This window comes from Rhinatrema bivittatum, chromosome 4, assembly GCF_901001135.1.
Source record: "Rhinatrema bivittatum chromosome 4, aRhiBiv1.1, whole genome shotgun sequence".
NCBI lineage: Eukaryota > Metazoa > Chordata > Amphibia > Gymnophiona > Rhinatrematidae > Rhinatrema > Rhinatrema bivittatum.
The window spans coordinates 110,837,953-110,982,131 of record NC_042618.1 but is presented as its reverse complement, the minus strand read 5'-3'; the positions used below and the strand labels follow the sequence as shown (position 1 = coordinate 110,982,131).

The following is a 144,179-nucleotide window of genomic DNA, read 5'->3' as shown; positions in this document are numbered from 1 at the left end:
AAATGAAGTCTACCTACCATAAAGGAATGATCATAAACCTGTTTGAATAAATCAAATCGTCTAGCCTGCAAAATCCTATAAAATTCTGTACTCTGTCCATCCAATACCAATTTCAATTTATTTATAGCAACATTAATCTCTAACTTTGGCCTAGATTCATCATTCCACTATAAATATAAATATAGTGGAATGAGTAGTCACAAAGAAAAAAAGGGGCAGGGTTGATAGTGTGCACCTGGCCGCATTACAACTGTGCATTTTCCCCTGCCGTGGTTGTGGTGTGGCACATTGTGAAAGGTGGTATTATTTCCGGCACTATTGCTGGCAATTAATGTCTAAAACATTATTGCCCACAGCGGTACCATAAAAAAAAAAATTCCTAACCCTTCCCCTTTCCCATATTTAAATTTTAATGTTGTGATGTGGTCGCTATCGCATGCATTAGGGCATCATCACATGTGATAAGGCCACATCGTGTTTTAAAGAATGACCCCCTTTGTGATAGCAGCATTCATCCCTTTCCTTTTGCTGTTGAGATAATGGAGGTAGCTGAATATGAAACAAAAAGTCTTCCTGACATTCATCAGCAACTTTATTCTCAGAATATAACTTGAAAATTTTACTGAATGTCTCAGAATCATGAATCAGCCTAGCCTGAGGAATTCTCATGCCAGTAATAAAATGAATAGGTTGTACATTTTTTACTAATCTAGCCATCAATCTACTTGTCATATTAGCATAACAAAACAGTTTGGCTCTGAAACATTGAACTGATCACACTGATCTCTGTTATAGTAAATTATTTAGCTGTCCTCTAGTAGATTCCATTAATGTCTTAGGGCCTCATTTTCCAATATCGCATTGGTAACGCATTAGGGGGCGTTACCAATGCAAATGAGGCTTCTTTCGTGCAGTGGGGAAACATCGCGTGCGGCGATGTTTTCGCCATTCGCGAAAACATTAGCACCGCACACGATGTTTTCCCAGTCCTGGGGGGGGGGGGGGGAGAGAGAGAGAGACTTACTATAGTGCCTATGCCCTAGACAGGTATTTGAATCCCTATGGGAGGGCCACCTACTAACTCGGGGTTGGGATTAGGTATGAGCGTCGGGGGTTGGGGGCCACTTTCGCATTCCACATGAGACCTACGGACAGAACAGTGGTCTCTAGTGCAGATTTGCTGGCCGTCGGAGTGAGGACGCTCACTCCAAGAAGTGGTTTGGGCAACGTTCTCTCTACCTAGCTTGATGGACACTCTACCTGGGCAACAACATGCTAGGTGGAGAGAATGTTGCCCAAATCTCCTCTTGGAGTGAGCGTCCTCACTCCGACGGCCAGCAAATCTGCACTAGAGACCACTGTTCTGTCCGTAGGTCTCATGTGGAATGCGAAAGTGGCCCCCAACCCCCGACGCTCATACCTAATCCCCACCCCGAGTTAGTAGGTGGCCCTCCCATAGGGATTCAAATACCTGTCTAGGGCATAGGCACTATAGTAAGTCTCTCTCTCTCTCTCTCTCTCTCTCTCTCTCTCTCTCTCTCTCTCTCTCTCTCTCTCTCTCTCTCTCTCTCTCTCTCTCTCTCTCTCTCTCTCTCTCTCTCTCTCTCTCTTCTCCCCCCCCCCCCCCCCCTGAAACAGGCTGTCCGGAACTATCGTGGATGGCGATAATCCTTTTCTGGCCCGTAGCGCAGTCCATAACGCAAATTTGAGGTTGTAGTTATTAGCCGCGCTAACACTGCGGCTGTTTCGCCGCACACGATAAACAGGTTCCCGCTTTACATATGCTCCGCCCCCTGAATACCAAATTACTAATTTGCATTCGCAAATCGCGTTAACAGCTGTTAACGCGATTTGCGAATTTATCGCACGCGGTAAAGTGCTTGGAAAATGAGGCCCTTAGTGTGGAAAGCTATATAGAGAGTTAGTTAAAGTGGACCAGAAGAACTTTTGTAAGGAATAGTGGAACAAAAAATCACCAATGAATAAATGTGGATCAATATTAAATGCACAAGAACTTAATATAAGGTTATTTTTAAAACATGTTAGAGCATGTGAAACTTTCTTAAGAGGAAAGGGGAAGAGGTTAGGAATTTTCAGCTTGGAGAAGAGACAGTTGAGTGGGGATATGATAGAGGTGTTTCACATCTACCCATTCTAGACCTCTCATGATTTTAATCAGTTATTTAGTCTTTCAGATAATAGAAAGACTAGGGGGCACTCCATGAAGTTAGCATGTGGCACATTTAAAACTAATCGGAGAAAGTTCTTCTTCACTCAATGCACAATTAAACTCTGGAATTTGTTGCCAGAGGATGTGGCTAGTTCAGTTAGTATAGCTGTTTAAAAAAAGATTGGATAAGTTCTTGGAGGGAGAAGTCCATTACCTGCTATTAATTAAGTTGACTTAGAAAATAGCCACTGCTATTACTAGCAACGGTAACATAAAATAGACTTAGTTTTTGGGTACTTGCCAGGTTCTTATGGCCTGGATTGACCACTGTTGGAAACAGGATGGGCCCTTGGTCTGACCCAGTATGGCATGTTCTTATGTCTGCTTAGTAAGTAACAAGTTGAAATAAGAACAGGAAACAGCAGCTGACTGTTCGATAAGGCTAATGTCTGAACTGTTTGTCACTCATGCAGTAGCAGGAGATCTCCTTGCAGAAGCCACAATTAAGGCATACATTTGCTGAAGTTGTGAGTTTTAAATAAGATCAACTGAACTTGTACAATCTGGATTAAAGTCAGAAAATGAGAGTATAAAGTTAATTACATTTAACATCCATCAGAGAGGGAGAATACCTAAGCCATCTCATCTGTGGTCTTCAGGCCTGCTTTCTCTCAATTTCTTCCCAGATATATTGACTCACAATAGGTTGTGAAGGAGGTATCTTTTTTTTGTACAAATCTTATGTATTTCTTTATTACTGCTATACTATTTACACTTACTGAAATTTACTATGATACTATTTGTCTTTGCTGATTTTTACCATATTTTACAATATTTAGTAAACCAAATATTTGCTTTTACCTATTTGTGTTGTGTGTTCTATGGTGTAATATACCACCACTCAGTCCACCATTTATCTTTGTGTCTCCAAACAGGATATTACATCATCGCAACACTTTATTGAGTGTTACTTGTTAAAATCTTGTTTAAGAAAAATAAGGATTTGACACTGTGGGTGCCAGGTTGGTGCCCAGCTACACTATTGTACTGTGTAGCAGAGTAAATTGTGAAGTCTCATGTTACTTGTGATCAGTGGGAGAAGGAGTTGAACAATGAGGTTGGACCTTTAGCAGTCAAAATGTCCACAATTTTAGAAAGAATATGGTTGGAAAAAATGGATGTGAACACGGGTTGTGCTTGCTGGTTATTGGTGCAGTCTAATCTATAACATTATGAGAAAGAGACTGAATAGCCAGATTACTTTACTTTTCTAGAAAACAGAATTGGGGCTATGAAACACTATCAGTAGTTTTAAGAACAATGCTTGAGTCAGCACAGTCCCAATATGATTTAGCAATGAAGCAAGAAGTTGTAGCTGTTCAGGATTTGGCAGTATGTGTCATGCTCAAGTTTTAGCACAATGCATGCAACAGGGATTACAGGTATCTATGGTAAAGGTGGATGCCATTATTAGGGGGGATGCCCCAGCTGCAAGCCCTGATATCTAGAAGTCGTGTGATAGTGATTATGAGGAGGCAGAGAAGGAAACATTGTGGGTTAGCTCCACTAGAAGGTTACGCCCCTAGTGAAGATCAAAATTCACAGGATGAACCAGTTGCATCTGTAGAGGAGGGTGAGTCCCAGGCTGGGGATAAGGGTGGGAGCCTGAATAAGAACAAGGGTCTAGATTCAGGAGAAAAAAAAGGGGAGGTAAGGTGTTAACAAGGCAGATGATAACCACATTGTATACTGTAAAACAGTTGGCTCAATTTGCAGATACTTAAACAAAAAGATAAGGAAAATTTAGGGGACTTTGCTGATCAGGGTGGTGTCTCAATACAGCTTAATGAGGAAGAAATTGCATTTATGGGACCCATATGCAAGGAGTACTTCATCTCCAAACAATTAGTGGATACCTATCTGAAGATGCCCCTCTCCCGTGGTTACTTAATGTCCTTGGTACAGCCTTAAGATGTAAGTACCTGGATCCAGGAGAGTGGCCTGGTCCTCGGTGGCCAGAACCTTGGAAAACTATTTCTGAATGGACAAAGGTCCTGAGGAAATTGGGGCTACAATTTGCAGTGCAGAAGAAACTCCCCTTGATGAGTATGAGGATATTCAGTTTACATGTTGCGATATGAAACCTTTTGTACAAACTGCTGGACCAGCAGGGGCAGGCTTGGCTTTATCTTTAGCTCAGCAGCTGGCAGATCTAACATGATTAAAGAATTGATTATTAAATTGGATGCATTAGCTTTGGTGCATCAAGTGTTGGAAAAGGGGATGGATGGGCTGTCAATCAGACAAAAATACAGGGACCTAGTCAGGATGTAAAATTGCTGGGTGTATGCTGGCAAGAAGGCAAACATTGTATTCCTGATTCAATAATTAATAAAATCCAACAACTGGCAACCATGACCTCTCAAAAAGAAGTAAAACAAGTTTGTGGTATTTTAATTTTTGGAGAAATCAAATGCCCCGTCTCTCTGTTATTGTGCCCTCTCTATGCACTTTTTAGAAAGAAGCGTGTATTTCAATGGCCAGAGAAAACACAAAGTGCATGTCAGGCCGCACAATTGGCAGTGCTTACAGCTCTGAACCGATATGCTGTAAAGAAGAACGCCCCTTTTATTTTGGAGATTGCACTGTCTCCTATGGGAGTAGACTGGTCTCTCTGGCAAATTGATGAAGTTATCTATAAAAATGCATTGGGAGTTTGAAGGAAATTGACCCCAGTAGCTAAGCAATATTCAGTGCTGGAGAAACAATCGCCAATAAATAAATGAATAAATGTGGATCAATATTAATTGCATAACAGCTTAACCTAAGATTCTTTTTAAAATATGCTAGTTTCACATGTTCTTTTTTAAGTCTGCTTAGTATGTAACAAGTTAAAATAGGTACAAGAAACATCTGCTTTCTGCTCGGTAAGGCCAGACAGAGATTTATCTGAACTGTTTGTGACTCATGCAGTAGCAAGATATCTCCTGGCAGAAACCACAATTAAGGCATAAATTTGCTGAAGTTGTGAGTGCTAAATAAGAACATGCCATACTGGGTCAGACCAAGGGTCCATCAAGCCCAGCATCCTGTTTCCACCAGTGGCCAATCCAGGCCATAAGAACCTGGCAAGTACCTAAAAACTAAGTCTATTCCATGTTACTGTTGCTAGTAATAGTTGTGGTTATTATCTAAGTCAACTTAATTAATAGCAGGTAATGGACTTCTCCTCCAAGAACTTATCCAAACCTTTTTTAAATACAGCTATACTAACTGCAGTAACCACATCCTCTGGCAACAAATTTCAGAGTTTAATTGTGCATTGAGTGAAAAAGAACTTTCTCCGATTAGTTTTAAATGTGCCACATGCTAACTTCATGGAGTGCCCCCTAGTCTTTCTATTAGCCGAAAGAGTAAATAACCGATTCACATCTACCCGTTCTAGACCTCTCATAATTTTAAACACCTCTATCATATCCCCTCTCAGCCATCTCTTCTCCAAGCTGAAAAGTCCTAACCTCTTTAGTCTTTCCTCATAGGGGAGCTGTTCCATTCCCTTTATCATTTTGGTCGCCCTTCTCTGTACCTTCTCCATCGCAATTATAAGACCAACTGAACTTGCAAAATCTGGACTAGGGTCAAAAAATGAGAGTATAAACATAATTACAATTAATAGTATCCTTTAGATCATCAGAGAGGGTGAACACCTTAGCCATCTCATCTGTGGTCTCCAGGCCTGCTTTACCTGTTGAATTCTTGCCAGAAACATTGATTCCCAACAGGGAGACTTGTGAGGGAGGTATCTTTCCACAAATCTTATGCCTTGCTTTATTGCTGCTTTACTATTTACCCTTACTGATATTTACTCCAATACTATTTGTTGTTGCTGATTTTTACCATATTTTACAACATTTAGTAAACCAAATATTTGCTTTTACCAGTTTTTGTTGTGTTTTATGGTGTAATATACCAACACTCAGCCCACCATTGACACTTAAGTTTCTGTACTCATCCTCTTTTGATTTATTAGAGTTTCAGAATTTCAGCATCTCTAATCTAATTTTTATTGGCTATACAAGAAATAATTTCACCCCTCTTCACTACCCTCCCAGCCAACCATAAAACATCTGGTGAAAATCTCTGAAGAATTATTAAGTTCAAAATTGTTGCCATTATTCTTGAAGAAAAATCTTAAGCTGAATATCATGATACAATAAAGGAGCAAAACACCATTTGAATGCTCTAGATAATTGTGCCCCAGACTTAACTCCACAGAAACAGGGACATGGTCAGAGATCTAAATAACACCAATATCTGCTGATCGCACCTGTGAAAACAAAACTGAAGAGGCAAAGAAATAATCTGTGAGAAAAACAACACAAAGAGCAGAATAAAATGAATAATCTCTCTCTCCTGTATGTAAAACTTCAATTGTCCAATATTTGCAATTTCTGCATAAAAAATGGAAGCTCCATCATTCACCATCCCGCCAAATAAGTGTTCTGCCTAGGAGAATTAGCATGATCCATCTATATCCAGATCATGCACTAATATGATCTAAAAATTGGGCTACTGTGGTCACCAACTGAGAGAAAAATATGAGAATACACATTTGGTGCATAAATATTTTCAAACATATTTTCTATTATAGTTAGTGCTATTAACAAATACAAATCTTCCATCAAGATCCTTTATCATTCTCTCTGTAACAAAAGACAGATTTATAAAATAAAATAATAACCTGTTTAAGTTGAACTGCCACCTCAAAGAACATCCAACAGATGGCACTAAAAAGGAAGACCGTCCCTGCCTAGATATCCCACATTCAAGAAAGTAAAACAATATAATCACTGATAATATTAACTGTCCCCAATGTACAAAGACAGCCATTTATGTTGAACAAATAACATCCCATGCATACAGCAACATAAAACACCACCACAAAAATTGTCCAGAAAAAACATCCATTGCTACAATGGACTGCTTTTTTCTTTCTTCATCCAAAGATCCACGCTGCAAGGCCCGCTCAACTATCCAAACATTTTGGTAGAGAGAAAAAAATAAATAAATGCACAGGAATCTACATTGTCTCAGTCATTACCATGGGAACCAAGTGTAGGAAGAGTCTGTAAAATCACAAAAGAAAAAAAAACACAAGCAGTAAAAATATTAAACTGAAGCATAATATCCCAAAGGAGCTGTCATGCAAAGCCACATCCTCACACCTTTCCGCTTGCCACGGCATTAAACTAAGAACTGTTGATGCTTCATCGCTGCAACCATCCATTAACATATCACATTAAAATAAAATAAATGTTCCAGGATAAAAATTACCAAAAGGTTAACAAAAAGATATTTAGATCTCAATCTGAGACAAAGAGTAGCAATATTTTTGCACATGACCAGTTTTCTTTACCTTTCACGTCAGAAAACTCTTTAAAGATTGCTACTAGGTAAACCTTCTTGTGGTTGCCAGATAACTTTTCTTTCGGAATCCATAAACAGAACCCCTTTCCCTGTAAATCTCACTGGGTCGAAAAAAACAGAAAAAGTAATTCCAAAGTACTGAGGTGCACCTTCACTACTGCAGGATATTGTAATGAGAATTTTATTCTTGTATAGAGATCAGAGCAAAATGGGGCCATGACACATCTTGCTTCATCAACTATTGCGGAGAAGTCATTGAAGAGAAGCAGTCTCTTACCCCCATGTTCTAGTGTGTTCTTTTTCTTGTATGCCTGAAAAATTCTGATGACCTCAGCATAGTTTAAGATGCAGGCAATGACTAAAGTCTAGCAGCATCCTGTTTCCCCGAAAATAAGACATCCCCCAAAAATAAGACCTAGTAGAGGTTTTGCCAAATTCTTAAATATAAGACCTCCCCCGAAAGTAAGACATCCCATGTAAACAGGGGCGGATTGACCTATCGGGGGATCAGGCTTCCCCCGGTGGGCCGGTCAATCCTGTGACGTCATTTATTATTATTATTTTTTTTTTAAATAAAGTATCCAAAGTATTAGGGGCAGACGCGAGCAGTGGTATCCGGAGGGGAGCCAATGCCCCCGGGCACAGGGAGGCTCATGCGGCCGCTGAGCCTCCTTGCCCGAAGAAAAAGATCGCGTTCAAATGCGCTGATGCTCTTTCTCCTTCCTGCCTGTGCGGCCCCGGAAGTAAACATTGCCGGAGCCGCATGGGCAGGAAGGAGAAAGAGCATCAGCGCGTGCAGAAGAGGAGCCGCCGCGGGCTGCTGCGAATCCCAAGTCGCAGCGGCCCAAGAAGAGGAAGAGGCCCGAGAAGTTCAGGGCTGCTGCAGAGCCCATCCTGCGGCGACCCGCGAAGAGGAGGCCCAGAGGTGAGAGAGAGGCTGCGGGTCTGTAGAGGGTGTGTGCGTGCGTGTATGAGATGAGTTGAGAGATTGTGTGTGGGAGTGAGGATCTGAATGTTTGCAGAGGCAGCATGTGAGAGCCTCTGTGTGTGTGAGAGAGACAGCGTGTGACGGTGAGAGCCTTTGCTTGAGCAAGACAGCATGTGGGAGTGAGAGAGAGCCTGTGTGTGTGTGAGAGAGAGAAATGCATGTGAGAATGAGAACCTGACTGTGTTTGAGGGAAGAAGATGGAGAGAAAAGAAATACGGAAGAAAAAAGGACAATATAAAAGGAATTGGCAAAAAAATAAGAAAGGGAAGGTGGAAAAAATAAAAGCCTGTGACCAACCGATTAGAAAACTAACATCAGCCAGCAAAGGTAAAAAAAAAAATTACTTTTTAGTGATTGGCACATGTAATCTTTGGGAATGTGCAAGAATAGCACTTTCTCTATGCGGATCTCACAATGTACGAGATCAGCATGGAGAAAGTGGAAGCCCACGGGGCCTGCACAGAGGAGGCAGCAGAATGGGCTTCAGTGCCAATAGCAGCAATCGGCACCTCCCTAATAGCCATGTGGCAGCAGTGACAGTGGCATCAAGATTACTGACATCTGGGGATGGTAGCAGTACCAGTCGGGGGACCCCTTCCAAGCAGTGTGCAGAGGTTCAAAAGCAGCAGAGTCAGCCCAAGCTGACTACCATGAATGCTGCACACTCTTACCTCTCTCTGACAGCACACTGGTGAGGCATGGCTGACGCAGGGGCAGCCAGCAGCTCAACGGTATTAGACATCCCCTGAAAATAAGGCCTAGTGCATCTTTGGTAGCAAAAATTAATATAAGACACTGTCTTATTTTCGGGGAAACAGGGTAATAGCTCCCACATGATGCACTCTTTCAACAAGCACAGGCTCCATAGTCAAAGAGGGGCCTAGTGTTTCCTGAATCCAAACCTGCACTACCTATAGCAGATCAGTATCTTTAATGAACTCTGGTACACCTATAATCTACAAATTATTCTTTCACAATCGATTTTCTTGTTCTTCTATGCAATCTAACAAAACTGAGTTTTCTTTTTTCAATTTTGTCAAGTGTGTAGCAGGTTTCTCCAAAGTTATTTCTTGTGTAGAAATCCTTTGGTCAATATCAGTAATTTTCATTGCATGTTTTTCCATTCTGTATGTTATCTCATCTAAGGAGAACTGGAGCTTAGATAACCTGTCCTCAAGCACAGCAGAAACACTCTTGGAAATTTTTTTCACCAGGTCATTTTTTAGACCAAAAATCGATCTGTCCAGTCCAGACTCCATCTTGGATCTCTGAAAGCTTACCTTGATCTCTGGTAGTCCCCAGCAATTTTACTGTCATCATCCAGATATGGCCTCAAATCTGAGCCAGCACTCTCTACACTACCTAAATAGGTGGATTAGGACTAAAATGATGTTTGGAAAATATAAAATATAGCATTATAAGGTAGGCCCTGTTGGAGTACCTCCTTCACATCACTTCTCAGTGCAGATGCATCACCAGAAATCCTGTCCTGGGTGTTTTAAGTGAACATGCAATCTTCTGAGAGATGATTTTGAGAGTGTAGCTCTTTTGTTTGAAGGATTCAGTCAGGACTTTGAAGTCCTGTCTTTTGAATCAGAACAAATATGGTGATACTGTGTGGCTTGACTATATATAATGGATTTTATTATATGTGAAGGTTGAAGAGCAGTGAGATTAGGGCATTCCAGTCTTCTGAGCCAAGTGCTACAGGTATGATGATCTTCAGTTGGTAATAGGTTATATGTGTGTTTGATGGAAAGAGCTCCTGGCTCTTAGAGAACAAGTCCAATCTCTAGTCTGGAGACTAAAGTGGCAGACCTGGAGGAACTAACGAGGACAGAGAGGTATATAGAGGACATTTTTAGAGAACATAGTAAAACAGGCCCATCTCCCCTTGTCTTCCTCCCCTTCACTCTCTGCCCAAACTAATGGAGGTGGATGGATTCTATACTGCTTATCAAGCCCATACACCACAATTTGAAGGCACTATTGGTCTTTGGTGATACAGAGCCATTCCAGGAGGAATGAGTGAACTCTTCCCCCCTCCACTTCTCAAAATTGCCAAAATCGGGTCCCAGGCTTAGGCTGTGTTTGCTGCTTAACCTTTGGAAGACTCCTTTACCTCTGTCAATGTCCAGTAGGCAGCTGCTACTACTAAAGGATGGGAGTTTGATGACACAAAAAAGAGCAGAAAGGGTGTCTGAAAGAATGGCTACTTGTAGAGATAATATTGGCATCAGGCAGGGGGTGGTTGGTCCCCTGATACAAATGATAGGGATTGTAAGATGGCTTGATGCTTTTTAATCAGATCCACCATCATTTGAATTTTGTCATGGCATAAATTGTCCCCTGTACAGGGCACATCTGCAAGACTATCATGTATGTTCTCTTAGATCAGGGTTGTCCAATGTATGGCACATGGGCCAGAATGTGGTCTGCCAAGCCTTTCTATCCGGCCCACAGATCAGGTGCGAGGAAGGGGTGTGGGGGCTATTGAGGAGAGGATCAGGTGCGAGGGAAAATTCCCTTCCATATCTAGCAGCCGTTCCCAAATAATGGGTTGCAAACCCCAAATGGGGTTGTAGAATTCTCATTTGGGGTTGCGGCTACCTTCCAATGTGGAAACATCCCCTGATATGAACAAAACCCCCACTTTTTGGAAAACAAGCCCATGAATTCTGAGCCACGTGCTGCAACAGGGGCTCAGACACTCAGACAGACCACTCAGGCAACATCTCGTCCTCCCATGTCACACACTACCCCCTCACCTCCTGCTCGCTGGGTCCAGGGTCGAACACCGGCAAAGGTGATCAAAGGTTTCCTTCGCTTTCCTCTGCCGGGGTCGGGGCCTTTCTGCTACACTGTATCCCGTCCCCTCTGATGCAACTTCCTGTTGTCACACGGGCAGGATGCTGTGTAGCAGAAAAGGCCCCGACGCCAGCAGAGGAAGGCAAAATAAACCTTTAATTGCCTTTGCCGCCAGCACCAATCGACCCAGGACCCAGCAGGCAGGAGGTGAGGGGGTAGAATCGGGGATCTGAGGGTGGGGAGTACGAGGGGCGAGGACATGTGTATGTGAGCTCAATGTATTTGTCATCTATGGGAACTGTGTTGAAAGTCTTATTGAAATCCATACGTACATAAGATTTGCCATACTGGGTTAAACCAAAGTTCCACCAAGCCCACTCTCCTGTTTCCAACAATGGTCAATCCAGGTCACAATTACTTAGCAGGATCCCAAGGGCTAGAAATGATTCCATACTGCTTATACCAGGGATAAGAAGTGGATTTCTGCAACTCCACCTTAAAGAAAAATTGGTTCTTACCTGCTAATTTTCATTCCTGTAGTACCACGTATCAGTCCAGACTGTGGGTTGAGCCTCCTGTCCAGCAGATGGAGACAGACCAAAACTGAAAGGGTATCTTATATCAGGACAGAGCCTACCCTGCAGGCCTTCAGTATAACCATTGTCAAAGCAGATAAGTATAAAGATAACCAGTAAAGAGATCAAGCAAGCAACAAGAGAACTCAGAAAACTGAACAATTGAAAAAAACATTGAATGGACTCTGTATATAATCGCTCTTGCATAGATATCCATTGTCATCAGAGAGATGCTTCCGGTGCCTTTAACTATAATCACAGTTGAAAGCAACATCCAGCATCCTGCAAAAAGAGAAAAAGACTTTGAGCGGATGGTAGAAAAGTACAGGGAAGGGTGTCTGGACTGATCTGTGGTACTACAGGAAAGAAAATTAGCAGGTAAGAACCAATTTTCCTTTCCCTGTATGTACCCGGATCAGTCCAGACCGTGGGATGTACCAAAGTTTCCCTAAACAGGGTGGGACCAAGACAGTCCCGCTCGAAGCCCCTGCCAACCGAAGGAACCAAACACTGGCGCCTGAACATCAAGGTGGAAATGCCGAGCAAATGTATGCAGGGATTTCCATGTAGCTGCCCTGCATATTTCCTGTGGAGAGACAGATTGACTCTCCCTCCAAGAAGTAGCCTGAGAATGCAAGGAATGAGCTTTTAGGCCCTCCGGGACTGCTCGGCCTTGGCAGATATAGGCCGAGGAAATCGCCTCCTTCAACCACAGAGTGATCGTAGCCTTAGAAGCCTTGTTGCCCCTTATCTGGGCCACTCCAGAGGACAAAAAGATGATTCGAGACCCTGAAGTCATTTGTAACCTGAAGATAACGCATTAAGACGTGCTTCACATCAAGCCGAAGATCGCCCCCACCTGTACACGCTATATCATCAGGAGAGAACATGGGAAGTTCCACCAACTGATTGACATGAAAAGAAGAGATAACCTTAAGCAAGAAAGAAGGCACAGTCTTAAGGGAAACCCCTGAATCAGAAAACTGAAGGAAGGGCTCCCTACAGGACAACGCTTGAATCTCCGACACCCTTCTGGCGGAGCAGATAGAGACCAGGAAAACTGTTTTGAGCGTCAGATCCTTAAGAGTAGAGCGGCGGAGAGGTTCAAAAGGTGCCTCGCAGAGGGCCCAAAGGACTAAGTTAAGGCTCCACGAAGGACAAGTGGTACAGATAGGAGGATTCAAATGCTTGGCGCCCTTGAGGAAACTGACAACATCCGGGTGAGAGGCAACTGCATAATCATCAATATTGCCTAAGAGGGAGCCGAAAGCAGACACCTGCACCCGCCACGAACTGAATGACAGGTCCTTGGAGAGGCCTCTCTGAAGGAAGGAAAGAACCAGGGATATGGGAGCTGAAGGCACCGCAACGCCGGATTCCGCACAGACATTTTCAAAAACTTTCCAAACACGGACATAGGCAAGCGAGGTAGATAGTTTATGGGCTTGCAGTAGAGTGGACATAATTTCTTCTTTGTATCCCTTCTTTCTTAGTCTCTGCCGTTCAAAAGCCAGGCCGCTAGACAGAAGGGATCCGCCTGGTCGAAAAATACGGGACCCTGCCGGAGCAGGTGTGGAAGATGGCCGAGGCGAAAAGGACAATTGTCACCAGGTTTACCAGATCCGCGAACCACGGTCTGGGGGGTCACTCGGGCGCCACAAGAATGATCGGGACCCTATGAAGTTCTGTTCTTCTGAGAACCTTTCCCACTAGGGGCCAAGAAGGAAACATGTACAGGAGGACGTCATGAGGCCAGGGAAGGACCAGTGCATCTACTCCTTCCGAGCAGTGCTCCCTCCAGTGGCTGAAGAATCTGGGAGCCTTGACACTGCTTAAAGTGGCCATCAGGTCCAGATGAGGCGGACCCCACCTATGGACTATCAGATCCATCGCTCCGTCTGATAACTCCCACTCTCCGGGAGCGAGACGCTGATGGCTCAGGAAATCGGCTTGTACATTCTCCTTGCCTGCTATGTGGGAAGCTGCTAAGCGATCTAGTTGCCGCTCCACCCAGGCGAAGAGCTTGCTGGCTTCTAGGGCCACTAGTCGACTCCTGGTGCACCCCTGTTGATTGATATAGGCCACCGTGGTGGAGCTGTCCGAGAGCACTCGCACTGCTTTGCAGCAAATCAGAGGAAGAAAAACCTTGAGAGCCAGGCGAACCTCTCGGGTCTCCAGCCGATTGATGTGCCAGCGGGATTGGACTGGGGACCAGTATCCCGGTGTAGCCTGGGACTGACAGACTGCTCCCCACCCGGAGAGGCTGGCATCTGTCGTGACTACTATCCACGGCAGGGTCTGTAAGGACATTCCCTTCAGGAGGTGCGCTAGCGATAGCCACCATTGTATGTTGGAGATGGTAGAGTCAGAGAGCGGGAGAGTCATCTGAAACTGTTCCGACACTGGCTTCCAGTGGGATAGCAAAGCTTTCTGTAATGGTTGCATATGTGCAAAAGCCCAGGGAACCAGGTCGATAGTGGAAGCCATGGTCCCCAGGACCTGAAGGTAATCCCATGCCGTGGGAAGCGGGAGTGAGAGAAGGTTGCGCACTTGGTCCACAAGTTTGAGCGTCTGGCAGGAACACCTTGCCGACCCGGGTATCTAAGTGCGCCTCCAGAAATTCCAGGACCTGGGAGGGCTGAAGATTGCTCTTGGAAAAATTTGACTACCCACCCGAGGGAGGTGAGGAGAGCAAGGACCCGGTCGACCGCTATCCTGCAGAGAGCCTCTGACTTGGCCCGTATGAGCCAATCGTCCAGGTAAGGATGGACTAGGACTCCCTCTCGACGGAGAGTGGCCACCACCACCACCACCATGACCTTTGTAAAAGGTGCATGGCGCGATGGCGAGGCCGAAGGGCAGAGCTCGGAACTGGAAGTGTTGGCCCAGAATGTTGAAGCGAAGATACTTCTGATGCTCGCGTTGGATAGGGATGTGCAGGTAAGCCTCCGTCAAGTCGAGGGAGGCCAGATACTCGCCCGAGCGAACTGCCGCTATCATCGCCCTCAGGGTTTCCATTTGAAAATGGGGTATCCGGAGGGCTCGGTTGACTCTCTTGAGGTCCAAAATTGGATGGAAGGAACTGTCCTTTTTCGGCACGATGAAGTAGATGGAATACTGGCCTGCGCCTTGCTCGTCCACCGGGCCTGGGACAATGGCTCCTAGACCCTGGAGTCTGGCCAGAGTCTGGCAGATGGCCGCCTGCTTCCGGTGTCCGCAAGGGGAGACTATGTACAGATCCGGCAGGTCCCGAGCAAACTCTAATGCGTAATCTTTCTCTATCACCTCGAGGACCCACTGGTCCGACGTGATCTTGACCCAATCCTCTAGAAACAGGGAGAGATGTCCCCCTAAGTTTGGAACGAAGGAATGGGTTGGTCGGATCTCATTGGGAGGAGACCCCAAAAGGAATATGCCCAGGGCTGGGAGCTGGAAGGGTGTCCCCCTAGGGAAGAAACCCGTGCCCTGCTATACCTCCGCTGACCTCTGAAATGGGAACGTGTAGGGAAAAAGGACCTCATCTGTTTAGGGCAGTTCTCACCCAGAGATTTAATAAGCTGTTCCAGGTCCTCTCCAAAAAGCAACTTACCCTTGAAAGGAAGTGTGCCCAACTGAGACTTGGAAGAAGAATCCGCCAACCAATTGCGCAGCCAGAGGCGACGTCTGGCCGACACTGCGGAGAACATCGCTTTGGCCTGAACGCAGAGTAAGTCATAGAGAGCATATGTTCCATATACCACAGCACCATCCAGTCGTTCAGCCTGCTCCGCCTCTGCAGACGGGAGATCCTGGATGCTGAGCAATTGTTGGACCCACCTAAGACTAGACTGCTGCAGGTCGTCACCCAGACCCCTAAGGCCAAGACTTCAAAGATACGCTTCAGATAAAATTCAAGTTTGCGGTCCTGGACATCCTTCAACGCTGTGGCTCCCACCACTGGGATAGTGGTGTGCTTGGTAACAGCAGAGACGGAAGAATCCACCTTGGGAATTTTAAGCATTTCCAGTCAATCCTCGGGAAGTGGATAGAGCTTGTCCATAGCTCTACCCACACGGAGCCCTGTCTCCAGAGCCTCCCATTCCCAGAGGAGCAGCAGCTTGTGCATAGGATAAAATGTAAAAGTGCGTGGAGGCGCCTTGAGTCCCGCCAGGACCGGGTCTACCTGAGCTGGCATTGTGGCCATAACTGTATCCTCCGGAGGGACTTCAATCCCCAGCTCCTGTAGGATGAAGGGAATAAGCGGCTCCACAAGCGGAGCACTCGGGGGGCTGGCAATGACAAATCTGGATCCTGGTCTGGAGCTGCGGGTGGGTGAGGCGGATCCGGGGGGAACGACCCCTGACACTACCCTAACCCGAATGGAGCCTCGTGCATCCAGCACTGCAGGAACGAGTGGAGTGGGTAACTGTGGAATTTTAGCAGGAGGGGGACCCGGGGGGGGTTCCTCCTCCTCTTGCAGGCTAGCCAAATAAGATTTGTGCAGTAACAGCACAAAATCCAAAGAAAAATGTGGCCTGGATTTTCCGGAGGGGGGAGGGGGAGGAGAAGGAGGGTAGCGGACCTCATCCGGAGGGGGCACAAGGCTTAAATCGGGAGGAGAAATGTGAAAATCTGCCTTCTCTCCCTCCTGCAGCCCCGAATCGGGAGCTGCACTGAGACCTCTCCACCCAGCAGGCACCCTGAACAAAGCCCATTGTGAGAGAGCCACGAGGCAGGCTCACCGCAAGCTAAGCACAAGTGAGAACGCGGCATGATTGACAAGCAAAATCGCCATGAGGCAGGGGAACAGCTGAGCAGAGCTGTCCTGAGGAGTGAGTGCAGGCGAATGGAACACTGCACGCTCCCTTCTTCTCTGCCTGTAGCAGAGGTAATAGACAGGCTGCAGATTTGAAAATAACTTTCCTTTGGCCTGATTATCTTATATTTTCTATTTATTTTTCAAAACAGGGGATTGAACATCCCTGATAGTGCTGCCGGGGAATTAAACATCGCGGGGGCCAAGGCAGCTATGTAGGGGGAGTGACCAGACCACCAGTATCGCCCCAAATACACAGGTCACCGGGGAAGGAGCCTAGGCTGAATAACTCAAGGGGGAAGCCCCCCATGGCTCCCCAAGAGCGAGGAGACAGCGCTTTCTCAAACTTTGTCTTTTCTCTTTTAAATTTACAAAGAGTAAAAATACTTGCTTGATCCTGTGAAATAGACAGAGAAAACCCCCCACAGGGTAAAGGTAAAGTAACAAGGTAAGGGAACCGCAGGGTGAGCTGCCTGCATCTGCTGGAGACAGACAAATACTGAGGGATGCAGGGTAGGCTCTGTCCTGATATAGGATATCCTTTAATCTGCTGGATAGGAGGCTCAACCCACGATCTGGATTGATCTGGGTACGTACAGGGAATAATGGTTTATGGACTTTTCCTCCAGGAACGTGTCAAATCCTTTTTTAAATAGAGGTACACTAATAGCTTTCACTACTTGCGCTGGCAATGAATTCCAAAGTTTAATTATGCATTGAGTAAAAAAATATTTTCTCTTATTAGTTTTAAATGTATCACCTAGATACTTCATTGTGTGTCTCCTTGTCTTTGTATACTTTGAAAGAGTAAACAACCAACTAATGTTTACTCATTCCACTCCACTCATTATTTTATAGACCTCTATCATATCCCCCCTCAGCCGTCTCTTCTCCAGGATGAAGAGTCCTAACCTCTTTAGCCTTTCCTCATAGGGGAATTGTTCCATTCCCTTTATCATTTTGGTCGCCCTTCTCTATACCTCTATCTTAGAAACATAGAAATGACGGCAGAAGAAGGCCAAACGGCCCATCCAGTCTGCCCAGCAAGCTTCACACATTTTTTTCTCTCATACTTATCATTTTCTCTTAACTCTTGGTTCTATTTCCCTTCCACCCCCACCATTAATGTAGAGAGCAGTGATGGAGCTGCATCCAAGTGAAATACCTAGCTTGATTAGTAGGGGTAGTAACTGCTGCAATAAGCAAGCTACACCCCTGTTTATTCCCTTTACCCAGACTATGTCATACAGCCCCTATTGGTTGTTTTTCTTCTCTCCTGCCGTTGAAGCGGAGAGCCATGCTGGTTATGCATTGAAAGTGAAGTATCAGGCCCTTTTGGTTTAGGGTAGTAACCGCCGTAACAAGCCAGCTACTCCCTGCTTTGTGAGTGCGAATCCTTTTTTTTTTTTTTCTTCTCCCCTGCAGTTGAAGCTATTCTGGATATGCGTGAAGCCTCAGCTTTTCTTATTCCCCTGCTGTTGAAGCAGAGAGCTATGCTGGAAATGCTTGATGTATCAGCCTCTCCCATGCCATGAAGCAGAGAGCCATGCTGGATATGCATCGAAAGCGAAGTATCAGGCACATTTGGTTTGGGGTAGTAACCGCCGTAATAAGCCAGCTACCCCCGCTTTGTGAGTGCGAACCCTCTTTTCTTCTCCCCTGCCGTTGAAGCAGAGAACTATGCTGTATATGCTTGGAAAGTGAAGTATTAGGCTTATTTGGTTTGGGGTAGTAACCGCCGTAACAAGCCAGCTACTCCCCTCTTTGTGATAGCAAATCCTTTTTTCCACATTTCCTCTTGCCGTTGAAGCTTAGAGCGATGTTGGAGTCACAGTAAGCATCTGTATGTTTATTTAATAAGGGTATTGTCTCCGGGCAGTAGCCATCTTTCTGGTGAGCCACCCACTCTACATTGGCGGTCTCATGACTTTATGGATCCACAGTGTTTATCCCACGCCCCTTTGAAGTCCCTCACAGGGGGACTTCAAAGGGGCGTGTATCTCTGCTGTATCTTTGAGATGTGACGAGAACTGCACACAATACTCAAGATGAGATTGCACCATGGAGTGATACAGAGGCATTATGATATTCTCTGTTTTATTCCTAGCATTCTATTTTTTTTCTTATAATTATAATGATCTATTGCTATGTTTTGTTTTTTTTTAATGATTGTGCTATTCTGTGATGCATAATAGTTATAATTTGAAACACATTAAAAATAACAGATGTGTTTTGTCTGATCACTCATATTTTCTTAAATTGCTACACATCTTACAAATTCTGCCAGGGGTATGTAGAGTTATGAGCACAACTGTAGGTCCCTGATAGCAAATGTTGCTTACCTGATGTAACAGGTGTTCTCACAGGACAGCAGGATGTTAGTCCTCACAAATGGGTGACATCGAGGATGGAGCCCACCACGGAAAACTTCTGTCAAAGTTTAAACAGAACTTTGACTGGCCCCTACTGGGCATGCCCAGCAAGGCATTGACCCTGCAGCCAGCAGGGGTCTCCCTTCAGTCTGATTTTCAAAGCTACAGGCAGTGCCTAGAAAGTAAAAATAAAACGAACCCAACACCGCGGGGAGGCGGGCGGGTTTCGTGAGGACTAACATCCTGCTGTCCTGTGAGAACACCTGTTACATCAGGTAAGCAACATTTGCTTTCTCACAGGACAAGCAGGATGGTTGTCCTCACAAATGGGTGAGTACCGAGCTGAGGATGTCCCGACTTGCACCAAATGTACCCAACGGTGTGCAGCAGGCACAATAAGTGAGGAGAAATTTGGGAAAGGGCATCCGCACCCAACCGGGTAGGTGGAAGGGTGTTGGTACATCAGGTTGGAAAAAGGTTACGCAAGACAGACTGGCCGAAGATGGAGTCCTGTCTTCCAGCCTTGTCCAAACAATAATGGGCTGCAAAGGTATGGAGAGAACTCCAGGTTGCAGCTTTGCAGATGTCAGGAAGCGGCACCGATCGAAGGTGTGCCACTGACGTCGCCATGGCCCTCACAGAGTGTGCTTTAACACGGTCTTGAAAAGGAATGCCAGCTTGCTCATAGCAAAAAGAAATGCAGTCCGCCAACCAGGAGGAAAGAGCCTGCTTACCCACAGGTTGTCCTAACTTGTTAGGATGGAAAGAGACGAATAATTGAGTGCTCTTCCTATGGGAAACTGTACGGTCTAGGTAAAAAGCTAGAGCCCGTTTACAGTCTAGGGTATGCAGGGTCTGCTCTCCAGAGTTGGAGTGGGGCCTGGGAAAAAAGATAGGTAGTATGATGGATTGATTGATATGAAACTCAGAAACTACCTTAGGTAAAAATTTAGGGTGAGTGCGGAGTACCGCCCGGTCCTGCAGGAGCTTAGTGTAAGGCGGATAGGTAACTAGGGCCTGTAATTCACTAACCCTGCGAGCTGAAGTAATAGCCAAAAGGAATAACACTTTCCAAGTGAGATATTTAAAGTCACAAGAGTGCAGAGGTTCGAAAGGAGGTTTCATAAGACGACCAAGAACCAGGTTAAGGTCCCAGGATGGGGCTGGAGGACGCAAGGGCGGCTTTAGATGGAGCAAGCCCTTAAGAAAGCGTGTTACTAGGGGTTGTACTGAAATAGGATTACCCCCAATACCCTTATGGAAGGCGGCTACCGCACTGACATGCATTCTGATAGAAGAGGTTTTAAGACCTGATTCAGAGAGATGCCATAAATAGTCCAAGAATTTGGAGATTGGACAGGAAGGGGATCAAGGGACTGAGAAGTGCACCATGATGTGTACCTTTTCCATTTGTATGAGTAAGACTTTCTTGTGGAAGGCTTTCGTGAAGCTATCAGGACCCGAGAAACGGAATCTGAAAGGTTGAAAGGCTGAAGGACTAACCTTTCAACATCCATGCCGTCAGGGACAAGGCTTGGAGGTTGGGATGGAGGAGGCATCCGTCGTTTTGAGTGAGCAGATGCGGGTCCTTTCCCAGAGGAATGTGCCTGCGGATGGAGAGATCCTGGAGTATTGGAAACCATACTTGGCGTGGCCAGTAAGGTGCTATCAGGATCATGGTTCCCCCGTCCTGGCGTAGCTTCACGAGAGTCTTTGACACAAGAGGAAGTGGAGGGAATGCATAGAGCAGACCGGTTGTCCACTTGAGGAAGAATGCATCCCTCGGCCGCGAGTGCCGGCTCCGAATGAGAGAGCAGTAATCGTCCACTTTGTGGTTCTGAGGGGACGCAAAGAGGTCTATGCGGGGAGAACCCCACTTGTGAAACAGAGAGGTCGCTACCAGAGGATAGAGTGACCACTCGTGCGGTTGGAAGACACGGCTCAGCTGGTCTGCCAATACATTGTCTACTCCCGGCAGGTAAGTGGCCCTGAGGTACATGGAGTGGGAGAGGGCTTCCGCCCAGATCTGCGCAGCTTCCTGACACAGAAGGAAGGAGCCTGTGCCTCCCTGCTTGTTTATGTACCACATGGCCACTTGGTTGTCCGTCTGGATTAAGATTATCTGATGAAAGAGATGATCTTTGAAAGTGCGGAGCGCATAGCGGATTGCTCGAAGTTCCAGGAAATTGATCTGGTGTTCGGCTTCCTCTTTGGACCATAACCCTTGGGTTTGAAAGTCGTCCACATGGGCTCCCCAACCGATGTGAGAAGCGTCGGTGGTTAGGATTACTTGCGGATCCGGTGGAAGAAAGGGTAAGCCCTGAAGGAGGTTGACCTGAGTCGTCCACCAGGTTAAGGATAGGCGCAGCGCTTTTGTGACTGTGACTATGGAGGACAGAGGCTGAAAAGCTTGAATCCATTGGTGTCGTAGAGTCCATTGTGTTACTCTCATGGCTAGTCGGGTCATGGGAGTGACTTGAACCGAGGATGCCATATGTCCTAGGAGAATGAGGAACTGGCGAGCCGTGGCAGTGTTCTGAGACTGGAGCTGGCGAGCCAGGGACATTAGCGTGTGGACCCTCTGAAGAGGAAGGTAAGCCTTTGCCTGTAAGGTGTCCAAGTCTGCCCCAATGAAGGATAAGGTTTGAGACGGGACTAAGCAAGATTTCTCGTAATTGACGAGAAACCCTAAGGAAAGAAGTGTTTGAATTGTCAATTTTAGGGAGGATTGAGCTATCTGTTGGGTGGAGGCCCTGATTAGCCAATCGTCCAGGTATGGGTAGACGTGGACACCTTCCTTCCTGAGGAATGCTGCTACCACTACGAGACATTTGGTAAAGACTCGTGGGGCAGAAGCTAGACCGAAAGGGAGGACACGGTATTGATAATGGTCGTGGCCAACTAGAAACCGCAGATATTTGCGATGGGATTGTGTGATCGCAATGTGGGTATAAGCGTCCTTGAGGTCGAGAGAGCACAGCCAATCCCCTCTTTGTAGCAGAGGGAGCAGCGCGCCTAGGGTTACCATTTTGAACTTCTCTTTTTGAAGGTATTTGTTGAGGGCTCGAAGGTCCAAAATGGGACGTAGTCCCCCCCGATTTCTTTGGTATTAGGAAGTATCTGGAATAGAATCCCTTGCCTCGTTGAGAGGGAGGAACAGGTTCTATAGCATTTGATTGCAGAAGAAGGGATACTTCCTGTTGTAATTGAGCCAAATGGGTGGATAGACTCCACGCTTGAAGAGGCGGGGAGTCTGCCGGAAGAGTTATGAAGTTGAGGTGGTAACCCTGTGCGATAATTGTTAGCACCCACTGATCTGAGGTGATCTGCAACCAAGGTTGTAGAAAATGGTACAGTCGACCTCCTACAGGGATGTCCGGAAGAGGGGTTTGGCATGTGTTCCCTACAGGGGAGTCAAAGGCCAGCCGCAGGCCCAGGAGGAGGGGCTACAGTAGGCCTTTGTTTCCTAGGCTGACGCGGCTGAGGCCTAGTAGAGGATCGAGCTGGACGAGGCCTGGCCGATGGAGGGTAATAACGGCGTGGTCGAAAGAATGACTTCTTAGAGTCTTTCTTTTGCGGTTGCTTGGAGGTCAGCTCAGGTGGGAGAGATGAGAGTTGTTTCAACGTCTCATGGTGGTCTTTCAACTCCGCCACAATCTGCTGAATTTGCTCTCCAAACAAATTATCGCCTAAGCAGGGTAAATCAGCAAGACGATCCTGAACCTCTGGGCGAAGGTTGGATGATTTTAACCAAGCCCAACGTCTGGCTGAGATGGCTGTGGCTGAAACTTTTGTGGAAGCATCGAATATGTCGTAGGCAGTCCTAATCTCGTGCTTCCCTGCCTCAAATCCCTTGTGAAGAAGGGCTTGAAGCTGCGGTTGGTATTGGTCTGGTAACGTGTCAGCATAGTCTTGCATCTGCTTAAGGATGGCTCTGTTGTACTGAGTCATATAAAGTTGATATGAAGCTATGCGTGAAATCAACATAGCTCCATGATAGACTTTCCGTCCAACACTATCTAGGAACTTGTTGTCCCTGGTAGGTGGGGTAGAAGAGTGTGGCTTAAGACGCTTGGCCTTCTTCTGCGCGGACTCAACCACAACAGAGCGATGATCCAGTTGAGGTTTTTGGAAACCTGGTGCTGACTGGACAAGGTAGGTGGAGTCAGCTTTTTTGTTAACTGGGGACACTGATGAAGGAGATTCCCAGTTTTTCTTGAGCAGATCCAAAAACACCTGGTGTATAGGGATGGAAGCGATGATTTTTGGAGCATCCAGAAATTGAAGGAGTTCCATCATCTGGTGTCTGTCATCAGCTTCAGATTGTAGTTGAAAAGGTACAACTTCTGACATCTCTTTCACAAAGTTAATGAAAGATAGATCCTCAGGAGGAGATCTTTTTCTACTCTCTGTAGGAGATGGAGGCGAAGGCAAATCCGTGTCAGAAGATGTATCATCATCATCACCCCAGGTATCGTAGGGATCAAGTGGGGTTTGTAACCCTGATGGACCTGGCTGAGGCTCTAAAGGCATCGATGGAAACCGAGGTGGAATCGGTGCCGTAGGTGGAACCAGAAATGGCATCGATGGCTTCGGTGCTGGCGATGGAATCGGTGCCTGGCGTGGAATGGATGGAACCGAAGGATATATCGGTGGAGATATACCAGAAGGCACCGATGGAACCACCCCGGAAGGGGGAATCCGGAACGGTGTTTCTCCTGCCGATGAAAATCCAGTCGGAGACGGTGGTGTTGTCGATGGCACTGGAATCACCGATGGAAGGGCCGTCATGAGCGCCTCCATGCGGCTCAGTAGCGGTGCTAGCGCTTGTATCAACGGCTCGGTGGTCGGTTCCCTCCTCGGTGGCGAAGCCGGTGTCGGTGCCGGGGGCGGCACTGGAACCGGTGCCGGAGACGGTGCCGATGGAGGTTGCAATTTCTTCATCGCTTTCTCGATGGCCTCCTGGACCAGCCGGTCCAGTTCTGCCCGGAGACCAGGGGTAACCATACCCGGCTCGACGGGAGAGGGAGGCTGAGGCAGGGCCGGAGGGACCACCGTAACCGGTGGGATCACGGCCCCCGCACCCCGGGAGGGTGAGGGTTTCCTCGATGCCTGCGAACGAGACGTGGAGGGTGTCCGGTCTGTTCGCGGCTTCTTTGTCGGTGGCTCGGCTTGAGCAGAGGTCGATGGCTGTGGATCCTCGACAGGCCGAGATTTGTGCCGTCGATAGCAGTGCTTTTCCTTCCGATCCCCTCGCCCATCCGGGGAAGGGACGGGAGTCGGCGGCCGAGAAGCGATCGATGGCGGACGGTCACCGGAGGGTTGACGATGATGGTACAACTTCGACGGTGCCGGTTCCGATGACGTCGATGCTATCGATGGCGTTGGGGTGGGTGCATGGAAGAGGAGCCCCCATCTTCTCCATCCTGGCTTTGCGACCCTTGGGTGTCATTAAGGCACATTTGGTGCAAGTCAGGACATCATGCTCACTACCCAAACACATCACACAAACCCTGTGGGGGTCTGTGATGGACATAGTCCGGGTACAATCCGGACAACGGCGGAACCCCGTTGCCATGGCCTGAAGCCAAAATTTAGGCTGGGGATCGGTAAGTGCCAACAGGCCTCAAGGGCCAAATTCGACGGTAGTCGATGGAAAAAGGCAAAAAACTTACCGGGTTCCGTAAGATGACTAAAAATTTGTCGAAGGGAGACCCCTGAGGGGCAAATTTTCTTAGGAAATTAACTTCCAAATTCCTGTCAGGAACGTGGTTAGAGAGCTCCTTTCACCGCATGGCAACTGCTGCGCGGAAAAAAGAAGACTGAAGGGAGACCCCTGCTGGCTGCAGGGTCAGTGCCTTGCTGGGCATGCCCAGTAGGGGCCAGTCAAAGTTCTGTTTAAACTTTGACAGAAGTTTTCCGTGGTGGGCTCCATCCTCGATGTCACCCATTTGTGAGGACAACCATCCTGCTTGTCCTGTGAGAAGAGACCTTACCTACAATAACAGTGTACCGTGCTAGAGACTGCACCTTCAAAAGGATATAAACAGAATAGAGTTGGTTCAGAGGTGGCTACTAAAATGGTTAGTAGTCTTTGTTCTAAAGCATATGGAGACAGACAAAGATCTAAACATATATACCCTAAAGGACTAGTGCTGTGATTAGCAGGCTAAAAGTAATTTTACATAAATAAATAAAATACCCACAAATTTCAAAGTGTCTTTTTAATATTAATCATTTGTACCCAAGAAATAAGTGCTTCTGCCTTCAGTGGTAGATCTTAAAGTCATGAAGTCGTTTGCTCTTCAAAAAACACTAGAAGTCCATAACGGCTGTAAGCTATAATCTTGAAATCAAAAAACATATCAACGTGTATCCCAGCTGGCATGTACAAAAAGTCCTTTTGTTCCAGTGAAGGAAAAAATACAGAAACTGCTGTTAACATACAAACTCTGTATTCTAGGCTGTTTCTTCTTTGTTTTTATTCTGGTGAAGAGACCATAATATACAGGAACTACAGAAGCAAGAGCAATTTGACTGGATGAGTAGGAAACTGATGGGCAGTTTAAAGGTGGCCTTCTTGAGTTATTGCTCCTTTTTTTTTTTTATTTGCTCTTGCACTGTTCATGTAATATGAGATACCTGCACAAATATGTTTTTAGACAAGTGCATTGTTGGAATTGAAAAAGGAATTTTAATACAATTTCCCATTTCATTTTCAAATCAAAATGAAAGAAAACCTAACAATTTTATTCATTTGAAAATCAGAATGTCTGCCAATGCCAGAAGAAAAAAAAAGGTAAAAAAACATTAAGCCTGGCCCTCCCCCATTCCCCATCCCAGTTATATTCTTCGCTACTTGAAATTTTCTTCATGGGGCAAGAACAATTCCCAGTTGCTGCCATCCTGACCTCAAGTCAATTGCAACTTGTGCCAGACGGCCAAGGCCAGCACCATTGTTCATGTCCTCCATGCAACAAAATGGCACTAGGTCATTTTGTACAGCAGAAATGAACAATGGAGCTTGCCGTGATCTTCCAGCACTTTCTGCAACTGAGTCTCTACCGGGGTAGCAGCAACTGGGAACTATTCCTGTCTCATGAAGAAAACGTCAAGCAGCAACCAAGGAAAGAGGGATATGGCAAAGGGCAGTCATCTGAAATTTTAAAATGTAAGTTTCTTTTCATTTGCTGTTTGCTTTTATTTTTTCATTTTAAATAAACAATATAGAAATATGAAACTATATCTCTACAAGCCCCTAATATGTTTTCTGTTGAGCTCCAGGATATGTGAGTACTCTAAAGGGGAATTATTCTACCTGGAGCCAAACCCTGAATGAGACCATTGTAAGGTAGCCTTTATCCAACCTCAGAAGCATTAGAATAATTAAATTCAGCAGATTTGCTTTTCTCAGTGAAAAATTAAACAGTCTCCTTTTCTTCTCTTTGAAGGAAGGGCAGTAGAAACGTCTCTTTGACAGACCCCATACGCTGTGTAAGCTTTTCCATTCAAAATGGGAGGGGCTCAAACCTTAGTGCCCATCAAACATTTTCATTGGCTGAATGCCCCTAAATACCATGGGGCAGATAAATCAGTCTTTTGCTCCAGCTTTATCAGGGGAGAACATGCCAGGATCCTAGTGGAGATACTGTTACACTTAAAACAGAACTTGACTATACTTGCACTTCCATTGTATTTAAAATGAGTAATTTGACCAACAGTAAAATGGGGGCCCCAACCAGCTCTTCCAACGATCATAATTCAGGAAAATAAACTACTTCTTCCATAAAATACAAATCTAGAAAAAGATATTTGGAACAAAAAGCTGAAGAAGGGTTCTTTGTCCTCAACTTTAGTGCGATCATTCAGAAGTCAGAGAAATTAGAAATAACGAAATGTTATCAATTGTTAAAAATGAGCTTTTACTGTACCTTGTAGTAACAAGTAATATTATGGGATGGGGCTTTATTTGTCTTCTATTCAAATCAGATGATCAGATTTGCCAATTCAATTTCATTCAGGGCTTCCCTGCATATTTATTTGCACTGTTGATTTCTCTAATAAAACAGTTTAAACATTAATTCAGGGCTTCCCAAACTTTTTGCCAATGTGACCCCATTTTAGCACTTGAAAATTCACATGACCTAAAGGATGACCAAAACAAATTAGCAAGGGTACAATCCATTTCCACTCACACCCTCCCCATACTCCAGGTGATCCCCTATCCCAACCTCCCCACTCTACAGTAAATCCTTTTTCCCAATCTCTACCCCATCCAAAGAACCTCCTCTCCCACCAGCAGTGACCCTCTCTCAGCCTCTGCCCCTCCAGTAAACTCTTCTTACCTCCCCAGCTCCTTACCTCCCCAACCCATCCTGTCCATCTCAGCCCAAGTCCTTCTTATAATCACCAAGTGATCCTTTGTCATACCCTCTCTCACTTCCCAGCCTCACCTCCCCTCAAATCCTTTCACATCCCCCTAGCTTCTCTCATATTCCCCAGTTCATCTTCTGTCATTCTCTCACCCTCCCCAGCCAATTCCTCTCCACTTGATCCAACTTTCAAACCCCTTCTGCATCTGATCCTTTCCTTTAAACATGCACCCCCTTCAACATCTCCCTGGCAAGGGTCAGTGGCATTATTCTTTGGGCCACCTGGACATAGGTGGATGACAAATGATGTTAAGAGAGGCCAGGCTGATAACAGGGGCAATGTCTTTGTCTTGGGTAGGTTCAACGGTGGATGATGAGAGAGGAGTAGCAGAAGTCTACCCTAATCCATGGAAACTCAGCCACAAAAACTTATGCAGGGGCAGTGTCTGTGAGCATTTGCTGGTTCAAATGCCCCACATTGACTTCTACTATTAATGTTGCTGGTGCCTGAAGAATGCTACTGTTTGAGGCACTTGTGACCCCCATCTGGGATCTCCACCCACAGTTTGGGAAACCCTAATTTAACTGGTGAATAGAGGCCAACAAGTAGAGATGTGAATCGGAACTGAAATCCGAACCGATTCTGGTTCCGATTCACATCTATAGAGATGTGAATCGGAACTGAAATCCGAACCGATTCTGGTTCCGATTCACATACAAGATGTCTGCACATCTGCTATAAAGATTACTTATATTAAGTGCTATGTTTCTTGGCTTTAGCCTTTGTGTTCCTACATGGGTCTTGTTTACAGGATAACCACAATGCATATGCAGGTGACATATACATACATTTGATCTAAGAGAAGCATGATTAGCAGATTTTGAATACTCTAAACAGACTGGTTTGGGGTTGCAAAAAATATTGCCCTAGTACATGGAGCACAGGGATTAGTCCTTGCACAGATCTAAATATTCTATGCTTAAGTTAACGGAAAGAAAAGCAGCACAGCTCTGGTGAAGGTCAGTACTACCTTTTGGAAGCATCCAGATTTGTGTAGTCTGTGCCCATTCAAAACATAAAAAGAATTTTAAAAAATGGAACTGTACCAAACTTCTAAAAAAAAAAAAAAAAAAAAAAAAAAAGTCACTTTTGCTTAAAAAAAATATACAAAGTTTATTTTTTTGAAGATGCTTAAATAATAAAATGAAAAATGATTGTGCGTTAATTTTCTCCTTCACCTTCCTCTTCTTCTTGTTTAACAACTGGAGTTCCTGAAAGTAAAAGCAAAAGGTTTCTGAGACCCTGCATTTAAATCAGATCCATCATGCCCTGAGCCATGGCTGTCAGAATGCAGGCAGCTGTCAAGGGAAGTGAGGACAGGATCCTTTCAGTAACAGCAACATTTAGCAAACTGGCCTTTCCGTAAAACTCTGATAATTCTGCCACCACAGCTCACAATGTGCTTTATGTTTAAAATCATTAGCAAGTAAACCATTTCCACATTCTTCCCAAAGAAAGGGCCATATTTGGACCACTGCAAACTATGACCACATCAGGCTTGCGAAGGGCACACCACACAGATCTAAACATGCATGGCCTGTTAGCCTGAGAATGTGACAAGAAGCCAGGTCAGACAACAGGTTTTACTTTCTTCCTAAACCAGCTATTTCCAAAAGCAGAAAAGCTGCTAAGGAGTACTCCTTCCTCTCCCATCCTTCTCTGTCTTCTAACCCTTTGGGTCTCTGAAGTATCATTCTACAGCCTGCCAACCTATATTTAGAACTATTACTAAGAACAGTGCCTGTGGTCTCAAAAGGGTTAAGCATGTAACTCTTGCTCTAGCCTTCCCTGAAAAATCAAACCAAATGAATGCCATGCTTTTTTCCTTCCTACATCCTGAAACAATCCATTCAGAATCTTGTTTACCTTGTGGTTGTCACTGAGTAGGCAGAGCATATCAGAGCCTCAATGGAGCAGTGAAAGTCATGCCCATCCTGCTGCCACTCACTGGCCAATCAGAGCAACACTGTACACTGTAGTCATCTTTTTAAATTAAAAAAAAGTCAAGAGGACTAAAAAGAAGGGGAATTTGGGTTGGTAGGATTTTTAAGTAGCAGACAGGGGTATTATTGGCTTTAATATAGTTGCAATGTTATTGCCAGCGACATCTCTGATATAGCAGAAAAAGCTTAAATGAACACATTGAGAAGACTTATTATTGCAAACCCATTTTAGGGCCTCATTTTCTAAAGTATCGCAGGCCTGCGATACTTTAGAAGATGAGGGGCGGGGGGCTGAAATGGGGGGCGGGCCTGTGCTAGCCGGCAGCGATCACACCGTCGCGGTGCGATCGCTGCCGGATTCGCACCCAATAGCGCCACCATAGGAGGTGTAGCTATTGGGAGCGAAATAGACAGCAAAAAGGTACCTACCTTTTTGCTGTCTGCGGCGTCGGTGCAGAGTCGGCCCCGGTGATGCCCCGACTCCTCCTCTTCCGGGGCCGACTCCGCCCCCATCCTGGTATCGCACGCGATAAGGGACTTTTTGCGTGCGAGCGGCTTGGAAAATGAGGCCCTTAGGTTTGCTAGATATGTCCTATAATATGAACGTTCAGACTTACTGAGAGCAGTAGCTTTTGGCCTATCAAATGCCATCAGAGTCTAATGAAGATGTTCAGAAATTAAATATTAACTTACTCTTAATGAAGAATTGGGATCCAGTATAGGAAATCCCATTTGTGAACAGTTTTGAAGACCCCATTGTGTATCACACAGTCCTTTGTAGAGGGTTCAGGAAGCTGGGTTGAATAGGTGGATCTTAGGGGAAGGCCTAGCTAAAAAGCCATGCCATAGCTTTTTTTCCTGAACTTAAAGTAGCATGGCTCCAGGAACAGGGATAGTGGTAATTTGTTCCAAATTTTTGGTGCACAACAGCTGAAAGCATGGAGGCTCATGCAGGACAATCTGACAATAGTCAATGGAGGAGAGGAAAGAAGAGCCATTTCAGTGGACCAGAGATCCTTTGAGGGCGTATAAGGGGAGAGAAGTATTAAGGTGCCTGTTTATTCAAGCATTTGTAGACAAAGCAAAAAGTTTTAAATTTTATCTTGCTTTCTACTGGGAGTCAGTACATGGTAATAACTCAGCCCAGAACTCACCATCTAGTTTTTTTAGCTTCGGAAGGCGTTTGGTTGCATCTTCTAACCAGGTTCCCTCGGCAGATTGTTTCTCTTCCAGGGGATTACCCACAAACACGAGATCCTCCAGTAGCGGCAAGTCTGCCAGTTTTGAAAACTCGGCTATAGCATAACACACAGAAAATCTTAACAAGTCACTGCCTCCAGGAAGCACCTGCTTCCCCAATTTCATTCTTGCAATTATTGTGCTCATGGACAGTGTGTTGCCCGCAGGGGTCCTGAGAAGGATCAGTATAGCAGCCTCCACCTCCATTTAGATTTTGTATAGGGGGAGTGACTAGGAGGAGATTTCAAGAACTTGAAACACAAAGAGTTCCTCATGTATAAGACACAAATCAGAACCAAAAAAAAAGGGGGAATCTTAGTTTAGGGAGGGTAAATTTCAATAGGGTGCATATGTCAGCACATACATGCATAAGTAGGTGCGCCTAGTTATGCCTGCATTTTCTGAACTGTTCAGCAGAAGCCTCACAGTTTATAGTATGCTGCAAATCACTACACCAGAAGTACGTGCGTATATTTCAGTACATGCACATTTTTGTTACTTCAGAGATCTGCATAATTTCTATATTTTATGCATTAAATAATTGTAATATATGCATATCAACCCTCTGTTTATTAAACTGGCAGATATACATGTGTATCTTGCTTACAAAAAATACTTGTGCGTATACTTCTAAGGACCAATTTGCTGAGACTTCCACCAGTTCACCCACACTCTCCTTCAGTTGATCTAGAGGCCCCCCCCCCCCCACACCGAAAAACTGCAGACAAAAAGAAAAGTCAAATTTAATATATATGACTTGATTAGCAGGTGTAAAAGGATGCATGTATGTTTGATGACGTATACATGCATTCTCTTTATAAAATACATAAATATGCACGTACTTCCCAACCCCACCTTCAAAACGCCTACTTTGCGCATGCATACTTTTCCCCACATGGCAACAGTACACACGTTCTCCCGCCCTTCTGAAAATTCACTTACCATGAAGAGAGGCTACGTAAGCATGTATATGTTGATTTTATATGCTCAACCCCTGCATAAGTCTTTGAAAATTACCCCCTCAATGTCAATAGAACTATTGTTTGTTTTTGATGCAAGTTAAAAATGAGTTAGATAGTCTGATTCCTTTTAAATGCTACTTAGTTCAAATGTACATTATGTGAATTAGCTTCCTGCCCTCCCCACTTTTGGACTGTCACCTCATTCCCAGACTCAGTGACCAGGGTAAAGTTCCCTGCTGTCCTCTCTCATGATGCTGAATGTAGATGTTCAAAATACAAAATAATCCAGCTATATTTGGAACTCTATAGGAAACACTGACATTGCAACCATCATACGTAGCCGCAGTAGAATAATGGCTTATAATGTCAAGCCCTTGCAACTCTGGGCTTGAATAATCATAGGTTGCTGTGAGTGTTTAGGATGCAAACATTGTGTGAACACTACTAATGTCTGCACACCGATTTCCACCAGTTGGGTAAATAATATCTTACGTCCTGAAGTGCTCGCTCAGGACGTAAGATATTATTTACCCAACTGGTGGAAATCGGTGTGCAGACATTAGTAGTGTTCACACAATGTTTGCATCCTAAACACTCACAGCAACCTATGATTATTCAAGCCCAGAGTTGCAAGGGCTTGACATTATAAGCCATTATTCTACTGCGGCTACGTATGACGGTTGCAATGTCAGTGTTTCCTATAGAGTTCCAAATATAGCTGGATTATTTTGTATTTTGACTCATTCTGATTTTCAGCTACCTTGAGTTTCTTGAATTTCGAATGTAGATGTTCTGCTGTCAGTTTGTACATTACATCTTTTTAGGAAGCTAAAATGGTATGAACTTATTTCTGGTTTTCCTCACATATTTCCCCATCCTGGGAACTAGTTGGAATAATACATACAACGAGCAGTAGTATATTTCCCCATCCTGGGAACTAGTATATTTCCCCATCCTGGGAACTAGTTGGAATAATACATACAACGAGCAGTAGTATAAGGAGACGAGCCTGGCTTACCCCAGTCCTTCACCAAGTTGTTTGATATGTACAAAACTTTCAGTTTCTTCATAACATGAATTCCTTTCAGTTTCTCAATCAGATTATATGAGATCCACAGCTCTTCTAACATCTCCCCAACTGCCTCCTGATATAGAAGAAAACAGTGTTCACATGCACATCTCTAAAGAATCATCCTTTCCCACTATATCTTGCCAAGAACAAAGAACCACCACCCTTTTCTGATCCATACCAATTCAGTCTTTTACCTTAAGCTCTGAATTCTCCATAATAAAAGGAAGTACTAGGGAGAAATAAACATAAAACATAGCTATATGCAAAAAAATTATATAATTCCAGTGAGGATTTGAACTCAACCTCCCACTGCAAATATGGTGTAGCTCATCTGTCTTTAGCTTAACTCTCTTCTCCACTCTTTGTCAGTGTAGTATAATGACAGAAATCCAAAGGGTGAGGGGCACCCCTAAAGCAAGTTTGTTTACTGTAAACAGTGCTTTCTGTAGATAGCAAGATTAGCCATTACATGTGGGTGACGGCACCCAGTGGCACCGAAGAGGCTTGTCAGAAGGAGGAGGAGAGGCAGTCATCCTATGATAACACTCATGGACCTTTTAAACCCCCAACCTCGGCAGTACACTCCCCTTTTCTTAGAAGGTTGGTGTTTCAGTTTGTTCAGAGTGGATTTCACCGCTACTGGTCCCTGCAATATTGATCTGGTGCAGTTGTGCTATTTTGTAGCCACTGGCCCCCATTTTTCCCTGTGTGTGCAGTTTCAGTTATCCTTCCCAGTGAGTGCAGTTGTGGTGCTGCGGGCTAGCAATTCACTTAAGGCAGACTGAACATTTGACCCTTGAGCAATCAAGTGCATTCAGCAGTAGCCTAGAGCACAAAACGTGGCGAAGCACCTGAAAGCAGAATCAACAGAACAACTGAGGTGTTAGGGTAGGTGAGCAGCCAAAGACTGCAATTGTGTAAGTTCCGGGGATACATGCGTCCAGGATAAAAGATTGCGGCAGGGGCAGGGAAGATCTCTGTGGACTCAAATATTATCTCCAGTATGGCAGATCCATCACAGTCCCATTGTCTCTGTTCTAGAGTCAGCTATACTACCCTTACAATTGGGAGGTGGGTGCCACCAAGGGGAGCCAATCCAAGACTAAGCAAAGAGGAGCATAAGGGCAAACCTGTAGAGCGTGTGAAGACACAATATGGAAGAGGTCGCAGGCACACTGTGACCCAGGGCATGGCCAATAGCAGCTGCAACATAGAATAGAAAACAAACAGCACATGCAGTTCCTGATACCTGAAGTGATCACTTCAGGGGTTCATTCAGAGATACAATTCGTGGCCAGGCAGCTCTGTGATAGCAGTGCACAGGCTGGTAAGGCTGTCACATTCCAGATGGGACAGCACAGCAGGGTCAAGCCCATAGGCAGGGCCTTATACTAATGCTTCTTTCCACGGCATCCATTAGGCACCTGGTACAAGTTGGGCTCTTGGCCTGCATATATAACAGATGATGCACCCAACTTACTGCTGGGGCCCAGGCACCAGTGTGTACTCCAATGAGGTTTCTCCAGCTATGGCAGGATATGCGCTAAAGGGGCCCCTCCAATGCACTCAGGCTACTTTGGAACAGATCTGTCCCCCCACCCCTCCCTACTCCTGGGGGGTACTGGCTGGCTACCACGCCTGGAACATACTGTGCTGTTACACAGGGTAAGGTTCACGGAACCGGATTGACTGCTGAAGCTTGTGCAGAGCGCCACCTAATGCCAGCAGCCTACCAGCGGAATTCAGCCGTTCATTGCATGGGGTTTCTGGTGCTAGTCCCCCAGAGAAACACTACAGTCACATGAGGAAGCTAGACTGAAGCTGCCAGCCATATCAGCTAGCACTGCTCCAAGGGACAGCACAGACGACTCAGACAAGGTGTGAGTCATTAGGGGATGAAAGTGGCAATGCCAATTCCAGCACAGAGGCGACACCAACAAGGCAAACAGAGGGGAAAGACGAAGCCTAAGAACAGGTCAGACCCAAATATGGACAGCTTCTCTAATTCATTTGATTCTGAGAGCTCCTCCGAAATTAGCCCTACCATCAGAAGATAAGGTTGAGGCATCCAGGGGGGCCCCAGCACCGACAACCTTATCACAGCTATGGGAGAGCTTACCCAAGATCCTTTAGAAAGAGATTAGGAAGAGAACATATATAGATATTTTCAGAGTTATGGCAGGAAGAAGAAGGAGGGGTGACAGAGAAATAAAAAGGGGGATGAAGCACCTGGCACAGACAAAAAGGTCCTTAGGAATATAATTAATTGGATGGGACATTTTGGAGAATAAGTGACCCCACCAACATGACCCCACCTAGTACGGCCCCATGTTGAGCTATGCAGATACCATTCTGCAAGTTCATCAATCCCTAAGATAATTGGTTTGTCAACTTTGAATACCTCGATTAAGGACAACTTTTTGAAAAAGCACATTTTACTTGCATTGTTTTAAAAATTACCTTAAAAATATAATCAAGGATCTTATAGAATTCATATTCTATCCAGGCAGATGATTATAAATTATATTACACTACATATTTTTATATGAGCAAATCAGGCACCAGGGAAACATGGTTTAAGGTCAGAGCCCTTGTTTCTGAGGCCTGTTGTATGCAAAATTACTCTTTTTGAAATAACAGAAGTATATTGTTTTTGTAGAATAGAGATTTTTTGGTCTGTATAGGTGTTTTTTTCACTCTGACGGGTCCCATTTGATTATATTACCACTAAACTCTATAATGGCACAGACTGAGTGGAAACGAATTTTCAGTTATTCCACCTAACATTTAGCAAACGTGCAAGAAGCCTTATTATTTTCAGATTTACCTGCTTTGACAACGTCACTTTCAGAACAGCTTCAAAACGGGTAAAAACTCACCCGTTAACACAAGCAGGCTATCTGTGCAGAACTGCATGGAGCCATGCTTATCAAATATGTGAAACAACAAATTACTCCAAGAGGATTGAGGATTAATAAGAACCACACATTTTTGTTGATAACATAGATTTTCTCTCCAAATAGGTATCAATACTGAACAAATGCACATTGGATTTCATGCTTTTAATTACTGAATATACTAAAGTGAGCACAGATGAGATCAAAGCTGAGATAGTTGTGGTTGAAGATGAATTAAAACAACAGGAATCATTTTCTGCTTCATTAAAAGAATTACAGCAAACAACGGATAAATTCAGGAATGAGGTTAAAAAGGGTAAAAAAGCCAAATATCATCGCGACCAGCAAGATTATGCAGCATCCCATGTATATAAGAAAATTAGTTCTTACCTGTTAATTTTCGTTCCTGTAGTACCACGGATCAGTCCAGACAGTGGGTTGAGCCTCCTTTCCAGCAGGTGGAGACAGACTAAAACTTGAAGGATGCCCTATATCAGGACAGGGCCTATCCTCTATCCCTTCAGTATAACGTATGTCAAAGCATAAAACAACAAACCCAAGAATAGGATCAAGCAAGTAACTGTAAAGCTCAACGGAGCAAATATAGAATAATGTAGGAAAACATGGTATACCTATACGCTCTTGCATCAACTTGATATAAGAAAACAACCAAGGCTTCCGGTGTAATTGCTCAGTAATCTTGCACAAAGAAATATATGAAAATCTGCAGACCTGCAAGAAAACAAGCTTCGAGAGGACAGAAGACAGACAGGGAAGGGCGTCTGGACTGATCCGTGGTACTACAGGAACGAAAATTAACAGTAAGAACTAATTTTCCTTTCCTGTACGTACCCGGATCAGTCCAGACAGTGGGATGTACCAAAGCTTCCCTAAACTGGGTGGGACCGAGACAGTCCCACTCGAAGCACTTGCCGCCCAAAGGAACTGAACACCGGAGCGTGTACATCTAGACGGTAGTGCCGAGCAAAAGTGTGCAGAGACGTCCAAGTGGCGGCCCTGCAAATCTCCTGCGGGGAGACAGATTGACTCTCTGCCCAAGAAGTAGCCTGAGAATGCAGAGAATGGGCCTTCAGACTCTCAGGAAGCGGACGACCCTGACAAAGATACGCCGAGGAAATGGCTTCCTTCAACCACCGCGCAATCGTGGTCTTAGAAGCCTGTTTACCGCGGTTGGGACCACTCCAAAGGACGAAGAGATGGTCCGATACCCGGAAGTCATTGGTGACCTGGAGATAGCGAAGCAAGACTCGTTTTACATCTAGCCGACAAAGGTTGCCGTACCCGCAACCTCCTCCGGAGAGAACGCTGGGAGTTCGACCGTCTGGTTGACATGAAAAGCGGAGACAACCTTAGGCAAGAAGGAAGGAACCGTCCTGAGAGAAACCCCGGAATCCGAGAAACGCAAGAAGGGCTCCCGACAGGACAGCGCCTGAAGCTCGGAAATACAGCAAGCAGAGGAAATAGAGACCAGAAAGACAGTCTTTAGAGTAAGATCCTTGAGCATAGCATGGCGAAGAGGCTCGAAGGGAGCCGCACAGAGAGCACGAAGGACTAGGTTGAGACTCCACGACGGACACGTGGCCCGAGAGGGGGGGTGGAGGTGTCTAACGCCCCTCAGGAAACGAGTCACGTCAGGGTGAGCTGCTAAGGCATGACTGTCCACCCGACCCAGGAGAGAGCTGGGCGCAGAGACTTGAACGTGTAGAGAACTGAAGGAGAGGCCCTTAGAGAGACCCTTCTGAAGAAAAGAAAGAACAAAGGAATCGAGGCGGAGTGCGCAGGGACACCCGCCTCTGTACACGCGGACTCAAAAATTTTCCAGATGCGCACATAGGCCAGAGAAGTCGACTGCTTCCGGGCTCGCAGCAGGGTGGAGATGACCTCCTCCCTATAACCTTTGCGCCTCAGGCGACGCCGTTCAAAAGCCAGGCCGCAAGACAGAAGCGATCAGCCTGGTCGAAATATACAGGCCCCTGCCGGAGGAGACGAGGAAGATGACCAAGGCGCAGGGGCCCGTCCACCGCTAGATTGATGAGATCTGTGAACCACGGCCTTCGCGGCCACTCGGGAGCGACGAGAATCACCGGTCTCCGGTGGAGCTCGATTCTCCTGAGAACTTTCCCCACCAGTGGCCATGGGGGAAACACGTACAGAAGGATGTCCGCTGGCCAAGGTAGAGCCAGAGCATCCATGCCCTCTGCGCTGTGCTCCCTCCAGCAGCTGAAGAACCGATTGGCCTTGGCATTGCGCAGAGTCGCCATGAGGTCGAGGTGAGGAGGACCCCACCTGTCCACTATCAGAGCCATGGCCGCGTCCGAGAGCTCCCACTCTCCCGGATCGAGCGACTGCCGGCTGAGGAAGTCGGCTTGAAAATTGTCTTTTCCGGCAATGTGAGAAGCCGCAAGGCACTGTAGGTGACGCTCCGCCCAAGCGAGGAAATGGCTGGCTTCTAAGGCTATCAGGAGACTGCGAGTGCCCCCTTGGCGATTGATGTAAGCGACTGTGGTGGAGTTGTCGGACAGGACTCGTACCGCCTTGCCGCGGATCAGGGGAAGGAACTCCTGAAGAGCCAGGCGGACCGCCAAAGTTTCCAGTCTATTGATGTGCCAACGCGACTGAGTCTGCAACCATGTTCACTGGGTGGACTGAGAAAGGCAGACCGCACCCCAGCCCAACAGGCTGGCGTCTGTGGTCACTATTGTCCACTGTGGAGCTTGAAGAGGCATCCCTTGCAGAAGATGAGGAAGAGACAGCCACCACTGTAATTCGTCGACGGTAGAATCCAAGAAAGGAAGGACTACGTGGAACTGCTCCGACACTGGCTGCCAACGGGACAGCAAAGCTTTCTGTAAAGAACGCATATGAGCTTTGCCCAGGGGACAAGGTCGATGGTAGAAGCCATGGATCCCAGGACTTGGAGATAATCCCAGGCTGTCGGGGAAGGTAGGGCAATCAAAGTCTGGACCTGATCGATCAGCTTGAGGGCTCGCGCCCGAGGTAAGAAAACCTTGCCTACTTGGGTGTCGAAGTGGGCTCCCAGAAATTCCAACTCCTGGAAGAGCTGAAGCTTGCTCTTGGAAAAGTTCACTATCCACCCGAGAGAGGCAAGGAGCTCCAAGACGCGATCCACCGCCCGCCGGCAAGAGGTCTCTGACTTGTCCCTGATGAGCCAATCGTCCAGATAGGGATGGACGAGAATCCCCTCCTGGCGCAAGGCCGCCGCTACTACTACCATGACCTTCGTGAAGGGGCAAGGAGCGGTCGCGAGGCCGAAGGGAAGAGCTCGAAACTGGAAGTCCTGGTTGAGAATGTGGAATCGGAGATACTTCTGATAGTCGCGGTGAATGGGAATATGAAAATAAGCTTCTGCGAGATCGAGGGAAGCAAGGAACTCTCCGGGGCGGACCGCCGCAATGACCGCCCGCAGGGTTTCCATGTGGAAGTGGGGGATCTTGAGAGCCCGATTGACCCTCTTGAGATCCAATATTGGGCGGAAGGACCCGTCCTTTTTGGGCACAGTGAAGTAAATAGAATACTGGCCGGCGCCAATTTCCCTTTCCGGGACTGGGACCACCGCTTCCAGATCCAGAAGCTTGGCGAGAGTCTGGACCACCGCGTCCCTCTTGGCCCGGCCGCAAGGCGAGAAAAGAAAGAAATCTGGAAGTTCCCTGATGAGGTCGAAAGCGTACCCGTCTCTGATAATGTCGAGGACCCACTAATCCGACGTGATCTTGACCCATTCCTCGAAGAACAGGGAGAGGCGTCCGCCGAGGTAAGGAACCGAGGAATGGGTCGGCTGAACTTCATTGCGTGGCAGGTTTAGCGGCGGCACGCACGGGCTGGCCCTCGCGAAAGGGCCGTCTGCCACGAAAGGACTGTGACTGCGCACGAGAAGACCCCCTCGCAGAATCGCCTCGCCCCCGAGAAGCGAAGCGATGCTGGCCCCTGCAGCGAGAGCGAGAGGCCGCGAAGGATCGGGAAGACTTAGGGCGGTCCTCTGGGAGCTTATGGACCTTGTTGTCAGCCAAGGAGTCCATAAGCGTCTCAAGATCCTCACCAAAGAGCATCTTACCTTTGAAGGGCAGCGTGCCCAGCCGGGTCTTCAAAGACTGATCAGCCGACCAGTGGCGTATCCAAAGGAGCCTCAGGGTCACCACTGCTGAAACCATCGCCTTTGCCTGGACACGGACCAGATCATAGAGGGCGTCCGATATGTAAGCGGTGACTGCCTCCAGACGTTCGGCTTGTTCTGCCTCACCTGGCGGAAGCTCCCGTGCGCAGAGTAACTGTTGGACCGACTGGAGGCCCGCTCGCATCATGAGACTGCTACAGCAAGACGCCCTGACCCCAAGGGCCAGAACGTCGAAGATGCGCTTCAGGTGAGCCTCCAGCTTACGATCTTGTGAATCCTTCAAGGCCGTGGAACCTTCCACCGGAATCGTGGTGTGCTTTGCCACTGCAGAAACATAAGAATCCACCGATGGATATCGCAACAGCTCTAAGCCCTCCTCCAGGAGGGGATAGAGCTTATCCATCGCACGCCCCACCCGAAGCGCACCCTCAGGAGCCTCCCATTCCTGCAGGATAAGGAGCTTAAGCATGGGGTGGAAGGGAAAGGCCGAGGCTGGAGCCCAGAGCCCTCCCAGAACCGGGTTCATATCCTTAGGGAGCGAGGCCATGAGATTATCCACAGAGGGACTCTCCAGACCCAGCTCCTGCAAAACAAAAGGGAGGAGGGGCTCTAATTCCACCTTACGAAAAAGACGGAGGGCTCTAGGGTCATCCCCCTCTAGGGGAGGGGGGCATCCGCCGAATCCGAGGAAGCAGCGGGGTCCGAGGACACGGGAGACACGGGGGGGCGCACCCCCGGGACCACCCGCACCCAAACTGGTCCCTGGGACTCCGCGGCCGGTCCAATGGTCAACGGCGCTGAGCGAGGGATTTTTGGCGGGGGGCAAGGGGGGGGCTTTCGTCCAGCTCATGCAGGCTAGCTAGATAAGATTTGTGCATGAGGAGGACGAAATCCGCTGAAAAAGGGACCCTGGATTTGGCGGAGGGGGGGTGAGGGAAGGTCAGGACCCCCCTCTTGGGCACCCGCGGGGTCCAAATCGGGGGTTAAATCAAAAAAATCTGGCCCCCCAGCCCTAGGGAGCACTGAAATCGGCCCCGATGAAAAATCCAAGATGGCGGCCGTTCCCGGGCTCTGCTGACCTGGGAAAGGCCTAGCCATGCCGGGAGGAGTGGAGCCCCGGGCAAAATTTGCTTGTCCTGCCGAGGAGGAACCTTCCCCACCCGGCAGGCAAGCAGTGCAGAGGCCCTGCCGCGAAAAACGCGAAGAGGGCAGCCCACAAGAAAGGCAGGCTGCCAGCCGGGACATAGCTAAGCCACAGCTGAAGAAAAAAAAGCTGAAAAAAAAAAAAGCTTGATTGACAGCCTGCACAGCAGGAGAGAGCAGACGGGAAACCTGCTGCCTTCTGCTTCTCTGGCTGCCGGTTCTAGCCTTACTCTGACCAGACAAAAATAAAAAAGCTGGTCAACTGTTGCAAATAAGTTAGAGGTAGGTGAGTACCTGCAGCTTATTGAAAGTTTGAAACTTTTAAACTCCTTCTTTTTTTTTTTTTTTACTGAGCGCAGCAGCGGGTTAAAAACCCTCTCGGCAGCCAGAGGGGGATCGAGGCCCGGAGAGCGTCGGTCCCCACACCTGGAAGCGTCCACGGACTCAGGACTTTGCAGGGAACCCCCTCCTGCAAAAGGGGCAAAGCCCCCCTGAGCTGGGCAAGAGCTGGGAGACGGACGTCTCCCACACAAAAACAGTAAAAGTACTAAAAGAAGGCAAAATTTCCTTCATAGATTTTTTTCCTTTGTTTCTAAAACAAGCGGGAATCAAAGAACTACTTGCTTGAGCCGAAAAGAAAGAAGAAGAGGCTGACTAGCCTACAGCAGAGAACCGAAGGGGAGATGCTGCACCTGCTGGAGACAGACGAATACTGAAGGGGTAGAGGATAGGCTCTGTCCTGATATAGGGTATCCATCAAGTTTTAGTCTGCCTCCACCTGCTGGAAAGGAGGCTCAACCCACTGTCTGGACTGATCCGGGTACGTACAGGAATTTTGGCTTATTCGCCAAGCACACAATGAATTATCTAATAAACCCAAACGAGTTATCATTGGTTCATCTGATGAATAGTCTAGCGGTTCGGATGATGTTACCGATACAAGATCTACAGTTCTACATTCTTCAACGATACCTTTTTTAGGTCGAGGGCATCACCTATACTGGTTCAATCGATCATACAGAAGACAACTAAATTGTCCACCACCAGAAGAAACTCAGTGGTACAAACCATTCATCAGATCCAAGGCCACTCAGAATCGGTGTTAATAAATCTATCTTCATGAACACTGTTGCACAGGAGGTGGACCCTTGGGCCGAGGTGGGTTTGTTGCTACCCGCAGGGCAAGCCCTATGGGTCCCCACCGTTGGCAGGCAGAGCTGGCTGACTGACAGAGGCCAGCTGGAGCTTCGCCAATATCAGCCCTCATTCCCTGCAGATTGAGCCCTTGGATACCGGGGCCGGCTGGACTTAGGTGGGCCTCTGTCTGAGGTCTTCTCAGGGATGACAAGGTGGTCAGCCAGGGGCCAACAGCGGTAGTAGGAATAGGTGGTCTGATCTGGATGAGGCGGAGTCCCGGAGAACAGAAGGCAGACAGAGGGCACCCGAGAAAGAACAGGCTGAAGCCTGATAGGCCAAGTCCAGAGTGAATACAAGAGGAGCGTCAGAGAGCAGGCTGAAGTCAGGGCAGGTGGCAGGCAAGGAAGAGTGGCAAGACAAGCGTGGGTCAAAACCAGAAGTCAGCTCAAGAATGGTCAGGCAAGGCAAAGGTCAAACCAGGAGACGGGCAGGATCGTAGTCAGACGAAGCAGAGGTCAAAGCCAAGAGACAATCAGTAGCATGGTTAGACAAAGCAGTGGTCAAAGCCAGGAGGACAAGCAGTAGCGTGGTCAGATGAAGCAGTGGTCAAAGCCAAGAGACAAGCAGTAGCTTAGTCAGACAAAGCAGTGGTCAGAGCCAGGGGACAAGCAGTAGCGTGGTCATACAAAACAGTGGTCAGAGCCAGGAGTCAGTCAGTAGCAACAAGCAGGGTAGACACAGAACACAGGAGCAAGAATGGGAACCAGAATCAGGAATGCAGTCGAATCAGGAACACGGAAGAAACACAGGAACAAGCAACTAAGCACACAGCTAGCATGGAGTGCTGTTGCCAAGGCAGAGAACCACTGGCTGGGCCCAGCCTTAAGCACCAGGACCCAGTGACATCATCATCTAGGGCCGCGGGTTGGATTCCCGCCACGGCCTCTTTAAAAGAAGAACTGATGCGGGCATGGCGCGAGACAGCGGCGTCTACCTGCGGACCATGCGGAGAGGTCCGCCACGGAGCTAGGAGAATGGGGAGCGGCCCGGAGTCGGAGGTGGTGGCCCATGGCCACAAGAGAAGCAGAACCAGGCACTGGAGTAGGCAAATGGGGGTGAGAGGGTCTGGCCGCAGGCCTGCTGCGGCCGGCACACGCAACAGTACCCCCCCTTACGCCCCCCTCTTGGAGGTCTGGGTTTGCACGGATGGGCACGATGAAACTGCAGAAGGAGGCTTTTGTCCAAGATGTTGTGCGCCGGTTCCCAAGAGTTTTCTTCTGGACTGTAACTCTCCCAAGAGAGGAGGTACTTCCACAGACGGCTCCTAGGGCGGACATCAAGGACTTCTCGGACCTTGTAGGTAGTATTGGATTCAGCAACCAGATGAGATGGTTCAGGTGTCTTACGGGAAGGCCAAGAGAGAATCACCTATTTCAACAAGGACACAAGGAACATGTTATGGATGCTAAGGGTCGGTGGCAACCGGAGCTGATATGTGACAGATCCAATATGATGCGTGACCGGGAAAGGTCCAATGTATCTAGGTGCAAATCTTTGGGAAGGTACTTTGAGGCGAATGTATTGCGTACTCAGCCAGACCTTCTGTCTAGGTTGAAATTCAGGAGCAGGATGTAGACTTCTTAGCCCAAGCTGCTGCCTGATGCAAACGGAGATTTGTTTGGTTCCAAAGGGTTTTAAGGGCGTCAGCAGTGGTCTGAGTGGCTGGCGAGGACAGTGTCAGCGGGATAGGTAACGTAGGCCGTGGCTGTCTGCCATAGACAATGGTGAATGGCGCTACCCCAGTAGCAGCGGCGATGTGGGAGTTGTGGGAAAACTCTGCCCACAGGAGAAGTTCTGCCCAGTTGTCCTGCCGATCATTGATGTAGGCGTGAGGAAGGCTTTCAAGGAACGGTTCATGCGTTCAGCTTGACCATTGGCCTGTGGGTGGTAAGCTATGGTGAGGCTGATGTTAATGTTGAACTTGCTGCACAGGGCACGCCAATAACGGGCGACAAACTGGGGACCTCTGTCCGAAGCTATATCCTTGGGTAGGCCATGCAGACAGAACACGTGAAGAAAAAAAGAGACGTGCTAATTCTGGAGCTGAAGGTAGGTCAGGCAGTGGAACAAAATGGGCCATTTTTGAGAACCTATCGATGATGGCCTAAAAACCGTGTTTCCTTTTGACAGAGGCAAATCCACAACAAAATCCGTGGAGAGGTGCATCCACGGCTCCTCCAGAGCAGGAAGTGGTTGGAGACGGCCCCAGGGTCGACCGACCGAGGGCTTCTGCTGGGCACATGTATTGCAGGAATCGACTTAGGCTCTGGTATCTGTGACCATGGTGGCCCACCAGAATAATAGCTGGAGAAGAGCAAGAGTTCGTGCTCGTCCTGGGTGACCAGCGAACTTTGAATCATGTGCCCAACTGAGAACTCTCTCACGCAGCCGGCAAGGTACGACAGTTTTCCCAGCTGGTACTGGAAAGGTTGCTGATAAGCGGATACATGCAGGATCAATGATTTGGCTAAGCTCTTCAGGGACATCTTTGGGTTCAAAGGAGCGAGACAGGGCATCCACCCAGAGATTCTTCTCTGCAGGGCAATATCAGAGTTCGAAGTTGAACCTGGAAAAGAATAACGCTCAGCGGGCCTGGCAAGCATTAAGACACTGGGCATGACTCAGGTGTTCAAGGTTTTTGTGGTCAGTTTCCCCTATGAGGAAAGACTAAAGAGGTTAGGACTTTTCAGCTTGGAGAAGAGACGACTGAGGGGGGATATGATAGAGGTGTTTAAAATCATGAGAGGTCTAGAATGGGTAGATGTGAATCTGTTATTTACTCTTTCGGATAGTAGAAAGACTAGGGGGCACTCCATGAAGTTAGCATGGGGCACATTTAAAACTAATCACATTTAAAAAAACACATTTAAAACTAATCACATTTTAAAAAACACATTTAAAACTAATTAAAACACATTTAAAACGCCTCCCTAACATTGTTTATAAGTTCATATGCATATCTAATTTCAATATGGATAAGCAAAATCCATTTCGTTCAACCAAGTTGTATTTCTGCTCGTTGACTCTCTATTTTTGTACTTTAGTATATTATCTAGTTAGCCTTCTTTCATCGTTCATTGTAATTTCCTTTCACAGTTACCTGTAAACCGACATGATGTGTCCTACGAATGCCGGTATATAAAAAGCGTTAAATAAATAAATAAATAAAATAATCGGAGAAAGTTCTTTTTTACTCAACGCACAATTAAACTCTGGAATTTGTTGCCAGAGGATGTGGTTAGTGCAGTTAGTATAGCTGTGTTTAAAAAAGGATTGGATAAGTTCTTGGAGGAGAAGTCCATTACTTGCTATTAAGTTCACTTAGGGGCGGATTTTCAGAGCCCTGCTCGCGTAAATCCGCCCAAAACCGGGCGGATTTACGCGAGCAGGGCCCTGCGCGCCGGGAAGCCTATTTTACATAGGCCTACCGGCGCGCGCAGAGCCCCGGGACTCGCGTAAGTCCTGGGGTTTTCGGAGGGGGCGTGTCGGGGGGCGGGCCCGAACCGCGCGGCGTTTTCGGGGCGTGTCGGGAGCGTTCCGGGGGCGTGGCTACGGCCCGGGGTGGCCACGCCCCCAGGTCGCGTCCCGGCGCGCAGGAGGCCCGCTGACACGCGGGGATTTACGCCTCCCTCTGGGAGGCGTAAATCCCCCGACAAAGGTAAGGGGGGGGGGTTAGACAGGGCCGGGCGGGTGGGTTAGGTAGGGGAAGGGAGGGGAAGGTGAGGGGAGGGCAAAGGAAAGTTTCCTCCGAGGCCGCTCCGATTTCGGAGCGGCCTTGGAGGGAACGGGGGTAGGCTGCGCGGCTCGGCGCGCACCGGCTATACGAAATCGATAGCCTTGCGCGCGCCGATCCAGGATTTTAGCGGCTCCGCGCGTATCTACTAAAATCCAGCGCCTGGAGCGCAAACAAAAGTAGGCTATTCGCGCTCGTTTTAAAATCCGCCCCTTAGAGAATAGCCACTGCCATTAGCAATGGTAACATGGAATAGACTTAGTTTTTGGGTACTTGCCAGGTTCTTATGGTCTGGATTGGCCACTGTTGGAAACAGGATGCTGGGCTTGATGGACCCTTGGTCTGACCCAGTATGGCATTTTCTTATGTTCATGGGCTCTCTTAAGGGATGGTGCTCAGGACCATATATCTGGCTGGAATGGAGAATGTACTTGCAGATGAACTGAATCTCTCCTTCCGATCCCATGAATGGAGGAAAGCTGACAGTCGCTCAGAACCACATGGTTTGGAATGATTTATCTTTGAAGAATACTAAGAGCAGGGAAAATAGGGCATCCCAGTAGAGAGGTTGCAATAAATGCTAAAGTGGACCAGTTGTCTTTAAGTAAAGTGCAGAAAGATTCCACTGCACTGCTATTAATTGCATCAGTAGCATGGGATCGTCTTAGTGTTTGGATAATTGCCAGGTTCTTGTGGCCTGGTTTTGGCCTCTGTTGGAAACAGGATGCTGGGCTTGATGGGCCCTTGGTCTGACCCAGCATGGCAATTTCTTATGTTCTTCTTGTGTTGAACACCCTCTAGCCAAGGGCGCCATTCCTCTAAGGCAAGCTTGACTGCAAGTAACTCCCGATCGCCAATACTATAATTCTGTTCTGCGGGTGAGAACTTGCGGGAGAAAAAAGAACATGGAGTTAAGGTTCCCTACGTCAAGTGCTGGCTCAAGACCGCCCCAGCCCCTATTGCAGAGGTGTCTACTTCGACAATGAAGGGACAGTTTGGGTCCGGGTGTTGCGTCCGGGTGTCGGCCCTTGTGGGTCATAGCCATGACCCACAAGGGCCGAGACACCCAGACCCAAACACTGGCAGAGTCGAGTAATTAGCGATGAAATGGCGGTAATAATTTGTGAAACCTAGGAATAGCTGTAGTGCCCAAGGCCAACTGACTGGGACCAATTTTGTATTCCTTTACGTTTATCTGGGTCCATGGAAAACCCTCATTGTGAAATGATATATCCTAGGAAAGGTAGACTGGATTGCTCAGAGGCATTTATCCAACTTGGCAAAGAGATGGTTCTCACGAAGACGTTGGAGGACCTTGCGAACATCAGCAGGGTGGGTGGCTAAGTCCTTGGAAAAGACAAGGATGTCGTCAAGGTTTGCGACAACTTTGACGTATAGGAGGTCCTGGAAAATCTCGTTGATCATTCGCTGGAATACAGGAGGGGCATTACAGAGGCCAAAACGCATTACCAGGTATTCGTAATGCCCATCCCTGGTATTAAAAGCTGTTTTCCAGATGTCCTCAGGGCATATGCGCACCAGGTTATAGGCTCCTCGTAAATCTAGTTTAGTAAAGATGGAAGCCCCTTGAAGGCGATTGAACAACTCGGAGATCAGAGGCAGAGGATACTTGACTTTACGAGTTATGGCATTCAGACTGTGATAATCAATACACGGCCTCAAGGACCTGTCCTTCTTCGTGACAAAGAAAAATACTGCTCCAGCGGGAGAAGTTGAAGGTCGAATGAACCCTTTGGCCAGGTTCTCTTGGATATAATCCGTCATGGCACGGGTCTCAGGCTGTGACAACGGGTGAATAGATTTTTCTAAAACGAGGAGTTCCACCTCTTTTTCATGGAGAGCACCGGTGAGAAGGAGAACTGGATCAGTTACCAAAGAAATTTGGCCGGGCAACAGCTCACCTTAAATTGAGGCAATACACAAGGAAGTTTATTTATTTATTTTATTTATTTAACAACTTTTTTTATACCGACATTCGTGGGTACATCATATCAGTTTACATGGAACTAAGAGAAATACAGTGAACGTGGGGGGGGGGGGGGGGGAGTGGAAGAAACGGGGGTATAACAGGGTAAAGGCATAACAGAAGAAGTGTAATGGATGCAACTAACAAGAGAAATAATATTATATAATGAAAGTTATAATAATAATAAACATAAAATAATAAAAAGGTTTCCAGGGAATGGGTAGAAATACCCAGGAGTTGTACTAGGTCCTTGAGAATAAAGTTCCCCCCTGCTCCGGAGTCTATCAGAGCAAGGACAGGGAAAGAATGGGAGTCCCAGGTTAAAGTAACTGGTAGAGACAACTGGGGTGGTTGGACAAGTCTGGAGACGGTGACCAAGAGCTCCACAATATAGGCATAAGTCCGACTGTCTCTGCTGGAGGCGCTCCTCCAGGGACAAACGCACATGGCCCAACTGCATCTATCTTCCGCTTAGAGATAGATGGGGTTTTGCCAGCGGCGGGACTTGAGGTAGGTGGTGAGCGGGAATGCTCCAAGGGGGGGTTGTCTGGGTGTCCGAGCCTCGCGGTGGCGCTCATGGAGGTGATGGTTGATATGGCCTGTCAAATCAATAAGGTCCTCAAGGGAGGATGGGAGCTCACGGGCCGCTAGTTTAACTTTGAGCTGGGAAGATAGCCCATCCAGGTACATAGCTCGGAGGCAATCTTTTTGCCAGGATAACTCTGTAGCAAGAGTCAGGAATTCAACGGTGTAATCGTACAGAGCCCATTGACCTTTCCGCAGATGAAGAAAATTGGTGCTTGCCACAGCCTGCCGTCCAGGATCATCAAAGGTCTGATGGAAGACAGCCTCAAAGCGAGTTAGCTCTTGTAAGAGCGAGTCCAAAAGCTCCCACAGGGATGAAGCCCATGCCAAAGCCTTACCCTCCAGTCGAGACAGGATGAAGGTAACCTTCATGAGTTCATCTTGGAAGATGGAAGGCTGCAGAGCAAATTGCATGTAGCATTGGTTGATAAACCCTCTGCAGAGCTTGGAGTCCCCATTGAAATGAGGCGGAGCTGGTAGGGCCAGCAAAGCCCTGGAAGGTGAGGGAGATGGCTGTTGGCTGGCTGGAGCTGGTACTGGAACTGGCTTGACTGGGCATCAAGCCGGGCATAGAGACGCTTGATGGAGGAGGCCAGTGCCTCGAGGAACTGCTGTTGCTCTTGCACCTTCAAAGCCAGTCCAGGGATGGCCTGGAGGGCGGATGGCTCAGAATCCATAGCCTTGGCAACCTGTTGCATAGGAGGTGGACCCTTGGGCCGAGGTGGGGTTGACGCTACCTGCAGGGAAAGCTCTACGGGTCCCCACCGTTGGCAGGCGGAGCTGGCTGACAGATGAAGGCTGGCTGGAGCTTCGCCAATACCAGCCCTCGTTCCCCGCAGGTTGAACCCTTGAGTACCGGGGCCGGCTGGACTTGGGTGGGCCTCCGTCCAAAGTCTTCTCAGGGACGACGAGGAGGGCAGCCAGGGGCCAGCAGTGGTAGTAGGAATAGGTGGTCTGATCTGGACAAGGTGGAGTCCCGGAGACTCTGGCGCCAATGAGAACAGGAGGCAGTCAGAGGGCGCCTGAGTAAGAACAGGTCAAAGCCTGAGAGGCCAAGTCCAGAGTGAATACAAGAGGAGCGTCATAGAGCATAAGGAAGTCAGGGCAGGCGGCAGGCAAGGAAGAGTGGCAAGACAAGCGTGGGTCAAAACTGGAAGTCAGCTGGAGAATGGTCAGGCAAGGCAAAGGTCAAACCAGGAGATGGGCAGGATCGTAGTCAGATGAAGCAGAGGTCAAAGCCAGGAGACAAGCAGTAGAGTGGTCAGATGAAGCAGTGGTCAAAGCCAGGAGATGATCAGTAGCGTGGTCAGATGAAGTACTAGTCAAAGCCAGGAGACGATCAGTAGCGTTGTCAGATGAAGTAGTGGTCAGAGCCAGGAGTCAGTCAGTAGCAACAAGCAGGGTAGACACGGAACACAGGAGCTGGAATGGGTACTAGGATCAGGAACAGGAATGCAGACGAATCAGGATCCAGGAACACAGAGGAAATACAGGAACACGCAACTAAGCACATGACAAGCGTAGAGACCTGTTGCCAAGGCAGGGAAGCAATGGCTGGGCTCGGCCTTCAGTACCGGGACCAGTGACATCATCATCCAGGGCTGCGGGTTGGATTCCCGCCGTGACCCCTTTAAAAGAAGAACTGATGCACTCAGCATGAGACGGAGGCATCTCCCTGCAGACCACGCAGGGAGGCCCGCCGTGGAGCTGAGACATCCGCTGCGGAGCTGGAAGCATGGGGAGCGGCCCGGAGTCAGAGGCAGCCCACGGCCGCAAGAGAAACAGAACCAGGCACTGAAGCAGGCAAACCGGGGTAAGAGGGCCTGGTCTGTGGGCCTGCCACAGCCGGCACATGCAACACACAGTAGCACCTGCTGAGGAAAACGTTTTGAATTGAGGACTTTCCTTCGTGCCCACTTCTTTGCATGACCCGTTTGAGACACATATCTCGCTTCACCGATTTTTTCGTACACTACAACTGAATTTATTTTTTTCACAATCTTCTCAGCCAGACAGATCACTTGTAAAACCACGGTCACGATGATTACCTCCAGGTGCAGTTGACACACACATTCAGATGTTCCAAGATCTGGTTCTCCATGACCTAAACAGGGTGGAACAATTTTCTATAAGAACTTTCTACAATCTATCGACAGAAGAACAGTCCTTCAGACTTTGTCCCAAATGAATCACATCACCATTAAATCAGCGGACAAGGGGATACAATTGTTATTATGAATTCCACTGATTATACGGTTGAAATCTTTAGACGGCTGCAAGATGTGTGCTTTTATGAGAAGCTTGATGTTAATCCTATACCTGAGTTAGTTTTAAAAACAGAAGCACTTCTGCATGATGCCTTCAAGTCAGACTTTCTGACTAGCAAGGAGCTCGTTTTTCTACAAGTCCAGCATCCACGTATACTGGTCATTTATGGGGTTCCTAAGATTCACAAATCATTGCTCAATCCCCCTTGCAGGCCTATCATTTCAGCTAATGGCTCCATCTTAGAGCCACTGGCTCAATTTCCGGATTTGTTTCTGCAGCCTTTTGTTCAATCAGCCACTTCCTATGTTCAAGATACAGCGCACATGCTGCGAAAACTTATAGAAGTCATAGACTTACCAGATAGAGCCTTGCTTGTGTGTCTTGACATTGAGTCATTGTACACAAGCATACCTCTTTGGTCAGTTTTAACTTTGGTGGTTCAAATATTAGAGGAAGGTTTGCCAATCAGGAGAGTCCACAAAAATGCTCAAATCATTGAAGGCAAGGTTTATTTAACAGTATTAAGAGGTAACACTGAAGACTTCATCACGAAGACAGTTTTCATGGTCCCCTGACTTGGAACCATGTTTCGACAGACTGTATTGGGAGAGACCAACTGCCGAGCTGAAGCAGCTTCAATAGCATTGAATGGCACTTCAGTCTAGCTTCCTCATGTGACTGTAGTAAGGCAGTCTGTCAAAATATGGTTCCATATTGGGGGACTGTGAAAGCTCTCTTTGTGGAGAAGTCTTCAGTGTTACCTCTTAAGATTGTTAAATAAACCTTGCCTTCACTGATTTGAACACTTTTGTGGACTCTCCTGACTGGCAAACCTTCCTTTGATGTTTGGGATTCCCTGTTGTGGACGTTTGCAATATCATCCCCTTTGCTGTGCTGGGTTCAAATATTAGGCCAGTATTTTAATCCTCATCAAGTGCCCAAATCAATTTTATAAGCATTAGCTGAGCTTATATTGTGTAACAATTTTTTTTGTTGTTGTTACTTTCAATCTGATTTTTTTTATCAAGCTCATGGCGTGGCTATGGGATCTCCAGTGGCCCCTAATGTGGCCAATCTTTATGTAACGTAGTTTAAAGAACTTTTCATATACCCATCACAGCATTACGAACACATTAAGATCTGGAGTCATAACATAGACGATATCTTTTTTTTTTTTTATTAGGACCAGTTCTCAGACATCCTTACAAGCATTTCAGCTTTGGCTCAATCGTCTAGACAACAATTTGCATTTGACGATGACATATCATCATCAGCATATCACATTTTGAATATTACCATCTGTCGATTCTAGGCTAGCTTGCAGACTACCATTCACCACAAACCAACTAAGCAGAATAATCTTTTGAGATTTGAAAGAGACTATCCTAGACCTTTGAAAAGTGGTTTACCTGTTGGACAGTTTCTTAGACTGTGCCACATTTACTCTTCATCAAAGGAGTTTGATCTACAGTGCAGAGATATGGCATACCAATTTAGCATGCATCTCTATCCTAAGAAGACTATCAGAACTGAATGTTTGTGGGCAGGTTTTTCTGTCTGTGAGCAGCTGCTTCAATACAAGGCACCAAAAAAGGTCGGATGATATGATTCATGTCTTACAATACTCTATGTATATTTTAGTTTGCCTAGTTTATGGGTAAACCTTGTTACCTATTATATCAGTTTACATGTTGTATTGTAAAGCGCCTTGCTGAATTATTGTTATCTGTAAACCGAGGTGATGTGACACACGTGCCGCGGTATATAAAAATCTTTAAATAAATAAATAACATTACTCATAAGATTGTGTCATCTATCAAGAGCCACTGGCTCATTTTAAATCATCATCTAGTGTTTGATCATCCCATTTTGTTTTCATACAGACGTGGCAGAAACATCAAAGAATGTTTGGTCTCAGCAATCCCTCGCATTGCTGTTACGTGGGGTCCTCTTGTTGTAAGACAGAGGGCTTATGGATTCTGTGATGTGTATGACAGTACAATATCAGGTCCTTTCTGGCAAAATCCCCGCACAGGACAAAAAGTTTTTTGGAAGTTTGAAATTGTCATTCACAGCATGTTATTTACTTGCTTTTATGTCCATATTCATTGATTTACGTGGTCGTACTTTAAGAAAAATCCGTACACGATTGATTGAACATAAAAGTTGCAGAATATACATGCTCCCTGTGTGGCTCACTGCATAGAGCAAGGCCACTCTTTTTTGGACCTGCAATAGACCATTTTGGAACAAATTCAAATCTATCCACAGGGTGGTGATATTCAAGCTATACTAAACAAACAGGAATTGTCCTGGATTTTTACCACTGATTCAGTAACGCCTATAGGACTCAATGAAAAATTGGATGGCACTCTATTTAGTCGATTCTGAATTTCATTAAGTCTGACGTTTGGGACAACTGGCACTGACAGACATTTGATTGACACTAGTAACTTCCGCATTGACTTTGCTTTAAATGGCGCTGGTAAACCGTGTTGCCTCACTTTTAAGAAACTATGGGAAGTATGTGGTTCTCAGATCAGTATGTGGTAGCACTTTTGTGAGTCGTGAGTATACAACATGGAGGCTTTATATGTTTAAAAATGGATATTACACCTTCTGGGTTATGTTTGTTTGAAAATTTACTTGTCTTGTCCTTTATTTGTCACAATGCTCTTACCTGATGTGTGTTTGCTTTAGGGATATGTTTTGAACACTGACAGCTGACAGGCTCCTGCTTTATAACTGCTATGGTTAAACCAGCCCTTGACGAAGATAAGAAGCTATGAAACGCTGCAGTGTTGGGCTGCAGATGAAACTACATTTTTGAAACTGTGTTCATCAATCCCTAAGATAAGTGGTCTACTTTGCATACCTCAATTAAGAACAACGTTTTGAAAAAGGACATGTTTTACTTGCATTTTTTTTTAAAAATGACCTAAAAAATATAACCAAGGATCTTGCAGAAATTATATTCTATTCAGACTGATTATAAATTATATGGCACTACATATTTTTGTATGAGCAAATCAGGAACCAGGGAAACACAGTTCAGGGTGGCAGCCCTTGTTTATGAGGTCTGTTGTATGCAAAGTACTCTTTTTGAAATAACAATAGGAGTATATTGTTTTTGTAGAGTGAGATTTTTTTGGTCTGAATCGGTGTTTTTCTATTCTGAAGGGTTCCATTTGATATTATTGATACCGTTGTCAGGACATACAAAGAGTACAATGGTTGGGCATGCTGAACCATGATGAATGTTTCAGGGACAAAATGGAAGAAAATTGTTTTATGTTGTGGGGTATTCAGGATCTGGGGCTATGGCTTAATCAGATGACCAATAAGGCTACAGATGATGGAGCTCATACGCAGCCTTCACAAAGGTCTGGGCAGCAAGCAGCACATGCAGCTGGACTGGTTCCCAGGGCCAACAACCTATTGGAGATATACTAAATCATTGTGCAACTTCCAGGACTGCAAGTTCAAACCATGCCTGTTACATCTGTTCCACTTCCCTCCCTACTAGTAGCTGCCCGAAGAACACTGCAGGAAGTACTACAAAATTGAGATGAGTCTTCTGATTTTTGCAAAGCTCCATCTATGTATTTCAGCGCAGTACATTCTTGGTTTGATCATTTTCCCACATGGAATGAGGCACAGAAACTAGTGATTGGTTTCTGAGAAGGGTTCATCATCCCCTTTTTCAGGGCCCTATCGACTACAGCTCTTCCAATAATGTCCCCTCTGTGATTAAACAGGCAAATATCATTCAGCAAAAGCTGGACAATGAGTTGGCAATGGGCAGGATGGAGAGCTCTTTCTACATTTTACCATTCAATGCAATGATGCTATTGTTTTTGGCAATTGGCCCTAAGAAAGAGCAGGGCAAATTCAGGTTCATACAGAATTTGTCATATCCCCAAGGAGCACCAGTAAACAACTGCTTGCCAGTTGAAGACTATACAGTTCAATATTCATCATTCAACAGTGCAATAGTCTTATCATAAAAATGCAGGCAGGGTACTCTTATGGAGAAAACTGATATTGAATCCATATTCCTACTCCTGCCTATCCATCCTTGCAGCTTCCCTTTGTTGGGTTTCAAGCTTCTCAACATATACTATTTCGATAAGTGCATGCCGATGGGGTGTGCTGTGTCATGCCCTTTTTCAAGCTCTTCCGTTACTTTTGGCACTGGGTTACAACCTAGACAGCAGGCTTGGTAGCATCATCCATTACCTCGATGATTTTCTGTTTGTGGGGCATGGGGATTTAAATGCATGCGCCTTTTTACTACACGTATTCCAGGTTGATGCCAAGGAATAGAGCATGTTTCTTGCTCACGACAAAATCAAAAGCCCCTCTACAGTAATTAAATTTTTGGGAAGAGATCTTGAAGCAGACAGAATGGTGTCGAGATTGCTGGGTGACAAGCTCCAAAAGCTCTGGTCCCTATTGCATCGCTCCTTACTGGATAAGAAATGGACATTAACAGCATGCAGTGCCTCATCGGGAGCCTGAACTTCACATGAAGGATTATCCCAATGGTGAGTGTATTTTTTGGAAGCTTGGCAGAGACAACGGTGGGCATAAGTAGACCCCATCACTTCATTAGAAATACAAGGTCTGTCAAGGATCTTCCTGGTGTTTGGGTAATTGCCAGGTTCTTGTGGCCTGGTTTGGCCTCTATTGGAAAAAGGATGCTGGGCTTGATGGACCCTTGGTCTGACCCAGCATGGCAATTTCTTATGTTCTTAAGGATGACTTGGCTGTATGTGTATCTTTCCTTGACAAATTTAATAGCATTTCCATTTGACAGGAACTTCCAGTCTTCAGCCAGGACGTTAACGTACACTCTGATGTATCTGGTGGGTGAGGATTCAAAGTTCATTGTCAGGGCTCCTGGTGTGCTGCTCCTTGGCCCACAACATGGGCTGAGGTGAGGTTAACACGGAAAGCACAGTTGCTTATTCATAACATGTGTTCTCCTAGGACAGCAGGATACTAGTCCTCATATGTGGGTGACATCATCCGATGGAGCCCAGCACGGAAATCTTTTGTCAAAATTTCTAGAAACTTTGACTGGCACACTGAGCATGCCCACATGCCACTATCCGTGCATTCATGCGAGATACCCCTTCAGTCTCGTAACAGAGTAAAATACGAGCGAAAAAATAAAACAACAAAATGGAAGGAGAACCCAACTCTGTGGGGTGGCGGGTGCGCTTTCTCCTAGGACAAGCAGGATGGTAGTCCTCACATGTGGGTGAATACAAGCTCCAGGCTGTCCCTGTCGCTAGGTGCGGCCAACAGGTACCAAAACAAATTGCCAACAAGCACAATAACAGCAGTGGTACTGTTGGCCAGCAGAGAATGGCCTGGCATCCAACCAGGGGCTCTAGGCAGGGAGAGTTGGGTTTAAGTCTGGAAGAGATTGCGGAGGACAGACTGGCCGAAGGCACTATCCTGCCAACCATCTTTGTCCAAGCAGTAGTGGGCCGTGAACGTGTGACGGGAACTTCACGTTGCTGCATGGCAAATTTCGATGACGGGAACCACTTGCAGATGAGACACTGATGTTGCCATGGCCCGCACAGAGTGAGCTTTGATTTGGCCTGTCAGCTAAAGGCCCGCTCATGCATAGCAGAAGGTGATGCAATCCACCAGCCAGTTGAATAGAGTCCGTTTACCCACCGCCACTCCCACTCTATTGGTATCGAAGGACATAGTGGACTGCCTGTGACCAGCCGAGCATTCTAAATATAAGGCCCTCTTGCAGTCCAAAGTATAAAGAGCCCATTTCCCTGGATGGGAATGAGGCCTGGGAAAGAAGGAGGGTAAAACAATGGACTGATTGATGTGGAAACTTAGGGTGCATACGCAAGACCGTATGATCATGAAAAAACCTCATGTATGGCGGATAAATAACCAAGGCCTGAAGCTCACTGACACTACGAGCTGAAGCAATCGCCACTAGGAATATAACTTCCCAGGTGAGGAACTTTGGGTGGCAGGAACGCAATGGCTCAAAGGGAGGACATATGAGCTGCACCAGGACAATGTTGAGATCCCAGGATGCAACAAGAGGCCGAAGAGGGGGCTTCAATTGAAGCAGACCCCTCATAAAGTGACCTACTAATGACTGCACCGATATGGGTGTGCCAGCGACACCTCGATGGTATGCACTAACAGTGCTAAGATAAACCCACACTGAGCTGTTTTGAAGCCCAGATTCGGAAAAGTGCCACAAGTAGTTCAACAGCTTGGGAAGGGGACATGTGAATGATCCAAGTCATGCCCCGCACACCAGGTGGAGAATCTTCTCCATTTCAAACTAAACGACTTCCTGGTGGAAGGCTTTCTAGAAACCATCAGAACCTAGGAGACACTGTCCAAGAGGTCCAGGGGCTGAAAAACTAGGCACTCAACATCCACACCATTAGGGCCAACGCCCGGAGGTTCGGATGACGCAGGATGCCCTGATTCTGAGTTATCAGATCAGGCGCAGTCCCCAGCCATGGGGTCCCTGATCGACAGATCCCGAAGGAGAGGGAACCAGCTCTCTCGGGTCCAATAAGGCGCCATGAGGATCATGGTCCCTCTGTCCTGTTGAAGCTTCAGTAGGGTCTTCAAGAGGAACGGAAGAAGAGGGCCGCGTACAGCAAACCCCACCCCCACTCTAGTGAAGTAAGAAGGCAACAAGGAGCAGAAACTACTCACCTTGTAATTGTATGGGAAGGTGAAGAGGTCCACATCTGGGGTTCCCCACAGATGAAAAATTATGGCCGCTATCTCCGGATTTAGGGACCACTCATGAGGCCGAAAGGAGTGGCTCAGCTGGTATGCCATTACGTTCAGAGTCCCAGGTAGGAACGTCGCTCGTAGCAACAGGACCACATGAACACCGCCTCATGACAGAGAAGGAATGACCCCGTGCCTCCCTGTTTGTTGACATACCACATCACAACTTGGTTGCCCGTCCAAATCAGGACTTCCTTGTGTGACAACTGCTCCTGGAATGCCCAGAGAGCGTAATGGATTGCCTGAAACTCTAAAAGGTTTATTTGACAACGGGCTTCGTGAGCGGTCCAGAGACCCTGCATGTGGAGGCCATCCACATGGGCTCCCCAGCCCTGAGGAGAGGCATCGGTGGTGAGGACCACTTAAGGCGGGGCAGCCTGGAAGGGAATTCCCCGCTCCAAATTGGAGAGGTTTTCCCACCAGATCAGAGATGCCCTTAGAGGTTCCATGACTGAGAGACAGGACTCGAGGTACTGGGAGGAATATTGCCACTGTGACCGCAAGGACCATTGTGCCCTTCACATGAACAAGCAGGCAAGAGGGTTAACATGGACCGAAGCTGCCATGTGGCCCAACAAATGGAGCAGAAGGTGGGCACTCACCTGCTGGCTGCTGCACATGAATGTTGCCATCGAGTGCAAGAGCCTGATTGCAGGGCAGAAATGCTTTCACTTGCGCCGTGTCCAGCCTGGCTCCTATAAAGTCCAGTTGGGGAGACGGGTAGAGATGAGACTTTGGGTAGTTGATTACAAACCCCAAGGATTGCAATGTCTGCCTGGTCAGGGCTAAAGCGTTCAGAGCCCCTATGCGGAAGTCGCTCTTGATCAACCACTCATCTAGGTATGGGAAGACATGCACTGCACGATGCCTGAGTTATACAGCCACCACCTCTAGGCATTTGGTGAAGGCGCAAGGGGCTGAGGCCAACCCAAAGGGCAGTACCTTATACTGGTAGTAAGCCTTCCCCACTATGAAGCAGAGGTATTTTCTGTGGCCAGGGAAGATAGCTATGTGAGCGTAAGCTTCCTTGAGATTGAGGGAGCACAGCCACCCTCCTCTTTTGAGGAGAGGTATCAGAGTGCCCAGAGAAACCATCTTGAGCTTTTCTCTTAAGAGGAATTTGTTCAACGCCCTGAGGTCAAGAATGGGGCGCAAGCCTCCATTTCTCTTTGGAATGAGGAAATACCTTGAATAGAACCCTCGGAACAGGCTCTACTGCTCCTGCCATGAGAAGAGAGGAGAGTTCTGTCCGAAGTAGGACCTGCTGGGTGGACGAACGGGGGAGAGTTCCCTGGAAACCGTCTGAAATTGAGCCTGTACCCCTGACAGACTATGGCAGGGGCGTCCGAAGTGACAGCCCTCAGTGGTAGGCGAAGCCGATAAGCCTGCCACCTACTAGGAGATTTGGTGCCGGAGGTATGCTTGGCTGACTTGTGCTCCCTCGCTGCCAGTCAGAAGCTTGTAGCTGGGGCTTGTTGGGGCACTGGTTGAGTCCTAGGTGCTTGCTGTTGATGTGAGCCCAAGAGGCGGGAGTATAATATTTCCTCTGCCTGTACAAAGGACTTCCTGGAATTTGGCCTGGAAGATTTCCTGGCAGAGGAAGGGGCGTCCGAAGCACTAGCGAAGAGCTGTTGGAGGGTTTCATGGTGGTCCTTCAAATGACCACTGCATCCTGGACCTTATCCCCAAAGAAGTTGTCACCTGTGCATGGGAGGTCAGCCAGCTTCTCCTGTACCTCTGGACGGAGGTCAGAGGCCCGGAGCCATGGCCGCCGATGCCCATGGCAGCTACTTGGGCCACTGTCTCAAACACATCGTAGGTGGATCTCACCTTGTGTTTGCCAGCCTCTAGACCCTACAGGACAATGGCAGAGAGTGACTCTTGTTGTTGCTGCGGCAAGCTCTCTGTGAGGTCCTGGACCCATTTCTACATACATGGGTCATATACAACTGGCAGGTGGCAATATGGGCGATGAGCATAGTGCCCTGAAAAACCTTTCTGCCCAGAGCATCAAACTCCCTATGTTCTCACCCTGGAGGGGCAGAAGCATGGGTACGGGAGCGCTTGGCCTTTTTGAGGGCAGATTCCACAACCACCCACTGGGGAAGGAGATGCTGCCTCTCGAATCCCGAAGCCTGCTGTACCAAATAGGTGGTATCTGCTTCCTACTGACTGGTGAAATGGAGATCGGATGTTCCCACAAAGGAAGGAGAAGATCCTTAAAGATGTTGTAGATGGGAACCACCATGATTTTCTTAGGAGTGCTGACAAACTGGAGTACTTCCAACATCTTATGTTGCACATCATCCTCTGTGAGAAGTTGGAAGGGAATAGCTTCAGCCATGGTCCTGATGAACCCCGCAAAGGAAAGGTCCTCTGGGGGGACAAACACCGTTCCTCCAGTGGGGAAGGCGCGGAAAGGGGATCGTCCGAGAAGTCAGATGAAGACTTCAAGGAATCATCCCCCCAAGGGTCATAAGGGCCTTCCTCCTCACTAAGGCCATTGCGGGGCTGGTGCGGGCGAGGCCTTTGGAGGACCCTAGCCCTGGGCTATGAAGGCTTTGAAGACACTGCAGGAATTGACAGTTCCCCTGGTAACACGGGAATTGGTGGCCATGGGAGGCCAGAGGGCCCGGGCAATGTCTTGAGGATCTGAGGCCTTGGAAACGCGGCACCGGCCATATCTTCCTCCTCAGAGGATCCAATAATAGGGATCGCACCCGAGGGGGGCATCGGTGGACAATGGGAAACCGGTCATTTGGGCACCAGTTGCGTCAGGAGGGTGCCGAGAAGGACATCCAGATGCTCGAGCACAAGCGCCAAGATAGTGCAGGCTCTGGCATCGGTATGGGGGCCGATGGCAGGTGCAGCTTAACGCTCTGCACAGTTCGGAGCACAGCACTCTTTACCCTGCGGTCCAACTCCTCCTGAAAGACAGGTGAAGCTAGGACTGAGGGAGTGGGACAAGGTATCACTGGTGCTTCCTCAGTTCTCTGAGGAGGCACAGTGCCGACACCGATGTTGGTGGGGAATGCCTGGGACTCCTGGGTATATCGGAGGAGGGGCCCTCCAAGCCACGGGGTCGCTTTGGTGGCAGTACGGCAGCCACTGGTACCACACCAGAACCAGAGCCATGCATCAACTGCAACCAGTGTTGTTGCTTGCAGGATCTCCCACGATGCTCGGCCCGGTCTTTCCCCAGTGCCAAGGAAACAGAGGATCCCAATGTCCTGGAAACCAGCTAGATCACTGAAGACCACTCACCGTTCCCTCGGGCCTTTGAAGCTGCAGTCAGAGGAGTAGTGAGAGGGAGCATATCGAGAGGCTCCCCTCAACCCCCAGGGGTTGAGAACTCCGATACAGGTGTGAATGGAGCGGACTTTTTGGAACTGAAAAGATTGTCCATTTTGTCCAGGCATGTGCGACGGCCCTTCGGGGTCATCTGATCACATAGCTGACATCCATGGATGACATGCGAGGCCCCCAGGCAAAGAATGCAAACCTCATGTGGCTCCATGATGGACATGGTCCACGGGCACTGGGGGCACCGGTGAAAACTGGACGACAGCATGAAAAATAACCGGCGCACAGTCAATGACCAGAGGCCACCAAGATGTGGGATACCGGGAATAGAATGTGAAATGGAAAGAAGAATATTTTCTACTTACCGTGCTGAGGAGAGGTACCGACCACGAAGGGGGACCCAACAATGGAATGGAAGAAAAATCCCGATTTTAGACAAGAAAAAATGAAACAGAAACAGAGCTCCAGAACCGCAAGGCAACTGCATTGCGGAAAAAAAGACTGAAGGGGGACCTCGCATGGATGCGCAGATAGTGGCATGCTGGGCATGCACAATGTGCCAGTTAAAGTTTCTAGAATCTTTGACAAATGTTTTCTGTGCCAGACTCTTTCGGATGATGTCACCCACATGTGAGGACTTACCATCCTGCTTGTCCTAGGAGAACATCACTTTCCTCAAATTATTTTCCATTCTAGTTGCACTTGTTATTTGGAGTAACGAGTTTCAAAACAAATAGATTATTTTCTGGTGTGACAATCAAGCTGTAGTTGAGGTTATCAACAGACAATCTTGCTAGGTGTACCAGGGTAATTGAGTTACTCCAAGTGAGGCAGTCCTCACTTGTCTACATTTGAATACGACTATACGTGTGCGCCACTGTGCCAGGAATTAGTAATGGCGTTGCAGATTCTCTATCACATGCTAAATGGTATTTATTTTGAAAACAGGTTCCCAAAGCAGATGGAGGATTTCTGGTTATGGACCACCTATGGATGATTGGAGTGCAACCACAAAGGACCTTCTACAGAGATTCATAGCCCTTGCTACCTGGGCTGTATACTGTAGGGCTTATGAAAAGATGCACAATTTCTTGACCAACTGCAGATGGTCAAAGCCCTGTTCCTGTGGACTTAATAATCAAATATATACCCATGGCAAAGGACAAGGAGATGTAAAGGGGTTCTGTTACCATTTGGCTAAACTGGTTTTCTTCACAAAGACACAAGGTCAGGGAGATGCTGATAGGTTGGGCAAGGAAGGTGTAGCCTACAAAAGACTCAATGCATCCTATAACACATGATTTACTGGTGCAATTGTGCTATGTTTTACCATCCTTTTGTGAATCCAAATTTGAGATAACCTCTTTTGTTTAGCATTTTCCCTGGCCTTTTTCAGTGCACTAAGAGTGAACAAGCTGGTAGCCGTCTCCAAAAAGGATATAGGTTACAATGGCATCCTCATACAAAATGACCAGATTTTAGATTAATCCAGCGAAATACTAATCCACAAATATAAAATAGATCAGCAGGTCAGGGTACCAAGCTCTGCTTGAGGCAGGTGTCATCTCAGGTTACTTGCCCTGTAAAAAAAAAAAAAAAAAAACTTGCAAATTTACTTGGCTTTGTGGCCTGCGGGCAGTAAGCATCTGCTGATCCATTCTGCTCAGGTTCCCCTCACCAAGTACAGGTTTCTCTGTAATCTTATTTATGTATTTATTTATTTAAACTCTTTTCTATGCCGTCGTTAAGCTAGGAGCCGTCACAACATCTTGGGCTTTGCCCTGACCAACTTAGGATTTGATGCCAATGATTTTGATTCCCATTCCTTCAGGATAGGTGCAGCCAACAGTACAGTTCAAGTGGGCCTCCATGCAGCTACAATCCAAAGGATTAGAAGATGGAAGTCTTCCACAGTCAGTACATACATCAGATTACATTGTGCTCATTCACTTAACCTTGACAATTGAACTTTTGTTTGCAGATTTGCCCCAAGGAGGATGGTCTGGATCGTTAGACATTCCTTTGTTCCTTGGACAGCTAAAAAGGTGCAAGTCCATATCTAGGGGCTGCATCTTGGCTTGGCCTCTCACGGGGTTCATATTTCATGGATGGAAAAGCTTAGCATGCACTGGGAACAGCTGTTAGCTATTCTGGGACACAGAAGGGATACATCCACCAGACCAGATGCCATAATACATCATGGACGAATGACCTTGGGTCTTTATCTTGTATACAATTGATTCACTGTATAAAAATGGTTATGACAGAATTAGCTTTCTTGTTCCCCCATACGTTTGTACTGGTTGGACATCATCCCACAGATTAAATGGAACGATAAGAAATTATGGAAGCCGGCACATAAAAAAGTGACTTGTCGGATTGGCTTGTGGGTTCAAAGATTGGGAAGTTGGCAGATTTTACACAAGTGGGTAGACAATCCATGTGAAGGTCTGTACAGACCGGATAAAATATATCTGTAAGAAATAGAATATGATCTTTTCAACAATATGCTTTTCAACAGGATGCTTTGGAGAGCATGTTTTGTTAGGCCAAGCAAGACTGCAGCTGAGGTGTGGGGAATGAGGCAAGAGTGTTACTTCCTCATACCAGTGGTGGGGTACATGAGCCAGTGGGCCGCCTTTGACAGACCAGGTGGCCTCCTTGGTTGGAAACACAACAGGGGGATCAGGCATGATGGCTGTCTTACTTGCCTGAAGGTAGATGGCAAGATGTTGGACACATAGCCTTGTTTGATTGGAATTAGTGTTTGTGTATAAATAGTCAATAAGTTTCTTAGCTCTTGAGAAACCCTTGTGCATTTTATCCAGGGCTGCACTGACTTTGGTGGTTACTAAAGCATGGGGGAAAACAAAAGAACTGTCAAAGGATCTGCAAGCAAAAGTAGTTCAACTTTATAAATCAGGAAAAGGATATAAAAAAATATCCAAAGATTTGAATATGCCAATCAGTACTGTTCAAACTCTGATCAAGAAGTGGAAAATTGAGGGTTTTGTTAATATCAAGTTAAACCAAGAAAGATTTCAGACACAACTGCCAGGAAAATTTGAATCCACAAGAAACTTCTACTGAAATCCAGGCTTCTCTTAAACAAAGTGGTGTAGGTCTTTCAGCATGTACAATAAGGAGATACTTGATCAAAAATGGGCTGCATGGTAGAGTTGCCAGAAAAAAGCCTTTGCTGCATGCCACAAAACAGCCTACTTACACTAAGCCAAACAGCACCTAGAGAAGCTTCAAAATTTCTGGAACAAAATAATTTGAGGTGATGCGACCAAAATTGCTATGAAGCTATGGTATGAAGAGAAGCACACCATCCCTAATATGAAGCATGGAGGTGGATCTCTATTGTTTTGGGGGTATGTGAACTACAGCAGCACAGGATGAATGCAGCATCTTATTGGAGGAGAATTTGTATTCATCAGCCAGGAATCTGTGCATGGGGCACACTTGGACTTTCTGTTATTGTTTGTAAGGTTTTGGGTGGACCCTTGGACACTGTGGCAGATGACCATGACCACAGGGGGGAAGTCCCGTGAGGGGCCTCAGGTCAGGCTCAGCTTTAAGAAACACAACACAGAATTATCTTTTATTAAACATAGTTGAGAAGCCACCAGAGGTGGCAGTAGTGAGCAGAGATGAAGCCTGGCTGGGCTTGTAGTCCCTCAGGACACTGGAACAGCAATCCCTCAATAGCTGTGCTGTAGTGGAGAGAAACTGAGATAGTGAGTACAGTGGAGCATACACAGAGTTCTGGTACGGAGCCTCATTGGTCGAATACTCACACAGCGGTTTCTCCCAGAAGTTAACACAGAAGCTGGAATAGAGGCAGGCCCTCGAGGAGCGAGTACCTGGTTCCAGGGAACAGCTCTGAGAGAGTATAGATGGTAACTCACTGAAGGAGTAGGCAGCGGTTTCTTCCAAGCAGAAGTGAGCTCAGGCAGCGAGTCTGGGAACATGGGCCCTCGAGGAGCAAGTACCGGTTCCAGACAGCGACCTGAAAGAGAGAGGCCCCCGAGGAGCGGGTACCCCCATACAGTAAGTCCCATAAGGAGAGGCAGAGTAGTTAGGTACGGAGAGCGAATCCCATCCATAAGGAGTCCCGTTGCTAATTCGATTAGCTAGCAAATAGAGTAGGCTTTTGTATCCGGGATACGTGACATCATCACAGGGGAACGCCCCGGAGGTTCGCGCCAAAGAAGAAATAAGCAGGGCCGCGCAGCGCGCGCACCCTATGGCAGCTGAACAATGAGGCTGAATACAGCGTCCAAGCCGGACCGGGAACGCCGGAGAGGATGGCAGGCAGACGCCGCGGCATCCAGACGTCCATCAACCGCGGGAGGAGTCGCCAAAGAGGTAAGGAGGGCGGAGTGGAGACGTCGGGCAACCACAGTCGTAACACTAACATGACATTGATCTGAAACACAAGGCCATGTCAACCCTTCAATGGTTGCAGCAAAAGAAAGTGAAGGTTCTGGAATGGCTATCACAGTCTCCTGATCTCAACATCATTAAGCCACTTTGGGGAGAACTCAAACATGCAGTTTATACTAGACAACCAAAGAATTTACAGCATCTGGAGGCTTTTTGTCAAGAGAAATGGGCAGCTTTACCATATGAGAAAATAAAGGGCCTTATTCACAACTATTACAAAATATTGCAAGATGTCATTGATGCAAAAGAGGGCAATACAAGATATTAAGAATTAAGCTATGGTTTAATGATTGTCCTGTTCTGTGATGCATAATAGTTTAATATGAAACACATTAAAAATAACAGACGTATTTTGTCTGATTACTCATGTTTTCTTAAAATGCTACACAATTTACAAATTCTTCCAGGTATATGTAAACTTATGAGCCCAACGGTATGTTGTTTATTAAACTGAAACAAACTTTAAATTGGGGTCTATCCCCTTTATCCAACCAATAAACTGCTGTATCCTCTGTAAAGACCACATCCAAATACAAAATACATCATCTATAAACCTCTTCCAGATTCAAATATCTAACCAATAAGCAGAAGTATATACATGATATTCAAAAACATCTACATACAAGCAGGCCACTGATTGAGCCATTGAAGACCCTATTGGAATGCATTTAACTTGCTGAAAAAAACATATTAAATTTTTTAAAACGCCTTTTAAGAACCACCATTGCCAGTTGTTCCAAAAATGCCTTTTGTTATAAAAAAATTGTAGATGAAAATTGAATGATGGAAAAAACTGCATCCTGCTGTATGTTTTAATAAAGCATAGAGATATCTGCTGTGACCAACCACCAATCAGACTGTATATTGACAAAACCTTTTAATTGTTTAATAAAGTCTCCTACTGTAAGATATAATCTGTCTCACCAAACGTTGTAACAAACTATCAATGCATTTCAAGGCCAGTTCAAATAAAGAACCAAACCCCAAAACAATCGGTCTACTAGGTGAATCTCCAAAAATGTCTCTATTTTAAAGACAAGATATAGCACTGGTATTACTGGATGATTTTCATACAAGAAATCAAATAATTTCTCTTTATCACTTTCTGTCATAATTTTTCCTATAATATAACACCGATGTCAGCCTGCATGAATTCAGTTGGGTCTGACTGGTTGATAAAAATCATGATCCCCCAATTGGCACTGTGCTTCTCTAATATATTTTTGTCTGTCCTGCAACACTACATTACCACCCTTATGTAGGATAATTTTTCAAATTTTGAACTGCAATTCGTTGGCTGTGTTTAAGATTATCTTTAAACCGTAGCCTACATTATTCTAAGATAGCTAAATCCTGAAACACTAGACTTTCAAAAACGGTAACAAAAGGATCTTGAGGGTCTGGAGGTAACCATATTGACATCCTAACAAATCTAGGTTTAGAATCTGTATTCTGTTGTCCTGAAAAAAATGTTGCTTCTTTCAAATAACGAAAAAATGGAAACTTGACTTTAGTAGCAAAGGAATCATATCCAGTATAAAACACAAATGTTAGATCTTTATTCAATACATTTAATGATGATAAATTAAAGGACAATCACCTAGATCTAATACTGGTTGTTCTGGTGCCCTCTTATGTGTGGTGTAGATTGAATTTGTTGATTCCAATTTTTTCTGCCTCCCTGTGTTCATGACCTTAAAAAATGTGGCATGTCCGTGTTAACTTCCATCTGAGGGCTCACCATAGGCTATGCAAATGTCACTGGTTTTTCTACTCAGGTAAGGAACAAGCACCATTGGTAGACCACTAGATTTCATTTAGACATTCTTTGGGTGTTTTGTACTGTGTCAGATCAAATAACCACATGATGGGGATATAACCCGCACTTTAACACAGAGAACAATGTTTCATTATCCAATGGGACACTTTAAAACCAAAAGGTTTAAATCAGGATACAGAATGGACAATGTTACTATGATGATAGTAAGAATAGCCATGTATTGTTTACAGATTTACCTGATCTTTGTCTTTACAAAGCTAGATGTATCTGTATTATAATAATTTTTAGTATGCTTTTCCCTTATCTTACGGTAAGTAGGTAGAAGTGGCCTTTTTGGGTTTTTAAACAGAAGGTACATGATAGTAGTGCGCATAGTCGGCCGGATTTTAAAAGGGTTACGCGCATAAGTTATGCACGTAACCCCTTTAAAACCCCCCTGCGCGCACAGAGCCTATTTTGCATAGGCTCGGCAGCGCGCGCAAGCCCCGGGATGCGCGTAAGTCCCAGGGCTTCGCAAAGGGGGCGTGTCGGGAGCATGCCGGGTGGGCGGCGCGATTTTCAGGGCGTTCCGGGGGTGTGGCCGAGGCCTCCGGACCAGCCCCCAGGTCGGGTGATGGCACGACAGCAGCCCGCTGGCGCACGCAGAGTTACGCCAGCCTCCGGCCGGCGTAACTTTGCTAACAAAGGTAGGGGGAAGGGTTAGATAGGGCCGGGGGGGTGGGTTAGGGAGGGGAAGGTGCGGGGGGGGGTTAGAAGGAAAGTTCCAGCGCACGCAGGGTTCGGCGCATGCAAGTTGCACAAATGTGCACCCCCTTGCGCGCACCGACCCCGGATTTTATAAGATACACGTGCATCTTATAAAATTCGGCGTACTTTTGTTCACGCCTGGTGCGCGAACAAAAAGTACGCGCGCACATAGATTTAGAAAATCTACCCCAGTATTTTTTATGCCAACATGATAAGGATAACTTCGGATTGAGCACAGTTTCTTTGCTTTGGCAGTAAGTGTTTTATACAAATGCAACATATGTACTATATGGAGACAGGTGTTTCTCAAGTTATAAGGAATATTTTGATGATTAGCCTGTGGTTGAATATGTAGACTAGTCTAACAAAGGAATACTTGTTGGGCTATGGTGAAGTACCCATTTTTAAGATTGTGGCTAATGGTTGTATGTTAGCTTAAAGTACAATAGTCTTTTGTAAGATATACTATAGTATGATTTAAATATTTTAATATATTATTGTGGTTGTATCCTAGTTGACTTAATGGTTGATGCTGTATAGATAAGGGCATATGGACAACTTATACCTTTAAGGGTATGAGTAAAGTGTTGCTATGCAAACTTTTTCTCTTCTGTTGGCAAACCACAGAGGCTGAAGGGCCTGCATCAGCACTCCTCACTGAAAGGCCTACATTATTTATTTATTTATTATTTATTTATAATTTTTTATATACCGCCGCTCATCAAAGATATCACGTCGGTGTACAATGAACAGGAACTTACGCCGGAGCGTTATACATTTAACAGATTTAACAGATTTAACAGATTTAACTTACGCCGGAGCGTTATACATTTAACAGATTGTACATTTAACAGATTATATATTTAACAAGTTATATATTAAACGAAAGTATGTATATAAATATTTAAATATAATAAAAGTAGAATCTATTAAAAAACACAGAACTATACTTTGGGGGTATATTAGTTGAGGTAAGTTAAACAGAACTAGGGAGCAAAGGGATTCTAGTAAATTGGGGCTGAGGTAAGGGAAAAGGGTTAGGAGGAGATGTAGCAACGGGATTCTAGTAAATTGGGGCTGAGGTAAGGGAAAAGGGTTAAGAGGAGATGTAGTTCTACATTAGATGTAGTAAGAGGGGGGAGAAAGCATTTCAAAAGTAGTTAATAGCAATTGTAAAGAGAGGTATTTACAGTGGGAACAGAGGTAGGAGAATTAGAGATGGTGTCTAGACAGGGGGAGAAGGGTAGAGAAGGCAGTGAGAAAATGGGAGAGGATCAACATATATATTTCACGTATAGGCATGTGTGAATAACCATGTCTTGAGTTTTTGCTTGAATGTTTTGGGAGATGGCTCAAGGCGCAGTTCAGTGGGCATAGTATTCCATAACAAAGGGCCAGCAAAAGAGAACGCTCGTGCTTTGGTGGAAACATGGTTATATAATTTAGGTGAAGGGGTTTGTAATGTGGCGAGGTATTGATTTCTGGTGGGTTTAATAGAAGATTGAAGTTGTATTGATTTATTAAACCATTTCATTTCAGGATTGTGGAGGGCTTTATGGATAAGTGTTAGAGTCTTGTAGTGTATGCGGGATTGAATGGGGAGCCAGTGTAATTCCTTCAAAACTGGCGTAATATGTTCCTTTGAGTTTGTGTTAGTAAGGATACGGGCTGCAGTGTTTTGCAGGATTTGTAAGGGGCGGATGGCATTAACACTGTTCGCTGAGTTTGCATAAACATTCTCAGCATTTTGCCTATCTTGTTCTGAACAGACACAAAGTCTGCATGTCTTAAGCTCTTACCCTCTGCCTTAGATACAGTATGATTGTAGCCATAGCTACGTAGGCATGCACGCAGGCAACATGTTGTATCAGCATGTAGGACGTATTAGCCAATCATATACTGTATAGTACTTGCTGTGGAATTCTGTAACTCGATATAATAAAAACAACATCCTCAGACAGAGATCAGAGGATGCTTGCTTCCCTAAGAAATCCTGTCTGACGCGACTCTTCTTTCCCTGCGCCGCTACAGTAAAGACACTCTATATCTCTATAGTTAATTAGAGAGATAGTTTCATTATATAGTATGTTATATAAGAGAAAATATAAGAGACATTTGTATCATATTTTTATGAATCTAAATTGTTGAACCCCATCCTGTTTTGATGCATTGGATCTACTGAACATTTGTTGTATTGCCTCCCATTTGCACCTGTGGAATTGGGGTTTGATTATGTAATCTCCTGAGGAAGCTGTTTTTTTATAGTGAAACAAGGGTCCCTTGGGATTAAATAGGGACTTTCTGGGGATTATTTATAAATTGAATTTGTATTGTCTCAGGAGTCAGAATTGGGTTTCTAAGACTAGTGACATAACAGCATACACCGATGAGGAGTTCCCTTATGTCCTATTATGGTGCTTGGATATGTGTTGTGTAGATATGTTTTATGTATTTTTGTATAGTATTATATGTACCTCATGATTTTAATGTGTATGCAATATACAAAATTTGCTTAAAGATATTTATGTATTATATTAATCAGTCTATATAGATTAGTTTGGGTCTCATATTATTTATAGGGACATTAGACCTGTTATATATTCCTTCAATGTATTTAACTGCTATTCCTAGTCAATTAGGATTATATGAGACAAATAGTTGGGAGGTTTTCTATGTGGCTGAGTTCCTTTCTTGTTATATACAAAGGCCCTTTTGCAGTCCAGAGTATGTAGGGTTTTTTCGCCCTCATGCACATGGGGCCTAGGAAAGAAGGTAGGTAATACAATGGATTGATTGATTGATATGAAAAGCAGAGATGACCTTTGGGAGACATTTTGGGTGAGTATGGAGAACCATCCTGTTGCAGAAGAAATGCATATACAAAAGATAATGGATGAGAGCTTGGAGTTTGCTGGCTCTTCTTGCTGAAGTCACTGTAATGAGGAACACCACCTTCCATGTCAATTATTTTAGAGAAGATGATGCCATGCTTCAAAAAGAGGCTTCACTAGATTGGAAAGGACTACACTCAGGTCCCATGAAACAGGTGGCTTTTGTACCAGAGGTTTGACATTCCACAGACCTTTTATAAAGTGAGATATTAAAGGATGAGTAGAGACTGGTTTGCTATTTGAAAATAGTAAGCCATATAGTGCTGAGGTGCACCTGTACAGAAGAGGTGGTGAGGCCAGAATCAGAAAGGTGAAGCAGTTATTTCAGGAGATGCTCTTAGGAAAAATGATTCCAAAGTGGGGTTTTTTGACAACGTTTGGAGTATCTGTGCCATTTGAAGGCATAATTCCTTCTTGTGGAAGGTTTCCTAGAAGAGGCAAGCATGTCCAAAATTTCTGTAGGTAAGTGAAGATCCTCGATCACTGAGTGCTCAACATCTAAGCTATGAGGCTGAGGCCTGAAAGGTTGGGATGGTATAATGTCCCATCTTTCAGTGTCAACACTGCAGGATCTGTTCTCAAATGTATGAGAGAACTGCTGGAAAGTTTACAAGATATGCATATCAGGTATGCATAGACCAGAAGAACTTCCTACACTGTCCTGCTGATAAGCGGTAAAGATGGAAAAGTACACATGAGCTTTTGTCCTCAGTTGAGGAGGAAAGCATCTATAGCCAACCTGTGATCACTTAGTAGAACTGAGCAAAATTGATTTAGTTTTGTATTCTACTGTGAGAACAGATCCACTCATGGTAGACCCTATAAACTGAAGAGTTCATCAGCCACTGACTGCCACTTGTGTGGTTGAAACACTGAGTCAATCCACCTGGGTGTTAGAGATGCCCGGCAGATAAGTGGTCTGAAGAGCACCTCGCTTTCTCTCTGCCCAAGGCCAGATTTTTAAGGCAACTTGACAGAGAGGACATGATCCTGTTCCTCCTTGCTTGCTGACAAAACACAGTGATCTGGTTGCTGGCTTCAATCAAGATGCTCTTTCTCTGAAGATGATACACAAAGGCTGAGTCAGCATATCTGGTTGCTCTCAATTCTAGAAGATTGATCTGATAGTGGCTCTCTTGAAAAGTCCAGAGACTTTGTATTCGAAGATTTCTGGTATGTACTCCCCACTCTTTCTTGGAGGCATCTATCTCAAGAACTACTTTGTAGGGTACGGATTGAGAATTTTCAGGTGTAATCACCACTGAAGCTCTCATTTCATAATCATCGTGATCTGCACTGGAGATGATGGAGGCTGAGTTAGTTTATACCACTGAGAATGTAGACCCCACTAAAGGTAGCATACGTGAAGATGGGTCAGCAGAATAACAGATGACCACTATCATATTTCAAAGAAACACTAGGAGTCACCTTGTAGATGAGCGAGAAGATAGCAGGCTGCGGATGAGTGACGTCATGATGTTTGCACAGTCGGGAGACAGGAATGCTTCTTCTTGTATTGAGTTTATGCAAGCCCTGATGAATTTGAGATTCTGTGTGGGCTCCATGGTTGAATTCTCAAAAGTGATCAGAAATTGTAAGTGTTGAAGCAGAGTTATAGTTAAGCTCAGAGAACATAATACGTCTTCCTTGAGTTCGCTGTGATGAGCCAATTATCCAAGTACAGAAAGACTTGTATTCCCTGGTTATGGAGATGAGCTGCCACTATTGTGAGGCATTTCGTGAAGACCCTCAACTGATGAGAAGTCAAATGGGATCTTTGTACTGGCAGTGGGAAGAATCCCCCTGAAACTAGAGATAATGCCAATGTGAAGGGTGAATGGTTATGTGAGCATATACATCCTTTAGATCCAAGACACATATCCATTTGTCTTTCTGTATATACGATAGGATTGTGCTGAGAGGTTCATTTTGAATTTCTCTTGGAGTATATGCTTGTTCAGACGTCTCCAGTCCAGAATGGGCCACAGTCCTCCAGTCTTCTTAGGGATAAGGAAGCATCAGGAATAGAACCACAGGGCATGTTGAAATGGTGGAACTGATTCTATCACTTGCTCTTGGAGAAATGATTGGACTTTCAGTTGAAGTTGTGGTAAATGAGATGGATCTGGATGGAATGCCGAACAATGATGGATAGCTAGAGGCCAGGAGAAACTCAGTTGGTACCCAGACAATCTGCAAGCATACCAGGGGTCCTTGATGATCTGACACTATTCTTCCACAAAAGGTTAGAGTCAGAAATGGATTGTTTGGAGGGATCAAAAACTAAGCCCTGGTTTGGGTTGGGCCTGTTGTGTAGGTTTCTGTTGCTAGTGTTCTATTTGACGAGGCCTGGCTGGAAGTGGCTGACAATACTGGGCTGGTATATGGTATTGTTGAATAGCCTGGTAAGGCCTCTTGTGGAAATATGGTCACTTGTATGGCTAGAAGAGATGTCATGCTGTGGAGGGCTGTTTGAGAGCGATTGCACCACTACATTCTGGTCCTTAATCTAGGAGACTGGCTCATGGAACTTTTCACCCAAAAGACTGTCACCTAAGTAGGGAAGGTCTGCTAGTTTTTTGTGGATGTCCTCACAGATGTTACTTTCTCAAAGCCACGCCATACTTCTTACCCAAATAGAGGTGAAGTACGTGAAACAGAATCAAAGGATTCATATACTGATCGGACAAGATGGTGGATGCCTTCTTCTGAATCTAGGAGTGGTTTATGGATAGTAACTGACTTGCTCTGTAGCAGGTAGGAAAGGTTTCAACTTTTGAATGCAGTCATGTATGTATTGCACCATGTAGAATTGATGGATGATAATGCAAGCAGAGAGCATTGTACTTTGAAAATTTTTCTTGCCAAAGTTATCTAGAAATGTATGTTCTTTTCCAGGAGGAGAATTTGACTGAATGTGGGTCTTTCATTTTCTTCATAGCAGACACAACTACTACAGACGTGAGGCAAGTGAACAACACCAAAGCCTAGTGATTGTTGAACTTTGAATTTGAGGTCTAACTTCCTAGCGGTTGGGGTGGCCAAAATTGGAGTTTCCCATATTCACATTTATAGAGCCTTGAGAATGTTGTGAACTAGAAGGGCCACTGGTCTGGATGAATTTTCCAGTATTTGAAGAAGCCCCAGGAGCTTGGATAGGGGGTCTGGCAGTGAGGTCTAATCTAGAGGATCTGGAAGAGAATTGGAGGGTATGCTGGTAGAAGATTGCTTACCCAGGACTCCAGTGAGGAATAAGGAGAACCAGGAGGGGCTATCTGATCTAACACCTCCGACCTGCTTGAATCCACTGCAACAGACAAAGTACTGATGATTGGCACCTCTATTGGGGATTGCAGAACTCTGGTCTGTGGTATCGTCGTACCAAGAGTGCAGAGGAAAGGCTGGAATGTTCCTTCTGTCTCCTTGTTCACAGAGGTAAAGAAACTCCAATTCAAATCTGTGTTTTGGTCAAGTGACTGATGTGTCCACTGACTTGGCGTAGGTGGCAAAACAACCTCTTCTGAAACCAGGATAGGTGGCCTGTTAAAAGTAAGTGGTAATATAGAGATCACTGGGACTGCAGTCTTCAGGCGGTAAGTGACCTGGTAAGTGACCTGTTTTTTTGTAGCAGGCAGCAGGGGCAACTTGACTCCCCTTCTCCTATCTAGGATGGGCAGTATAGAACTGTGTTGGCAAAGCTACTTGGCAAATCTAATTCTGAGGTGGATGTGTTGATTGCTTTCATGGAGTAGAATGTGTGAACATCTTGGATGCCTTGGCATGTTTCAACAGTGTTTTAGAGATGCACATCAAGGAGTCCGGCATAGGTAGACAATACTGTGTCAGAGCTGCGCCATAGATCCTTGTACTATGCATCGAGGAATCATATTTGGAGGCCACAGGCTTGCTTGACGTCAGAGTATCGAGCCTTGAGTATATCGGGGTACTGTGCATCAAATATGTTGTACACCGAATGCATCATGTGCAGCGGAGTTTCATGCCAGTGGCCATGACAGAAGTTGCACCGGATGAATCGATGTGCTGTGTATCACCAATGCTGTTGGCATAGGTGATGGCTGCTTCGATGGTGCCAGTGCCGATGCACAGAGTTGGAATTCTTTTTTTTTATAATTCAAACTTTATTTGAAACCAGACAGAAAAAAGAAAATGAACATATGACATAATAGACTATATCCTATACAATGTTTCTCAATTTACTATAATTGGATCAAAATTATGTAATTATGGATCAAAAGTAGAAAAATCATAAGCCATTAATATTGAAAATAAATGGACAGCTAAAATTTCTGCCACAGAATTTCTCCATAATTAGTAACTTACTTTAACTCTTTTTACGTCACCCATTTGTATTCCGTATCATAATACAATAAAACTTATAATTCCATTTAGTCTCTTCTTTTGTCTATTGTACCCAGAACCCAAATCCCAACCCTCCCTCCCCCCCCCCCCCCCCCCAATAAACTTCAAATAAACTGAAACCAAGCCTCTCAGGAATCTACTGAATAAATATGTCTTTGAAAAGGTGGAAAGTGACCATCAACAGTTTGTTTGCGTATTTCTCCATTTCAGATAAGAGGACCATGTTTTTTTAAAGGCTGGTACCCTTTTATTTTTGTATGCAGTTATTTAGCACAATCTATAGAGTTCTTCCATGCGAATTTGGACTAGGGCAAAGATGGTCACTGTGCTTTCCCTCCATTTTCTGGCCAATTCACATCTAGCTGCTGTTGAAATGAATTTTATTAGTTTCTGTAGATACTTATTCCTTTTGACATATGGTTCATTTAACAATGCTGTTTTGGGAGTCAATATAATTTCATTTTTGATAACAAAACTCAGCCAGTTGGATATATCCAGCCAGAATTTTTTAATCGATGAACAATTCCACCACAAGTGGTAAAATGTACCACGCTCACCACAGCCCTTCCAGCATTTATCTGATACATCGGGATAGATTTGATGGAGTTTTAATGGAGTGTAATATCATCTATATAAGAGTTTAAGACCACTTTCAATTAGTGTGGTAGATATCAGGTCTTTACTAATCGAGCAGTAAGTGCTAGTCCAGAAGTCTTCTTCTTGTTCCTCCCCCAAATCTGCCTCCCAGGCCTGTACAAAAATTGGTTTTTGTTTAATTTCCTGATTTAATAATTTATACATTTTGAACATTATTGTCTGTGTTTTGTCTGCTGATTTACAATATACCTCAAACATGGTAACATTTTTAGCAAGGTCCTGTTGTATCAATGGGGTCTGTAGGAAGTGCCGAAGTTGCAAAAATGAAAGTATTCAGACTGGGATAAATCATATCTAATTTGTAGGGTGTTGAAATCTAACATACCACAGTTTTCCCATACCTGAGCGCAACTATGAATACCTTTCTTTATCCAAGTAGCAAAGAACTGAAAGGCCAACCCTTCCATAAAGTCCATACGATGGTAAAGGAAAGTATCCATTGACCAGGATTTAGGGCCCACAATAGTAAGCTTCCACTTGTTCCATGTTTGTTTGTAATGTATGTAAAAGTGTTTCAGGAAAAGCTTGAATGAGTGACCATGTCTTTTTGGGTTGCCATGGTAAAGCCTGTAAGAGTATATGGCTGATAATTGCTTGTTCAAGGGTTGCCCATGGTTTACATGGTGTCATCTTATGCCAATCAATAATAGCTCTTAGTTGAGCAGCAGCATGAAACCATAAAAGATTGGGTACAGCTCATCCACCTTGCATTTTGGGTTGGAAAATAATTCTTTGGGCTATTCTAGGATGCTTTCATTTCCAGATAAATTTCATTATCCTACGTTGCCATTTTTTCAGTATCACTGATGGAATATTGTAAGGGATTGTTTGAAAAAGATAACTAAGCCTGGGGAGGATATTCATTTATAGAGTTGCAATACGGCCTAGCCATGATATGTGGTAGCGATCCCACTCTTCAAGATCCAGGTAAATACATGTAATTAAAGGTTGATAATTAAGTTGAAAAATATCCTTCCTAGCACCAATATAGATTCCTAAGTATTTAATTTTTTCTCTTGCCCATTTGAATTGGAATCTTTATTTAAGATCCTTTTCCTGACTAGCCGGGAGTGTTATGTTGAGAATCTCAGATTTATCCTAGTTTATTGAAAACCCAGATATGTAGCTAAATTGCGCAATGTTCTTGACAATCTCAGGCAGAGAAATCATAGGATTTGTGATTGTAAATATCACATCATCTGCAAACATGGATAGTTTTGATGAAAACTCACCGACTTGTATTCCACTAATCTTGGAATTTTCACAGATATTTTCAGCTAAGGGATCTATAAATAAAGTGAATAGAAGTGGGGATTAAGGGCATCCCTGATGTGTACCATGTCCTACCTGGAAGGTTGCAGAGTATCCCCCGTTGACCTTTATACAAGCCAAGGGGGAGACATAGAGCTTGTTCAGCCATTTAAGGAAGAAAGGACCAAACTCCATTTTTTGAAGAACTTTAAATAAATAAGGCCAGTGAACCAAGTCAAAGGCCTTTTCAGCATCCATGGCCATTAGTGAAAAGGGAAGTTTTTACTGTTTCACCCACCATATAGAGTCCAGGATTTTACAGATGTTGTCTGAGGCCATTCGTCCAGGGATGAAACCAGTTTGATCAGGATTTATAATATGTGCTATAAAACTATTAAGTCTATTTGCTAAGGGCCAGATTTTCAAAGGGGTACGCGCGTAAGAAACGTGCTTACCCCCCGAAAACCTGGCCCAAACACCCCCTGTGTGCGCCGAGCCTATGTTGCATAGGCTTCCGGCGCGCACAAAGCCCTGGGACGCGCATAAGTCCCAGGGCTTTCCTGGGGGGGGGGGAGGGTGTCACGATCCGCATGTTGAGGGGGGCGTGTCGAGGGGGCGTGACGCGTTCAGCGCGTCATCCGGGGGCGGCGCCGCAGGCGTGGCTGCGGCCTCCGGACCAGCCCCCAGACCGGAACATGGAGCTCGGCAGCCGGCCCGGCGCGTGCAAAGTTACGCCTGCTTTGAGCAGGCGTAACTTTTGTGATAGAGGTAGGGGGGTGGTTTAGATAGGGCCGGGTGGGTGGAGAGCGAAGGAAAGTTCCCTCTGAGGCCGCTCCGATTTTGCAGCAGCCTCTGAGGGAACGGAGGCAGGCTGCACGGCTCAGCGCGCGCAGGCTGCCGATTTTTGGCAGCCTTCCGCACACCAACCCTGGATTTTAATGGATACGCGCGTATCTTTTGAAATCCCGCGTACTCTTGTTCGCGCCTGGTGCGCGAACAAAAGTATGCGCACGCTCTCTTTTTTAAAATGTACCTCTAAGATTTTAGCTAATAATTTAAAATCTATATTAAGGAGGGATATGGGTCGATATGAGCCACAATTTGTGGGATCTCGTCCAGGTTTAGCTATTACCGATATCCCTACCATATAAGAAGTGGGAGACAAAGATCCATCAGAGCGTAATGCATTGAACATGTTGGTTAGTGGAAGAACCAGCTCGCTTACAAAGCACTGGTAAAAGCAAGCTGAAAAGCCGTCCAAACCCAGAGATTTGTTTGGCTTTAACTGTTTGATCGCCAATGTTACTTCATGTGGGAAAATATCTTTGTCAAGGAAAGCGCTTTGATCATCAGTCAAAACTGGAAGCGATGTTCTTCAAAAAAATCATCTATGGAATCCGAATTAATTGCTGATTTAGCTTTATATAGCGCAGAATAAAATCGTAAAAATCGTTGTCGAATATCATTATTATAAGTGAGTATACTGCCATTTCAGGTTTGGAATTCTTATGTTTCTTCGATACAGGCTGCAGTGGATCCAGTGATTAATGACACTTTGTCTTTGATGCCAGGTGGCTGGTGGAACTTGACCCTGTGGCTTCAGCCTGAGCAGATAGGGGAGTTTTTGAGGAGCTCCTATTCAATTTCTTCCAGTAAGGCAGATGAGGCAGTACTGCGGGACAAAGACCTACTGTGACTCCAGCGAGATTTACACAGTCCTTCGATTTTAAGAGCCCTGGACCTCTGCAAGCTCGAGGCATAGCAGTACTTCTGATCATGATCTGGCCCAAGGCATTTATAACAATTCGTGGCTATCAGTGAGAGACAAAATCTTCCCACAGATACAACTCTTAAAACCGCTCACTATTCCCTGAACCCTGTCCATTGTCCTCTGCCGGCACAGAAAAGAGAATCTTCCCCCAGCCTAGTGGCGCACAATGATGACACGATTGGTGCAACCATGTCCAGATGACCTTTAACATCTTCTCCAGTTTAGATTAATGTAGGCATAACTTAAATAGCTGTTAGATACATGTTAAGCCAGTTTCTATTAATGTTTTCCTAATTTTCTCTCTGATTTTCTGCTCTTATTTTTTGTATTGCTTGGTAATGAATGACTGTACTGTTATTTTGTTTATAAATTAGTCATGTTTTTTTCTTTGTACTTGATTCCATGTGTTTCTATAACAAAGTTTAATGCTTTGTTATGTATATTAAAATTCATAAATTCAAAAAAGACGCAAAAAAAATGCTCACCATTGTTGATTTCTTCTTCTGCCTGGACATAGTAGAAGGAAAGGCCATACTTCATCATTAAGAAAAAGGGGGGGGGGTTTTGGAGGTTTTTTTTTTTAATAGCACTGAAAAGTGCTGTTGTGGGGCTGCAGAGGCAGCGAGGCAACTTTAGAAGAAGAAACTGAAGTAAAAATATAGGGGCAGATTTTCAAAAGATTACGCGCGCTGGGCCTATTTTCAAAAGGCCTGGCGACGTACATAAAGCCCCGGGATGGTGTAAGCCCAGGGTTTGCAAAAAGGGGTGGGATGGTCCGGGGTGGGGTCAGAGGCTCCCGGCACAGCGGCCATTTGCCGCATGCAAGGTGCACAATTGTGCACCCCCTTGTGCACGCCAACCCCCAATTTTATAACATGCACACACCTGCGTCGGGTATGCACATGGATGCGCTCGTGCAAGTTTTAAAATCTACCCCATATTGAATAAAGTAGTTTTTAGGATTTTTAAAGAGAAATTGTAGGAGAGACAGAGATCAAATCCAAGCTATGCTCGGACAAGAAATGACTGAGGAGACTCACAAGGCAATTCCCATGTGGCAACTCCTGTATACGGTCAGTAGAGCTCAAAGCTCTACTAGCTTGGAGACACAAGTCCATTCGGTGCTGCTGGATGTCGTCAGCCACATGTGATAGCTAATTCAGCCTGCTTATTAAAGGAAAACAAGCATTTACATGCGTCCCTCCTTTTTTAGCTTTCAACGATGTACAATCATTAAGCTTTCAGTAAAATTTGTACCATTTCAAAATGGTTTGTATTAAGGTTGGGTAGTTGGGATATTTACAGACCCTATAGATTCATGGGAAAACAAATCCTTTCTGATGCAAAATCCTGGCACTTGATATAACGGTGCCATCTTGCCAAAGACTCCCGACCAATATTTACTATGAGGTCAATATTCAAAGAGTTTGTCCTGATAACTTTTTGAGTTACCTGGACAAAGCCCTATATTTAAATATTTACCCCCACTCTCTGGTTAACTCATTACCCAAACAAAATTTAGTCAGGTAAAATAAGGGCAGCACTAGAGGTGCTCCGCGTACAGGGCTTAATTTTAACCAGTAAGCAATGTTCAGTGCTACTGGGCTAAAGTTAGCTGGTAAGTCTGGTAGATAAATAGCTGTCCTAAAATTATTTAGGTATCTATAACTGGATATATTCAGCAGAACCCTTAGCTAGGTATGTTCTGCTCAATATCTGGGTAAAGTTCCCTGGGTAACTTTTCTGCTCACTAGCCCACTGAAAAATTACCTCTATGAATCTCATTTTTCCTTAGACACTAGCTAAATGATCACCAGTAAACCTCAGTCAAATTTTTCCATCCATAATATAAAAGCAAATACTACAGGATGATAACAATCCACAATATCACAGTTTGAGGGAATGAGAGCCTGGAGGCAGGATTCCATTGGTTGCCTCTTATGTTTGTGAGCAAAGATCAAAAAACTGAGAGGTATTGTCAATAAAAGGATGAAGTATCAGGGCATTTACAGACATTTGGCCCACAGCTATGCTGTATATGCTTCATTGCAGGCTCCTGCTGGATTAAGCTGATTCAGAACAGTCACAGAGCTGACACCCCCCTAAAACTGAGAATTCTCCTTTAGTAGCAGAGAACTTCATAGCATGCAGGAACTGTTCCAAATGGAAAAAGCAGTGAATGAAAAAAGAACACACCAGTCCATTAAGGTTCTTTATGTTGTTTCTCCCTAATGATAGGATTCGCAGGTTCTCTAGAGGAGACAGAAAATAAGATTTCTATTTGTGTGAAAAAAATCAGTGCAGGACATCATGCAACAATTAGCAGGCATAAAAAGCAGTTGTAAATATGAAAACACTGCCATATCAAGTTAATAAATAAATACATTTTGTACATGCAGTGTGATATAAAAATGTAGCTCAGCTATAGCTATACCAATGCTCATAAAAGATGCATGCTATAGGTGATCATCCCAGGTAAGATTTGATTGCAATCACATTTGGCCATATTTCCCTAAATTTGACATGAAAAATGCACAAGCACAGTTAAGAATTTTGAGTGATAAAGCCAAGCTGGCTGCCCTGCTGGTCTGGTCAGCAGATTGTGCTAAACTGTATCTTGTGAGATAGATTAAGGACTAACCCTGGGACTGTCATTGGGGTGTCAGCCCTAGCCGTAATAGAGAAAGCAAGGGATATAAACAGAGATGCTCGGGGCTTAGTTTGAAGTGCTGTCTGTGATTCTGGTTTGAACACTCATCTGGTAGGGCCATCTGGGCATGGATGTGCCACAAAGGTGATGTACACAAGCCCAAAGGAGGGATGGCAGCTCATGCTGACCAATGCTGGTCACTGAGTATGTGTCTTGGAGGCGCCCCTCCAGGCCTTGGACTGGTGAAGGTCCTTGGCCATGCAGGGTAGCTGAGTGGAAGAAAAAAAGCAGGAAAAAGTAACAGATTGTGCATTCATATACAGAAAAGTTCCCTTATGAACGATACCAATAGAAGCACCCTTAGTGAAAAAACAAATGTTGCTATCCTCAGAATGTGAAGGGAAATAAATAACAGTGCTTAGGAATGCCAAGTGGTTAGCAATATTATAATATTCTAGTGACGTGGTTCCCAAACCTGTCCTGGAGGACCCCCAGCAGTCAGGTTTTCAGGATATCCACAATGAACATGCATGAGATAAATGTGCATGCACTGCCTCCATAACATGCAAATTTTATGTCATGCATATTCATTATGGATATCCTGAAAAACTGATTGGCTGGGGTCCCCAGGACAGGTTTGGAACCTCTGTTCTAGTGTACCATAAATACCTACTAACCTGGAGGATTATTTTGAAAAAGTAGTTTGCTAGTAAATAGACTGGAGCACATGCAGTTTGTTTCCAAAATCAGCGATTTCTACCCCTAGAATTGGGAATAAGCAAAGTTTACAGACTGCTCCTGCTGCTGGGCACATGATGGATATACCAGCAGCTAAACACTCAAATTTTCAAGCCAGTTTACCATCAAAACTCTATAATCCAAAAAACTAGCAGGTAACCAGGAAGATACTTGCTTCACATTAGGGCAATAGGGTTGTGCTTTTAGGCAGCATGAAGTGGTTAATTAAAGTATCTTTCTCTGTGGCTGGTTCCATGATTCAGCTGCAGACCTGTATGTTGCAACAAACCAAACTATAGTTTGAGTTTCCTCTTCAATAAGGCCAGTGGTACTTAGGCACACTATGAAATTAATGTGCTTGAATGCAATTAAAAAGTGATGTTCCTGTGCAGTTCTGCAGCCACACCAGGTTTCAGATCTCTCATTAGCTACTCATACAGTGCCCTGCATGAATCTAACAATTACTGGTGGACACAAAACATTTTCCTGGTATCTGACTTCTGGATTACATATTTAAGCTGCTGCTGTAAATGCATACATGTAATCTAGAATGCATCTTTCAAGTTTTAATTTATTTTACTGGCAAAATTGAGGAGAGAATATTGGTAACATAACAAGGAGGGAGAGAATAGGATGAGAGTGGTTTTCATTTATCTTTTAACTTGTTTTATGTTACTTTATTAATTGGTCTGCTACTCTAAATTGCAGTTTGGAAAGTGTCTGCAGGGCTGTATACGTAGCATACTTTTCAAAATTCAGATTGTGGAGAGAGAGAGAGAGAGAATGGCGTCACCAACATTTTTAACCATTAGACTTTCTACAATAAATTGGCAATAAACTCAAGCTATTTAACTTACTTAGGCCGTTCAAGTTAGCTATTTTCTCAATGCAGTTTGTCGAAAGGGACAGCTTCCTTTAAAGAGACAATAAAATAAAATATTTACAGTGAGTGTAGAAGTCTCTTGAAGAGCAGATCAAATTCTGTTAGTCTTCTTGAAATTATTCCCTATACTACTGGCAGTTTCATCACACAAGTGCCACCTCCTTCTGTCTCTGCAAACGATTTTTTATTTATTTGTATTATTTCTATACATTTATATTATTTTCATGTTGCTTATAGGCCAAACAATCTAATTTACTTCTCTGGACTAGCAGAACAAAAGAGCTGTTTATTAAATCAAAGAATGGAAGCACCTCTTGTCCAACATTGCATTAATGTGGGTCATACATTTGAACAAATTAAAGGCTGTGCACTTGAATTGGTTCATACACATCCGCAAGGAGGTAACCGTGGTTTGAATCTTATGCAGCATGAACAATTTTGGATTTATCGATTGAACACTGTGTCACCCGAAAGGTTAAATGCAACAATTGAGTGGCATTTATTTAAATAACAATTGGCTTTTGCACCTTTGGGATCTGAAAGAAATGGGCTAGACATTTTTTTGAGGATTTAAAGTAGTATCTTTTCTGATTGGTGGAAAGAAATTGTTACATTTCCTGATTGGCTGAAAGTTTTGTCTTGTAAACTGCTAGAACGTAGCTTGTCTCAAACTTGTTTTAGTGACTGGAAATGGAGTAAAGAATTGGAACGCCCTGAAGCAGCAGCTCAAGCCGCGAAACATGGTCATGTCAGCGTTTTTGGTCTGACTCCAGGAGTTGATACCGACCTGTTTTTTTGAGATAAATACTGTTCACTATGGATTATTTTTGAAAGATTTATTATAAAAGAAATATACTGAGCTTTAAAAAAGGTCTAAAAAAAAAAAAGGGGGGGGGTTCCAATGAAGGCAGCCTAATGGCTTTAAACACTGTTAAAAGTTGTCGATTTGTGACATTTAATAAGGTGCGCTGTCTTGGGTTTTTTCCCCCCTTCATCTCAATAGACTTAGGCATCTGAGAAACAGGGTGAGATTGAACTGCTACTGAATAAGAAGAAAACTAAGGACTTAACTTCAAAGAGCGGCACAAAACAGTTTTGCTTTAAACTGATCCTGCTATCTGGATACCAGGTCAGTGCTAAGATAAGGCAGCTTGAGATACATCATTCAATTAACTATTGCAGAGATGGGGATAGTGCAGAGATTTTTGAAATTTGAGTAAGATGAAAGGGGCATCTGAGCATTACACCTCCTCTTGAATGTTTGCTTAATGGGCCAGTATAGTTCAGCTCCATGGTACGAGCTTAGTGCAGCTAGGAAGAATTGGACAATTCTCCTCCCAGAGGAGCAGTACTGACAGATACTCAAAGAAGCCTTCTTCTCTATCCTTAGGCTAGATGGTACTTCATCTGGGTGCAATGTTTACTGTCAAATCAAAGAGAAAAGCTTTGAGAAAGGACAATAGAATAAAAATACTAATTAATAGTCCATTACAGGTGCATAATAACTATCTTCTCATATACAAACAGATCTATCTTTTCAACTCTATGCTATAGGCAAAATTACTTGAAAATAATTCACTATGGAAAAATTAACTTAAAATCTACTGGAGTGCATGTAAATTGTGATCCATTTTATTGGAACAGCATCATAATCCAAAGATGTTACAGTGCAGGGATTTTTGAGACTATATAAGTCTTCTTCAGGTGACCAAGTGGTCTCAAAATCTCCTGTAGTTCAACATCTTTGGATTATTCTTATGTTGGTCCAATAAAAGACAATTTGTTCTTATCTGCTAATTTTCATTCCTGAAGTACCACAGATCAGTCCAGGCAAGGGGGTTTTGCATCCCTGCCAGTAGATGGAGGCAGAAAACCAAAGAGTTTGAGGCACAGCTACATAACCTAGACTGCCACCTGCAGTCCCTCAGTATTGACCTGTACCAAGCCAGATTAGAGATCAACCACCCCAACTATTGTGAAAATTAAAGGGGAAAACACTGAACTCTAAATGTAGACAGCTGGGTGGCTGGTGGGCGTGAGGATCGCCTGGTAACATGCCTACCTGATGCAAAGGTGGCAGACCTCACACGTCATCTAGATAGGATTTTAGACAGTGCTGGGAGGAGCCGGCTCTCATGGTACATGTGGGCACTGACATAGGAAAATGTGGGAGGGAGGTTCTGGAAGCCAAATTTAGGCTCTTAGGTAGAAAGCTTAAATCCAGAACCTCCAGGGTAGCATTCTCTGAAATGCTCCCTGTTCCAAGCGCAAGTCCCCAGAGACAGGCAGAACTCTGGAGTCTCAATGCGTGGATGAGACGATGGTGCAAGGAAGAGGGATTCAGTTTTGTAAGGAACTGGGGAACCTTTAGGGGAAGGGGGAGTCTCTTCCGAAGGGATGGGCTCCACTTTAACCAGGGTGGAACCAGACTGCTGACGCTAACCTTTAAAAAGGAGATAGAGCAGCTTTTAAACTAGAACAAAGGGGAAAGCTGACAGTCGCTCAGCAGCGCATGGTTCGGAAAGAGGTATCTTCAAAGGATACTAATGATGCATTAGAATTAGGGCATCCCAACAGTGAGGTTCCAATAATATCCCTATCAATTAAAAAGCAGAATGAAAATACAAAGAAAAAAACAAACTTTGAAATGTTTGTATGCTAATGCCAGAAGTCTAAGAAGTAAGATGGGAGAATCAGAATGTATAGCAGTGAGTGATAAATCAAATTAATTTTTGCAAATATTTGAATAACATTACTCTGCTCACGAAGTAAGTCACCATTTAAATGGAGGAAAAATTTTTTTTGAAAAAGGAGAGCTGCAAAGTGTAATGAAACACCTGCAAAGGTGTTTCATTGGGGGATTAATTAATATATTTGATTTATCACATTGTCAATTCCCCAGAAGATATTGGTGCCGTTTTTGAGGTTTTAGCAGTGAGTGATGACATAGACTTAATTGGCATCTCAGAGATATGGTGGAAGGAGGACAACCAATGGGACAGTGCTATACTGGGGTACAAATTATATCGCAATGACAGAGATGAGCATCCAGGAGGCGGTGTGGTGCTTTAGGTCCGGGATGGCATAGAGTTCAACAGGATAGACATCCTGCATGAGACTAAATGCACAATCGAATCTTTATGGGTAGAAATCCCTTGTGTGTTGGGGAAGACTATAGTGAAAGGAGTATACTACCGTCCACCTGGTCAAGATGGTGAGACGGACAATGAAATGCTAAGAGAAATTAGGGAAGCTAACCAAATTGGTAGTGCGGTAATAATGGGAAATTTCAATTACCTCAATACTGACTGGGTAAATGTATCATCGGGACATTCTAGAGAGATAAAGTTCCTGGATGGAATAAATGATAGCTTTATGGAGCAATTGGTTCAGGAACAGACGAGAGAGGGAGCAATTTTAGATCTAATTCTCAGTGGAGCACAGGATTTGGTGAGAGAGGTAACGGTGGTGAGGCCGCTTGGCAATAGTGATTATAATATGATTAAATTTGAATTAATGACTGGAAGGGGGACAGTAAGCAAATCCACGGCTCTTGTGCTAAACTTTCAAAAGGGAAACTTTGAAAAAAGGAGAAAAATAGTTAGAAAAAAAATCTGAAAGGAGCAGCTACAAGGGTAAAAATTGTGCAAGAGGCGAGGTCATTGTTAAAAAATACCATCCTAGAAGCACAGTCCACATGTATTCCACACATTAAGAAAGGTGGAAAGAGGGCAAAACGATCACCGGCATGATTAAAGGGGGAGGTGAAAGAAGCTATTTTAGCCAAAAGATCTTCATTCAAAAATTGGAAGAAGGATCCAACAGAAGAAAATAGGATAATGCATAAGCATTCGCAAGTTAAATGTAAGACATTGAAAGGACAGACTAAGAGAATTTGAAAAGAAGTTGGCCGTAGAGGCAAAAACTCACAGTAAAAACCTTTTTAAATATATCAGCAGCAGAAAGCCAGTGAGGGAGTCAGTTGGACAGTTAGATGAACGAGAGGTTAAAGGGGCAATTAAGATAAGGCCATCGCGGAAAGATTAAATGATTTTTTTGCTTCAGTGTTTACTGAAGAGGATGTTGGGGAGATACCCGTAACAGAGAAGGTTTTCATGGGTGATGATTCAGATGGACTGAACCAAATCACGGTTAACCTAGAAGATGTGGTAGGCCTGATTGACAAACTGAAGAGTAGTAAATCACCGGACCGGATGGTATACACCCCAGAGTTCTGAAGGAACTCAAAAATGAAATTTCAGACCCATTAGTAAAAATTTGTAACCTATCATTAAAATCATCCATTGTACCTGAAGACTGGAGGATAACTAATGTAACCCCAATATTTAAAAAGGGCTCCAGGAGCGATCCGGGAAACTACAGAGCGATTAGCCTGACTTCAGTGCCAGGAAAAATAGTGGAAAATGTTCTAAACATCAAATCACTGAACAAATAGAAAGACATGGTTTAATGAACAAAGTCAGCATGGCTTTACCCAAGGCAGGTCTTGCCTCACAAACCTGCTTCAATTTTTTGAAGGAGTTAATAAACATGTGGATAAAGGTGAACCGGTAGATGTAGTATATTTGGATTTTCAGGAGGCGTTTTCCTAGAAGCCTCTCATGAGGAACTTTGTCAAAGTAAAAAGTCATGGGATAGGTCATGGCGATGTCCTTTCGTGGATTATAAACTGGCTAAAAGACAGGAAACAAAGAGTAGGATTAAATGGACAATTTTCTCAGTGGAAGGGAGTGGGACCCGTACTTTTCAATATATTTATAAATGATCTGGAAAGAAATACGACGAGTGAGGTAATCAAATTTGCAGATGATACAAACTTGTTCAGAGTAGTTAAATAACAAGCAGATTGTGATAAATTGCAGGAAGACCTTTTGAGACTAGAAAATTGGGAATCCAAATGGCAGATGAAATTTAATGTGGATAAGTGCAAGGTGATGCATATAGGGAAAAATAACCCATGCTATAGTTACACAATGTTAGGTTCCATATTAGGAGCTACCACCCAAGAAAGAGATCTAGGCATCATAGTGGATAACACACTGAAATCGGTTTAGTGTGCTGCGGCAGTCAAAAAAGCAAACAGAATATTGGGAATTATTAGAAAGGGAATTGTGAATAAAACGGAAAATGTCATAATGCCTCTGTATCGCTCCATGGTGAGATCGCACCTTGAATACTGTGTACAATTCTGGTCGCCGCAACTCAAAAAAAAGATATAATTGCGATGGAGAAGGTACAGAGAAAGGCTACCAAAATGATAAGGGGAATGGAACAGCTCCCCTATGAGGAAAGACTAAAGAGGTTAGGACTTTTCAGCCTGGAGAAGAGACGGCTGAGGGGGGATATGATAAGAGGTGTTTAAAATCATGAGAGGTCTAGAACGGGTTAATGTGAATCAGTTATTTACTCTTTCAGTTAATAGAAAGACTAGGGGTTACTCTTTGAAGTTAGCATGTGGTACATTTAAAACTAATCGGAGAAAGTTCTTTTTCACTCAACGCACAATTAAACTCTGGAATTTGTTGCCAGAGTGTGTGGTTAGTGCAGTTAGTGTAGCTGTGTTTAAAAAAGGATTGGATAAGTTCTTGGAGGAGAAGGCCATTACCTGCTATTAATTAAGTTGACTTAGAGAATAGCCACTTCTGTTATTAGCAACAGTAGCATGGGATAGACTTAGTTTTTGGGTACTTGCCAGGTTCTTATGGCCTGGATTGGCCACTGTTGGAAACAGGATGCTGGGCTTGATGGACCCTTGGTCTGACCCAGTATGGCATGTTCTTATGTTCTTAACAGGCCAACCCCTGAACATAACGTAACCACCGGAAGTCAAAGGGAAAACCAAAGAACCAGGTAATCTACCGAAGACCCCAACTATATACACCTGACAGTTCTTCCCAGAAATGTGACCTAGCATGGATTTGCCACCACGGTCTTGAGCAAAAAGTACATTGGAATGGGTCTCTGGACTGATCTGAGGTACTTCAGCAATGAAAATTAGCAGGTCAGCACCAATTTTCCTTTCCTTTTGGTACCCCAGATCAATCCAGACAAGTAGGATATACCAAAGTACCCCTACACTGGAACATCCAACCGGTAATGGTGAGAAAAAAAAAGTGTGCAAAGACAACCACATCACCACTGTACAAATCTCCTATGGCGAAACCAACTGACCCTTGACCCAAGAAGCTGCCTGTGCCCTAGTAGAGTGTGCACGCAATCCATCCGGAACCTGATTTCCTTTGCAAATGTAGGCCAAGACAATAGCTTCCTTCAGCCAATGCGCTATCGTGTCTTTGGAGACCTTGCAACCCTTTCTTGCCCCTCTCCAAATATCATGAACAAGTGATCTGACCATCGAAAACTGTTGGCGACTTCTAAATAACGCAACAGAACCCGACGAACATCCAAAAGATTGAACTCCCTGGACTCCGGCGATTCATTTGAGCAATTCAGGAAAGCAGGCAGCTCTCCGGACTGATTCAGATGAAAGGCAGAAACCACCTTAAGCAAGAACGAGGGAACTGTACGCAACAAAACCCCTCATTTGAGATTCTCAGAAAGGGTTCCCTACAGGACAAAACCTGAAACTCTGAAATCCTCCGAGCTGAGCAAATCGCCACCTCGACGGCTCAAACGGAGGACCATAAAGCACACACAATAATAAATTCAAACTCCACACCTGGCACAACCTATGCACCGGCAGCCACAGATGCTTAACCCCCTTGAGAAACCTCACCACATCCGGGTGTGAGGCCAATGTCCTCCCTCGCAACCTGCCTTGGAGACCACCTAAGGCTGCCAACTGAACCCACAGTGAATGTAAGCCAGACCCTTCGAAAGGCCGTGCTGCAGAAAGGCCAACACTTGAGCAATATCCACCTGCAATGGGTCAACACCTTCCTCTAAGCACCAGTTGTCGAATACTCACCACACCTGGAAATAAGCCATTGGCTTGGCCAGCCACCTGGCCTGAAGCAAAGTGGAAATCACGGGTTCAGAGTAACCTTTCAGCTGCAAACCTTGACTCTCAAAAGCCAAGCCGCGAGATCAAAATGATCTGCCCAATCCGAGAAAATAAGACTTTGCCTTAAGAGCCCCTTTAGATAGCCAACCTTAGAGGGCCGTCCACTGTGAGCTGAACCATGGACCACTCGGCCTGGATGCTTCTCTACAAGTCGTAACACCTGGCCTATGAGAGGCCACAGCGGGAACACATACAGAGCAATCCCTGTGGGCCATGGAAGAAGCAGAGCATCTATAAACTTGGCTCCAACCTCCTGCCTGCGAATGAAGAACCTTGACACCTTGGCATTGCTCCTGGACGCCATCAGATCCAGTCCTGGACTGCCTCAGTGAGACTGGATAAGATCAAAGGCTTCCACAGACAGCTCCCATTCTCCCAGGTCCAACTGCTGTTGGCTGATGTAGTCTGCCTGCACATTGTCCACTTCTGACACATGAGAAGAGGATATTCCCTTCAAATGTAGTTCCGCCCAGACAAACAGCTCCTGAGCCTCCTGGGCCACTGCATGACTCTTCGTCCCCGTCCCCCCAACGATATATGCCATCATAGTGGCATTGTCCAAAAAAAAAACAACTCTGACCATCTGACCTTGAATCAACGAACAGAACTCCAACACTCTGTGGACTGCTCTCGTCTCCAACCAGTTGATCGACCAAGTTGCTTCCGTTGGTGACCACAGACCTTGTGCTGACCACCCTCCCTCCAGGATCTCCAGATCCATCCCCTTTTCGAAATTTGGCCACATGAGAGACTGGACCTGGAGGTTTTCATCAACGGCAACTGTCGATGAAACTCCTCTGACAACGGATTCCACACTAGAGCAGTGCCCCTGAAGTGGATGCATGTGAGCAAAGGCCCAAGGCACCAAATCCAAGATAGACGCCATTGACCCCAGCACCTGAAGATAATCCCAAGCCCTGGGGACCACCATTCTCAGAAAACATTGCACCTGAGCCTGCAACTTCAAAATCCTCTCGGACATGAGAAAAACTCTCAACGTGAGTATCGAACCTCGCCCCCAGGTACTCCAGAGTTTGGGTGGGAAAGAAGTGGCTCTTTGCCCACTTGAACACCCAGCCCAAGATCTGCAACCGATATAGTTCTCTCCCCACCAACTGTCAACATTCTTCTGATTTTCCTCGAATCAACCAGTCGTCCATGTAAGGATGAACTAAGATCCCCTCCCCGCGGAGGGCTGCCGCCACCACTACCATCACCTTCGAGAATGTGCATGGACTTGTTGACAAACCAAATGGGAGGGCCAAAACTGAAAATGCTGTCCCAGGACCACAAACACAGAAAACACTGATGCTTCGCTTGGATGGAAATATGGAGATAGGTCTCCATCAAGTCCAATGATGCTAGAAATTCTCCTTGCCGAACCGCTGCTAAAACAATCCGCAGCGTTTCCATCTGGAAACGGGGCACCCTCAGCAACACATTCACCTTCTGCAAATTGAGAATAGAGCGAAAGGACCCGTCCTTCTTTGGTACGATGAAATAAACTAAGTACCATCCACGGCACCAGGACTATGGTGCCAGACCCTGCAGGGACTCCAACTTCACTCGAATCGCTTGCTGCCTTCCTCCCAAACCACAGTGAGAGATCACAAATGCCTCCCTGAGGAACTGAGACAATTGTAAAGCATAGCCATCTTTTATTACCTCTAGGACCCACTGATCAGAGGTAATCCTGGTCCACTCCTCGTAGAAAAGTGATAGATGGCACCCCCCCACTGCAACACCGAGAGCGTGGACCCCACCGGCCTCATTGAGAGGTCTTACTGGCCCCAACTCCTTGGCTGGAGCTCTCTCTGGGATTCCTACGGGCTTCTCGAAAGGATTGTTGCTGCCCAGCCCCCTGCCTCTGCCCCCCAACTGGCGCAGAGCTTTTCAGGGAACAAAAACAGTGACCCTCCTGAAAACGAGAACTAGGCGAAAAGGTTTTCTGTGCCGGCTTCCAGTCCTCCAGCAGCTTATGACCTTTTGATTCTCTCAGCACTTTGATCAACTGCTCCAAGTCCTCTCCAAACAGCAATTTTCCCTTAAAGGGGAGATTACAAAGTTGTGACTTGGACCACATGTCAGCCAACCAGTTTCACAACCATAACAAGCAACAGGCTGAAACTGCTGCGACCATACTCCTGGCCAAAGTTCGGATCAAATCATAAAGAGCATCAGCCACATACGTAATTCAAGCCTCCACCTGAACTGCCTGATTTTCCACGCCAGCTGTGGCTGAAGTCCTCTCCTGTGCCTTCTGGACCCAGCACAAACATGTTCTTTGCATGAGGCTACCACAGATCGCAGCTCGTAGACTCAAAGTCGAGACCTCAAGCATTTGCTTCAGAAGAATCGCCTTTAAGGCAGCAGACACTGCCACCAGGATCGTCATCTTCTTGGTGACCACAGACACCAAGGCATCCATCTTGGGCAACTGCAACAGCTGAAGCATTTCCTCAGTCAGAGGATACAACTTCGCCATAGCCCTAGCTAACGTCAGATCCACCTCCGGGAAATCCCACTCCCAGCTTACCAGCTTCCTGATCTTTTTTGGGAGTGGAAAAGCCGGAGGCGGTTCCCGGATACCATCCAAAACTGGGTCCATCCTCTCACTGTCAGACTCCTCTTGAACCAGTTTAATCCCCAGCTCCTGCAGTACACGAGGAATAAGCGGCTTCAGCTCCTCCTTACAAAACAGCCACACCACCCAGGGATCATCACCTTCTGCTACCGAAATCTCCTCTGGATCTGCCATGTCTTTATCTACCACCTGATTAGGATCCAGGTCCCCAGGGTTGACAGGCACATCCCCGGAAACAACATCCAGGTCATTCAGGTCTGAGCCACCCTGATCCTTCAGATGATCCAGCCCCAGGCGGCAGAGAAGGACTCCTGACCCCCTAGATGAGGAAGCCCATGGCACTTTCGAAGCAGAATGAAACTGAAGGCCCGCAGACCGCTTAGCTCTCACATTCTTCCTGGCCAGGAATGCCTCATGCATAAGCAGCACAAACTCAGAGGAGAAACCCAAATCCTCCTCCTTATCAGACCCAGAGCTGGTCTGATCCTCTCTCCCCCCACTCCTGTGCTGTTGCCACAACCGGCAACAATGGGAGAAGAGAATCACCATGTCCCGAGGCAGTTTTACTCCTGGATCTAGTTTTCTCCCACCAGCAAGACTCTCCAGATCCCCTGCTGTCTCATCGACTGGGCCCTGAAATCACATGGTCCTGCACCTGGGCTCAGCCCCCTCCCCCCACCCCCTCGTAACACAATCGCAGCATAAAAACAAAGAATTCAAGTGCCCCCAGGACTGCCCACACGATCAGCAACTTTTCTCATGGTGTGAATCAGCCGGTGGCACCATCTCGGAACACACACCTCACCATGCAGCCACAGCAGGCGGGAAACTAAGGTACAAGAGGGGAAAAACTGGCTGTGCAGCTCAGCCTCCGACTCCCCGAGCAGGTAGCTGCGAGTCACAGTCCTTGCGATGCTACCTACCCAGACCTGGCCTGCCCTGGCTTATCAGGAAGCAGCCATCGCTCAACTGCTCCTCTTTTTATTTATTTTTTACAAACCTCTTAAAGAGGCAGGAGCAGCCCAGGCATCTAAGAAACAAACCACAGCAGAACAAACAAAAACCCCATAAAGATACTTTGCTGCTGCAAGAATCTGGGAAGAAGGCTTCAGGGACGCAGAGGGAACCAAAACCCTTGGCTATCAGCAACCTGGAACCGCTGCAGGTCAAGCTGCTCAGGGATTGCCAACCCCCCACTTGCCTGGCTCAACCTGAAGAATGGCCCATGAAGGAACCTAACACTTCAGGGAGCATCTCCTCCTCACTAAACCTTCTTAAAAGTTAATTCTTTCTTTTCTTTTCTTTTTAGCAAAACTCCAGACTGCAGGTTTGCACCTCTACCATCTGCTGGAGACAGAGAAATACTGAGGGACTGCAGGTGGCACTCTAGGTTATGTAGCTGTGCCTCAAACTCTTTGGCTCTCTGCCTCCATCTGCTGGTAGGGATGCAAAACCCACTGGTCTGGACTGATCAGGGTTATGAGCAGGAATTTAAAAAGTGCCAGTCAAGTGATCGTCTAGAGTGCAAGAATTTTGGGGGCGGCACCAGGGGTTTCACTGTGCATGAGTGCACAAGGCTCTGCCCCAGTGACATTATTGGACAGTGACCCCAATCTCAGGTAGCAGAGCAGCTGATTCCTGCTTCAGCCCTTCCCCTTCTAGACAGTGTACAGGGAACAGGAGAGGGGTGAGACAGAAGCAGATAGAGCACATCAAGGAAGAGCCACTTTACTCCCTAATCCAGCAACTCTCCTTCCCTCTTGTTTCCCTTTCCCTCCCTGTCCTGCAAGGAACAGTAGAGAAAGGGGGACCAGGCTGGAGTGGACAAGAGTTCAGGCTTGTCTATATATTTTTATTTATAATTTGTGGTCATTTATTCTGTATTTGGTGAAGGTTTTTCTGCATATGTGACCAACATGAGATATTCTGCTGATGTATTTTCTCTGTACTCTAGCTAATTCTGTTCTCCCAACAGGAGGTATATATTGCTAATAATAAGTTTGGATTTTAGGCTTGCCTTTCCAAATAATACCCAAGGCAACTTACAGCATTTTTAGAATTCAGGTACAATATGTCCTTGCCCAAAAGAGCTAATAATCTACAAGGAGAGTTAGTAGGGGAAGTGATTCCCAGCCCTCAGCCCATAGCAAACACTTGGCTTCTCCTTTTCTCTGCTGAGAAGAACAGTAATGCTGTTCTAGGGCCTAGCAAAATATTTGCATTACTACCTTTTCATAGATAGATTGTTGTTTTTTGAGTTCTGAAAGTTAGTGCTGTTTTAGTATGGCAGGTTTGCTATACAGGTTCTGAGTGACATTTCTGAAGTGTTTTGTATTATTCTCTGGTAATGGAGGAAGTTTGTCACTGTTACTGAGATAATAAAAATGAATTTGAAATGTTTTTGTACAGTGAATAGTACAAGAAAAAAAATCTGAATTCGGCCCAGCCAGTGAAGCCAGCCAATTATTTCAGAGACTACTTTCAGCCAATGCAGTACAGCAGGGGTGGCCAACTCCAGTCCTCAAGAGCCACAAACAGGCCAGGTTTTCAGAATATCCTCAATGAATATGCATGAGAGATATTTGCTTACACTGCCTCCACTGTTTGCAAATCTATCTCATGCATAATCATTGTGGACATGCTGAAAACCTGGCCTATTTGTGGCTCTCGAGGACAGAAGTTGGCCACCCCTGCAGTATAGGTTTCTTTTCATTTACAAATATTATGCATGTCTTGATTTGTTTTTGTAGTATGTCCTCAGAATCACAGATGGCACATTCATCAGACACCATGACATGATTTCTGAAACATTTCTGATATATATTTTACACACATACATATACACACACAAAAGTTTAATATTTAAAAGTATGGGAGTAATTTTCAAAACCATGTATTTTAATACAAAGTTTGTGGGCACTTTTACTCACAGACTCTGCACCAGTTCTCAAAAGGAAAGTATGATCATACTTTCTCATCGAACCATGTGTCATTTTAGGTGCTTTTAGTATGGGCAATTTAAAACAAAACATTTACCCAGGTAAATCAGTATTTACCCAGATAAATGACTTCTGAGAACTGTCCTCCCTATGTATAATTACATGATTTTACAGGATTGTTCTGGGAGGGAGGGGCATCATGATTGTTGAGTTTAATTAACAAAATCTCAGAAGAGGGGTAGCCAATGGGCCTGAAAGTTAATGGAAGGGTGGGAGTGTTAGGCTGAAGGTTTGCCTAGCTTGCCTAATACCCTTGCACAAGCCCTGATTAAAACCTACATTGAATACAGTTTTTTCCAGCTGTCTGAAGTACAACTAAGGAATGCTTGTTGAACCTACTCGCAGTTCGCCAGTGTAGACAGGGATGCATCCATCTTCTCTATTGGAGGAATCTGAGCATAAAGCTTCACCTCCTTGGCTTCAGATGCTTTCTGACCTGCTTTTTCTTCCTAATGAAGAGAGAATGTTACAATAAATACAGTGTAGATCTGTTGCAGGACAGACAATAGTCATAATTCCTATGTATTCCTGCTTGGAGATATCAGCATAAGAACATAAGAGGCTCTGACCAATGGTCCATTGAGCCCAGCAACCTATTTCTGCAGTGACCAGTCCAGATAAAGGATGATGTTTTTTTGAAAGTCCCTAGTAGCCTAACAGGAAAGTTAATACCATGTTGCTCACTCCTAAAAGCAGGAGATAAAGAAATGCAAGTCCATCTAGCTAATTGTTAATGGATCTGTCCTCTTGTCCAAACTTTTAACTCAGCTATACTATTAGGCTTGACCATATTCTCTTGCAACAAATTCCATATTTTAATTGTGCATTGAATGAAACAATTCTCTCTTAAATTTGTTTTAAATCTACTACTAGCTAGTTCCCTAGTCCTAGTATTATCTGAAAGCGTAAATAAATTCCCTAGTAACTTGTTCTCAAGTCCTTAAAAATTCTTTATTATTATAAAAGCAAGTAGCTCAATTATAGCCCAACTCCGGATGAGTTTCGCCACATAAAATGGGCTGCTTCAGGGGCTACAAGATATAAACATGTAAATAACAAGTATAAAACATATATATCCCCTCTTGGTCATCTACTCCAACCTGTTTGGTCTCACTTATAGGGAAGCCGATCCATTCTCGTAATCATTTTTTGTTGCCCTTCTCTATACTTTTTCTAATTCTGTTCTATCTTTTTTGAGATGGGGCGACCAGAATTGCATAACATATTCAAGTGTGGTTCTACAATAGATTCCTAGCATTCTATTTGCTTTTTTTTACCACTGCAGCACACTGAGCAGAGAATTTCAAGATTATTTTCTGACAAGTCAATTTTAAAAGGCCCACGCGTGAAAACACTGAGGGTTACGTGTGTGGTTGGGCTGAGCGCATTTTAGAAAGGGCCCAGCCACATGTGTAACCCCTGGTACCCACACAAGTGCTGGGCCTGAAGAAAGGGATGGGCCAGGGCAGAGGCCGACTGGGACAGTGGCCATTGGGTCCTGTCCCGGGGAAGCATGCGCTAACAGCTGGCCGGCATGCACAATTTATGTCTGCTCTTTAGAGCAAGTAAATATGAAAACAAAAATTTTTTTAGAGGAGTTAGGGTAGGTTTAGGGCTCGGGGAGGAGAGAGGAAAAGGTAGGAAGGTTAGGTAGGGGAATAGGAAAGTTCCCTCCCAGTCTATTTGCGTCACCGTGCGTTGGTTTAGACAACTTTATTTTCTTCTTATTCTAGCAGACAAAAGGGGGTTGGCTCTTTTTCATAAAGATTTGACTTTTCATATGGAACAACAGATTTCAGACACTTCTCGTTAGTGGGAAATTGTTTCGTCAGAAATGTGTTTTCTGTAATATTTATGCACCTAATGTTATATACATTCACTTTTTGCAAAATTGGTTTCCTTATTAAGTCAATTCCCAGATCACTACATTGTGCTGGGTGGAGACTAATTTTGTTGTGGATCCTACAATGGCTAAACCGCCCAGATCTGTTAAGGATATCTTTTGTACAAAAGGGATACCCTTTCTTTTGAAAGAAATCCAATTATTAGATATCTGGAGGGTACTGCATCCAGGGGGAGTATGATTTTTCCTTTCATTTAGCCCCTCATGATTGTTATTCTCGTCTGGATTATTTTCTACTTTCAGATAGCTTATTCCCCCTGTTAAGGTCTGCAGATATTGGGTTTCTACCATTTCGGATCATGCTCCAATCTCCTTTCAACTGTGGCTTAGACATCCTGTTTCTCAGGCATTAAAATGGAGACTTAATCCTTAGCTTTATTATGACTCTGCTTTTAAAGGATTTTTGGTTGAGAAATGGAAAAAATATTTAGATTTTAACTCCTCCGAGTCAAATTCTTCTGCAATGTTGTGGGAAGCCAGGAAGGCAGTCTTGCATGGGGAAATTATATCCTATGTGGCTAGAACTAATAAATATAGGGATGTAGAGATTATACTTTTGTCTAAGCACTTGACTATGTTTATATATTGAATACAACTTCACCACCCCTGAAGAAGCCTCCGAAACATGAGCCAGGTCGGGTTGTTCTAGAAGCTGTACAAGCACTGCAATGATAAGTGATTTATTACTGCCTATCGATGGTTACAAATTGATTAAAAAAATTATTTCTAAAAAATGGACAAAAATTAAATATGGAAACCGATGATTGAATCCAGAGAATACAGTCTCAAAACCATATAATTGACTGTCATTACATCAGATATGCCGCATAATCTGCAGTGTGTGAGCTAACATTTTTGAAAAAGAAGCTCGCCTTTATGTATGAAGTTTCCATATTCTATCAAATATAGACTACACGGTAGTATTGATTTTCAGCTTGAAGATATGATGTTTTTCATTTGAAGTATGTTTATATCCCTTCATATCAAACATTTGAATGCTGAATCACAATTGTTAGATGTCAGGAATACTCTAAATCAGTTATCACATCAAAGGGCGATAAGAGCTCATTATAGATATTATAGTAAATTATTTCGGTTTGGTAATAAGCCAGGGAAATTGTTAGCTAGGTGGATTCATGGTACTAAACCATGACAATATGTATGCGCTTTGAAGAATGCAAAGGGACAGAAACTGTCTGACACACAACAGCTGAATGAGGTATTGATTATTATTCTAAACTTTACTCAGCTCAATCTACTGCTGTGGAAGCTGCTTTTCTGTTTCTCCAGGGGTTTCATATTCCTCGGATTTCTGAAGCGCAATCTCAATTTTTGAATGCTCTTATCACGTATTTAGAGGTAGATTCTACTATTAAAAGCTTGAAGTTGGCTAAACCACTGGGATTAGATGGGTATGGGTCTTAGTATTATAAGATTTATCTCCCCTAGTGATGAAACCTTTATTGGTTATGTATAATTTTAGTCTAACCAACGGTGAGCTTCCATTGGGAGATAATCTTTAATTACTCTTTTTCTTAAGCCTGGGAATGATTCTACAGATCCAGGATTATACAGTCCTATTTCCTTAATTAATGTTGATGTAAAAATCTTGGCCTCTATTCTGGCTAAGAGATTAGGTATGATACTTCCATGTCTAATTTCAGAAGATCAAATGGGTTTTGTGAGGGGGAGACATGGCATCAAAAATGTTAGGAAGCCGATTGATGCTTTATATACTCCGTATGTTGCAAATAGGGCTGGTACTGTAGTGAGCCTTGATGCCGAAAAGGCTTTTGATAAAGTTCAATGGTAGTATGGGCTTTCTGGTTCTTTTGTATCTTGGCTTAAATTATTGAAGAATTCCTTGCAAGCTCGTTTGAGAGTTAATATTCTGTTTCATCATTATTTCCACTTTCTTTGTGACACACGACAGGGATACCCATTGTCACCTCTTTTGTATCTTTTATCTATAGAACTATTGGTACTCAATATTAAAGCAGAAGTTGTATTTATTTGCTGATATGTTATTTTTTGGCAATCCCGTGCAGGCATTACCTCTTATTTTAGACCTATTTAGTTGATTTGGAAAATTTGCAGGCTTAAAATTTAATGCACATAAATCGGAAGCCCTAGCTGTTGAAGATAATATGCTGTAAACTGACAGAGTCATTTCTCCTTACTGGGTCAGACGAAGGGTCCATCAAGCTCAGCATCCTCTTTCCAACAGTGGCTAATCCAGGCTATAAGTACCTGGCAAGTACCCAAAAACTAAGTCTATCCCATGCTACTGATGCTTAAATATTAAGGGATCTGGATCCCTATTGATGAATCTTTATTATATCAGTTAAACACACATACCTTATTAACTGAATTTCAAACCCAACTTCAAGCTTGGATGGATTTACCTTTAACACTATTTGGGAGGTACACTCTATATATATAACATTTACTTTGTATACTACATTTAAATTGTATATTGTTTAACCGTTTCTATCCTCTCCTCTCTTCTTCCTTCTCCAAGTTCGGCCACCCTTGTTAAATGTAACTGTACCTTCTGTCACCACAGTTCTAGTTCTATGTATTTATTGCACCCCCGTTCTATGTAAACCAGCAAGATATGTTTTCATGATTGTCGGTATATAAAAACTCTAAATAAATAAATAAAAAATAAAATATAAAATTATTCTTTTTCCTAAATTGTTATATTGTTTACAAATAATGCCTTGCTGGATACCAAATAAGGATTTGGCTTTTTTAAAATCACTATTGGTTAACTTTTTTATGGTGTGGTAAAGGTGCTAGAATGTGAAGCTTTTGAGAGAAAAGCAATTTGGAGGTTTAAATCTCCCAGATATTAGATTTTATAATATTGCTAGTCAAATCAGATTTTTGTGAGAATGAGTCACATCTTCTTATGCATTTTGTACAAAGAATTAACAGCAGATAAGGTAATTCCCTTTTCGTCACTGGGTCTGCTTCATATGCCAGAAGGAGCATTAACAGCTAATATTAAAGTTTGTTCTTTATTTAAGTCAGTTCATACAGCTTGGTGGGCATTATGTAAATGATGGGGGTACTTCCTCTGAAATTTCAGGCTTGCTCTTCCTGGTGGGTAATCCTGATTTTTCTCCTGTTTAAAAAATACCTTTTCTCATCCATTCCTGAAATATTGTATCATAGATATTATAGCCTTGTATTGTTTTGGAAGGGAATATATTTTTTCTTTTGATCAATTGTGTAAACAATATGATCTTCCATGGTCTCATTTTTATTCCTATTTGCAGATATGGCATTACGTACAATCTTTACAAAAAGGTTGTGGAGATTTATTTCATGTGGAATCTCTGACGCAAATTATTTGTTCTATAGGGAGGAAAAAGAAAAGGCTAGCTTACTGGTACAAGTAAAATACGATTAACACCAATCATGAAATACTTCAGGATGTGGCCCACTAATGGCCGGTTAATATTGGGATAGAAATCTCTTCAGAAGCAGTGATTCAGTGCTTTTTGCATTGTGCAAAGATCTCATTAGATGCCAAGTATCAATACTTATTTTTTAAGCTATTACAACACAGTTATATTGATAATGTCAAAGTCTATATATATATATATCCAGTCTCTCTATATGCATCCAATTTGTCAAACATTGAATCCAAAGAGAAACTATATATATATATATATATATATATATATATATATATATATATATATATATATAGTTTTGTACATGGTACAATCATCTGATAATACTATACTATATGGGGTAGATTTACAAAGGGGTACGCATGTAGGATACGCGCATACCCCCCCGAAAACCTACCCCAAATCCCCCCCGCGCGCCGAGCCTATTTTGCATAGGCTCGGCGGCTCGCGCAAGACCCGGGGCGCGCGTAAGTCCCGGGGCTTGCATGGAGAGGCGTGGCGGGGGGCGTGGCGGTCGTGACGCGGTGCCGCGGGCGTGGTTTCGACCCGGGGGCATTCCAGGGCGTGGCCACACCCCCCGGAACAGCCCCTGGGTCGGGTGATGGTGCGCCAGCAGCCCGCTGGCGCGCGCAGATTTCCATCTGCCTCCGGCAGGCGTAAATCCGGCGATAAAGGTGGGGGGGTTTAGATAGGGCGGGGGGGGTGGTTTAGGTAGGGGAATGGAGGCAGGCTGTGCGGCTCGGCGCGCGCAGGCTGCCCAATTGGCAGCCTTGCGCGCGCCGATCCCAGATTTTAATGGATACGCGAGTATCTATTGAAATCCCGCGTACTCTTGTTCGCCTGGTGCGCGAACAAAAGTACACGTTCGCGCTAAATTATAAAATCTACCCCACTATATATATAGTATTATCAGATGATTGTACTATATATATATATATATATATATATATATATATATATATATATATATATATATTATAGATTAGTATAGTATTATCAGATGATTGTACCTTGTACAAAACTGAGAACGGAACTCTTCCTCACGAATTATTTTTGTATAACAAATTATTTCCTTTTTGGGAAGAGGTCTTTTTAATGATTAATAAGGTCACAGGAGGGAGTGAGACCATCATATAATATAATGTTATTAAGGTCATCTTTATTTCTGATTTCTGTTTCCCAGGACAATTGGAACTTTATTTATGTAGCATTGATAATGGGCTTTCATTGTATTTTGCAATGCTGGATTAAACCAGAATCGCCTCCCGCTTCTCTATGAATTCAATGTTTGACAAATTGGATGCATATAGAGAGACTGGATATTATTTTTTATGCAAAGGCGAGTTTCTCAGGAGCATAAAAGAGCCAGATGGCATTTCATAATTTACTGCTTGCTAATATGAAAGACCATTTACAATTACTGGGTTTTTCTACTAACTGGACTTAATACTATAGAATTAGTGGGAATGTATGTGTGTGGTATGTATGGATGTCTTGTCTATGTGTTTCAAATGCTTTGGGGTAGATTTTAAAAGAAGCGCGATCAGCCTACTTTTGCTTGCGCATCAGACTCAAGCAAAAGTACGCTGGATTTTAGTAGATACGCGCGGAGCCGCGCGTATCCACTAAAATCCTGGATCGGCGCGCGCAAGGCTATCGATTTTGTATAGCCTGCGCGCGCCGAGCCGCGCTGCCTCCCCCCGTTCCCTCCAAGGCCGCTCCGAAATCGGAGCGGCCTCGGAGGGAACTTTCCTTTGCCCTCCCCTCACCTTACCCTCCCTTCCCCTACCTAACCCACCCACCCGGCCCTGTCTACACCCCCCCCCTTACCTTTGTCGGGGGATTTACGCCTCCCGGAGGGAGACGTAAATCCCCGCGCGCCAGCGGGCCTGCTGCGCGCCGGGCCGCGACCTGGGGGCGGGTACGGAGGGCGCGGCCACGCCCCCGGACCGCCCCGGGCCGTAGCCACGCCCCCGTACCCGCCCCCCAAAACGCTGCCGACACGCCCCCGAAACGCCGCGACGACCGGGCCCGCCCCCCGACACGCCCCCGACACGCCCCCCTCCGAAAACCCCGGGACGTACGCGAGTCCCGGGGTCTGCGCGCGCCGGTAGGCCTATGTAAAATAGGCTTACCGGCGCGCAGGGCCCTGCTCGCGTAAATCTGGGCGGATTTACGCGAGCAGGGCTCTTAAAATCCGCCCCTTTGTGTTCTTAATTTGTTTCAAAATTCATTTAAGGCAAATCAACTTCTGGAGTTGAAGTTTTTTGTATTTTTAGGTATATATTCTTTTGCTTACTGTATTCTTTTTCAATTGTATTGGATTATCATAACTGTTTCTCTTGGCTTGAAAATGAAAATTAAAAAAAAACAAAACATAGAAAGTTTGGTCAAGTTTGTGTCTGGTGGTACCAGCAAAATTGTAATTTGAAGCTAGATGCTTAATAGGAAGAATAGCAACTTCTTCTCCTCTGTGTAGTTCCCAAAGGCAATAAAACTGCAGGAGCCTTCACATGGCTGGACCTCCATCTTGTGTTGCTTGTCCCTATAAAAGTTTGTGTCAGTCCACATTCCTTTTTTAGGGTGACTGGCTTATCCCTACAGTTCTACCTCTTTGAAATTGGGCATGGATATACAAAACTCCATTTACAGAAGAGAATGTTTCAGAGGAGCTAGGCAAATTGAAAGTGGACAAGACCAAGAGGCCGGATGAGATACACCCTAGGATACTCAGATGTGCTGGCGGGTTTGCTGAAGGACCTGTTCAATAGATCCCTGGAAACAGGAGTGGTACTGTGGGATTGGAGAAGAGTGGTGGTGGTCCCGCTTCACAAGAGTGGTAGCAGAGAGGAGGATGAAGTAAGTTTTGTGGGCCAGCCAGCTGCCGGTGCTCGTTTCCCCGGAACAGTGCCTAAGTGCTGTCCCAGTCGACCTCCACCTAGACCCCTCCCCGGCCCACCTCTTTCACAGAGTCTGGCACTTCTGCACGTACCGGGAGATATGTGCATGGCCGGGCCATTTTCAAACTGCGTTCGCCACATGCTCGGCCCGGCCTTATGCATATCTCATGGTTTTTGCGTGTGCTGGGTTCTTAAAATTTACCCTTTAGCCACCAGTCAAAATTTTGTAGGAACCAGGAATATTTTTTCCTTGTTTCGTATTTTTTTGTCATTTTGCTTATTTTATTTTTTTGCTCTTTATTTTTTGTGTCTTCATTTTTGTGATGATGCAGGGGAGGAAGAGTGAAAGGAAAGTGATGGGGTTGAGGAAAGAGAAGAAAGAAGAGAGAGAATGATGATGCCAGGGAAATGGGGGACAGGAAAAGTGATGGTGTGCCATGATGAAGTGAGCCCAATGCCAGGTGTGCCATGACACAAAAAAGTTTGGGAACCACTGGTCTAAAACTACTTTATTTGTATAATACAATATAAAAAGATGGAAATATTTGCCAATTAGCTTCAGAATTTTTAAAGTTTTGCCACAGGATCTACCCCTGAGCTGCTTTGTTGTCCAACCTCAGGCAGTGCCACTTAGGTACTGTTGGTGCACCAAAATCTGTCACTGGTCTCTTCCCCATCCAGTGCCAGGCACTGGATTTTAGATATGGGATTTTTCCTACCCTGATGGACCTATACCCCTGCTGGTCACTTAGACAATTTATGAGCCAGCTAAATTGAAGTTCCTCTTTAAATTCCTATTTGATGTACTGAGAAATATTTTCAGACTTTTGTTTTGCTAATATCACTTATAAGGAGGAAAGGTACTTTGCATTCTGTATACTTACCCATTTGGCCAAGGCTTCTTTAATAGTTGTTGCTTTTGCCTAAACAAATAAATAAAACAAGGAAATATGGGAACATTTTACGATACTTATCTTTTTACGTTATCTTTTTTGGTACAGAATTTTGCATGATTATGACATTTATGTGAATTTCTGTATATTAAATGCATCAAACAAAGATTTTTTTCCTACAGAAAATAAGGCAAGAAATGGAGTTGGCTGGTGACCACAGGCACAAACCAATACTATGGCAGTTTGGAAAATGGCAAGACAGTTTTAAAAATGTTTGATATCACAACATGCTCTGACCTCCCTAAGATTTCAACTGAACTGGCTTGGCTTGTCTCCCTATAGAAAATAAAAACAAAAGACTAAGTATTGGGGGTATCAGGGCCACATCAAAAGTGTGAGCCAAGGTCAGTGGGTATTCTATCTGGGGCACAAATATAAATGAAACTGGATAAATGGTACAAATGTTATTGGGGTGAAGGGGAATAGACACACATTAAAAAGGGACAAGAGGGACAGCACAATCTTATAAGGCCAGTTTCTCTATAGGAAATGATACTAAAATAAGATATGTTGTCTCTTTTTTTTCTGTTGGCATACTTTTCTAGCCCCGAGTGCAAACACCTTTATGAAATAAAGTTCGGTTATGCCTAGGAATCTCTGCACAGATCTATTCTCCCTTCTCAAACAAAGCTGACCAGTTCTACATTGAATTATACCTCAAGCAAAGAGGAATAACCCATTTCCACTGTGCTTGACTTCTCTATCAGTTATAATAGTCAGAATTAATCTGGATTACCTCACCATCAGGCCAATACAGTAAAGTCCGCGGGAGAGCGGACGAATGCCCGCTCTCCTAGCGCGCGCACCGGCCACTTGCCGGTGCGCGTGATTCAGTATTTAAATTAGGCCCGGCGGTAAAAACGGGCAAAAGGAGGCGCTAGGGACACTAGCGCGTCCCTAGCGCCTCCTTTTTGACAGGAGTGGCGGCTGTCAGCGGGTTTGACAGCCGACGCTCAATTTTACCGGCGTCGGTTCTCGAGCCCGCTGATAGCCACGGGCTCAGAAACCAGACGCCGACAAAATTGAGCATCCGGTTTTTGGCCCGACAGCCGTGGGCCGAATTCAAAATTTTTTTTTTTAAACTTTTTTTTTACTCTTCTGGACCTCCAACTTAATATCGCCATGATATTAAGTCGGAGGGTGCACAGAAAAGCAGTTTTTACTGCTTTTCTGTGCACTTTCCTGGTGTTGGAAGAAATTAGCGCCTACCTTTGGGTAGGCGCTAATTTCTGAAAGTAAAATGTGCGGCTTGGCTGCACATTTTACTTTCTGAATCGCGCGCAAATACCTAATAGGGCCATCAACATGCATTTGCATGTTGAGGGTGCTATTAGGTTTGGCGGGTTGGACACGCCTTTTCCGCCCCTTACTGAATAAGGGGGGTAAGGGAAAACGCGCGTCCAACGACAGGCTAACAGTGCGCTCCATCGGAACGCACTGTACTGTATCGGCCTGCACGTCTCTATCAAGCTGGGAAACTGGAGGAAATTCCCAAGTGAATGCTAGGCTTGGATCGTCAGCAACAAAGATCAAAGCCACACTGGCAATTTTAAAAGGTAACTAGAATTAAAGGATTGGTTTGTATAACTTCTGTTTTTTTTTTCATCCATCTCATAATCTAGGGGGCAATTTTCAGTAGTCTACCTAGGCACAAAGTTTGTGGGTACTTTTGTACCTGTATACCTGGTAGGCAATTTAAAATTAAAAGTATGCATGTAGTTTTTCTTTTGAAAATTCACTTATGCGGGTACCTGGTAAAAAACGTACCCACAGACTTTGCACCTCCTTTTTCTGTGGCTGAAGGAAGTGGAAGGATGGAAGCACGTGTTAAAAAGTAAAAATTCCAGCCCACACACACACTTTCATTCCCCCACAGAAGTGCCCTTTTTAATGCAGCTAAAAGTACATGCTTTGTGAACCCCATGCTTACGTTTTAGCTGTTCTAGGGAAGGCAATTTTCAGCCAGGCCAATTTTCCCAGGTATATCAGACTAGCCATATTGGATACAGGATGCTGGACTCAATAGACCATTGGCCTAACCTATCATATATATTTTAAATAAATAAGTAAATGGCTTTGAAAATTATCCTCCTTGTGGCCTCTCTTGTCATTCACTGGGACTCTCTTACTCTTGCTCCTCCTCTGTGTCTTATATTCCAGTTACTGATCAAGTACTTCTGAAGTCAGATCAGACAAATACCATTGGGGAGTTGAATTAGAGATGCAGCAGATCTCCAGAGTACATAAAGCAAATGTTTAAAGCAAGCAAGAAAATTAATTATTTTATGTCTGGATGAGCAAAGTGCAAGACATCTTTGTAAAAAAAACAAAACAAAAAACATAAACCCAAAAACAAACCCACTTCCAAAGTAGAAGGAGCCCTAGTACATGGGGCCCTGGCTGAGGATTGCACTACAATAAATGGGCTAGGAAAACAATATAAAAAAATAGGGGGAAAATCCCTAGGAAGTTGCAAAGCCTTTTGGTGCTTCAAATTAGCCCTAGTTCTGACTGAGCTAGAAACCCAAATGAACAGGAGGGAACTGCCAGATAAAAAACCCTAAGCACAACCAAAACATACACAAGAAACCTATTCTTTAAAGAAATAAAATGAAAGGTCCACACTGAATATTAACAATAAGAATATAAGAACACTAGCAAAAAGTGCCTGATGTTGCTTGGATGGTTTGGTCCATAACGGATATAAATTTTAATATTGAACAAAAGAATATTTGTTGTATTTTATTAAATAATTAACAGAAAGCATATAGAAACTTAGAGAAACTCTCTATAAACTACATTAACAGTATATTAGACATCTCCCGTGGCAGCTTTAAAGGCCTACAGGATGGCCACTGCGGATCCCATCCTGCAGTGGCTAAAGAGAGGGCTGCCGTGGATCTGATCCCGCAATGGAAAAAGGAGAGGGTCTGATGGTGGCTGAAGAAGAGGCCCAGTGTGTGTGTGTGTGTGTGTGTGTGTTTGTTTGTGTGAGAATAGGAGCTAGTGTGCATGTGTGTGTGTGTGAATGGGAGCTAATGTGTGTGTGTGTGTGAATGGGAGCTAATGCGTGTGTGCGTGTGTGTGAGAATGGTAGCTAATGTGCGTGTGTGTGTGTGAGAATGGGAGCTAGTGTGTGTGTCTGGTGGCTGAAGAAGAGGCCCAGTGTGTGTGTGCGTGTTTGTGTGAGAATAGGAGCTAGTGTGCATGTGTGTGTGTGTGTGAATGGGAGCTAGTGTGTGTGTGTGTGGGTATGTGAGAATGGGAGCTAGTGTGTGTATGTGTGTGTGAGAATGGGAGCTAATGTGTGTGTGTGTGTGTGTGTGTGTGTGAGTGTGTGAGAATGGGAGCTAATGTGTGTGTGTGAGTGTGTGAGAATGGGAGCTAGTGTGTGTGTGTGTGTGTGTGTGTGAATGGGAGCTAGTGTATGTGTGTGTGTGTGTGTGAATGGGAGCTAGTGTGTGTGAAAATGGGAGCTACTGTGTGTGTGTGTGTGTGTGAACGGGAGCAGTGTGTGTGTGTGAACGGGAGCTACTGTGTGTGTGTGTGTTTGTGTGTGAGAATGGGAGCTAGTGTGTGTGTGTGAGAGTGAATGGGAGCTAATGTGTGTGTGTGTGTGTGTGTGTGTGTGTGTGAGTGAACGGGAGCTAGTGTGTGTGTGTGTGTGTGTGTGAAAGGGAGCTAGTGTGTGTGTGTTTTTGTGTGTGAGAATGGGAGCTAGTGTGTGTGTGAGTGTGAATGGGAGCTAATGTGTGTGTGTGTGTGTGTGAGTGAATGGAGCTAGTATGTGTGTGTGTGTGTGTGCGTGAATGGGAGCTAGTGTGTGAATGGGAGCGTGTGTGTGTGAGTGTGAGAGTGAGTGAATGGGAGCTAGTGTGTTTGTGTGTGTGAATGGGAGCTAGTTTGTGTGTGTGTGTGTGAATGGGAGCCGTGTGTGTGTGTGTGTGAATGGGAGCCGTGTGTGTGAACGGGAGCTGTGTCTGTGTGTGTGTGTGTGTGTGTGTGAAAATGGGAGCTACTGTGTGTGTGTGAGTGAATGGGAGCTAGTGTGTGTGTGTGTGTGTGTGTGTGTGTAAGGGAGCTAGTGTGAGTGAGAGAGAGAGAGAATGGGAGCCAGTGTGCGTGTGTGTGAGAATGGGACCCAGTGTGTGTGTGTGTGAGAGAGAGAGAACGGGAGCTACTGTGTGTGTGTGAGTGAACGGGAGCTAGTGTGTGTGTGTGTGTGTGTGAGTGAACGGGAGCTAGTGTGTGTGTGTGTTTGTATGTGTGAGTGTGTGTATGAAAGGGAGCTACTGTGTGTGTGTGAGTGAAAGGGAGCTAGTGTGTGTGTGAGAGAGAATGGGAGCTAGTGTGTGTGTGAGAGAGAATGGGAGTTTTTTGACGATTTAAAAAAAATCGTCAGATATTTTTTAAATCGTCAAAAATCGTTAGAGTGCGCGAAACAATAGAAATTCCCCCGATTTATCGTGAAAAATCGTTAATGGGGTTAGTGTCCACTAACGGGAGTTATTTGGGGAGAGGGCGGGAAAACCGGCACACCAAAACTCCTCCTAAACCCACCCTGACCCTTTAAAACTAATCCCTTACCTTCCCCCACCCTCCCAAACCCCCGCAAAACCTTTTAGAAATACCTGGTGATCTACTGGGAGTCCTGGGAGCGATCTCCTACTCTCGGGCCGTCGGCTGCCATTAATAAAAATGGCACCGATGGCCCGATAAAAATCCCCACCCCGACCCTTTACAAATGACCCCTTTGCTTCCCCCACCCCCCAAAACCTTTTACATGTACCTGGTGGTCTAGCGGGGGGTCCGGGATCCATCCCCTGCACTCATACCCTCGGTGCTGGACTGGTTTCAAAATGGCGCCGATCGCCTTTGCCCTCACTATGTCACAGGGACCGACGGTCAGCCCCTGTGACATAGTGAGGGCAAAAGCAATTGGCACCATTTTGCTTACTGGCAGCCGACGGCCCGAGTGAAGGAGATCGCTCCCGGACCCCCACTGGACCCCCAGGGACTTTTGGCAAGTCTTGGGGGACCCTCCTGACCCCCACAAGACTTGCCAAAAGTCCAGCGGGGGTCCGGGAGCGACCTTCTGCACTCCGGCTGTCTGATGCCAGTACTCAAAATGGCGTCGATCGCCTTTGCCCTCACTATGTCACAGGGGTCGGTCCCTGTGACATAGTAGGTCAGAGGCTATCGGCGCCATTTGATACCGGCGTGGAGGGTATGAGTGCAGGGGATGGCTCCCGGACCCCCCCCCCACCCCCGCTAGACCACCAGGTACATGTAAAAGGTTTTGAGGAGGTTCGGGAGGGTGGGGGAAGCTAAGGGGTCAATTTTAAAGGGTTGGGTGGGTTTTTTTTAATCTGCTCGGACCTCTCAAAAAAAAAAAAAAATTAGCGATGTGAATTGGAATCAGAACAGATTCCGATTCACATCTCTACCGATCAGATTTTGTTCTCCCTCCAGCTGAACCCTATCGTTAAAACGATCAGGCACACGATTCACATCCCTAGTATATAGGTAAGATAAGATGTTCTATACTAGATCAAACCAACAGTCCATTGAGCCCAGCATCCTGTCTCTGCCAATGACCATTCCAGGTCACCTAGAAGGACCCAACAAATCTCAATATGAAAGCCTGTTTCATCTTGCTCTCCACAAGAACTAAGAGGTAGAGAAATTTTAAATGTCTGCAAAACAATTGGTACAAACCTACTTTAGTACCTGATAGGAGGAAGAAAAAAAAAAAAGGAGGCAAAGTAGTGTCTAATGGACCATCATAATAAACACTACCGGTCAATAGACTTTCATTGTTTTTCTCACCAATCATCAGTCCATAAGTCCTTTTTTTAATATGATTTTTTGCATATAAAATAAGCTATTAGTGTTACTCAAATTGAACTTATTTTAATGGCTTTCATGTTCCTATCATCACCTCAATAGATCGAAATGGGATTACAAATTAGAAGTCATAATCTGACATGGGCCATGTTTCAAAGAATCTTTCTGCATCAGAGAAGCTGTTCATAAAGCTTCATTTTGCAAGTTTCAACTCTCCTTCCATGAAGGTATAGTGAGCAGTCTTTTTGTCAGCGATTTGAGTGTTTGGTGCCATGTCAAGGCCATAGACAAAACTAAAGCAGCCTTCCAATATCTCAGGGGGTAAACTTCCAAGTTAAGTAAAACTAAGATAAAGAAAAAAGTGTCTTTGCTGGCCCTCAGATTTGTAAACTTCTGCGAGATGATGCATTTAACCATGCATTGCATGGCAAGGAAAAAACGGCAAGAAAACCATTGCAGTGAATGGTAACATTTTCTCTGAAACAAGGCAGACAACTATAAGGAGCTGGTGTAAAACCTCCTCAATGCAAACAAAAGTCTTGGCTATAACATGTCACTAAAATACAATTTTTGCACTCTCATCTAGATTTTTTTCCACTAAACTGAGGAGCAGTGAACGATGAGCATGGCAAGCAATTTCACCAGGAAGTTGCAGCAATGGAAAAACAGCATCAGGGCAAATGGAACCCATCACTGCTTGCAGACTATTTCTGGACAGTGACAAGAGCTGCTCCATTTAAAGAATACAATAGACCAGCCAAGAAGATCTGAGTAGCCACTGAATAAGGACTAAACAAATACATAAATTAAAAGCCACAAACTATATATATATATATACATATACACACATACATACATATATATATACACACACACACACACACATATATATATATATATATATATATATATATATATATATATAAAATAGTTTGTGGCTTTTAATTTCCTAGTAAATGTTATTTTTACAGCTCTTTTGCTAATTTAAGTTTTAAAGTGTTACATAAACATGTACAATTCTGCTGGATGTTCCTTCACTACCACAAGCCAAGCTGTCCTCCACAAGAAATAGAGCCATCTCCATCATCGGCCCTAAATTATGGAACTCATTACCTCATTACGCAAAACAAATTCAAATCTTTTAAAAAAGAACTTAAAGCTTGGCTACTCACACAGTTTTGCAATGGCTGCACACCCAATGACAGCAGAGGATAAATCTTGGATCACATCCACTTTATGCCAGCAATCTCCCTCCTACTCACAGAAACCTTTCTCGTTTTGTTCGGTATCATCCGTTTCCCTACTAGATTTATATACTGCCATATATCTAATTTATAAATATATTGATTGACTGATATTAAGTTATTGTTCTGATTCAGTTTCTGTTATACTGTTATGGATTTAAATGTAACTGGTTTGTTATAATGTAAACCGGAGTGAAGGCAACGTCTGCTATACCTCGGTATATAAAAGAATGCTAAATAAATAAATAAATAAACAAACAAACAAACAAACAGGACAGGTGAAATATTATCTAACCATAAATACATGAAAAGACCTAAGTTTACAATTTATTATTAAAACTCTATCTATGTACTATGTATGCAATAGACAGACATGAAATATAAAAACTTAAATATCATGGAAACAGTAGCCAATCAACTGGTTTGTCATATTTGAATTCAGCATATCAACATCAATAATAAATGGCACATTTTATCACTGAAGCAGATGACTTCTAAAAATCTGTATACCAGTGGAATAGTTTCTACCATTTTTCCCAGCATTGACATAAAGCTCACCAGTCTATAGATTCATGGATCACCCTTGAAGCCCTTCAAGACTGGTGTTATATTGGCCACCTTTAAATCTTCAGGTACAACAAATGAAAGATTACAAATTACTAGTAATAGGTCTGAAATTTCCTTTTATAGTTCTCAGAACCCTGGGCTATATACCATCTGGTTCTCTTTGTCAATTTGCCCTAATATATATCTTCAGAGTGCACAGTGATTTGTTTTAGTTCCTCTGAATGATCACCATTAAATACTGTTTCCAGCATGGTTATCTCACCAGCATTCTCTTCAGTAAACACTAAAGCAAGTAGTAATTTAGTCTTTCTGCTATGGTATGCCTTTCCTAAATGCCCCTCTTGCCCCTTGATAATCTAATGATCCAACCAATTCCCTCACAGGCTTCCTGCTTCAAAAGTATTTAAAACAGAATTCCCTTTATAAGATTTTGCTTCTACAGCCAAATTTTCTTTTTGCCTGCTTTACCAATGCTTTGCATATGCTTTTTCCTAGTTTCTTCATTTGGATCCTCCTTCCATTTTTTGAAGAATATTCTTTTGCCTATAATAGCCACTTTCACCTTTTAACCATGTCGGCAGTCATTTGGTCTTTCTGCCACATCTTTTAACTTGCTCCATATCGCACATAATTTTATAAATCTGTATCATATCCCCTATATCATCTCTTCTCTAAGCTATCCTAACCTGTTTAGCATAAATAAACCAGCCCATCCATGTAATCATTTTTGTTGCTCTTCTGTGCACTTTTTTCAGGTTTGCTAAACTTTTTGAGGTGCATAGACAGAATTGCACATGGTACTCAAAGTGTGGCTGCACTATGGAATGATACAGAGGCATTGTTATATTTCCAGTTTTGTACTTTATTCTTTTCCGAATAATTCCTAATATTCTTTTTGCTTTTTTGGATGCTGCCACACACTGAGCTGAAGATTTCAACATGTCTATGGCTATAATTCAAAAGTATTACAAATGTGTTAGGGAGGAAACATTTTAGCAGTATCCCCTTCAGCAACTGTAAAGACCTTTTAGGCAGGATTTAGTATTGCTACAGTACAGAAAAGGATACCGTAGTATGGAGACACTACAGAGACATCTCTAAAACTGAAAACAGCTTTAGAAAAAAAACAAAAACTTGTATACATTATATCAGAGATGTATCAAACAAATACTGGAGCAGAACTGAAGAAAACAAAGAAATTGTGATCACTTAGGATATTCCTACTTCCACCAATAAAAAGATCAATACTAGAAAACCAGATATTGTGGTGAAGGAGAAAAAACAATAGCATTGTTGAAAGAGGTGTCACTACCCAGTGACTATTCTATGGATCATATGAAGAAAGCTAAGATCCTAAGTACCAACAGATGCAATCAGGGTCCAAGAAAATGCAACAGAAAGATACTGAAATAATCCCAATTATATTAGGTGCCACTGGATTGATTAGGAAGAATTTCTAAGTGCATCTTAATATGTTGCCTAAAAAAATTACATCCTATGAACTCCAGGAGGAAGCTCTCTTTGGCACAATGCAAGTACAAAAAAGGGCATTAGCAGTAAATTTGAGAGACAGATTAGTCCCAATATATCCTGGTTTAGGAAGGAAAAATTGGTTCTTACCTACTAATTTTCTTTCCTGGAGTCCTAAAAGAACAGGCCAGATGGATGGATTTTCTTCCCTACCAGAAGATGGAGACAGAGAATAAAAGTTTCACTATACACTTTGTACTTAAGCTACTGTGCCACCTGCAGTCTCTCAGTAAATCCATAACAAAACAAGAATAACCTCTTCCTTCTATGAGCAGGGGAACTATAAGAATTGGTAACGCCTGAAACCTTCTCTCAGAGGGATGAACACCAGAGATAAAGCCTATGCTGAGAAAAGCAAGTTTGTTTACCGTAAACAGTGTTTTCCATAGATAGCAGGATGAATTAGACATGCTGTCTGGGAGCGCCCCCTGGTGGCCTGGTGCGGGAATTTCTCATAGAACATTCAAAACTTCACTCCTGCATGGTACCTTCCCATGCGACTGACTCTCTCTCCTCAGTTGATTAGATAGCAAAGAAACAGGAGTGTATAGGAAGGTAGACACAGAGCAGGCAGAAGGATTGAGACTGTCCAGGGAGGTGGGTGGGGACGCATGGCTAATTCATCCTATCTAAGGAAAGCACAGTTTACGGTTGGCAAACTTGTTTTGCCCTCAGATAAGTAGGCTGAATTATCCATGCTGTCTGAGAAATCCTAGCTAGGGAGACTAAGCACAGATATTCAGTCAGAAACTGTTTATACGTTTGGATATATCTAGGATTATTTGTGGAGCATATCCCTGCCAAGTGTGGACAGTCTTAAGAATTAGTGGCATGATGAAATATCTCCTGCCCCACGAATGCATCCAACTTGGTATGGTGCTGGAGGCAGTAATGAGAGGTGAAGGTATGTAGCGAAGACCACGTTGCTGCTCTTACAAATGCCCTAAATAGGCACCTGTCTAAGCTGGGTGATCGAAGAAGACATAGCTGTCAACTGATGGGCTTTGATCCTTGAAATCAAATGCTCGGATCTGGTAGAATAGCAGAAGTGGATGCATTGAGTTAGCCAGTTTGCTAGTGTCCGTTTAGTCACTGGGAATCCAGGGGCATTCGGGTTGAAGGAAAGAAAAAGCTGGGCTTTTCTTTTTAGTTTTAGAGTGTTAGTTCTTTGCTTATACTAGGCCAACACTCTTTTACAATCCAAAGTGTGCAATAGAACTTCCCGACTGTTTGAATATGGTTTAGGGAAGAAAAGTTGACAACGTTATGCTTTGATTCAAATGAAAAACTGAAACTACCTTTGGAAGGAAGGATGGATGAGTTTTTGCAAGATGACCTTGTCATGGTAGAATTATAGGTAAGGAGAATAGTGAACTAGCGCTTGAAGCTTACTGACTCGTCGGGCTGAGGTTATAGGAATAATACTTTCCATGTGAGAAATTTCAATGAAGATGTTTGCATTGGCTCAAAAGGTGGGCGCATCAACGCTTTCAAGACCACATTTAGGTCCGAAGGTACAGCTGGCCATGTTGTCGGAGCCTCATTGCAGCCCTCATGAAATGAGATACGAGGAGGTGAGTAGATATGGAGGCTGCCTGCAAAGAAGCATGGTATGCCGCTATGGTGCTGAAGTGCACTCTTATGGAGGAAATTGCTAGCTCATAAATATACAGTAAATGTAGGTATTTAAGTAACTGTTCCTGTGAAGAATTAAAGGAGTCAAGCACAACAGACATACACCAGTGGCGATACCTATGCCATTTAGCTGCATAATTTTTTCTCATGGACGGTTTTCTTGAAGAGATAAGAATGTCCTGAATTTCCATCGGAATAGGAAGATGGCTTAGTACTTCCCTTTCAATCTCCATGCTGTCAAGTGAAGAGAGTCTTGCAGTGTGTTCCCCTCTCCTGCATTAGAAGGTCCTCTCCTGCATTAGAAGGTCCTATCTATTTGTAAGAAGGATCGGTCGTTGTATGGAGTGATGCATGAGGTAGGCATACCAGGGCTGTCTGGGCCATGCTGGCGCTTTTAGGATGAGTTCGGACTTGTCCGTGATGCATTTCTGTATCACTCAAGTTATTAATGGGATTGAAGGGAATGCATACAATAGGTTCCCTGCCCACATGAGCAGAAAAGTGTCCTGAGTCAGTCTTTGTTTGCTTGGATACAGAGAACAAAACTCCCGTAGCTTTGTGTTGTACTTGGTGGCAAAGAGATCTATGCAGGACGTTCCCCAATTTTGGAATAGGGAGGCACCATGTCCCAATGCAGCTCCCATTCTTGGTGGTGAAAGATTCTGCTGGGGCAGTCGGCGTCCGTAATTCTTATTCCTGGCAGGTAGGTTGCCTGCAGTTGTATCGAGTGAGTCAGCACCCATTCCAGTGTCAATACTAATTCCTTGCATAGTATCTTGGAACCAGACCCGCCTTCCTTGTTTATGTAGAACATGGCCACCTGATTGTCCTTGTATACCATCACCATTTTGTGTTGAAGAATGTGCAAGAAGGCACGGCTAGCATATTGTATGGCATGTAGTTTTCTCGCTGGAGGACTAAAGGCCTTGTGTTTTGAAGAACAAGATATGCGCGTGCGAGCGCGCGTGCCCCATCCCTTCATGGAGGCATCTGTAGTTAGCATTATCTGATGAGTAGAGATTTGTAAAGGTGCACCAACCATAAGACATCAGGACTCATCCATCAATCCACATCAGATATCACTGGCTGAGTCAAGGTTAGCGATCTAACTGGGACTTCAGACCCCACTGCATATGGCACATGTGAAGTCGTGTGCAAGGGACTACATACATTGCCGCTGCCATGTGACCCAATACAGTGGGAACGTGCCAAGCTGTGGGATATGAAAGGAGCTTTAGTGTTGAGGCCAGATTTTGAAAAGTGTGAATCCTGTCCTCCAGAAGAAAAGCTTTGCAAAGGCACGTGTTTATAATCGCACCTATAAACTGTAGGGTTGAGATGCAACTTTTCGTAATTTATGATGAAGTCTAGGCTTTCCAAGCACTGTTGGAAACAGGATGCTGGGCTTGATGTTCTTAAGTTCGTATCACCTTTGCTTTTTTTTAATGTATATTTGGCATCTTTAGGAAAGTGGATTTGCTCTTTTGGGTTTGTTTTGTATGTCTATGCTGATGATATTCAGATTTTGGTAACCTTGGACCGTGATAAGGTGTCTAATTTGTAGTGGTTTAGTGAATGTATGGGTGTGATGACTGAATGGTTGAAAAGTGGTCTTGTTTTAAATTCTAAGAAAACTGAGGTGCAGTAGATAGGAGTAGGTTTAAAGAAGTGCTGTCTTAATACTGAGGATGTGAAGGTGACAGCAGGAAATGTTGAAAAATCATTAGATATTAAGTTAGATGACCTCTGGAATTTAGAGAACCACATGCAGTATGTGGGATGGATCAAATGGCTTATGTCTGCCTGAGGATGGTACATCAATTGTGGCCATTTTGGAACTTCTGGGCCTTGAAAATCAGTGGCATATGCCCTTGTGATGGCTGTAGTAGATTACTGTAATGCCATTTTATTGAAGTTTGTTATGGGCTGTTATTTGGCAACTACAAGTAATCCACAATATGGCTGTCAGGGTTATTGAGGGGAGATAGAGGAAAGTATCAGTAGCCTCCCTATTATTGAAATTACACTGGCTTCCAATCAAACTACGATGTAAATTCAAGATTTTAGTTTTGGCTTTTAAGATATTCAGAGGGACTTGTCCACACCCCGTGAGAAATTGGCTGAATTGGAATCATTCCAATAGGTCTTTGGAGGACTCAATATCAGTTACAGCTTCCTTCGGTTAAAGCTTACCATCATATTAGGCCTCAAACAGGGCTTTTTCCATGGTTATTGTTAAATTGTGGAAAGAATTACTTTAGGAGGTTAGGGAAGAAAAGATTCAATGCAATTTCAGAAGAAATTAAAGACATGGTTCTAGCTTTTGAGGCATGTGGATGTCAGCTGGATAGGTAAAGACATATTTACTGACCCTGTGGTATTTGGAGATTGGAGAGGCTGAAATAGACTTCTCTATTTTGCATTTTAGTTGTTTTATGTTTATTATATTTATGTTATTGTTTTATTTTGTGGTTTTATACATTGCTTTGGGTGATTTTTAATTAAATCTTTAAAACGATTCATACATTTTATTAAATAAATAACTAGAAAATAGAGCTCCTGTGATTACACTGTAAAACCAGCTTGTGGTCTCTTGAAGGCTGGCAACTCTATCGACTGACTGAGATGAAAAGCGGAAACTACCTTTGGCAAAAAAGATGGAACTGTGCAAATAGAAACTCCTTCCTCCAAAAAGCAAAGGAAAGGATGCCTACCCAAGAGCGCTTGAAATTCAGAAGTGTACCTTGCTGAGCAAATCATCATGAAAAACAGTGTCTTCAGAGTAAGATCCTTAACAACAGCCATTTACAAAGGCTCAAAGGGAGGCTTTCACATAGCTTTTAAGACCAAATGGAGATTCCACGGAGGAACCAACTGCTTCACTACTTTCAGCAACAATACCACATCTGGATGCAAGGCTACAGATGAACCATGCACTATCCCCCTAAAAGAAGCCAATGCAGCTACTTGCATCTTAAGGGAGCTCAAAGCTAGATCCTTCTGCAAGCTCTTCTGTAAAAAAGCCAGGATGACTAGAATCAAGGCCTGAAATAGAACAATACCCAACTCCTGAAAAGACTCAAACTCTTGCCAGAAGCAAACATACGCTAATGAAGTTGATTTCCTTTGGACTTGCAACAAAGTTAAAATAATCTTCTCTGAATAATTCTTAACTCATCCTTTTCTGTTCAAGTGCCAGGCCGTGAGATCGAAGTGATCCACCTGTTCTAAGCAAATTGGTCCCTGCCAGAATCATAAAGGACTTTCCAACATAATAATTACTAGATCTGCAAACCATGGATTTCTGGGTCACTCTGGAGCCACCAGAATCAGTGGACCCCGATACCTCTCTATTCATCTGAGGACCATTCCTATTAAGGACAATAAAGTAAATTCATACAGAAGAAATCCTGGCGGCCACAGCTGAAACAGGGTACAGGATCCTACAACCCCAGCTCCTGTCTGTGACTGAAGAAGTGGGTCACCTTGGCATTTCACAATAACACCATCAAGTCCATTTGCGGACAGTCCTACCTGGACTCAATGAGCAAAGGCCTCCTCTGCCAACTCCCATTCCTCGGGATCCGTGCGCCTATTCAAAAAAATCCATCTGCACATTCTCCACCCCACCTGAGTAACATTTCCACTTCCATAGTAACCACCAAGCTGTCTGTTTATGTACACCTCTGCTGTTGCATTGTTCGATAGTACTCTCACCACACTGTTCCTGATCAGAGGCTGAAAACACAACAAAGCTTTTCTTACTGCCCAAGTCTCCAAACAATTGAAGGACCAGGAGGCCTCTGCTATTGTTCACTGGCCCTGTGCTGATTGACCCTAACAGATAGCCCCCAGCCACTAAGACTGTCACCCAATGAGGAATTTCCAACAGATTGACCTGTGACAATCTGGCTTCCCCTAAAAGGGCAATATTGAAGTTCTGCGACTGAGGACTCCAATGCAAAAGCAGAGTCCTCTGCAATGGCCTCATATGAGCTGACACCCAAGGAACCAGATCCAGTGTAGAGGACATGGAACCCAGAACCTGAAAATAATCCTAAACACTGGGTATTCTCAACCTCAAATGTTGAACCTGTCCCTGCATCCAAATCGTTGCCAGTAGCGCGCCCAATAGCACCACCTTTCACGGCGACGCTATTGGGTGCGAAAGCCGGCAGCGATAATACCACAGTGGTGCGATGGCTGCTGGCTTTCGCAGGCCGGCCGGCCAGCCGGCCAGCCCCCCCCCCGTTTTCAATGGATTCACCATTCTGCGATAGAATGGTGAATCCAGGCCTATATTTGATAAAGGATGTACTAGAAATTTGCAAAGTCATCACTTAGGCTACAATTGTAGAAACAGAGTTCAACTGGAAAATAGCCAGAGGTCAAGAAAACTGCGTTTCCTCTCCTTTCCAGTGACAAGATTGTCACCATTGGAACTTTAAAAAAAATATATCTGCAAGATACTTTCTTTTCCTGATAAGATTCCTGCGTTTTCTAAGATTTATTTGCCAAAGGAATCCCTCCTTTTTCAGAAGGAGTTAGATGCCTTACAATTTCAGAGTCTCGGTCTTTCTACATTTCTGGAAGCTTCTCTTGATGATATACCTGTTCAGAACAGGATAAGGATCTTTTTTTTTTTTTTAATATTTTGTTTCAAAAATATTTTCTTTTCGTGGGCAAATACAAATATTCCCAGATGTTTTCTGAGCCACTCAGGGTCAATGGAAACAGTTTTTTTTATTAGCCAACGTGTTTTGGACATTGGAGTTACATTCTTTTTTAAATTTCCATGCAAAAGCCCGATTTCTTATCAAAATAATACATTTGTATTCTCAGACCTATTTCACCTAGAATCTTTTCTTATTGATAAAACTGCTGGGAGCTGAATGTATGTCCCTTAGCAATCAGGGTTAGCTGTATAATAGTTATGCACCCTCTTTTTTTCATTATTTATTATAGTTTTTCTATCTTCTCCCTCCTCTTTTTTCTTGTTTAATTTAATAACGTGAGCTAGTTCATATCAAATTAGTTTTTTTTCTTTGTATCTTTTATAGTATGTATTGGAAATTGGTTATGAATCTATGGATACATATTTTTTACTGTAAAATAAGGAAATTCAATAAAAGAATAAAGAAAACAAACATACATCTAACACATCCTCTTTAGATGAATCTCCATCTTATGAGCTTGAGAATTCTTAAGAGCTCCACTAGCCTCAAAAGGAATAGTGTTTTTTCTAATAACAGCCGAAACCAGGGCATCCACCCTGGTAGCTTCAAAAGCTCCAAGGCATTCTCAGGTATAGGGTACAACTTGGCCACAGCTCTGCCAACTTTCAAACTGGTTTCTGAAGCATCTCACTCCTTAAAAACCAAGGCTTTACCTTGTGATGAAAAGGGAAAGTGAGAAGGGTCCCTAAGCCCATTCAACATGGGATCTTAACTTTCCTCTTCTGGGTCCACCCTACTCTCCTTAAGTTCTAGATCCACCAAGGCTTGAGAAATCATTTCAGGTAATTCCTTCCGCTTAGAGAGACTAACAACCTTCAGGTCATCTCCATTCGCTACTAGTATTACACTCCCTTCTAAAGGAGATCCACCGAAATCTCTGGGGCAAAATCCTCATCTGAGGCCCCTGATTCGATGACCAAATCCCCATCTGGGTCAATCTTCCTCTTTTTGGGATGTGACGGAACCAGAGGGCCCCCTAAGGAAGCCACTTTCAGGCAAGACCTACCAGCCTCAGCATTTCTTAATTAAGAAGGCATTAATAACACAAGCTCAGGAGAAAGGGGTTCCTCCTGATCTTTAATGCTGTACCTTTCTGAAGCATCCCCTGAATTGATCTGCATAGCCCCTGAAACTCCCACAACTGGGGTAAAAGGGGGTCCAGCAGAATCCTCCACTTGATTCCCTATACTGCGGTAGAAAGAAGTAAATTGGAGCACTGGGACTGCTGCTTCTTTATCTTGCCATGGTTCACCGCCACCGTGGTCATCCCCTCTCCTGAGGAGCCCTCCCCCCCCAATCACAAATAAATCACAGAGGTCTGCCAAAGAAAGCCCTGGAATTCGGGATTTTACCCGTCTCCACTTGGAGAATGTTTCCTACTTTCTCTATGAATTTAGCATATGATAGGTCTTCTGAGGATGAATAAGGCTCTGGTAAACCCTCCGGCGGCTCAGAGGGCATTCCTGTGAGGATGAAGATAATTGTGAGTCCGGACTGCATGGGGTAACCAGTGCTGGAATGTCAGTTGAATCAGACGGTTCAGGCGATGAAGGTGGGGAATGATTAGGAGACTAGCCTGTTCAAGATCTTCGAAAAAGGAAGTTAAAACTTGGAAATCTTTAATCTTAGCTATAGATGCCAAGGTTCCCGGTTGTGGTAGTAAGTGCACCGGCCTTGGACATGGTGTTGTAGGTATTGCAGCTAATAATATATCTTGAGGAGTCGTTCCTTTGAGTTGAGGTGAAGGTGGAATGACTGGTGATGGTCTGTACTTCTTTGCTAGGGGTACCTGTAGTGTAGGGGATAGCCTTTTGGTGCGAGACACCGAAGACAGGCATGAATAGGAATCTTCACTGTTGATGTCTGCTTCAAAGATTGAGAATCCGGGTCAGAAAGGATCTCAATGTCAATACCCTGTTTCCCCGAAAATAAGACATCCCCTGAAAATAAGACCTAGTAGAGGTTTTGCTGAATTGCTAAATATAAGACCTCCCCCGAAAGTAAGACCTAGCAAAGTTTTTATTTGGGAGCATGCCCGTCGCACAGAACACCAGAGCATGCAGCTGTGATTTTTTTACCCTGCAGGATTCACAGTTAGTTGTCATCACAAACCAGCATAACCAGACAACTATTCAGAATATGATAAATGTTCATTTTTTTGTTGAACAATATATGTGAATTCTTCTTCATGGAAAAATAAGACATCCCCTGAAAATAAGGCCTAGTGCATCTTTGGTAGCAAAAATTAATATAAGACACTGTCTTATTTTCGGGGAAACACGGTATCCGGACTGTCAAGTGGACGTTTTGGTGTTCCATGGGTGTATTTGTCCTTCTGAGATCTTTTTTGAGGCAAAGGTGGTTGATCCTGACCTGGTAGCATGAGTGAACTCGAGATATGCTTCGAATGCGTCTTAGTGTGTGTTGGACGCTTATGGTGCGTCGTAGGCTGGGAACATTTCTCATGCGAGTGTCTGGATGGAGTCGAGTGCATCGAAGATGCGCCGAGCGCCGATGTTGCGCCGATCTCTTTTTATGCTTCATGCGCGTTGAGTCTTTTGGCACCTGAGAGTGGGGTCGAACAGGAACAGAGCCCTGTGACCCGATCGACTCACCAGCGACTCTTTTCTTCTGAGGTACCTCTGCCGGAGCTCCGGCTCTCTTGGGCGGCTCAAAAGGTCTGTCGGACTGGAGCCTGGTACCCAGAGTGGTGCGACGTATCTCGGTCGGCCCGAAGGAGGAGGCCCTCTTTGTGGACGTCTTACCCTTCTTCACCGGTCCCGGCGAAGAGTGCAAGGAGGCTGTTGGGGCATAAGAACCTGTCCTGAGCCCCTTCATTTTCTCAGCGCGCTGGGCCCTAGGAGACATCTGACCACAGTCTCTACACGAGGCTTGGTCCTTGTCAGGGCCTAAACAGATATAGCAATAATTATGTCCATCGGTGATGGACATAATTTTGCCACACTGACAATATTTGAATCCAGATGGCTTCGTAGCCATCTGGGATCGAAAAATAGGCGGGGAAAAAAAAAATTGCAAAAAGGATTTCTTGAGGTGAAAAGATCTTCTGAGGAAGAAAACCCTGCTTGCAACTGGCTCGCGGAAAAAAAGAAACTGAGGAGAAGAGGGGAACACGCGGGAAGATCACCGCGCAGCCACACAGAGTCAAAGCTCTGTGACTCTCTGAGGAAATTCTGCCTACTTCGAGTCGAGACGCTTCCCAAACAGCATGGCTAATTCAGCCCTGCTATCAACGGGAAATAAGGCAGAGCAAAAAAATATATATTTCTCTAAAGGTGTCTTCTTCAGCCAGGGAGGCTTCGGATCCTCTCAGATGGGTAGGGAGAGGAAGGGAAAGAGGGATCCAAAAGGGCTACTCAACCCACCATGCTGCCCACGTCCCTTAAGCTCCCTCATTGGCGGGAACAAACGTTGGATCAGCTTGCCAAGCATGGAGACCGGAGGAAGCCCTACAAAAACCCCTCTTTCCTCAGTTTTTCTTTCTTTTTTTAAATTTTACCTGAGCTCAGCTTATCCCGGCTGAGTACAGAGTCAGTCTCCAGCTGCGGAGGAAGAGGGCATATACCATCACCACCACAATCGGCTTCCTGCACCCACTCCCTTTCAGCTGTTTCAACACCTAAATCCACGCTGGCTGAAAAACCAGCTACCGGACCATCTGAGGGACCCTCACCTCAGGAATTCTCAGCTAGGTGAGGGACCATTTGGTATCACTGCAGGAGAGTGGGGCAAATTAAATTTCATTCTTTTCTCCTTTTAAAAAACTTAAAGCAATCCCCAATAGGAAGATGCACATCCACCATGTCCTGGAAATGGAGATTACTGGCAGGCTGATGTCACTGCAGGAGTATTTATACTGTGATGTCAGCTTTGCTCTGTCACCATCTGATGGTTGAGGTGCATTACCCACTGGTTCCGAATGCTAAGAAATGAAATCTTTTCCAATGGAACAAAAGCTGTAGAACTAGGGGTCACGATAAGAAACTCCAAGGGGATAGACTTAAAAACAATCTAAGAAACAAAGGGGAAAGCTGACAGTCACTCAGCAGTGCATAGTTCAGAGAGAGAATTAGGATTAGAATTAGGGCATCCCGACAGTGAGGTTCCAATAATAAGAAAAGTAGTCCAAGTGCCTCTAACTAAAAATTCACCTAAGCTAAAAAATTCTAACTTACCCCTATCAATTAAAAAGCAGAATGAAAATACAAACAAAAAACAAACTTTGAAATGTTTGTATGCTAATGCCAGAAGTCTAAGTAGTAAGATGGGAGAATTAGAATGTATAGCAGTGAATGATAAACCACAAATACAAATCCTCCGTAATAGATTATTTGTAGAAAAATTATTTGTAAAAAAACTCTTAAACCTTCTGAATCCCAAACAAGGGTAAAAAGTTTAAACAATCTTCTAAATGTGTTCAAGAAAAAATATATTTAAGACAAAGGGAGGAACATTTCATATATTGTTGTCATAAATCCCCACCAGGGTTAATGTGACTATGAATTATAATCATAAACGGACCCCCTCCGTCCAATGTTTTTCTGAATTTATTTATTTATTTAAAGTCTCTTCTATACCGATGTCCGTTCGCACATCGCATCGGTTCACAAAAAACAAGAACTATTGGGCGGAGCCCTTACATATAACAGCGGAATACAATTAAGTTTTTTGGGCGGAGCCCTTACATGTAACCAGGTGAATACATTAAACAATATAATGTTAATAAGTCAATAAATATTTACAACAAGAACTATAAACATAACTCTAAAACAAAGTAGCAATGTACAAAGTACAAAAATCAGCGGGCAAAGGCATTCTTAGTCATAAATCGATAAGGCATTCTTCGTCATGGATCGATGTGTAAAATTAAAGAGGGGGTTTATGTAGTGGGGGTGACATGGAGTAGGCTTGCTGGAAGAGCCAGGTTTTCAGTTTTTTTTTAAATTTGGGTGTGTAGGTCTCCAGGCGTATATCATGAGGCAGGGAGTTCCATATGGTGGGGCCGGCGAGAGAAAAAGCTCTGTTTATAGTGGAGGAGAGTTTGAAAGATTTGATGGATTGGGCACGTAGGGTTCCTTGGAGTGCTGGGCGGGTGGGACTATTGGAGGTGCGGGGGAGGAGGGGGGGGTTGATCCAGTTGAGGTTGGTGTTTAACAGACTTTTGTGGATGATGGAGAGTGCTTTATAGAGAATTTGTGCTTCAGTGTTTACTGAAGAGGATGTTGGGGAGGTACCCGTACTGGAGAAGGTTTTCATGGGCAATGATTCACATGGACTGAATCAAATCACAGTGAACCTAGAAGATGTGGTAGGCCTGATTGACAAACTGAAGAGTAGTAAATCACCTGGACCGGATGGTATACACCCCCGAGTTCTGAAGGAGCTAAAAAATGAAATTTCAGACCTATTAGTAAAAATTTGTAACCTATTGTTAATGTGACAATTTAATGTGAATGTGATGAACACCAAGTGTTAACTTTTAAAGTGTATATTTTAAAAATATTTTTCACTGTTACCAATGGTGAAAGAACTTTCCTCCAAGGACTATGAAACAACAATTGTGAATGTCCCGGCAAAATTATGATAATCCCAAAATGGGTATTGATAGATGATGTTGATAATTGTAATCAACCCCATAGGCATACAAGATTTTCAATACAGCTTAAAAAAAAGCTTCTTTCAAAATCTCGACTTATCTGAGGTCTGTAATAGGTCACCGATGCAGCCGCGTTTCAGGTCCGTCCAGGGACCTTTCATCAGGGGTTTCAACCTCCTTCCACGTTCAGTCGGTGGGTGTTGAATTATTGCCTACACAGGTCTCACGCATAGGTCTCGATAAACTCTGTCCGGGTGTGACAACGCTGAAGTTCAACAGATTTGCCTTTTTAAACTTGGTGAAGTTATAGCCGCGTAACCAATCCGTGCTAAGCTCTGATGTCACAACGTACAGGTCTAAACACCCAATGAGAACAAACACGCTGCTTTCAATGCTAACTCGCTTGATTGTTTAAACACCATGAATTACAATATAGAATTCCAATCCAGTGATTCATTCATGCCATGTGGAGCTTGCGATTTTAATGTGAAAATCCAAAAGGCTTCCCGCTTATTCAAAAGCCTAATCCGATCACCCCCGCGGGGGGAGATCAGCACCTGATCGAGGATCGTCCATTTCAAATCAATAAAAGCGTGGCACTGTTGAACGCAATGTGGAACGATAGGAGCTGTCATTGTCTCTGTATTCAATTTAGACTTATGCTCATTTAAGCGTATCCTGATTTTCCTTGTAGTTCTTCCGATATATATCTTTGGGCAGGTACACATGATAGCATATACAACGAATTCTGAATCGCAGGTAGTATGAGATTTTTGAACAACTTTGTACCCAGTAAGGGGTAACAGTGAATGATGACATAGACTTAATTGGCATCTCAGAGACATGGTGAAAGGAGGACAACGAATGGGACAGTGCTATACCAGGATACAAATTATATCGCAATGACAGAGATGAGAACCCAGGAGGCAGTGTGGCGCTTTATGTCCGGGATGGCATAGAGTCCAACAGGATAAACATCCTGCATGAAACTAAATGCACAATTGAATCTTTATGGGTAGAAATCCCTTGTGTGTCGGGGAAGACTACAGTGATAGGAGTATACTACCGTCCACCTGGTTAAGATGGTGAGACTGACAGTGAAATGCTAAGAGAAATTAGGGAAGCTAATCAAATTGGTAGTGCGGTAATAATGGGAGACTTCAATTACCCCAATATTGACTGGGTAAATGTATCATCGGGACGCGCTAAAGAAATACAGTTCCTGGATGGAATTAATGATAGCTTTATGGAGCATTTGGTTCAGGAATAGACGAGAGAGGGAGCAATTTTAGATCTAATTCTCAGTGGAGCACAGGATTTGGTGAGAGAGGTAACGGTGGTGGGGCCGCTTGGCAATAGTGATCATAATATGATCAAATTTGAATTAATGACTGGATGGGGGACAGTAAGCAAATCCACGGCTCTCGTGCTAAACTTTCAAATGGGAAACTTTGAGAAAATGAGAAAAATAGAAAAAAACTGAAAGGAGCAGCTACAAAAGTAAAAAGTGTGCAAGAGGCGTGGTCATTGTTAAAAAATACCATTGTAGAAGCACAGTCCAGATGTATTCCACACATTAAGAACGGTGGAAAGAAGGCAAAACGATTACCGGCATGGTTAAAAGGTGAGGTGAAAAAAGCTATTGTAGCCAAAAGATCTTCATTCAAAAATTGGAAGAAGGATCCAACAGAAGAAAATAGGATAATGCATAAATGTTGGCAAGTTAAATGTAAGACATTGATAAGACAGGCTAAGAGAGAATTTGAAAAGAAATTGGCCATAGAGGCAAAAACTCACAGTAAAAACTTTAAAAAATATATCCGAAGCAGAAAGCCTGTGAGGGAGTCAGTTGGACCGTTAGATGATCGAGGGGTTAAAGGGGTACTTAGAGAAGATAAGGCCATCGCAGAAAGATTAAATGATTTCTTTGCTTCGGTGTTTACTGAAGAGGATGTTGGGGAGGTACCCGTACTGGAGAAGGTTTTCATGGACAATGATACAGATGGACTGAATCAAATCACGGTGAACCTAGAAGATGTGGTAGGCCTGATTGACAAACTGAAGAGTAGTAAATCACCTGGACCGGATGGTATACACCCCAGAGTTCTGAAGGAGCTAAAAAATGAAATTTCAGACCTATTAGTAAAAATTTGTAACCTATTGTTAAAATCATCCATTGTACCTGAAGACTGGAGGATAGCTAATGTAACCCCAAAATTTAAAAAGGGCTCCAGGGGTGATCCGGGAAACTACAGACCGGTTAGCCTGACTTCAGTGCCAGGAAAAATAGTGGAAAGTGTTCTAAACATCAAAATCACAGAACATATAGAAAGACATAGTTTAATGGAACAAAGTCAGCATGGCTTTACCCAAGGCAAGTCTTGCCTCACAAATCTGCTTCACGATTTTGAAGGAGTTAATAAACATGTGGATAAAGGTGAACCAGTAGATGTAGTATACTTGGATTTTCAGAAGGCGTTTGACAAAGTTCCTCATGAGAGGCTTCTAGGAAAAGTAAAAAGTCATGGGATAGGTGGTGATGTGCTTTCGTGGATTGCAAACTGGCTAAAAGACAGGAAACAGAGAGTAGGATTAAATGGACAATTTTCTCAGTGGAAGGGAGTGGGCAGTGGAGTGCCTCAGGGATCTGTATTGGGACCCTTACTTTTCAATATATTTATAAATGATCTGGAAAGAAATATGACGAGTGAGATAATCAAATTTGCAGATGATACAAAATTGTTCAGAGTAGTTAAATCACAAGCAAATTGTGATAAATTGCAGGAAAACCTTGTGAGACTGGAAAATTGGGCATCAAAATGGCAGATGAAGTTTAATGTGGATAGATGCAAGGTGATGCATATAGGGAAAAATAACCCATGCTATAGTTACACAATTTTAGGTTCCATATTAGGTGCTACAACCCAAGAAAGAGATCTAGGCGTCATAGTGGATAACACATGGAAATCGACAGTTCAATGTGCTCTGGCAGTCAAAAAAGCAAACAGAATGTTGGGAATTATTAGAAAGGGAATGGTGAATAAAACGGAAAATGTCATAATGCATCTGTATCGCTCCATGGTGAGACCGCACCTTGAATACTGTGTACAATTCTGGTCGCCGCAACTCAAAAAAGATATAATTGCGATGGAGAAGGTATAGAGAATGGCTACCAAAATGATAAGGGGAATGGAACAGTTTCCCTATGAGGAAAGACTAAAGAGGTTAGGACTTTTCAGCTTGGAGAAGAGACGGCTGAGGGGAGATATGACAGAGGTGTTTAAAATCATGAAAGGTCTAGAACGGGTAGATGTGAATCGGTTATTTACTCTTTTGGATAATAGAAAGACTAGGGGGCACTCCATGAAGTTAGCATGTGGTACATTTAAAACTAATCAGAGAAAGTTCTTTTTTACTCAACGCACAATTAAACTCTGGAGTCTGTTGCCAGAGGATGTGGTTACTGCAGTTAGTATAGTTATGTTTAAAAAAGGATTGGATAAGTTCTTGGAGGAGAAGTCCATTACCTGCTATTAATTAAGTTGACTTAGAAATCAGCCACTGCTATTACTAGCAACAGTAACATGGAATAGACTTAGTTTTTGGGTACTTGCCAGGTTCTTATGGCCTGGATTGGCCACTGTTGGAAATAGGATGCTGGGCTTAATGGATCCTTGGTCTGACCCAGTATGGCATATTCTTATGAAATATGTTTTCACAGAAAGGATGATGGATGCATGACAAGCTTTCTTGGAAGAGGTAGTGAAGAACAGCAAAAGACCAACTACCTCCTGAAAGGCCTGGACAAAGGCCAATCGTACATCTTGGCCCTCCTAGACACTAGTGGTTAGAGCAGTGGACTATGAACCAGGAGACCAGGGTTCGAGTCCTGGGCAAGTCACTTTACCTGGGCAAGTCACTTTACCCTCCATTGCCTCAGGTACAAACTTAGATTGTAAGCCCTCTGGGGATAGAGAAATACCTACAGTACCTGAATGTAGACCAGTGTGATATCTCAATTGAGATCAAGTGTCGGTATATAAAAAATAATAAATAAATAAAATTAATATCCTCTGCTTTCGACACTGTCAACCATAATATTCTAATTGAACGCCTCAGAGAAACTGGCATATCTGGAATCCCTCTTCGCTGGTTTAAATCATACTTAAACAATAGGCAATACAAAGTTAAAATTGGGAACGAGTCCAAACCAATCAATCAATCTGACACAAGATGTCCCACAAGGCTCCTCATTGTCCTCCACCTTATTCAACATATACCTACTTCCCCTCTGCCATCTCCTCTCTGAACTTGGTCTTCCACATTTCATATATGCGGACGACATACAGATCCTCATACCTGTGACTGATACCTTACCCAAAGACATTAAGACCTGGGCAACGGCCCTCCTGGCAATCAACAACCTAATCACCAACATCAATCTTGCTCTCAACTCTGCTAAAACTGAGCTCTTAACCATTTCTCCTCAAAACGTCAATATCAACTTCACCCCGCTCTACACACCACCTTCTACCATTTCCTTCTCACAACATGTACGCAACCTCGGCATCACACTGGACAATCAAATTAACTTAAAAAAATGCATCAACTCCACTTCAAAAGACTGCTTCTTCAAACTTCACACTAAAAAAAACTGAAATCTCTACTACATTTCAACGACTAATCCTCCATACTGTCGAAAATTGATTACTGCAATGCCATCCGCCTAGGCCTTCCCAAAAACACAACACAACCCCTACAAATGCTCCAAAATGCTACCGCCCATATCCTCACCAACACCCACAGAAATGATCATATCACCCCGTCCTCAAAGAACTGCACTAGCTGCCAATCACATCCCGGATCCTATGCAACCAAAACATGCATTGGTTCAATGAGTTTCTACTATTTCGCACCCCTGCAAGACCAACCAGAAAACAATACTTGGCAACACTACACACTCCATCACCTAAACTTACAAACCTTACTTCCACTAAAGACCGTGCACTTTCCATTGCAGGTCCTGCTCTATGGTACACCATGCCTACCGATCTATGCCAAGAACCCTGCCCAAAGAAATTTAAACAGAACTTAAAGACTTGGCTTTTCAAGCAGGCTTATACTTGATCCACCTGTTCCAACCCCCTCTCTCAAGGCACCCTACATGTTTCCCCCACCTCCCTTCCCTTCTCCGTCCCTAGTTACAGTACATGCCGCACCCTCCTCCATGCTGACTTGTGTACAGCCCCTCATCCTTTCAGCATACCGTTCCCGTATGCTATTTCCTTTTGTCTGTAAATATTTTGTCACTACATCCTTTTGACTATAAATATTTTGTCACTATATATGCCTTAATTTTCTTAACAAGCTTTCATTCACTTACTGTTCTAAATCGTTAGTTCTAAGCTGTTTAATATCCAGTTTCCAGCTCCCTGTAAAGCCAGTTTGCTACATTTTGTTCTATGTAAACCGATGTGATGTTCCCAACGAATGTCAGTCTATAAAAATGTTTAAATAAAAAATTCAAAAGATTTTCGAATAAACATAGAGGATCCCTTGTAGCTAAAGGATGGAAATAAAGAAAAGAGGTAATCTACCTTAATTGGGGTAATCTACACAGAGCAGCATGTCCTACATTAAAAAAAAAAGTTTTAAAAGACGGGTAATTTTTGTATAACACCTCCCAATCATTTTGAAAAGTGAATTCGTATGCCTCCCCGCGCCCCTTTTTACAAACCACCCTGTGGGTCCCTCTGATTTACAGTTGCAGCAGTGCTATAAATAAACTGTCTACATCGCCTCTAAGAGATTGCTCATTTTAATTCTTGCATTAAAAGGTATGATTTTTTTTTTCTTCTCTTGGTTTTATTTGGAACGCTGTTCCCTTCCCCCTTTCTCCTTCTCCGCGACACTGTGTTCAAAGAGACAGAAGGCACGAAGGAAGAAGTATCTGCCACTATCTGTTCCGGTCGTGGCACATTTATGGGAGATTTACCAACCTTTGCTTTGCAATGACTTCCATATAATGAGCTTTCCTTGACTGTTACTCACCATTTCGTTGCTAGTGTCCCTTCTCTGGTTGCTAAGGTACGCAGAGAACGGTGCGCGTGCACATCCCTGTCAGCGGAAGCTCCTATCCAATGACTCTCAAGAGCGGAAGCAAAACACAGACGGTAGCCGGAAGGGCCCGCCAATAAAACAAAGCATTATGGGTAAACCCCTTGTTCCGATTGAGCCGTAAATGGTCTTTCAAGGGGCTAATGTGTGTAGTGGAGGCTCAGTTAACAGGTGGTCTAATTTATAAAGATGATTTAACATAAATAGCTTTGAGTCCTCTGCGTTAACTGAAAAAGAAAACTATTGCTCACCATCTACTTTTCAAACGTATACATGAGCAGTGACGTTCTACTATTTTTAGCAAGTTGCTTTAAGATTCGCTAGGTGAAAAAGCTTGGTTTTCATAAATTAATCGCAGGAACTCTACACCATAGCTCTGGAAATGTAGGATTTACATCTAACGCCATGTCAAAACAGCCAGCCTGTGCTAATCCTAAATTTGCTCCCATTTCATACAGTAGTTTGTGGTTTCAATTGCAAATCCATACATGCAATTAGAATAACGTTTACACTCGCCCTGTTGATATGGAATTGTATGGTCAGTAAGCAGAAATATACATGCCCTTACTTTGCTTGGGGGGGGTGTTCCAAAATCTTGAGACAATGTCCTACAATTTATTGCATCATTTGGCAAAAAGCATATGTAGACATGTCAAATTATATCACACTATGATATCCATCTGGTTCTAATTTACCCAGTTTGTTTTTTACATTGAATCTCTACTCCAAACAGTTAAATGTAAGCAGATACCTGTGTAGGATGTGAGCAGGGCCGGCGTGCCCACTAGACAAAACTAGGCGCTAATTAGTGTGCCAACCAGTAGGGGGGCAGCAAAGAGCAGCATGGGAGTGCCGCAAGTGGAGCCCATCCTGTTCGCGGCTGAGAAAAGACTCTGCAACCGTAAGCAGTGCCCATTCTCGTAGCCGAGAGAAGAGATTCAGTGGGTTGCGAGCGGTGCCCATCCTGCTCGCAGCCAAGAGAAGCAGATCTGGCAGGCCGCGAGCAGTGCCTCTGTGTATATGAGACAGAGCCTGTATGAGGCAGTGAGAGTGCATGTGTGTGTGAGAAAGGGAACCTGTGTAAAGGTGTGTATGCCAGAGAGAGCGGGAACCTGTGTGAATGGGAGGGGGTGTGTGCAAGAGAAGATTGTATGAGGGAGTATACGAAAGAGAGGGAGCCTTTATGAGGGAATGTGTATGTGAGAGGGAGCTTGCATGAGGGTGTGTGGGTGAGAGCGATAGTGTTAGTGAGAGAGTGAGTCTAAGGGTACGTGTGTGAATGAGACAAAGAACCTAAGGGTGTGTGTGAGAGAAGGAGCCTATATGAGTGAATAAGGGCATGTGTATGTGAGGGAGAGAGGGTGTAAGAGCGAGAAAGCTTGTGTGTGTGTGTAGTAGAATGTGCATGTGTTAGAGAGCCTGTGTGTGTTTGTGAGTGAGAAAGAACAATCATGTATAACTATGTGTGTATATATGAGAGAAAGGAGAAAGTTTGCGCACAACAATCCCTGCTCCCCACCCCATCAGCTAATCCACGACAATCCCAAGGGAAGTCTCACCTCATAACTCTAAATTTTTTTGAAGGAGTGAATAAACATGGAAAAGGTGAACCGGTAGATATGGTGTTTTTGGATTTTCAGAAGGCATTCGACAAAGTCCCTCATGAGAGGCTTCTAAGAAAACTAAAAAGTCATGCGATAGGAGGCGATATCCTATTGTGGATTACAAACTGCTTAAAAGACAGGAAGCAGAGTAGGATTAAATGGTCTGTTTTCACAGTGGAACAAGGTAACAGTGGAGTGCCTCAGGGATCTGTATTTGGACTAGTGCTTTTTAATATATTTATAAATGATCTTGAAAGAGGTACGACAAATGAGGTGATCAAATTTGTGGATGATACGAAATTAAGCAGAGTAGTTAAATCTCAAGCAGATTGTGATAAACTGCAGGAGGACCTTGTGAGGCTGGAAGATTGGGCGTCCAAATGGCAGATGAAATTTAATGTGGATAAGTGCAAGGTGATGCATATAGGGAAAAATAAACCTTGTTATAGTCACACAATGTTAGGCTCCATATTAGGAGTTATCACTCAGGAAAGAAAGTATAAACTAAAAATAAATATTATGTATACATTTGCCTTGGTAATGACCAGAGTAAATCCATTCTCTGGATGATGGAATAAAGCAAATTTTCACTAGGTGGTGCAATAATCAAGTTTTGCCAGTAGAGGGAGTGCAGAAATCCTACAATGTATGTGCCAGTTCTGTGTTTCCCCTGAGAGAGAGACATTTTTCTAAATTGTATAGGCAGAAAGGTGTGTTTGTATGATCCTTCCCAAAAAGGAGAGAAGCTAGAGCTTTCCTGCTTTAAATGGAATGCCAAGAGCATCAAGTTTTTTTGGGATCAGAGAACTTCTGCATCTGATACAGCACAATGAGGGAGAGATGTACCTTAGCTTCAGTATATCTGAATGTTCCAGATGCAGCAATATGGGCCTGTTGTTCAGCTGACCTGTTGTATAATCACAGAGGCTGCCTTTGAAGCACCTTTGAAGTGCTTCTCCTCTCTGAGTGTCACAGCACCCTGGCTAACTACATGCCAGAAGGAAGGAAGAGGAAAAACTCTGGATTCAATCCCTTTTTTAAATTATTCTCTTTATTCTAGGCAGTGATAGAATATAATATGAAAAAGCAATAACAGGCAATCAATTGATTAGTAATTCTCTTCCTGGGGAAAGTTTTTCTGATAGACTGTTCCACGTAGCTGTTGTGATCTGCTATGCTGATGGGAGGAGCAAGCAGATGGGAGTAGCAATCTGATAGGATCTACTCCTCCAGAGGGGAGGAGTTGGCAATCTGTTAAGGATCTGCTAGGGAGTTGGCAATCTGTTATGATATAGACAGCTGAGTTGGCAATCTGTACCAGCGGAGTGCTAGAGAGGGTGCTCAGCTGGACAGGAATGTAAATAGGTGAATCCTTGGGCCGATGGCAGATGACAGCGCCCCCAGGAGGATATCCTGAGAGGGACCACCAGCTAGGCTTGGTGGTCCCTCTCAGGATATGGAGACAGACACAAATAGCTCTTTTATTAGACAGGTAGTAGAACCACCAGAGGTGGCAGTAGTGAGCTGATATACCCGGCAGGGCTGAAGTCCCTCAGATACTGGAACTGCGATCCCAGGGTTGCTGAGCTGTAAAGAGACTGTAGATAGTGAATAGACAGGGTATGCTGTTATACATAGCCAGTACTTAGATGATAACTCACATAAGATCTTGAGAAAGCTCAGTAGCTGGAAAGGTTTAGGCCCTCGAGGAGCGAGTACCTGGGTCCAGGGAAAGCTCTGAGAGAGCGGTGGTAACTCACAATTGTCTGTATCTGTAATAGCTTCCAGGCAGTAGAGAATCTTCAGAGTGTTCAGGAACATGGGCCCTCGAGGAGCGAGTACCGGTTCCAATCTGCAATCTGAAATAGAGAAAAGAGAGCGAGGCCCCCGAGGAGCGGGTACCTCTGGTAAGTCTGAGGAGGCAGAGTAGCTTGGACGAATTTGTATCCTTGTCCGAGTCCGATTCGTAGTCCTTGCTAACTCAATCTGTTAGTGAAAGTAAAGACCTTTTATGTTGGAAGCGGATGACGTCAGTTCAGGGGGACGCCCCTGAGGTTCGCGCCCTTGCTGGTACATACTTCGGAGCGCGCACCCTACGTCATCAGGAACATGGAGGATCCACAGCGTTGAGCTGGCCTGGGGACGCTGCGACAGCAAGCCGTCCATCAGGCCCGGAGGGAGTTGCCATAGAGGTAGAGAGGGTGGAGCGAGGGCGAAGAGCAGGCACAAATGCAACAGTAGCCAGCCCACAGTTCTTTCCCACAGACTACGTTCCTAATCTCTATCTTTATACATTTTTTGTTCTACTGCAGCTATGTGCAAATTGTTAATCTATGCAGTTCTAACATTATATCGTTCTTTATTTTTTTCTAACAACTCCTCAGAAAGTCCCCTCTATCACACCCACATCCCTTATGCATACAGTTACCATGGCTGTTACTGGGTGTTTTGCCAACCAAGTTCATATCTGTCCTCCAGATTATGCAAAATTCCCAAAAAGCTGTGTGCAAGGTCAACTGTCAGCAGTTTTTCATTAGGGCCCAAGTTAAAACAATAACAGCTCTTTTTAAACTAGTCAGGCCCAAAAGATTATTAGTTGTTGTACTGTTATTAACCCTTATACTGCTGACTCTCTACACCAGCAATTCTCAACCGGTGTGTCGTGGCTCCCAGTGTCCCCCCTGCCCCAGTTGTGCTTCCCTTCTCCCCAGGGGCGGACTGGCCTATCAGGGGATCGATTATCCCCCCGGTGGGCTGATGCAATTAGTAGTAGAGAGACCCTGCGTGCCGCTGCTGGAGGCCAAGCTGGCAGCAGCTGAAGAGTGGAGAAACCCTGCGTGCTGCCACCAGAAGCCAGGCCAGTGGCGTCTGAAAAGCAGAGGCTCCATGTGAGAGAGGAAACTTGCTTGTGTGTGTATGTGAGTGGCAGCTTTGTATGTGTGTGTGTGTGTGTGGTAGAATGGGTGCCTGGGTGCATGAGTGGCAGCATGGGTGCGTGAGTGGCAGCTTTGTGTGTGTGGTAGAATGGGAGCAAGAGCATTTGTGTGTGATTGAGAGCTTGCATGTCAGTGAGAGAGCATGTGTGTGTGACAGAGAGAGACTGGTCAGAGGTGATGTGTTTCTGTGTGAGAGACAGAGACTTGTCAGGGAGGTGACTGGTGTGTGTGTGTGTGAGACGGGTCAGTGAGGTGACAGGTGTGTGTGTGTGTGCAAGACAGACTAGTTAGGGAGGTGACTGGTGTGAGACAGACTGATCAGGGAGGTGACTGGTGTGTGTGTATGTGAGACATAGACTGATCAGCGAGGTGACTGGTTTGTGTGTGAGGAAGAGAGACTGATCAGGGAGGTTACTGGTGTGTGTGTGAAGAAGAGACTGGTCAGTGAGGTGACTGGTGTGTGTATGTGTGAGGAAGAGAGACTGGTCAAGGAGGTGACTGGTGTGTGTGAGACAGAGACTGTGTGTGAATGACTGGTTGTGGACACTAAGGAAGAGGACTGTGAGGACAGAGCTTCAGCAGCCACTGCTGCTTCTGGTGTGTGCTATTTGCCTGCAAGGGAAAGGAGTAGGAGAGTTGCTGGAGAGGGTAAATAAAGGTGTTTTTTAAAGTTTATTTTTCTTGATTGACTGCCATTTTAATAATTGGGTATTATGTGATGTCTGCTGTTTTGAAATATTTTATTGATATTTGGACAGTTTTTAATAATTTTTATGAGTTTTTAATTGTTGGATGTTATTCTGTTCATCAGCTGTTTTGTAATATTTATTAGTATAGTTTTACAATTATTTTTGTGTGGGGATCTATAGCAGCTTGGCTTGTTCTGTTTTCCTTAGTGTTTGCATTAGTGTTTAGGGCCTGGTTTTATATTTGTAGTTTTGCCTCTTCATAGATAGGGCTGTTACTGTTTGAGTGTGTTCCATAATGTAGATGTAACTTTGTGCGGGTTAGTTTGTGTGCATTATTGCAGATCCTGGGACTATGTTAGATGCTATATTTCTCTTTCCATTTCTCCAGGTTTGCACTGCATGCAGAGTGGCTTTTTTGGTTTTCCATTCCAGTTTGTCTCCATATTTATAATTTGTGGTCTTTCTGTACATGGTGAAGGTCAGGTCTGTGTGTGTGACGAGGTGAGGTATTTTACTAGCATGTAGGCATTTGTATCAATCTTATTTGTTGTGTTTTCTCAATAGGACATGTATTAGTGGTAAATTACTGTCTTTTCATAAGGAGGGGTATTGTTCCTGCCAGTAAAAGGAGTTTGTTTTGCTTTTACTGAGATGTTATCAGAACCAGAATATCTTTTTTGTATGGTGATTTGTACAGGTAATGCCCTAGTTCTGCTGTGCACCCATTGTTGGGGCTCAAGGGGGTTCCTGAGGATGCAGAATGTATATGTTTACATTTAGCACCGTGATGGTCACATGTTCAGTGTGTCATGCATGTGAGAACCATCTGTCAGGCGTGTCCCAGCTGAAAAAAAGTTGAGAACCACTGCTCTATACTATGGGCAAAGTTAAACACACACTTGGATTGATCCAGAACTGAAACTGTAAGTAAGCTGCATGTGGGAAGACATATCGCATGGCAGCCCATCTTTAAACTTGCTTGGGAACAAAATACCATCCCTCAAGTATTTCAGTGGTAGGCTGAGAATAATATTCTTTTAGAAATTTACAAAAGCATTTACACATTAAAAATTGAGTTTTACATGTGTAAATGTACTTTACCCATGTAAGTGGGCTGTTGAAATTTGCTGCAATATATGTCAGTGTAGTGGGTTGTAAAAATGGCGGTTTTTGCCTTGTAGTCTGGATCATAAAAAACACACTTAAGAAAACAACAATAACACTTTACACCCTATGTGAAAGTATGAAAAGCCACCAACATAAAGGAAACTATTTAATGTGGGGGATAATTAGGGGGTTTTAATAATTTGGTGGGTTTTTTAATACATATAAAAAATTGTTTGTATAAGACAAGTATGAATAAAGGATTGAAATGACATTAAATAGTTTCCTTTATGTTGGTGGATTCTATATGTGTTAGGAAACTCAATTCCTTCTGTGTTGTTATACCATGAAAGTATGAAAAGCTACATTCTGTATCATATATGCACAAACAGTTCTTATGACATCTGACAAACACAGGTATTTTAAATATTCTTATATTTAGTAAGATTCAAAAGGTTATGTGCATATAAAAGGCAGTAGTAGTATAAAAAGATATTTATAGTGACACATCCCTCACACATTCCCAGGTGCAAGCAAAATATCAGGAAATCAGGAGACTCAGTCTTGGGTCTTCGGATGGCTAATGAATCTTCAGTCTGTCTTAGCTTTTATGCTACATTTTGGGCTTTCAGCCCAACTATTCTGTGTGAAGCCGCAGCTGTTGTCTTTCTAACCTAATCTTAATTATGCAGGAGATTTCTGTTTCTAATGTAATCTTAGTTATGCGGGAAATGACCTTGTAGCTAGTTTGTGAGTTCTGATTTCTACTTGTGACATTGAAGCTTGCAGACTTCAAGTTAGAGGAAGGGAGGGCTACAGGGGGAGGGTGGGGGAAAGAGCAGAGAAAAAGCAGGGAGGCTACCAAAAGCCCACAAGCTTGTAATTTATTTAAGCAGTGTTGTGTCTGTTATCTGCATGCTAACCTTGTAAGAACATACTTTTACCATCACATCTTGTGCTAACCTCTGATCAAACTTTCAAACATGAATGGGGCCTATCTGATTCCTATCCCATACTTCCTTGGCATTCGGGTAAGTCAATCACAAGTGGGTTATGCACCTCTGCTAGAAGATGGAGATGGAGCAAAAGCTGATGCCATGGCTATATAGTCCTGCCCCGACATCAGCCCAGCAGTATTCTCCATCTCCAGCAGATGGTGTACATGCATTTCCCTTCAGGGGATTGCCTGTGAGGAAAAAAAAAAAAAAGAAGAAAGTTGGAAAGGAGATGTCGATGTAGACCTGCTTGCCTCCTGAGGTGATACCGTGCAGTTCTTCCCTCAGAGTGCCTCAGTTTGGCAGCCTTGACTGGCCTGGACCTAAATTCCAAATAGCAGTTGCAGGCTCAGAGAGGCTTGGCAGTTGTTAGGATTTGTGGGTTTGTGGGCCCTGGGCTGAGGAGAGAGATGGTACCGCCCATGGGGAGAAGCCCCGTGAGTCTCATCATCAGGAAGCGAGGTCTCAGCTGCTAGGTGTGCAGGACAGCAGGTACTGGAGAGAGAGTAGAGAGAGAGGCACTGCCCACGGAGCAGGGAGTGCAGCAAGAAAGTCACACAGGCATGGAGGTGCCACAGGATCTGTGGAGCAGGATACACCGGTGAGGGTTCCTTAGTAGAAATGATAAGGTAGTGGTCCGCAGGGCGGGGTACACCGATGAGGATTCCTCAGTAGAGAGAATACGTTAATGGTCCGCAAGCGAAGTACTCACAGTGGAAGTAATGATAGTTCCAGAGGAAGCCCTGGAGAATGGGGTAGGCAGCAGTCCTATGCGAAAGGCCCTCCAAGGAGCAGATAGCCAGAGACGAGGAAAGGGCCCCTGAGGAGCGGGTACCCGGGACGTCTCACACCGAGGAAGCAGGAGCTGGAACGGAAGGTCCATAGTGAGCAAAGCGGATTCAGCAATGGGGAATGACGTCATCCGAGGGGGATGCCTCCGAGGTTTCCGCCATGATGTGCTTAAGACTGACTCGGATGCGCGCATGCCTAAGGAGCTCCGAGGGAAAGATGGCGGTCGGCAGCATCCACGCCATCCAGGGAGGCCCGGGAACAGGGGCAGGCAGGCTGGTGATAGCTGGCAGAGGCCGCCAGTCTTCCTAGTGGAGTCAGTGCAGTAAAACAAGAGGTGAGCAACAGCAGTCGCAGCCACCTGCAACTGACAAGTGTAACAGTACCCCCCTTCTTAGGGCCCCTCCCCGGGGGTTTGGGTTTTCTTGGCTGAGAGGCATGGAACTGTTTGATAGAAGTCTTTAAAATCATGAGCGGTCTTGAATGAGTAGATATGAATCGGTTATTTACACCTTTTGGATAATAGAAGGACTAGAGGAAACTCCATGAAGTTAGCAAGTAGCACATTTAAGACTAATCGGAGAAAATTCTTTTTCACTCACCGCACAATAAAGCTCTGGAATTTGTTGCCAGAGGATGTGGTTAGTGCAGTTAGTGTAGCTGGGTTCAAAAAAGGTTTGGATAAGTTCTTGGAGGAGAAGTCCATTAACTGCTATTAATCAAGTTTACTTAGGGAATAGCCACTGCTATTAATTGCATCAGTGGCATGGGATCTTCTTAGTGTTTGGATAATTGCCAGGTTCTTGTGGCTTGGTTTGGCCACTGTTGGAAACAGGATGCTGGGCTTGATGGACCCTTGGTCTGACCCAGCATGGCAATTTCTTATGTTCTTATGTTCTAACAATACTGTTAACATATTCTGGGGTTAGTTGGGAGGAGTGGGACTTTCAGCATGATTGTTGAGATTATTCTTGTCTGTTCTTTCATTATCTTCCGGCTTGAGATGTGCATCAGAGCCAAGTGCCTGTAACTAAAAACTCACCTGAGCTAAAAAATTCTAACTTATCCCTATCAATTAAAAAGCAGAATGAAAATACAAACAAAAAAGGTGGACAGAAGGCAAAACGATCACTGGCATGGTTAAAAGGGGAGGTGAAAGAAGCTATTTTAGCCAAAAGATCTTCATTCAAAAACTGGAAGAAGGATCCAACAGAAGAAAATAGGATAATGCATAAGCGTTCACTTTTTTGAAGGAGTTAATAAACATGTAGATAAAGGTAAACCAGTAGATGTAGTATATTTGGATTTTCAGAAGGCGTTTGATAAAGTTTTTATGAGAGGCTTCTAGGAAAAGTAAAAAGTCATGGGATAGGTGGCGATGTCCTTTCGTGGATTACAAACTGGCTAAAAGACAGGAAACAAAGAATAGTATTAAATGGACAGTTTTCTCAGTGGAAGGGAGTGGGCAGTGGAGTGCCTCAGGGATCTATATTGGGACCCGTACTTTTCAATATATTTATAAATGATCTGGAAAGAAATACGACGAGTGAGGTAATCAAATTTGCAGATGATACAAAATTGTTCAGAGTAGTTAAATCACAAGCAGATTGTGATAAATTGCAGGAAGACCTTCTGAGACTGGAAAATTGGGCATCCAAATGGCAGATGACATTTAATGTGGATAAGTGCAAGGTGATGCATATAGGGAAAAATAACCCATGCTATAGTTACACAATGTTAAGTTCCATATTAGGAGCTACCACCCAAGAAAAAGATCTAGGCATCATAGTGGATAACACATTGAAATCATCAGTTCAGTGTGCTGCGGCAGTCAAAAAAGCAAACAGAATTTTGGGAATTATTAGAAAGGGAATGGTGAATAAAATGGAAAATGTCATAATGCCTCTGTATCGCTCCATGGTGAGACCGCACCTTGAATACTGTGTACAATTCTGGTCGCCGCATCTCAAAAAAGATATAGTTGTGATGGAGAAGGTACAGAGAAGGGCAACCAAAATGATAAAGGGAATGGAACAGCTCCCCTATGAGGAAAGACTAAAGAGGTTAGGACTTTTCAGCTTGGAGAAGAGACGGCTGAGGGGGGATATGATAGAGGTGACTCCATCTGCACCATTAATGACAGCTTAGGGACGCTGTCGACCCAGCGATTTCTTGCTCTTGTTCAGGGGTAGCAGTTTGGCCTGGAATGTCCTCTCATGTTGTCCGCAAAGACAAAGAAAAAGGAAAGGAACGCCAGAAACCCTCTGACGTCACTGCGAAGGCCGCCAGCAGCCCGCCTGATTCCCCCTCGGGGACAGGCTATGTGGACATAAAATCTGTGGTTCTTGAGGCTCTGTGACCAGACATTAAAATTATTTCCAGTAAGGTAACTGAAATTTCTGCTAATCTGGGCAGTTTTGAGGCTCGATTTACAGAGTTGGAGACCCGCATCTCCGATAACCAGGATGGCCTCCAGGCCGCTATTGCAGCTCTGCAAGCAACGGTAGCAAAACAGACTGCAAAACTCGAAGACCTGGAAAACAGGTCTCGCTGCTCAAATTTACGTTTTATTGGCCTACCTGAAACCGTGGATGATAGTCAGCTGCCCACGGTGCTGGAGACCTGGCTGGAAAAAGAGCTAGGCCTCTCTCAGGCACAAGGCTGCCTGCATATCGAGCGCGCGCATAGGCTGGGGCCTAGGCTGCCCAACGCAGCCCGGCCACACGCAGTCATGGCGAAAATTCTTAATTACGCCCACAAGCAGGAAATTCTGCAGGTGATCTGGGCTAAAAAAGGGCTTTTCTACGATAATGTTAAGGTACTGGTGTTCCAGGATTTTTCCCCGGCCATAGTGGCGCAACGTAAGGCTATGGCCCCTATTTGCACACAACTAATAGCGCAAGGAACCCGGGCTACGTTGATTTATCCGGCCCGCCTCCACATGGCTACTGCGAAAGGTGTTTGCTGGTACAAACAGCCGAGGAAGCCAAGAGCCTTCCAAAGCCCCTGCAGGGATGGAAGTAACCCCGGAATGAGCAAGCACCGCGGTGATCGGCTATTTGGCAGCAGCTTGATGGGCGCAGGAACAGTTGTTTTTTTTCCTTCGCTTTTCTGGGTCTGCTCCCAGAGCCCTTTGCCTGCACAATGATGAACAGCCTATGGCGCTTCATTCAGTGCTGCGAATGGGTGCGGGGTCATTTTTTTTTCCCTGAACACAGCGCTTGATTGTTACCCGGTGCTTCTCAGCCTTTTTGTTCAAGTCGTCCTGTTTTTTTTGTTGGATGCATTGGCTGAGGGCCCCATAGATTTGGCAGCTATGGGGGTTTTTTTATGGCTGGCTCTGCTACTGGGTTCAAGGACCGGGGTAGTGTCCGTGTTAACTTGCCCCAGTGGGTTGGAGTTCTCCGGAACTTGTATCCCGCTTTCAAGCTGCCTACCTGCGCTGGCTGGACTGCTGAATGTTGGTTGCAGTCTATCTGGGGTTTTTTTCTTCAACCTGACCTTTTTTGCGGTCCGGGTTTTTCGGGGTGCTTGGTGGTGTTGGCCTGTGGTCTTTTCCTCTTTTTCTCTTTCTTTGAACCTAGAGTCTATTTTTTTCTCTGCAGTTACTGGCTTGTTAGCTTTTGTAGTCCTGGTTTTTGTTTTGTGGCCACTTATTGCCGCTGGCCTTACTGCGTAGCCAGTCATGGCTTTTGTATATGGCTGGCTATGGCTGAGGGTCCTAAAGTTTAGCCAGACATGTTTTTTTGTATGGCTGGCTATAGCTGATGGTCCTATGGCCTAGGGCTTTATGATTGTTCATATAGCCCTAGTTGCTAAGAGTCCTGCCCTGTTCGACTACCTGTTCCCAATGTTGCCTGGTGTGGGCTGGGATGCTGCATGTAGATGATAATATATCTGTACTGCCCT

General features: G+C 44.5%; 1 protein-coding gene across 4 annotated transcripts; it reads right to left on the bottom strand.

Annotated features, from left to right (window-relative positions):
• Window positions 1–25,340: 25,340 nt before the first annotated feature.
• Window positions 25,341–132,245, bottom strand: DNAL1 (dynein axonemal light chain 1). Of its 4 annotated transcripts, none has more exons than XM_029598667.1 (9): window positions 132,088–132,244; window positions 114,139–114,197; window positions 104,792–104,830; window positions 96,019–96,128; window positions 83,026–83,081; window positions 80,977–81,032; window positions 32,731–32,857; window positions 30,666–30,806; window positions 25,341–28,779 (listed from the first exon to the last, which is right to left on the bottom strand). In XM_029598667.1, the coding sequence occupies exons 4-9, from the start codon at window positions 96,051–96,053 to the stop codon at window positions 28,730–28,732; spliced, it is 465 nt and encodes a 154-aa protein (XP_029454527.1). In that variant the 5' UTR covers window positions 96,054–96,128; window positions 104,792–104,830; window positions 114,139–114,197; window positions 132,088–132,244; the 3' UTR covers window positions 25,341–28,729. The 4 variants fall into 4 exon arrangements, with proteins under 4 accessions (XP_029454527.1, XP_029454526.1, XP_029454525.1 ...); XM_029598666.1 differs by lacking the exons at window positions 114,139–114,197; window positions 132,088–132,244 and adding exons at window positions 112,666–112,668; window positions 122,192–122,196; XM_029598665.1 differs by lacking the exon at window positions 114,139–114,197 and having other exon boundaries at window positions 132,088–132,245.
• Window positions 132,246–144,179: the final 11,934 nt, after the last annotated feature.

Excerpts from the sequence above, each read along its gene's own strand:
- DNAL1 (XM_029598665.1), bottom strand. Across the intron at positions 83,082-96,018 it reads TCTACACTGGCGAACTGCGA|GAAGCTGTCCCTTTCGACAA; the intron begins GTAGGTTCAACA and ends GTCTCTTTAAAG. Across the intron at positions 32,858-80,976 it reads TAAAGAACCTTAATGGACTG|GAGGCAGTTGGGGAGATGTT; the intron begins GTGTGTTCTTTT and ends CTTCTATATCAG.